Below are 144,179 nucleotides of genomic sequence, written 5' to 3'. Positions count from 1 at the left end.
TAGCTCTCCGCTAGACTCGCTGCCAAACTGGACGGGGAAAGGAGAAAGCTGTTCCCACCAGCCGAAGTCAGAACCTTGCTGTGACCAAAGTTTGGAGAAAAATGGTTTGTGTGTGTGTGTGTGTGTGTGTGTGTGTGTGTGTGTGTGTGTGTGTGTGTTTTTGATTGAGCGAGGGATCCGGTAAGGGAACTGCGCCTATTTAGAAAAGGTAAATTATTGCAAACATGATCAGTCAAAGATAAGTATGCGGACAGGTTGGGTGGTAGAGAGAATGTGATAAAAGAGTGGGAGAGAGGAAGAAAAAAGAGGGGAGAGAGACAGAAAGAGACAGAGAAGGAGAGAGAAAGTGACAGAAGAGTGGGAAAGAAGGAGAGAGAAAGAAAGAAAAAGAGAAAGAGGGTAAGAGAGAGAGAGAGAGAAAGAGACAAAGAGGAGAGAGAAGGGAAAAGGAGAGAGAAACTGACAGAAGAATGGAAAAGAAGGAGAGAGAAAGAGAAGAGAGACAAAGAGAAAGAGGATGAGAGACAGAAAGAGACAAAGAGGAGAGAGAAGGGAGAAAGAAAGAATAAGTGAAGGAAGAATGGAAAAGAAGGAGAAAGAGAAGAGAGACAAAGAGAAAGAGGATGGGAGAGACAGAGAAAGAAGAGAGGAAGAGGAAAGAGTAGGAGAGAACATCTCATTTCAACCCTGAGGTGCAAATATTCTCTTTGATTGGTAATTTTATTTGCCCATTTACTATCCAATACTTTCATTTCTCCTTAAGTTCATGAAGAATTCCCTTCTTTTTATTGAATTTATCACAATACCTTGAGAACAACTTTTTCAGCATAGCTGAATATAAATATATAGTAATTTAGGTCAGGTTTTCAGAACATTAGTCTATTTATAAGTCAATGGTTACGACCATTTTTCACACTTAGCGACCGTTGCAGCATCCTCATGGTCACGTGATCACAATTTTGTTTGGCAACAGATTCGTATTTATGCTGGTTTCAGTGTCCTGGGCTGACCTTTTGACAAAATATAAAAAATTTAATCAAGCCCCCCACCACCACCACCCCGGGCCAATGGTGTCCCTCTTTACCAATCTGAAAATCTGGTCACCTTACACTAACATTCTAAAATTGTTGGTAGTTTACTCTAAAAGAAAAATGGTAGTAACTGTCACAACCATGGCCAATAAAACCAGGGAACAAAAACTCACCACAACAAATTGGAAGCATCTTTGTTCAATGAATCAGAGCCAGTATAAATAGGTCACTCTATTTACCATGTATAATTATTTCAACATATGTATTTTAAAGCACATCCAAATTTAGCTGTGTCTCACCAAATAAATGAAGATAGATTCAGAACTCAGTGTAATCCCCCCAGGCCCAAAGGGAGTTTATCAGATATGGGAATGTATTCATACTTTAATAATAAAGAAAGCAAGATAAAGTAGAATTTCATTTATGCTATTACATTTCCTATTGTAAGGCTGATTTCCATTGGCTTTTTCCTCCATTAAGTTTGTACGCCCTCTGCTGATGTTTTTGGCAACAAAACATAGGAGAAAGCTCAGGATTTATTACATAGAGCATTGACAGCCTGTGAGCAGAACATAGCTTCAGATCAGTACTACATCCTCTCTGAAAGCAGCTTTTGCTTTATACGACTACATTGGGATTTCTTGCGCCTTTGTTTTGCTGTTAGAATATTTATTTGTTTCTTCATTCCTTTGAGTTATGACATTTATCTTAGTCCGGATGGATACAAGATAATTTGCAAATACAAAAGTGTAAGAACTTAAGCATGCCCTGCTGGATCAGAATCTGTGCTCAGAGTGGCTAACCACCTGCACTAGGAAACCCATCATGCCCCGGCAAATGGTCTCCAGAGGCAATCATACTGTCATCAAGCCATTGATCCCCATGATGTCCATGAATTGGTCCAATCTTTTTTGGGGAGCCAGCCAAGGTGGTGGTCAGCACTGCATCTCACTATAATTTCTAGTAACAACAATTAGTAATAATGGAACGAAGAGGAATCAAAGCATCCTGGTGATAATTGCTCTTCTAATCAAACCTCAAAGGCCTTCTAGAAAAGGCAAGTTTTTGCAAGATTCTAAAAGGCAGCAGAGTGGGAGTCAGATTGTTCCAGAGAAGAGCAGCTCACAGAAAAAAAAATGCTGATTGTCCCACTCCAATCTTTGGTCATGATCTACAGTGGCAAATGGGCCCAAGAAATACATGATATTTGTGAAATTCTCCACTAAGCTCCTAGATCAGGGTTGAATTTATATTTTTACTGACAAACAAATAAAAGGTGAAATATAAATCTAACACAAAAATAGCTTCTCACAAAAGCGACTGCCTGCAAAGGCTCCTGGATTGGGACTGAAAGGCAAAAGTGGAAGCAGCATGCTTCCATCCCATAGTTGGATAGACTAGGTTGTCAGTCTCACCAGAAAAAAAACTCCTAGATCAGGGGTCCCCAACCCAGGGATGGGTTCCTGCCAGTTCTAACCTCTTCTATAGAAGAGGTTCCAAAAATCTGCAGTGCCGTTTAGAACCGGTTCCAGCTCCCTCCCCCCACCCGTCCACACATCGTCAAGATGAAGAATGAGAGGAGGAATTCTGGGAGTTGAAGTCCACAAGTCTTAAAGCTGTCAAGTTTGAACACCCCTGGGGTTTTTTCCTAAAGGGTTAGGGGTGCAAGGGTCTTGTAACTTGACAGCTTTAAAACTTGCACACTTCAATGCCAGAGTTCCTGAGCCAACATGATTGGAGGAGGAATTCTGGGAGTTGAAGTCCACAAGTCTAAAAGCTGTCAAGTTTGAACAGCCCTGGGTTTTTTTTTCTAAAGGGTTAGGGGTGCAACGGTCTTGTAACTTGATGGCTTTAAGACTTGCATGCTTCAAATGCCAGAGTTTCTGAGCCAACATTTTGGTTGCTAACAAGAGCGTTGTTAAGTGAGTTTCACCACATTTTACAAGTTGGCCATGCCCACCCAGTCACATGACTGCCAAGCCACTCCCACCCAGTCACATGGCCAGCAAGCCACTCCCACAAAGCAGGCCACACCTAGAGAAGAGGTTCTAAAATTTTTTGAAACCCATCACTTCCCCAACCCCTGGTCCATGGACTGGCACCGGGCTGCAGCATGCCAGCAACCAGGCCACACAAACAAGTGAAGTCCCATTTGCAAGATAAAGGAGCACACCAAAAAACATGCCTTCTCCAGGCCATGGTAAAACCTCTCTCCATGGAACAGTTCCCTGGCATCCCAAAGATTAGGGGCTAGATCACTTTCTGAAATTGGTAGAAAGGAACTCAAACCCCAGAAGCAAAAATACATTATTTGCTTGCACATACATTTAGCAACCTGCTAGTTGAGAGGGGAGGGGAGCTTAACGGCTTAACAGCACTGCCAGAAATGGTGAATCTAAGCCACAAGCTGTCAATATTTCAAAAATATTTTTATTTCAAAGGTTAAATTGTGATTGTCATGTATCTAACTTTTTTTTAATTTAGCTCTTGAGCCAAGAGCCGTCTCATGTTGATTGACAGTCCTTTGTCACTCAGTTTTCAGGGTTGCAACCCTTGTGAAGTAAAAAGTGAACGTAGACAAACATAGATGCATTCCTTGATCAGTGAAGCAAAGCTGCAGGAGTAGAAAACCAAACAGGTCTGTCAAAAGTACCGTGCTTTGCTCAGGATGTTCTGTCAGTACTTCAAAGCTTCTGACAGGTTTAAGTATTCCATGCATATGAAAGAATTGTTGAAAAATGCTAACAAAGCTATCTGGTCATGTAGTTCCTATTAGAAAACAATTCTATGGATTAATTCTCTTAAATGTTACTTTATAGTCAGTTCCAAGATTGTGAGATTTGAAAAGAATCAATCGCTGAAATATCCATCAAACACTTCTTCCTGAGCTGCAACTTCCAAGCTGATCAGGAAATTCTTGGTCCTTCCACTAAAGTGCCACTGGCTCGGTCCTTTCTCCTTGCTGTTTAGCATCCATCTGAAGCTATTAGGTGAGATTATTTGTGAGAAGAAGAGGTATAAACACTATGCTAATGATCACTAGATCACCAAGTACCAGCTACTGAGATTTCTTGACAACATATCCCTCCCTCTGGATTAACCTCTTTGGTAATATAATTGCCCTATTTCTATTAAGTTTCTGAAGAACCTTGAACATTTGGATCTATTATAGGACCTTTTGGATGGGTTAGATGATTGGCGAGCACATCTGGATGGTATTTTCTGTGAATATTTGGGTGTTGGTGTTCCTTGATCTTTGTTTTTGTTTTTTTAAAACCATATTGTACTAGGATTCTAAACGTCTCTGTAATTGGAGCAACAATCTAAGAAATATGAGTAATACTGTAAATCAATAAATACATTTTATTTGGATGAACTGTATACCTATAGTTGTTCTGCAAAGCAGCTATAAAAAATGGTGTGCAGCATTTCAGAAACGGTGCTTTAGAGCACACAGGTGCCCAAGCTTAGCATCTATCACAAAAAGTCCTTACAATATCTACCCTACATTTTTTTTCCTGGAATGATGGGGCTTACCTCTGCAGTTGATAAATGGTCTTGGGAAAATATGTGGCTGCTTTTGTGAGGGTTGAGAGTTGTAAGGTAGGCACCAGTAGTTCCCAGTATTTATGAGCTGCCTGTCAAGATCCGCAAGAGACCAGTAAATGACCTATTAACTTGAAAAGATGGGTAGAAAGGGCTTACAATTTGAAAATAACTTCCTTGCAGAATCATGGGCAAATCAGCTGTACAAGATTTCATTCTTGTCTGAAATATTAGCTTCTAATTTAATCAAGTCATATCAGAGTACCATGTCATCTTAAGCCTAATATAAATAAGTGGTTAAGTCTCTGCTCAGCTTAGATTTATTGCTGCACCCTTGTGTGAAGTCTAACAACTTTAAAGAGTTTAAAGATGCTCTATTTCAGTGTTTTTCAACCACTGTGCCACGGCACACTAGTGTGCCGTGACATAGTGTAAGGTGTGCCGTGGGAAAATTACTTTATATATAGTCAATATAGGCACAGTTAAAATTTTTTAACATTTTCTAATGGTGGTGTGCCTCGTGATTTTTTTCATGAAAAAAGTGTGCCTTTGCACAAAAAAGGTTGAAAAACACTGCTCTATTTGCATCTTCAGGCACATATGAAACACATTTTGACCCAAACCCAAAACTTTGCATAACCCTAATAAAAACGAAGTTCATAATCAAGTGTAAATTGCTGCCAGACTGCTAGAGTATAAATTCATGGTGAGAAATGATGTAGCAAATAATAAAGTTACTAATATTGCTGCACGTTTGGCTCATTGCTGCATATTAAGTAGTGATTTGTATGTGTGAGTAAGCTGTTAAATATTTACTATTACAGACATACATTTTGAATGGATAAAATACTCTACACCTGCTTGACACCACCATTGTTGGGTTCTCCCATCAGGTTCTTCAAGTAGATATGGTACATTTATTTAGATTTTATTATGGCTGCCTATTTTAGAAACCACTCACAGTCTCCTCGTGATGAGATGGGCAGAAAATAATAATAATAAAACAAAACAAAACAATAAAGCAAAACAATAAAATAATTAATAAAATAACAATAAAACAATAAAACAATAAAACAATAAAACAATAAAACAATAAAACAATAAAACAATAAAACAATAAAACAATAAAACAATAAAACAATAAAACAATAAAACAATAAAACAATAAAACAATAAAACAATAAAACAATAAAACAATAAAACAATAAAACAATAAAACAATAAAACAATAAAACAATAAAACAATAAAACAATAAAACAATAAAACAATAAAACAATAAAACAATAAAACAATAAAACAATAAAACAATAAAACAATAAAACAATAAAACAATAAAACAATAAAACAATAAAACAATAAAACAATAAAACAATAAAACAATAAAACAATAAAACAATAAAACAATAAAACAATAAAACAATAAAACAATAAAACAATAAAACAATAAAACAATAAAACAATAAAACAATAAAACAATAAAACAATAAAACAATAAAACAATAAAACAATAAAACAATAAAACAATAAAACAATAAAACAATAAAACAATAAAACAATAAAACAATAAAACAATAAAACAATAAAACAATAAAACAATGGTTCCACCACAAAACCGCGGACGACAAAATCGCGGTTGACGAAAGCGTGTATGTGATGTCATCACAGCGCGACGAAAAAGATCGAAAAATGTAAAAATAAAGCGAAAACCTTCCCCTAACCCCCCCAAACCTAACCCTAAACCTAACCCTAAACCTAACCCTTAACCTAACCCTAAACCTAACCCTAAACCTAACCCTTAACCTAACGAAAAACCTAACGCTAACCCTTAACCTAACGCTAAACGTAACGCTAACACTCTAACCCTAACCCTAACCCTAACCCTTAACCTAACCCTAACCCTAACCCTTAACCTAATGCTTACATTTATGTGAATCGGCTTGCTGTAATTTAATTTTTATTTCAATTTTTCGATCTTTTTCGTCGCATTGTGATGACGTCACATACGCGATTTCGTCGACCGCGCTTTTGTGGAACGCGGTTTTGACGGGTCACGAAAACAATAAAACAATAAAACAATAAAACAATAAAACAATAAAACAATAAAACAATAAAACAATAAAACAATAAAACAATAAAACAATAAAACAATAAAACAATAAAACAATAAAACAATAAAACAATAAAACAATAAAACAATAAAACAATAAAACAATAAAACAATAAAACAATAAAACAATAAAACAATAAAACAATAAAACAATAATAATAATAAAATAATAAAAAACACAACACAACAATAAAATAAACATAAAAATGAAATGGAATAAATAAAATAAATAAGATAAATAAATAAAATAAAATAAACACTACTCTACACAAACTACATTACACAAACTACCCTACACTACACTACACCGCAACGCACCGCAACGCACCGCAACGCAACGCAATGCAATGCAATGCAATGCAACACAACACAAGGAAAAAAATATCCCATTCAGATATAGTTACAGAAAGCTCTTCCATGTAACTAGAATGTTAGTTACATTCTAACAAGGATAATCTCTTAGCCATACAGCTAATTCACAATAGGATGTTCTCAATAAGAGGGCAAAACTGTAGAATCCTTCCCACATTCAGTTGCTGTTGCTGCCAAACTCCACAAGCTTTTGATTAAATACTTGTAACTTCTTTAATGACCCCGCTTATATGATTGTTGAGGTTTCTGTGATGTTACTATTCCAGTTGTCCTACAATATTGCTTTAATTTCTGGTAATTAAATATGATAGGCAGTATCATTGCTGGGAGGACTAGCTCATACAGATGTTCAGATTCCTCTCTGTACTGATTCAGTACATGTCTGGGATTGTGGATTTCCAGCTAAAGCCATTTCAGGACTTGGATCAGCTAGTTATGTATTAATTTTCTGAATAATCAAGGGATGAATTTATCTGAACTAGTGTAGCATTTAACAAATTATTCCTTACTGTTCACGAGGGGGAAACATTGGTCTTTTTAAACTTCATTGTGTAAATCAACCTTATAGAGCCCTGACATTTTGTTCTGAGCTGGAATCTCGTTAATATATTTTATTACAAGATAAAGCTTTTTGGTTTATATCTTTATTACAAGATAAAGCTTTTTGGTTACTGAATACTACTACTACTACTACTACTACTACTACTACTACTACTACTACTACTACCACCAATACCAATACCAATACCAATACCAATACCAATACCAATACCAATACCAATACCAATACCAATACCAATACCAATACCAATACCAATACTAATACTACTATTTTGCTCTCTGCTTAAGTCTCTTGAAAAACACATTAATCATAATACTGGGAATGTTTCTGTGAAGCTAACATGATATTTTCAGACCAAGGACATATACAGCAGTAAACAATGGTCCGGAACACAAAGAAAACATTGCCATCAATCTTGACCCATTCAGAATAGGTTCATAGGAGATCTCTGTCACTTTCATAATGCATGCATATACATATTTACACACATCCTATCCAGTGGTGGGTTCCTACTGGTTCAGCCCAGTTCGGCCTTATTTTTTTTTTTTAATGTTTTGCGCATGCGCAGACCTCTTTATTTGCAAATGTGCACACAAGTGCACCGAACAGGGGTAGGGCAGCAACCCCTATGGAGATAAAGATAGCAAGTATGGCATTATTTTTTAATGAATTAAATATTTAAAATTGTCTATAGTCAAATCAAATCTGTATTATCATCATAGACCAGTATCTAAGCTGTACATAAAGAACTTGAAATTTTGATATATTTCTTTCCTAGATTTTAAAAAGGTTCTGTCATCTTCTGACATCGGTCCTATAATCCAGAAGGGTTTCCCCAAAACATTTATCTTTACATGTTTCAAGGAAGAAAAGCAATGAAATAAAGTCTCAGTTTAAATCTGAATTAATTTTTGGATTCTATTGCAGCGATTACTCTGTGGAGGAGAAAACCTCTGACTTTTTATATCACTTCCAAAATCTCAGAAGTTATACAACAATTGAGTAAACACTCACAATAGTGAAAGTAGTCTCAACATCATGAACCATCAGCTGCAAGAATACAGTTAGTCCTTGACTTACAAAAGTTCATTTAGTGACTGTTTGAATTTACAATGGTACTGAAAAAAATGACTTATGGCCAATTTTCACACTTATGACCATTGCAGCATCCCCATGGTCACATGATCAAAATTCAGATGCTTGGCAACTGATTTATATTTATGACGGTGTCTTGGGGTTATGTGATCAACTTTTCCGACTTTCTGACAAGCAAAATCAATGGGGAAGCCTGGTTCACTTAACAACTGTGTTACTAACTTAACAGTGCAATGATTCACTTAACAAGTGTGGCAAGACAGTTCATAAAATGAGTAAAAACTCACTTAACAAATGTGTCACTTACCAACAGAAATGTTGAGCTCAATTGTGGTCATAAGTCAAGGACTACATGTAGTCTGGCCAGAGGACTTGTTAAGGATTTGTTGAGAGTATAGAATAGGAACTGACATCTTTCTGAATTGGTATACTAGCATACAAACTTTGGCTACATTATATGTTATGATGTAGCTTTTGTCAGACAATAGGAAACATGCCTATAGATCAGAGGTGGTATTCAGCCAGTTCTGACTGGTTCTAGCAGAAATTTTGAGTAGTTCAGAGAATCAGCAAATACTACCTGGCTCTGCCCCCATCTATTTGCTGCCTCCCAAGTGCTTTTGAGTAGTTCGGAGAACTGGTAGCGGAAATTTTAAGTAGTTAGGAGAACTGGTAAATGCCACCTCTGGCTGGCCCCAGAGTGGGGTGGGAATGGAGATTTTGCAATATATCCTTCTCCTAGAGTGGGGTGGGAAGGGAATAGAGATTTTATAGTATCCTCCCCCAGGAGTGGGGAGGGAATGGGGATTTTGCAGTATCCTTCCCCTGCCACACCCACCAAACCATGCCATGCTCACAGAACCAGCAGTAAAAAAAATTTGAATGCCACCACTGCTATAGATACCTGGGACAACCTGAGAAGTCCACTTAGCAGTAGTTATCAGACTATCAGAGGCACTTTGTATACGGCTAAGATATTGACATGTAAGTAGCATAATTTCAGCTGTTTCTACTTCCCCCCACAGGGACACAATCATTGTGGATGGGTTTTTTAAAATTACTTTTTCCCTCTGGCACTGCCAGTGTAAAAGCTCTTCTTCCTCCTAAGTAAGGATTTTAAAAGAGGCAGGATTTAAAAGGTATCATATGCATTGATCTACCAGACATTTAAGAGCTCTTCCTAAATTAATCTGGCTCTCCATAATACTTGGTTTAATGATTTTAATTGCCAAAACATAGCCTCTTTTTAATATTACTTATAGGGGAAGACCATATGTCTGTAATTTGCATACAAGGGAACTCATCCAGTAAGATTTATGGTTATCATGGGGGATGGGGGGGAGGGCAGGACCCTGAGCAAGAATACAGATTCTAACCAGGTGGTGAAAAACAAACAAACAAATAAAATCACAACATTGGCTTGACATAAAGCAGAATAATAGGGCCAGGAGGCAAGGAACAAATGCTTAAACCATACATAACTGAATTTGGACTATTAATTTCAAATAAAGTTTGAATATTTACATATTTCTGATTTTCTTCAATCAGTTTTAAGATAAGTACTACGGGATGTGACAGGGAATAGCCACCCACCCACCACCCCTAAAAATATGGTACTTTTCAGTTGTATTGGATCCTATCTACAATTGTAGGAAGGACAATAGATTTGAGATGAACAAAAGAAACATTAAGATATGCTGACACTGTTGAATTTTAACTGCATGCAGCATATTAAATATTAGCCATTTATAATGTATTCTATATCTATAGGAAAATAAATGATGCATATTGATAATTCAATATCTTAATAAAATTCATGTTTAAAACTTGACATTTCATTTAAAAACTTATATTTAATAATATTTAATAAAATATGAGACATATTTTGATATGCATTAAATGTAATTTTAATGTTACTTGAATATATGCATTTAAACATTATTGCTGTTTGAAAGCAAAAAAAACCACTTGAAATATTTTATATTTTTAACATTTGCATCAAGAGACTAGGCAGCAGTCTTTCGTAAATGGCTTAGGTAATTATTTCATTTCTTTCTTCTATATACCTAAATTAATAATTAAGATAGAAAATAAATCAATCCTGACTGTTGTTTGAAAGGACAGATACTGAAGATAAAGCTCAAAAACTCTGATCACCAAATGTGAAGAGAGAACTCATTGGAATAGGTCCTGATATTGGCAAAGATTGAAGGCAAAAGGAGAAGGGTGAGATAGTTAGATGGTGTCACTGTTGAACATGAACTTGGGCAAACATCGGGAAACAGTGGAGAACCATGGAAGTCACAGAATGTCAGAGATGACTTAGCAACTATACAACAGTAACCACATATTCAAATTTTTAATAAGAACGTGGAAAAGTAAGACATGGTTCCTGTAACAGTGAAAATTAATAGCATCTATTTCCAGTTTACTACAATGCTACTACTGTAGTTTGAAAGCCCTTTGATAGGCTATTAATCACATGCTTACTTTAAGTACATTCAAAGTTTAGAGTTCAGCTTCATGATATTTGAAATAGTAAATGTGCCCAATATAGTAGAACATTTTTCCTTGACTTTCCAATCCTTTTGCTAGATAACAAGCAGTGCTTTAAAAAAAATATGTGGCATTGAAGGATTACCATTTATTATTCTGCTTAACATGCTACATTGGCACATGAAATTAACGCTGTGGCCTTTTGACCTTAGTGAAAGGATTTTCTCATGCAGTAGTTAAAAACATGCTGAGGTTGGTTGAATCCCCAAAGAGGAAGCATTGGCTGTAGGTGCTCCAAGTCCTAATGGAAGTGTTCTAGCTGGACCCTAGTAAAGTGGAAATATGGATGAAGCTGGTGATTCTACAGTAGAACTAAGCACATTTAAAGTAGATGTAATGGAACGCTAAGGGTGGTGCAGGCATAAACTCCAAGTAAAACACAAATTGCCAGGCAAAAGAAGTAACGTAACGGTTCCCCTTGCATATATGTGCTAGATGTTCCTGGCTCTAGGGGGCGGTGCTCATCTTTGTTTCAAAGCTGAAGAGCCAGCACTGTCTGAAGATGACTCCATGGTCATGTGACTAAATGCCAAAGGCACACGGAATGCTGTTACCTTCCCACCAAAGGTGGTTCCTATTTTTCTACTTGCATTTTTACATGCTTTCGAACTGCTAGGTTGGCAGAAGCTGGGACAAGCAATGGGAGCTCACTCCATTATGTGGCACTAGAGATTTGAACTGCCAAACTGCTGACCTTTCTGATCGACAAGCTCAGCGTCTTAGCCACTGAGCCACTGTGTCCTTTAAAAGAAGTATGCATCTAAAGACTTTTCTTCTTCATCACCTTTTCTCCCAAAGTAGGGTTCTACAGCATCTTGAGAGAGTCATCAGCATGCACATTGATTGGTCACACTGTAGGCATCTCTGCCAACCATTTGAACATCATACAGGGAAACCCTTTGATTTTAATGCTAGTAAAATCCATGCTATTCTCTCCATGAAAGCTAATGCAAAAGACAAAATCCACCAAATGAAGATAACAATTTGCTTATTGGGATGTCCCTCCCTAAGCCTCAACTAGCAACTAGTTTCAGCTACTCATTTCAATAGGTAACATCCTTCTTTGATGAAAAGTTCTCTTTTTTCTTCACAGCTGCCCCTACTGTAAATGGTTGTCATCTCACCCTAAGAAAAGCATCATGACTAGATGAAGGACATCTAGTGGTGTGAATGTTTATTTTAATTACCCCTTTTTAACCTTTCCTAGACTTCAAAGACCAAATCTTTTCTTACTAATGAGAAATTCTCATGCTACTTCTTCCATTTCTAGCCATTTCTATATATATTATGTATTTTACAAGAACCATCCCTGAGGTCATGGGCTGAGAGGAAAGTGAATCATTGCACAAACTGATATCTTTCAAGAAAGTGTTTTGGAAAGCTGTAGGAGCCTAATGAGATTTTATTATCTTGCTATCCTTGCTGTCTATAATATTATATCTTAATGTTGGAGTGCCTCCTGTAGCACATGAAGAGCCCGGAAAACTATTGTAATTCATTTGTCTTCCAGAGGAAATGCAGACAAAGGAACCAGAGAAGTGTAACCGCTAGCTTGTTTATCACATTTAATACCCCCTCCCATTTTTTAGCACATTGAAGGCTACATGCAAGCAACAAAGTCTTGTTTCCTGCTGAGCGAAAGAAAATGTCTCTCTCTCAACTGATGGTTGAGAGCCAAAATTTGTCTTGGCTATGAAAAAGGTGTATCCATATACTACTAAAGCTGTGATGCCTGTAACTTTTAACTGGGAAAATGGTACACTATAAGACAAACCATTTTGGCTAACATGCATAATATGTCCAAGGTCTGGGACACATGACTCCCATGGAATTAGAATTTGACAAACTTTATAAAACATTTTATGACATAAACATTATCATAAAGCAGTTAGTAACACACAAAATGTCATAAAGCATTTTCTGTTTTGATGTTTAGCTCTTTTATACAGTTCAATGTGATTTAAACAGTTTATGACATATGTTTATGGAGAGTCTCAATCATCCAGGTCATGGTTGTCCCAAAGATGCTTTTTCAAAAGGCAACTGGACTTTGTTTTTCCTGAAGACATTTCACTTCTCATTCAAGAGGCTTCTTCAGTTCTTCCGAAGAAGCATCTTGGATGAGAAGCAAAACATCTTCAAGAAAAACAAATACAGTTGCCTTTTGAAAAAGCACCTTTGGGACTGTTTATGACACAATATTAAACAGCACAAGATGTTTCCTATGCTGATGTTTGAATGTTCTATATAGTTCAACAAGGCAGATTGAATTGAATTGAATTGAAAAGTTTATTTATAGGCCGCCCTTTTCCCTGGGGGGACTCAGGGCGGCTTACAATTCATGGGGGGGGAATACAAACAGTGAGACATAAAACAATACATAATTAAAAATAGAACACAGCATTCATCATTCGGGTGAGGACGGATTACAATCTAACCCCAGGCCTGACGGGATAGCCAGATCTTAAGGGCTGTGCAGAAGGTCTGGAGGGTGGTGAGGGTACGGATCTCCACGGGGAGATCATTCCAAAGGGTCGGAGCTACTACCGAGAAGGCTCTCCTCCACGTAGTCGCCAGTCGACACTGACTGGCAAATGGGATTCGGAGGAGGCCTAATCTGTGTGATCTAATTGGTCGTGAGGAGGTGATTGGCAGGAGGCGGTCTCTCAAGTACCCAGATCCACTACCATGAAGGGCTTTATGGGTGGTAAGTAGCACCTTGAAGCGCACCCGGAGATCAACAGGTAGCCAGCGCAGCTCGCGGAGGATAGGTGTTATGTGGGTGAACCGAGGTGCACCCACAATCACTCGCGCGGCCGCATTCTGGACTAGCTGAAGTCGCCGGATGCTCTTCAAGGGCAGCCCCATGTAGAGCACGTTGCAGTATTCCAGCCTTGAGGTCACAAGGGCACGAGTGACTGTTGTGAGAGCCTCCCGGTTCAGGTAGGGTCGCAACTGGTGCACCAGGTGAACCTGGGCAAATGCCCCCCTGGTCACAGCTGACAGGTGGTGATCAAAGGTCAGCTGGGGGTCCAGGAGGACTCCCAAGTTGCGAACCCTGTCTGAGGGGTATAGTGTTTGACCCCCCAGCCTGAGTGATGGAACACTTGCCAAATTATTGGGAGGGAAACACAATAGCCACTCGGTCTTATCCAGGTTGAGTACCAGTTTGTTAGCCCTCATCCAGTCCCTAACGGCCTCAAGGCCCCGGCTCATCACGTCCACCACTTCATTGAGTTGGCACGGAGTGGACAGATACAACTGGGTATCGTCCGCGTATTGATGGTATCTTATCCCGTGCCTCCGAATGATCTCGCCCAGCGGTTTCATGTAGATGTTGAATAGTAGGGGGGATAAGACCGAACCCTGTGGCACCCCATATGTTAGGGGCCTAGGGGTCGATCTCTGCCCTCCAACTAACACCGACTGCGACCTGTCCGAGAGGTAGGAGGAGAACCACTGCAAAACAGTGCCTCCCACCCCCACCTCCCGCAGTCGTCGCAGAAGGATACCATGGTCGATGGTATCAAAAGCCGCCGAGAGGTCAAGGAGAACCAGGATGGAGGCATGGCCTCCATCCCTGGCTCTCCAGAGGTCATCGGTCAATGCGACCAAAGCGGTTTCTGTGCTGCAACCAGGCCTGAAGCCGGACTGGAATCGGTCAAGGTAACTAGTTTCCTCCAAGGTCCGCTGAAGCTGGGAGGCCACCACCTTCTCAACAACCTTCCCCACAAAGGGGAGGTTGGAGACTGGATGATAATTGTTGAGAACGGCTGGATCCAAGGATGGTTTCTTCAGGAGGGGTCTCACCACCGCCGCTTTAAGTGCAGAGGGGAAGAGTCCCTCCCGAAAAGAGGCGGTAACAACCGCCTGGATCCAGCCCCGTGTCACCTCTCTGCTGTTGGCAACCAGCCAGGAGGGGCACGGGTCCAGTACACAAGTGGAGGCACTCACAGCTCTCATGGCCTTGTCTACATCCCCAGGGGCAACATCCTGAAACTCAACCCAGCGATGGTCTGCCAGATTATCCTCCTGTGCCTCGGCTGGATCTGCAAAGTCGGAGTCCAAATTTGATCGAAACCGAGCAACTTTGTCCGCTAAGAACTGGACATAGTCCTCAGCCCTACCCTGCAAGGGGTCCCCCGTATCCCTCCTATTTAGGAGGGAGCGGGTTATCCTAAACAGGGCGGCTGGGCGCGACTCAGCGGACGCAATCAAGGTGGCGATGTACGATCTTTTTGTTGTCCGAAGTGCCCTGATATACTCCTTGGTGCAAGATGTTAAGAGTGCTCGGTTCGATTTGGATTTATCGGACCTCCATAGGTGCTCTAGGTGTCTCCTCCGGCGCTTCCTCTCCCGGAGCTCCTCGGTAAACCAAGGAGGCCTCCGGGATCCACCGCCTCGGAGCGGCCGTAGTGGCGCAATCCGGTCAAGGGACTCCGATGCTGCCGAGTTCCAGGCAGCAACCAGAGTCTCCACCGGACTGTGGGCGAGGGTATCAGGAATAACCCCAAGCTCCGTCTGGAACCTCAAGGGGTCCATAAGTCGCCTGGGGCGGAACCACCTGGTCGGTTCCTCCTCCCTACAGTGGGGGTTTGGCCTCCGAAAGTCGAGCCTCAGTAGGCAGTGGTCTGACCACGACAGGGGTATGAGAGATACTTCTCTGAATGTCTCCTAACATTTCCAGTGAAGGAAGTACATTACAAGCTCTGTCATTTTTGAAGGCATTAAAGAATATGGTAAGAAAATCTCTCTGAAATAATGACTCAATGAGGAACGGGGGGGGGGTCTAACTTAAAATCCAGATACAAAAGTTTCAAGTGTTTTTTTCTTTCACTATATGTCTTTTCTGTTTCACTCTGTAATGTTCAGTGACACTCTTTGTTCTTTTGTTTTGTTTTTTGTTTTAAACATAGATAGTAGGCTCAGCCATTTTTATTCCTATGAGAGGATACTGGATCGGGCATGGCAATTAAGCCAGTGAGCTGGCTAAAGCTGCTAGCTCAATATATTTCATGGCTAAAAATGGATTTGAACCCATGTCAGAAGAAGCTGCATCTATTACTTTTTCCACTCTAAATGGCACATTGTTGAAAAAAGACATCCAATTTTTAGCTCACCGGGTGCATGAGGCTAACACAATAAACATGATTCCATATGTGTCTTTATGGAGAAAGGATGAAAATAGACATGGTTATCACATTACATATCCATTGTCAAATTATACAATCTTGGCCATAGGAACCAAGAAGTTTGAGAATTCAACTTGTAATGTTTTAACATCCTCTGATAACCAGATAAGCCTACTACATAACTGCAATTTCTCATAATACTGACAAACCTATAGGTTAACATGTCAATAAGCCATCTTATGGCTTATTGTCTACTGCTAAGTCTACTGCTACTATCTAGCCCTTACATTATAGCAGTTGAAAATAATTATTTACAAGTAAGCATATACTTCAGTACAGCATTAGAATGTAAGCCCCACTAAATGTTATGGACTTGCATCTGGATATGTCCGTAGTTGACATATTGGATCGTAGCTTGTATTAACATAATACTTTCTGATATGAAGGGAAGAGAAGGACATTAGATTCATATTGATCTTAATACTGTATTAAAGATTCAGCTGCATTTTGGAAGTACAATTTTGCAATCTGTTTGATCATAGACACACAACTATCTCATAAATTAGAATAAAAAACAATTAACAAGCTAAACAGGGTTAGTGCTGCCTTAATAAATTTGGTGTATAAATTGTTCACTATTTACTATCTCAATATATTCTAAGTGTGGAATCATTTTTTAAAAAAGACTATAAAAAAACTTGCATGTGATTTTTATAATTTTCACTTACCAATGGGACATAGATATATATTAAAAGAAAGAAAGTAAACAAAAAAATTAGAACCAAGTAAAAAAAAAATTGGTATCTGTCTGGCATATACATCAATGGTGCCACATTTTGCATAAATCAGTTCCATATAATTCATTCAGTTGTAATATTGTACTGAAGGGAGAATATGAGAAATAAAAGTACAAACTCCTAGTTCCTTTTTTAAGATTTATATTTTTAAAGCCTCCCTAAAATATTTTAGTACAGCTAATTTAGTAAATAAATATAAAGAAGTTGGAGTTAAGGTCATATTTTCTAAATGGTTTTAAGGGAATGGAAGTCTAAATATAACATTTAGAATGAAAAAAAATGCCTGCTAATGAATTTTAATCATAGTCAATCACATTAAATACTGAAAAATCAATAGATTTAATTAAAGTAAAAGCTTTCCATGGATGAGATGAGAATTTCTTGGCAGAACAGTGCAGTCAATGGCATAATTTTTTATCAAGAAATGGAGATTTCATTACTCTTTCCTTCACCTTCTGTTTCCATTATATTTATTGCTCTTTTAGATTGTCCGTCCTCTGTTGCTTCATGTTTGCTGTTTGACAATCTTGCTAAAATCACTACTTTCTTCTTCCATAAAGGTTAATATATGCTTTAAAAAGTACAGAGAAGAATAAATCAAACCAACATTGAAGAATGCTTCAGACTGGATGGATGGATGAATTTGATCATGATGCCTTCCCACTCCAACCACTTCTGGGTGTCTCACAGAATAAAGAACAATACAAAAACTATGAACTACAATAAATCAGACCAGAAAAATTACAAAATAATTACAAGATGACAAGCTAAACAATTAAACAAAGTATAAGATATCACAGATAAGTGAGTCTCATTCACCCTAACCCAAGGCCTGTTTTCAAGGCCATCCAAAACTCCCAGGATGGGGGCGCTTCATTCAAATGAGCAGGTGCCACTGCAGAGAAATTGCACTTCCTAGATCTGTGAATATGACCCTGCTCATTCAAGGATAAGTGAGACAAATAATCCATCAAATAACTGGTTCCTATTCTGTGAAGGGGTTTATAGGTACCTTATTTTTCGGAGTATAAGATGCACCTAGATTTTCACTCTCTTTTTGGGGCAAAAAACGTGCCTCTTATACTCCGAAAATACGGTAACTACCTAGCGTTGCCCAGGTATTTATTTATAGGGGGGAAATGTCTGTATCAAATGTAATTTGTAATGTTGGATTTTCCCCCTTATCAGAGGGTGCCCTTGTGGAGTACTGTGAAGTCATTACCATGGCAACCCCACTGAGCTGTACTATAGAAGCCACTTTACAGCAGTACAGTAGAATCCATTTTAAGGTACAACTGGCTGTATCTTAACAGAACACACACCCCGAGAGGTTTTAGGGGTGCCTTACCCCCTAAAGTATTTGTTTCCAGAGAGTAAGTCATCTGTGAGCCAAGTTTGGTTGAAATTGTTCAAGGCGTTCCAGATTTATGTTGGCACCTTGAATTGTATTCAGAAGCACACTGGCAACCAAAGGCATGTAGTGGAAAGTCCACAGGTACTCACATCTCTGCATTCAGGACCAGCTGAAGCTTCCAATTGGTCTTCAAGATCATCCCAAGCTAGAGCCATTTCCAACAGGCAAACCATGAGAAATAAGGCCATGAGCGATCCTGGAAAGGACACACTAGCATATCAGATAGTGTGCTAGTGCAAAGCTGGCTAGTCTTTGAGTGGGTGCTTTGATTCTAAGAGAAATCCTCCTCTCTAAGTTGCTCTACATTCCTGATTGGGAAAGTGTAAAACTAATCCAAATCCCTCAATTCCCAATCTCTGGATCTGTCCATAAAAATATTTTGGGACAAAGGAATCCAAGGATGGAAGCACCAGCTCTATTCTGGCTCCATTTTAGGTAATCAACAAGTACAAGCAAAGCTATGTAAAATTTTGACCATGCTGTTAAAAAAAAAACAATTTTATGGTATATCAAGTGACAAAAACATTCATAAGAAATGACAATTAGTTCTTTTGTCACACAACCTCTGAGGCTCCTAGCTGACAAAAGCTAAGGCCATAAGTGACTCCCGGTTTTCACTATGAAAGTTTTGTTCAAAGAACAAACTGATGTGAGAATATAATATCCAGAAGGATAAAAATATAAATAGATTAAAACTATAAATATGGGAAGGTGGGAATGCTGAACAAATTGACCCAACAGATAAAATGAGCTTGGATGTTCCAAGGTTAGATGGAAATAGAAAGCAATATTTATATTTGCTGCAAAGACATGGGAAGGGCATAAATATCAGTGCAATTTCAATGTAGGACAACCTGTAGCAACACATTTGCAATGTACATGAGGTTTGGGAAGTTTGGTTCAGAGCTTCACAAAACAACATTAAAGAAGCTAAAGGATGTTTTTGAATAAAATGTGATTTGTTCATAGGCCTGGATAAAGCTGAAACCATGCCTTCACCAAGAAATTGAAAACACATCTTCCTGTCCAGTTGGTTCCTCCATCCTTTTGGGAGAAAAGGTGTAAATTAATAAGTTGGGGAAGAAACCAGCAGGGGACTCAGTGAATATGGTATAGTCAAGATGGTACCATAACCCCACAATCAAAGCCTCAGCCCAGGGTCTTTTCACATGCATTATGTACACAATGCTCATAAAAAGGAGCAGAGCTTCAGTTATGCCATGGCAATTGCCATCTTGACTTTTTTTTTTTGACACACATACATATCTTTTCAGGCTCTCTGGAAACACGCACCTATTTTATTTAGAGTAGATATGATACCAGACAAAACACTAGCCAGTCTACATGCCCAGACATGAGAGGTCTCTCACATTATGTTAATTGTTTTTCCATCCTTTATTGCTTGTGGAACTGAAACATAATAGGCAAGTAACTATTTTCTTGTGAGATGCTGCATTGAAAGGAACTCATCATGAAATGCATTCAGATATTCTTTCTGCATTGGTCATCTCAGTCTGTCTTATTAGTCCTCTCTTAGCTGAACACAATACAGTCATGGTAACTGAACACTAGGAGGATGTTCATACATTGATGTGCACATCTTAGAGACAAGCCCAGGAAGCAATTTGCATCAATGCACACATCAATCTCCCTTCTCATCCTCCTTGCCCTGTCCTGGTTTAAAAACTGTTTTAAAATATTATTAATGGTAACTGTTATTGTTCAACCTGCTTTTCTCAGATAGCAAAGTTAGTATAAAGCTGAAGCATTCCCATTGACTGGGCTTACTTTTAGTCATCAGAAGCTTTAATGTGTTTAAGTAAAATTGGCACAGCTGGTTGAAAGCTTGGCCACTCCTAGGAGGTATATTTCTATAATTGCTTTCAGTGTGATGCCAAATTAGTTGGAGCGCATGGGTGAGTTTTGGCTTCTTCTGAGCATATAAGCTACATCATTGGCAAGCAGCTAAAAACTTTCAATTTACTAAATTTGCATTCGTAGCTTACTAAGAAACATTCATTCCTGAGTTATTTATACAAATAATAAAAGTGCATAATAAATATTGCATCTGTTAGAAACTTGTAAGCAAGCATATGTAGGTTTGTCCCATGAGGATCTGACAATACACTATGGCAACTTCTCCCAAAGGTGCTTTTTCAAGAAGCAACTGGACTTTCTAGTTTTTCTTTGAAGATGTTTTGCTTCTTATCCAAGAAGCTTCTTCAGCTCCTTTGGGACAACCATAGCCTGGATGACTGAGAATCTCCATAGAAATGTGGCAATTTCTATTTGATTATGTTTTCTGGAACATTCGGGATCATTTGAGCATCTGGGGCCTGAAAGAAAGGAATAACATCTATACTATAATAACACCATTGCACAAATTAATGCCAGTTATATAATTTGTATCATTTGTGATATGACATTGTAATGCAGATTACATCATCAGGTCTTAAAACATCAGGTCTCAGGTGTAGACTTGAGGACTTTTGGGGGTTACAGCTTTTCCTAGCTTTTTTGTTGTTTTCAGAACCATAGACAACTTGGTCTATGCACAAGGATTTTCAAGTAAACTCACTATATCTATGTTCTGTCAAATGCTGTATATTGTCCTTACATGATTCTTGATAGGATATGTAATTATACAGTCATATGCATAGCTTAATTAATTAATTAATGTTTAATTAATAAATGTATTGATTATTGATTTATTTATTACAATCACCATCTTGGAATATCAATCCTTCATGTTATTACTGTTCCATATCTTTCAAAACTGACCTGCAATAAAAACGTTTCTTAAACTTTGGCCAGAAAAGTCTATCGCTAACTTTGAAGCATTTAAATGAAGCCTTCATATCTTTACTCATGGTGGGGTTTTTTTTTGGACTTCCATGGTTCACTTTTTTAAAATCATTCCTTTTAAAATACATCTGTCCAATATGAATGTAATCACTCCAACTTTCAGATATGAAATTGTTCAGAAAGCAGCTGTTTCTAGTATATTAATCTTCTGGTTTATATTGTTGGACTGCATAAAAAGTACCAATAAGACTTCAACATACTTTAAAAATACTTTTTATTTGTTTTACATTAGTAGCAATTCTTGTATGTAGCACTTGATAATTAGGCAATAAAAATATGTATCTCTTGTTAACTCTCTCAGGCTATATAGGTGTTTCTAGGCCACTTTTAGTGCTACCAATCAAACAGATGTTATTTTCTTTGACATATTTCATTTTTAAACAAAAAGGATGAAACGGAGCACAGAAATATGGGAGGATTACAAAACTGAAAACATTCTTGCCCTGAACCTTGTAAAATCCATGTTTACTAGAAGATAGTTGCAAATAAACCTTCATCTAAAGCACTCTATCCTTTAGCAAGGATGTTTTATGTAGGATGTAGGAGGAGACAAAATTTGGCCATATTATGACTAACCTGTGGTTACTGAAGGAAAATAAATTTTGGCATACTTTTGCAAATAAAATAATAATCATTAACGGAAAGGAACAAGTTTCCTATTTTGTATGCAATCATTATCTAAAATCAATACAAATGACTTCAGAGTAGGTTTGCTTAGAACGGGAATTTAATAGGAAATAGATTACCTCTCCTTTTCTTTTTCAAAAATCTTACAGGGGAGAAAATTAGCCCACTTGATAATTCAATTGCCTTCGCCTGACCTCAGTTATTTCCCCCATTGCATTTTAGTTTGGCAGAGCATGTGGATAAACATGTTAGCTTATATCTTTGTATAGCAACATACATTTCATTTGATTTCATTGTAGTGACAACTTGCACACTCCGCTGGGAGTATAGTATAAGATCCACAATGTTCAAGTTGGTAACTTATTTATATTCAAGTCTCAAAGGCTAAACATAAATTAAGTCTTCATGGTAACTCTGCAACCTAAAGGTTCCATCTACGCAGTATGCAATTTTCCTGATATCCTGCTTTTGTTGGCTTCCTTCCAAAATGTTTTTTTAATCTTTCCAATCTAATCAACTGCACTGGGAGCTCTGCTATTCTTCCATCCAATTATTAACTAGGGTCAAGCCTGCTTAGCTTTTCATCCTCTGTCAAAGTGGGTTAAGTGCTGCCCCCTGCTGCTTCCAAGGAAGTTATAAATTGAAGCCCAGTGCTGCAAAGTATTTAAGGGAAATATAAAAACATTTATTTTATGCAGCAGAACCATCTCTAACTATGGAGATGCCAGAGAAGGCAGTCGAAGGCAACGCCTACTGTACACACACAGAGCGAGACTAGAAACAGGTAAGGAAGTCTGTCCGTTGCCATGGCAATTCGAGGCTCGAAACTTCGAAACTTTTAAGCAAGCGCTTTAAATTAGAACAGTAGATCCGCGCGGCAAGAATCAGCCGACCGCTAGGAGGCCACAGAGCGCTCGCAGAACACTCCCTGCTACCATCTAGCGGCCGTTTGGACGTTTCCGGCCCTCGATCGAACTCCGCTTGGGTGGCGCTCGCGGCGGTTTCGCTGACGTCAGCGGAGGGCGCGCGGACGAACGGTGACGAAGGCGGAAGCGGCTCAAGGGCTGCCGTGGAGGCGACCTCCGCTTCCCCCAACTCAGCCGGAATCAGCGCTGCCATGGAGGTAACCGGCGACGGGGAGTGGGGAGAGGGCGGGAGGCGCCGCCCGAGGAGCTGAGCCTGCCCGGTTTCGCTGGCCTGCGACCCACGAGGGTTGGCTTTTCTCGGTTCGCTTTCCCTCCGGCTGTAAAAAGGTCTCCGCCCCCGCCGTTAGTGGGCCGGGGGGGGGGGGGCGTTTTCCTGGGTGGGGGACGATAAAAAAAATGCCGTTGAGTGGTGCTCGGAATGGCTGGATAGTCTATTCTGGACCGAGCCGAACCCGTGGTCTGTATCCGCTTTTCACAAGTCGTCTTGAAACACCGCCAAAGTGATTTACCGAGAGGCTAAAATTCTTTTAAGCAGCCTGAAATGGGTCCTATTCGCCACAACCCGAGATTTTGTGTGTATGTGTGCGTGTTGCGGATGGTGCCGAATCGCCTTTGGTCTTGCCTACCTATGACTTTAGCAGCAACCTGGCAGTCCCAACAAGTGAAGCTTTCCTGGTTCAGACTGAAGTCAAGGAAGGCGCGGTGCTTAAGAAGGAAGCAATAAAGGACTCTTGGCTGCAACCAAAACTTTATTTAAGTTGCTTACATGTTGGGTTTTCTCACTTCCTTCAGATTTACAGTAGAAAACAACAAGTTTTTGAAATGTGGGCACGGTCTGTTGTTCGATTTTGGCTTCATGTCTTATGAACTTGTTGTGGTTTGCTCAGTAAACTGGTTTAGTGTAATGTACTATAAGCCCTCTCTGATTTTGACAAATAATGAACTCCAGGTAGTATAATCAAACAGCAGGGTAGAACAAGAAGCAATGGATGGAAACTAATCAAGGAGAGAAGCAACTTAGAACTAAGGAGAAATTTCCTGACAAAACAATTAATCAGTGGAACAACTTGCCTCCAGAAGTTGTGAATGCCCCAACACTGGAAGTTTTTAAGAAGAGATTGGACAACAATTTGTCTGAAATGCTATAGGGTTTCCTGACTAGAAGACCTCCAAGGTCCCTTCCAACTCTATTATTCTATTTTAGCACCTTGCAATTATCTTTCACTTTTAATCTTGTGGAAAGGAAAGCCAGTAGTACAGAACATTCATTCAAGTAAATATGGTAATGTCTGGACTCTTCCTCCCATCACGCCACTAAACAAAGCAGTGTGGTGGCTTATTTAAAGGCTAATCAGGACACACACACACCCCAAAAAAGTTTGAGACGTTATAATGTGCTCTGAATGCTGAATATAATTTTCTCTGTACTTACAACAGTTTGTTAACTGTCTTTGCAATAAGTTTATGTTCTAAGCTTTTGTGTGTCAGTGTATTGCATTGAAACAAGACCAATTTTTAAAAATTGGATGTCATCAGATTTGGTCATGATAACTCCTGATTTATTTGTATTAAATGGTCTACAAAACAGTATTTCATCTTTTGACAAAAATACAGGGAAAAATAATTCTAAATGTCATAAGGGAGAAAGTTGAACTAAACTTTCCTTGCCACACCTACAAGCAATACATTCCAGAAATATGTTGGTTTATTAGTAAACATTATTGTCTTGAGCTACAGATTTTTTACCAGAAGGTGGTGCTGAGAGACTGATGTTTTTATTCTGTAGGATAATTTAAGATTTCGCTTTTATTTTTCAGTGTTGTAATGTTAATATAAGTCATTCAGAGCTTTTACAATGAGATGCTATGGTGTTCAAATATCAAATATGTGGGCACTATAGTATATCATAGCATATCATGACAGGAATTAGTTTAATGTATACCCCTTTACAATTTGTCATAGTTGAAAAAAAGTTTCACATTCCCTTGCCCAATTTTTTTTATTAACTTACCATATCATCTATGTGTGACAACTCTGGTTAACCTTAACTATGGCCTATTCAAATTGTGGGTTATGAAGCAACAGAATTTGTTGTTGGTAATTTAAAACAACAGAAGAAAAAAGCATATTTTCTCCTCATAGCTATCCCAGAGAAAGAAGAGAAGTAGATGAGGTATAATGTTCTGTATTGTAGTACACTTTTGTTTCTTACAGCATCCAAATAGTTTTCTTTTTCCCAAATCCATAGGAGATGATTGGTTTTCTAACTGAACTTTAGTATATACAGTTTGCAATTTTTTCTTCCCAGAGTAAACTATGTAGAGTAGGACTTCACAGTGCTTTTGATAAGATGTGGGAAAGGTGCTTTGCAATATGTTACAGGATAAATGCAGCACATGCTTGTGTATCATTTAAAAGTCTATCTTTTTCTGAGAGTGCAAGGCTGCTGTTGAAGCCTGCAAATAGGTCTAATGCTTTCCCACGAAAAGAAACTTGTGCCTTCAACTTAGTCTTAATTCCTGATGACCTGATGGACTCCCTACAGTTTTTTTGGTAACATTTTTAAAAGTGGTTTTGCTGAGAGAGAATGACTAGATTAAAGTAATCCAATAGCTTTTTGTATAAGGTAGAAATAGAATTCTAGCCTCCTGATATTTAGCTGATGGCCCAATCACTGTATCAGACTGGCCCACAACGCCCCTTCCCTTCTGTCATTAAAGCAGAAATCTTGCAACAGCAAGAAAAAGACACACCTAATTTAATAAATAACAAACAGATCCTGCATTCACCTCTTCCTAGTCAAATTTTTAAAAGTATTATGTAACATTTAACAAGTACCATTGAATATTTTGGGGTAAATATAATGTAGAATTGCTAAGATTCCTTTCTGTAATTTTAAAATGTTAGTTATTCTTTTAACTGGTTTAGTAATGGAATTATTTAAATGCTATTTCTTTTTGTAAACTGCTTTTTTGAAAAAAAAGTGATAGATATGATAATATAAAACTCTGATATTTCATGCTTTTTTCAATATAAAACTTTATTTCTGCTTAGCTGCAAGATAATGAACAAGAAATGGCAGCTTCTCCTCCTTCAGCCACATCAGGGAAGTCAAAGGTATATTTCTATAAACTTTTCTGACACCTTTATAATCAGAATTGGAAGTCGCTATCAGGGTCATCTGGATGAACGTTTCTCAACTTCACTAACTTTAAAATATATGGATTTCAACCTGCTGGCTGGAGAAGACTGATAGTTAAAGTCAATTCAAAGTTGCTGAAAATGAGGAACACTGATCTAGATTGCTACTACCACCCCACTCTGGATTCAGTGGGTGACTATTCAGCCTCTGCTTAAAAACCTCTAATAAAGGAGAATTTATCATTTCATATCAGAGACTATTTCACTGCCTAATAGTTTATCACAGTCTGGAAATTTGTTCTGATGTCTAATCACAACCTGCTCCCTTGTAGTTTTAACTAGTTGGTCCTGACCTCTGTGGCAATCAATAATAATTTTTCTCTCTTTTCTATATGACAAGCCTTCATAAAAACCTTCATTAAAACTGCTATCATCTATTAGTTGTTTCTTCTGTAAATTGAACATACCCAGATTCTTTGAACATTACATGGCTTTATTATATAAACAAGCCCCCACTATCTTGGTAGTAATCCCCTGAATCTCCTCTGATTTATCACTGTGATTTTTTAACAGTGGTGACCAGAATGAGATACTCCAAGTGGTTTAATAAATTGGTTCATTTTCAAATATAAATATTAACTTTGTTTTAAATATAAATACAGAACCATTGCCATTAAGTTTATTTATTTTTTATTTGGCAAGAAATAACGGATATAGTTTTTAGTGGAAACATCTTCCAATCATACCAGGAAAAGTAATTAAATTGCTATTTTTTTAATTGATCTTTCATGCAATAATCTGTTTAAAATAAAATATAGCTTTTGCAATGTTCAGATATTCTTTTTAAGCTTCATTCTATGTGTAATTGGGTTAGCAAATCAAAGAATTATAAATATCTGAGGATAGTTTAATTTACTAAGTCCTTAAATATATCTTAATCTTAACCAACATCATGGCACGACAAAACCGCGCTACACAAAATAGCGGAGATTAAATCGTGTCACTAAAGTCGCGACGTCATCACCGCTGCGACAACAGCGCGGCGACAGAAGGGCGTTCTACATGCTTCGTTCTTTGCTTCCAAAGGTAGCCCTCCTCCTCCAGCTGACAGCGGCAGCGGGCACGGGGCAAAGTAGGCAGGAAGGGTCCAGCACAGCTGTGGGGGGCAGCAGGAAGCCTGCGGGGGGGGCTGAGTGGGGACGCCGGTGGCGGAGGAGGATGCAGCAGCGGCTGAGGCTCTCCCAGGGCCGGCGAAGCGGGCTTGCCCAGCGGAGGCAGGCCGCCCTCTTCTTCCTCAACAACATCTCCTTGGACGGGCGGTGGCCGCTGCCGGGCAAGCCCACTTCGCCGGCCCCGGGAGAGCCTCAGCTGCTGCCGCGTCCTCCTCCACCGCCGGCATCGGCGGCCCCGCTCGGGCTTCCTGCTGCCCCCCGCGGCTGAGCTGGACCCTTCCCGCGGGCTGCTGCTGCTGGGCAGCCCGCTTTGCCCCGTGCCCGCTGCCGCTGTCAGCTGGAGGAGGAGGGCTACCTTTGGAGGCAAAGAACGAAGCATGTAGAACGCCCTTCTGTCGCCGCGCTGTTGTCACGGCGGTGATGACGTCGCGGCTTTAGCGACGCGATTTAATCTCCGCTATTTTGCGTAGTGCGGTAGGGTCGTTTTTTCTTAGCGCTTCAGACGCCGCGGATTTGCCTCCGCGCTTATGTCGGCACGGATAAGGGCATCACGGTTTTGTGGTGGAACCAACCAACATAATAAACTGCATAAATTTCAGTTGGAAATTAGTGTTGTCCAATTATCCAGGTACCGTGTTTCCCTGAAAATTAGACAGGGTCTTATTTTATTTTGACTCCTGAAATAAGCGCTTGGCATTATTTTCAGGGAGGTCTTATTATTTTTGAGGTGCAGGAGGCGGCGAGCGTGGTCACTTCATGGCTGCTGCTGTGTTGCAATATTTTCAGGGAGGGCTTATTTTAGCGCATGCACTAAGAAGGCTCATTGGGCTTATTATCCTCAGAGGTCTTATTTTCAGGGAAACGGTATATTATTCTTCAGTCTGTAAGATCAAAACTCTCACAGGGTTTCTTTTCTGGATCAGGAATTTTGTTATTGAAACATTTAGTACCCCTCAATATTGTCTGTTGTAGTTTAGTAATGACTTGGAAGCTGAAGGTTTTATTCTACTGGACCCATAGAACAGTATTAATGTAGCTCTTCAAAATATCTTGCTTTATTTAATTAGTCAAAGTAATATTTTGAAATATATCATGGAGGAATATGGAGGTCTATTGTAATTTTGGAAGACGTAAGGGCTTTAAGTATTATTGTTCTGAATGGTTGATCTCATTTTGTAGGTCTATTGGAACTAAATGTGTTTTACAATGATATTAAACCAAAAAGAGTACATCATACATTACAATGTTTTCTTATGAGTCCTGAAGTCAACAGCCATCTGTAGTAATATATCGGTTGAAGAGCAGAACCAAATATGTTCTGTATGATTATCTGTATGTTTAAATGAAATTTGAATATGCATCCATTTTAATTTGCGTTTATGGATTTTACAGCTGGACACATTAACAAGAGAAGATCTTATCAAATTTTCAAAGAAGCAAATGATGCTTTTACAGAAAGTGAAATCCAGATGTGCAGGTATCTTTACAGAAACATATTTAAATTTATTTAAAAGCCATATGGCAGGCTACTCTGGAGAAATTTAGCAAATCCTTTCTCTATATTCTCTCTTCCCCCCACTTCCTGCCCATAACTTGCATTAGCATCCATGATATGAAGCTTCCTGATTAGACATGTTCCTGTTAATAATGCTGAACTCTATAGGTTATATAGATTATATTTTGTTATTGTGTAAAAATAAGATATAAATATAACAAGATACTGATTCATACTCAAATAATAATTTTCTCTAGAATTAGAAAAAGAAATTGAGAAACTAAAAACAACATCTGTGGCTGGAGGAACTGATGATATTATTCAGGTATGAATCCATAATAATGCATAACATATGGTGCAATTATGTTTGAAATTCATTGTTTGGTCCAGTGGGAATGATAATGGCTTGAGTTATGTAGCTCACATTGCTCTGTATGTCTTTTGCATCATTTACCTAGAGATAAAATAAAATACAGACTGCTGGTTGATTGTGAATAACTTTTAAATTGAATTTCACTTAATATGGATTGCTTTTTAGCTTCTTCTGTGTTCTTAGAATTGAATACTGTTTATGTCTGGTATAAAAATGTCTTATTATTTTTTAAGCTAAAATTCAAATAGTGAAAGGAATTGTTAGCTTTAATTATTCAACTCACCATACAACTCATAAGAAGGTTTTACCTACTTTAAGACAATGGCAACTTTTGGATGAAATACTATATTATAATCATAGTATTATAATACTCTATGCAGAAACCTAGGCTCACTCTCCCCTCCTCATTGTAGGTACAAAGAGCTCTTTTCCATTTTCCTTTAACCTCAGTTCAGTTTTACATTCAAACTCTAAAATGAAAAAGGTTTACTAAAACATGGTTTAATTAACCATGGTTTGCTTGGCTCACACGGACTGCAATGTAAGGCTCAAGTAGGATTAAAAATTGCACTAATTGAAAAACACAAGTGAAACCTTCTAATCATAGTCTCCTAATAGGGCTAATCATAAAAATGTAAGTACTTTTATCATCACTTTCTTTTGTCACCTCTGTCCTCTAATATGATAGAGTAGGTCTGATGTTTATTGATAAACAAAGTTTACTCTATATTTTGGGATTAATGATGAATACCTTCTATAACCAAAATTGACTGTAGGATATGTATTGTGTTTTTGTTAATTTTTTTCATTTTAATGGTAATGACCGGATTATTTTCCTTCCCCTGTTAAGATGTCATTTATTTGTGAAGAATGTTTACAGGTGAATTTCACTGAAAGATCATTGATATAATTAACATGGAAACAAATATTTCTGAATAACTTTCACATAAGAGAACACATGATGAATAACTTCCTTCCCACCCCCCTCAGACTTCTGGGTGTTATGCCAAAACAAGCAATAACTCCAGGAGAGTGGTTCTAGTATAGTCTCTGGCAAAGAAAAAAGAGAACTTAAGAGAAAATGCTGTGTTTGTGTGCGTGTGTGTTTTTAATAAAGTTAATGTATCTCTGCTTTTGAAAGATAATTACAATTTTTTTCTCTCTTCTCAAAACTAGGCACTTACAGAGAAACTGAATATGGTTCTTTTGGAAAAAGCAGAAGCCCAGCAGCAGTGTGTAGCTCTGAAAAAAGACCATGTGAAAAAACAGCAAGAAGCAGAGGTATTCCATAAGAAGATTTGATAATTGTTGACATTAAAACATAGTTTATTAAATAGATTTGAGTCACAGAAAATCCTTTTATTTAAGCTTTTTGGCTTCTAATTCTGGTTAATATGAACTGCCCAATTTTCTCTTGCAAACAGGCAAGTACAAATGCTAGGAATGAACCACACAAGCGTGTAATGTTCATTGAAATCTGTGTATAGGACAGTGTTTCTCAATCTTGGCAACTTAAGATGTGTGGACCTCAACTCCCAGATTTCCCAGCCAGCCACTATCCTGATGGCCAGGAAATTCTGGGAGTCAAAGTCCACATCTTAATGTCACGATTGAGAAACTACATTATTCCAGTCCTGAAATGTGGGTCAACAGTGTGCCATTGTAAGATTTGCAAATCTTAATGTGATAAAAAATATTTTAATGACAGAGAAAAGCAAAACTAAACACTAATGCACATATATATGTTGAGTGAAAATGTTATATTCTACATATGGGGCATTTAGATACTATAAAAATATAGAAGTTCTAAATTTTTATTCTAAATTTGCATTATTCTTCTACTTTGCTAAACATTTTACTGTTCTCTGATCTCTCTGTTTTGGAAAAAGTATATGAAAGTACATTTAGGATTTAATCTGATACTCATTTCTCTGACACAAGTTTATCATCAGACATAAAGTTTATTGCTATATAAATTTCCCGTTCAGTTTTACAAATGGAATAAATTGGAAAGGAACTAAATCAATTAAGTTTATATTATTTACGGACTATATAGTATATTCTGTTGTATTTAGAAATCCTGTCTTGCTAAATGAAATGTACATTTTCCCCTTATCAGAAAAATTATTGCTCTAAGTCAGTGATGGCAAAAGCAGGGGAACGCGGGCGTGCCACACCTCCAATGCAATGAGCGAAACCCTGCAGCACGCATGGGCGCATGACAGGTGTGAACCCCCATTGTTTGCATGTTTTTTTCACTCTCCCCAGGCTCCAGAGGCTTTAGAGACCCAGAGACCATCCGGAGGTTACAGGAGCTTCCATGAAGCCTCCAGAGTGCAAAAAACCAGCCCCTATGGGCAAATCGGAAATTTGGGAACAGACTTCCGTTTGCTCGTAGGGCCAGTTTTATTCCTCCGGAGCCTTCAGGGGCCTTCCGGAGGCTTCCCTGAAGACTCCAGAGGACAAAAAAGGACCCTAGAGCAAACCGGAAGTCACTTGTAGGGCCAGTTTTAGGGAAGGCCCCTGAAGGCTCCGGAGGGCTTAAACCGGTCCTACGAGCAAACCGCAAGTCCATTCCTGAACTTCCAGTTGGCCCATAGGGCCGGGTTTTTTGCGCTCCGGAGGCTTCAGGGAAGCTCCTGAAACCTCCGGAGAGCCTCCGGGGGAGCAGGGGAGGCTGTTTGCACGCGCTGGCCAGCTGACAGGGCAACACCTCGCATGCCCTGACAAATGGCTCCGCGTGCCACCTGCGGCATGCATGCCATAGTTTTGCCATCCCAGCTCTAAGTTGAAATAAAGATATAAAACAATAATAATACCTCTGCAGATTGCACATGTATATTTCTTGTAAAATCTACTAAATGTTTGATTGTTAGTTCTATAAAATAGACCTGATGCTTCATCACATATTTGATTTATTTATTTTTTAATTAGGCTGCTCTTGCTCAGGAAGAAATATGGCAGAAGAAGTTTGCCCAATTGAATACCTCTCACCAGAAAGAAATTGAAAGCCTTAAAAATGAAGGATTAATTGCACAGTCCAAATTTAATGAAACTATAGCCACATTGCAAAAGGAGCTGCATATAGAACTGAAAAAACAAGAACAGCTCACAGAACAGCTTAACTTCCATACTAATGAGCATGATGAAATTAGAAGACTACAGGAAGAAGTCCAGCAGACAAAGATCACTTACGAAGAGCAGATCTTGAATCTAAAGAAACAGATAGAATTTTCCAATGCATCTAAAGAGGAGGAAATTACCAAACTAAAAAGTACTATTGAAAGTAATTCTAGACAGCATCAAAACAGAATTGATGAGTTAGGTGAAGAGCTAGACAAACTGAAAACCTCTCACCAAGATGAGCTATCAGAGCTACTGCAAAAACTTGAAGCCTCTGCTAAATTATGTGAGGAGGAGCAAATTAAAGTAGATAAGCTAAAGCTGGACTTGATAGAGCAATACGAGGTAAAAGAGAAAGAGATGCAGGTTGAATTGCATGCTTGTAAGGAGAAATATGAGCAGGAATTGGAATGCATAAGGCAGACCTTGACTAAGGATGATGAAAATCAAAATGAGACTAGAAATGCTGAAACAGAACCAGAAGTAATAGAAAAGACTGGGCATATGGATCAAGCTTTCAAAGAATTGGAATCTCGGCACAGTATATTAAGGGATGAATTAACTTATATGAACAATGTTAAAATGAAACTGGAATTGGAAGTCCAACATATAAAAGATGAGTATTTTCATGAAAAGGAAGATTTGGAATTCAAAATTAATGAACTGCAACTTTCTAAAGAAGATCATTGTTGTGTAATAGAAAAACTGAAATCAGAGCTCCAGTCAGCAAAAGAACTATACGAAAAACACATAAAAGAGAATAGCCTCAAAATCGAGGGTTTAGTAGAAACACACAAAAAAGAAATATGTGAACTGAATCAAGCTATAACATCAAGTGCGGAGAAAAAAACCCAGTCACTTAATATTAAAATACAGGACCTCGAAGAACAATGTCAGAGGCATATAGAGGAGAAAGAAGAAGCCATCGCTAGTTATGAGAACTTGCGGGAAACACTGGTAACTTTGCAGACTGAATTGGGGGAATCAGCTGGGAAGATAAGCCGAGAATTTGAATGTATGAAGCAACAGCAGGCTTCTGATGTTGATGAATTACAAAAAAAGCTCCGAGCTGCTTTCAATGAAAGGGATGTCCTCCGAGAAGAGGTTAGTTCTCTCCGTCAACAGATAGAACATTTCTCCTCCCAAAAAAAGGAGATAGAAGAGCTCGGGCATAAAATAGGGACACTTCAAGCAGAGAATGAGCAACTGCTTTGCTGTCTTCATCAAAAGGAGTCTAACCTAAAACAAATGGAAGAGAAAGAAAATGAACTTTCCTCACAGAATAGTAGCTTCCAGGACAAGATGCAAGATTCAGCTGAGGAAATAGAAAACCTGCAGAAAAAATGCAAAACACAACAAGAGACGGTAATGGAACTTCAGCAAGAAGTTGAAGCTCTTAGCATATGCAACCGTCAATTAAAGGAACAGGCAGAAGAGTTAGGAGAGAGACTGGAAGGCGTTTCTGGAGAAAAAGAAACAAACCAGGAGAAGCTGATTAAATTTGAACAACAAATGGAAGCTATGGAACAAAGTAGAACAGGGCTGTTATCTGAAATAGAGGCTCTTAAAAGTGAGAACAACAAATTGAAGGAAGAACAAGATCAAGCAAGGCAGGAGCTTGACCGCTTGTCATCTGAAAAAGGAGACTGGAATCTATCCAAAGATAAAGCAGAGAGCCTAGAAGTGAAACTACATATGGCCTGTGAAGAAAAAAGCCATTTGATTAAAGTACTTGAGGAAGAAAAGGCCTTTAAATCTCTTGTTGTTAGTCAACTGCAAAGTCTCCATGAAAAGATGGGCTCCAAATACCCAGATGAAAACAAAGAAGAAGATATTATTGGCACGTTGCAGGCTGCAAATGAATGTTTGGCAAAAATGAAGCAAGACGAACAAACTCTGATCTCTGAGAAAGATGAAAATGTTAATCTGCGGCAGGAATTGCAGAGAGTCCAGGAAGAAAATGAAGCTTGTTGTGCAGAATTAAGATCTCTGTTGGATGATTATGAAAAAGAAAAATGTCTCTTAAAGGAGGAATTGGAAGGAGCTTTCTCAGAAAAAGAAGTACTTCAGCTTGACATCCAAGAGTTGAAACATACCAGTGAGAAAATCAGCAAGGAGAACCAAGATCTTCTAGTTCATATAGAAAATATTTCTGAACAACATGCAAATCAAGAAAACAAAATGAAAGAGCAGGAAGAAAAATCGGAAAAAGAACAGAAAAATCTAATCTTAATTTTGGAGCAAAAGGAGACTGAACTGAAAAATGTGCAAGCTGAACTTTCTTTGCTAAAGGTTAGGCTTTTATTATTGAAATATTTAGGTTCTATTATTGACATCTTTAGACCCCAAGACTTAAGTTGGAAAGCTTTGGGGAAGTATATGCAAACAAATTTCTCTCTACTGCTCATAAGAGAATAAGTACAAAGATGTACTTTGTTTGAACTTTCAATGGTTCCTTTTCATTTTAGCAAACAAGATTGTTTTAATCCCAAAACAAGTATATTTGTAGGTATATGTGTACATTATCAAATTCAAAATGATCTTTTGATCAAAGTTGGGTAATGGGTAGCATTTAACTTAATTTTCTTTTAGGATCAGAGAAGGGTTTTTTAAAAAAAATAAAAATAATGGCATTTTGAACGATGAAAGATTAACCCTTGTCTTCCATCAATTCAAAAGATCCCTTTTTCTCCTTAGTTTTCAGAGATAGATTTCAAGTTTGAAAGTTAATAAATTTAAAGATTTCTTTGTCATTGGCTGATCCAAAATACAGTTTGTACTTGTTTGTTGACTACAAGTGAAGCTGGCAATGTGGTCATTAAGCAAAATGGCCACTAAATGAAACTGCAACCCTTCTTATGATCTTACTTCAGCTTTCTTTTGCTTTACAGACCAACAGAGTTGGTTGCAGAGTTAATTTTTTAACACTTGTACATTGTGAAATGTCACTAATCAAGGAAGTTGCTAAATTAGGATTACCTGCAAACATGTCATAATGCTTTATGTTTTTTGTAATTTAATAATGCCCAAATCGTAATGTCCACCATTTACATAGAAGACGTACATACCAAGTAAAGGTAGTCCTTGACCTATGACCATAATTAAACCAACAATTTATGTTGCTAAATGAAAAGTTTGTTAAGTGAGTTTTATCCAATGTTACGATCTTTCTTGCTACAGTTGTTAAGCAAATCACTGCAGCTGTTAAATTACTAACAGTTGTTAATAAATCTAGCTTCCCCATTGATTTTGCTTGTCAGAAGATGCAAAAAGTGATTGCATGACCCTGGGAAATTGCAACCGTCATATTTATGAGTGAGTTGCCAAGTTCTGAATTTTGATTGTGTGTCCATGGTGCAATGGTTGTAAGTGTGAAAAACGGTCATAGGTCACTTTTTTTAGTGTCTTTAAACAGTCACTAAACAACCAGCTGTAAGTTGGTACTCCGGTTCTACCTGTAAATCCTGCTGGGTTTTTTTATTGTATAAAAACAAAAAATTGACCAGTCTAATAATTTTATGTTAAGATTATGATAGGATGTTCTGTCTCTAGAACTTGTTTCCTTCACCAAGCAAAAGGAATCATCTGCTGAAATGCCCATCTTACTTATTTTTCTTTATAATGCAGGAGTCTGTAGAGAAGTCTTCTGCTGATCGCGATCAGCAATTATTAGAAACAGAGAAAATAGGTAATTTATACATTTTGTTTGCTTTCTTTTCATATCTTTGTTTTATTTTTCAAAAAAGTTTGTACAGAAATCATTACCGTATTTTTCAGAGTATAAGATGCATCTTTTTCCCTCAAAAAAGAGGCTGAAAATCTGGGTGCATCTTATACACTGAATACAGCATTTTTTTGCGTCCCGAAACCCTGCTTCCTTCACCAAAATGGACGTGTAGAGCCTCTAGGAAGCTTTTAGAGAGCTGGGGGCTGGGAAAAACCCCATGCCCCTTTTTTTTTTTTTACGAAAAACGGGTCCATTTTTGCAAGTTAAAAATGCTTGTTTTTGCCTCCCCACCCAGAAGCACTCTGCAAGCCCCTTAAAGGCTATTCATGCCTTTTTGGGGGGGAGGGAACAGGTCCATTTTCGCGAAAAACTGACTGTTCTTGGGAGGTTTGCAGAGTGAAAAAACTTTTTTTACTTACCTCTTCATAACCTTGTTGCCTCTTATACTCCGGTTCGTCTTATACTCAGAAAAATAGGGTAAATGCTTTTCTATAGTTTGTTATATGGAGTAATACCCTACCAGTCTCTGCGAAGCAAGAACCTATGCATGTGCCTTAAATTACCGATTATAGTTTTAGCATAATGCTCTTGAGAGTAAATATACTTAATAGACAAAGCTCATGCAGAGGATAATTTAAATAGCAGGCTTTGAGGCAAATATTGAACATTAATTTTTTCTTTAAAAATATATAATTTTGTGATTTGGCATTTAAGAGATTGAGGTGAAGTAGCAAGTGATCACTTAATTTATTTCAATTTGATGACTATGAACATTTTTACCACACACTTAATATATTAGATGTGCATTATTTGTTGTTGAATTGATGCTGCTAATTGTCAAATCTTAGACCATTTCAAACTGAAGTCCTTTGAAATGGTGACTAAATGCAGCATACAATTCAAGTGGCGATACAAATAATGAAATGAATACTTTTAATATAGTTATTGGCTATAGGAAGATTTTTGCTTTTACATTTTAAAATATTAATTTGATTTGCTTTAGTAAATTTGGAACAACAGCTGAAAGAGAAGGAAGAAAAAACAAATAAAATTAAAGCTGTTGCTGTGAAATTGAGGAAAGAACTGGAATCTAGCAGGAAAGAGGTAAGTTGTCAAAGGAAACCTCTACACTATCATTCAGTTGAAGTGTTGGTAATGCAATTTACATTACACTACAAATTACATTTATATTGTAAATACATTGGTAATGTAATTATAATATGTTAAAAGTAACGTTAATAATTTTAATTGTAATATATTTTCTGAATTGTATTGTCACCCAAAATCATTTGTTGAGATGGGTGGGTCTAGAAATCAATCAATCAAATAAATAAAGGTCATTCTGGCACCATATAAAGTTTCTAAGCGCTGTTTTTATCTTATTTCATTGAAGATAAATGATATGAACATCTGGTTTTAGTTACTTTGTTCACTAAAAACTATTTTGTTTCTTAATTTACATACATTTATGCTTGTGGATTTGGTGGCAAGTTTACACTTGATTTTGCAGTGAGCACATAGTAACAGTAGTCTACATATTCAGTACAATTTGTTGGAAGCATATTTTATCACTTTTTGAAGTGGCTTAGTAAATACATATTAAGGACAACTCTAAAATTGTTCTTTTTTTAACTTCTAAAATAATCAATTACTTGCTTTCTATTTATTTCAAACATTTTGATTTAATTAAAATCAAATCTTTGTTACAGTCAAAGGCCCTAATAAGGTAGGTGGCACATAAAAAGCATTCAAAATACTTTGATGCTGTTTCAAGCCCAATAGACATTCTTGAAAATATCACTGTGTTCAATCTAGGGCGGTCACTGGAACCAGCGGTTTTGTCTTTTGGATTTGTATTTGAGCCCATCTTCAGGGAACTTTTCTCTAGCACACTCTGAGTCCGAAAGCCTGGAAGACAAAACCACTGGTCCCAGTGATTGACCCAGATTGGATCCTGCAACATTCTTCTGGGACACATATATTCGCCTTCATTCATATCGCAGCATTGCCTACATAAAATAAAACAGGGCTGCGGGAAAGCTAAGAGTTGGTGGATCAGAGTGAGCAGGCAGCTACAGGAGGCTTGTCTTTGCATCTCTTGGCTTTCCTGCAGCCCACGGCATGCCCAGATCACCTGCCTCCCCATGCCTCTGTCTCTGTGTCTGATGCTTGGACAGGGAATCAGACAGGCTGATCTCCCTGAAATCATGATTATCTGAAAATAAGCCCTGGTGCTTATTTTGGAGTCCCCAAATATGTAAGATGGAGTGTTATTTTCTAGGAAACGTGTGTGTGTGTGTGTGCATACACATACATACATATACACACAAACTTTGTTAATAGATTTTCCACTTGAATATTTTCATGTTGAAAGAGCTAGATGCATTACTTTGGAGACTTGCTGGCAATTGTACAGATTATATTTGTAAAGCTTTGAGTGAGAATCAGAATTTAATGGGCTAAATATCTTCATTGAATAGAACATTCCTGTGTCTTGGGTTCTCCCTAAGCTATAAAAATGCTCCTGTAGAATTTGAGAGTCTTTGAAAGACTGCAGAAGTGCTGTGGGATATTTAAAAGAAAAATGGATCAGTGAAAAATATATCTTTCCATTCAGATCATCTTTGCCACCGTGATTAACTTTTTTTTTCTGCCTGTAGGTACAGTCACTTAGAGAAGAGCTGGAATTAATAAAATCAGAAAAAGAGCAACTCTCTTCTTCAATGGCAGACATCATTCAGGGAGCTGAGAGCTATAAGGTAAAGCATCTTCGTCTTTACCAGGTGTATTTCAGTAACAGGCAACTCTTTTGGTCCAGTATGTGGAAGTAGAATTTTGAGAACATGTTAAAAATTTTCTCGCCAAAAAGCTGTCCTGGTGTGATACAATCACATACCAAACATCCATTCATCATGTAAAAAACATAGATATTTCCCCAAATGCTATCTTTTCCCACTTTCTTCTGAACCCAGAAGTCATTGAGCAACAATTTTCCATTCTGAAGTAATGTTAAAGAGGAAGCTATACAATTGGAGGCATTTTTAGAAATACATATGATGCTGAAGCTGGTGTATAGTATAGCCTTTATTGCCATTGTACAAAATAAATACAGTGTTTTTCTATGAAGCATGCTAGTGTTCCAGCAATATAGCTTTCACACAAGATTACAGAAAATAAAATGTAGACTTATTTCCATTGGGGTAAAAAGTCAATTTGTCTAACGTAGTGATGGGGTAAAGAAAACGATGCATCTCCCTTGTACATGTGTAATGCACTATGGGCCTATATCTGTTCCAACAATGTTTCAAATTACATGTGCTTCCCAAGAATCTTTTATTAGAATATGACAAGCAAGCAGAACAACTGGATTTTCAAAAGACTCGAGCTCGTAATTTTGAACGTCAGATTGATGACCTGACCAAACAGTTGGAGAATTCAGTTCAGCAGGTATTTATTTAGTAACGTATGTAATAAATAATTTGTTACTTGTATTTGCAAAGCAGAGGATAAAACTAAGTGGAAGAAATGGAGAGAGAAATTGGGAAAACAGACTGCTGTTTAAGGCTCCATTGTAAAAGCAATGCCTTTGACAATAGACTTCTGATTTTTTAGTCCAGCTTTCTATTGTCACTAGTGAGTAGCTAAATATCTGTGGAAAGCTTACTGAGGTGCTGCTCTTGAATGTTCTGAGTTTTCTTTTTTAAAGAGAATTTTCTGTTCTGCCAACAATTTATTTAATATTTTTCATCTTTTATCATCAGGCAGGCAGTTTTTTTGACAGAACAACAGGAGGGAGGGAGCAGGGGGAGAAGCCCTTTACCCACTTTTTGCTCCGATGTACACAATGTTGGCTTTACGCTTTCTCAGCTCTTAATAGAAAATTAGTAGCAAACTTAGCTCTTGCTTCAGGCAGTGCAAATGTTTAAATGATAGCTTGTTAAAAGTTCCCATATACAGAATGGAATAATGATTTGCCATCAAAATTGTATTACCGTATTTCCACCCATATAACCCGCCCACGCAAATAACCCGCCCACGCATATAACCCGCGGGTTTTCCGGATCGTGTAAAATATCTTCCGTATACCCCGCCCACGCATATAACCCGCCCACGCATATAACCCGCCCACGCATATAACCCGCGACGAGTAAGAGAGAAGGGAAACAGCTGAGATGGGGGGGGAAGAAACGGAGAAACAAGCCTGCGCAAGCTGGGGAAGAGGAAAGGAACGGAGGAGAAGGAAACAGCTGAGATCGGGGTGGGGGAAGAAACGGAGAAACAAGCCTGCGCAAGCTGGGGAAGAGGAAAGGAACGGAGGAGAAGGAAACAGCTGAGATCGGGGTGGGGGAAGAAACGGAGAAAGAAGCCTGTGTACCGGTAAGCCTCCGATCGTGTAAAATATCTTCCGTATACCCCGCCCACGCATATAACCCGCAGGGGGGCGCTGTGCATGTAAAAACCGCATATAACCCGCGGGTTATATGGGTGAAAATACGGTACTTCTTTATTTTAGCAAGAACAGTGGCATTCTGCAAATGAAGACCTCTTGACTCGTGTTGAGACTCTTCAGACTAATGTCAAGCTGTTAGAAACCCAACTGCTAGAAATCCAGAAAGCCAAAGCGAAAGTGGATAAGGAACTTGAAGCTGAGAAGCTTCTAAAAGAACAAAAAATGAAGGTAAGCAGTACAATTATAAAAGCAGAAAATAAAACAATTACTTTGATTATTTGAATTTAGAGCACAAACTATTTTTACAGGACCATGCTAACTCTGTCAGAGAAGTGGAAGAATTTCAGACATTACTACAGAAAGAAAAGAAGCATCTTCAGAAAGCTTTGGAAGAGCTAGAATTGGCAAAGAAGGTTGATGAGTAGTTTTCTTATTTGCTTGTCATACTTTTAGTTAAATATTTATCATCTTTTGACGTTTGGTTTTGATAGTTTCAGAATCCTAACTTTTATTTGAATAATAACATTAATTTAGAATATGAGAGAAATAGCTAATGACTTACAGACAAGGAATAACATGTTTTAATTTTACATGATGCTGAATGTTTTGATATACAGGATGCTCACAAAAGTACATTGATGGATATGGAAATAGCTGATTATGAGCGTTTTGTAAAAGAACTTAATCAAAACATTGCCGACAAAAGTAGCAGAATTGAAGATCTCGAGCAAGAAATTAAAATACAAAACCAGAAGAAAGAAATTCTAGAGGAAGAAATGAGTAAGCAGCTTCTTAGAATTTAAGCTTCCCTTTCTGTCTATAAAAGGATATATATATCAGTTCAAGAAGGCTTTGAATTCTGATTCAAAGTAATGTGCTATAAAACTAGCATATTTTAATACAGTGAAACTCAGTAGCCTGTTAACAGACAGGAATATATGTTCCCAGAATTAATATTGTTGCTATGGTTAATATTGTCTAATCAGTTAAATGCTTATTAAACAAGCTTTACTCTAACAACTATGTTGTTAGAGTTAAAAACAGATCATTGAATTTTTGTGCAAACTTTTGTACAATGATGTGACTTGCTGTTATAAACTAAAAGAAGTACAAGAATTTTTTTTCAATAAAAGAGAAGCTTTATTATGCAAGTAGAATTTGCATAAACTCCTAAGTAGGAAAATCGTGTTTAATTAAATTTCAGCTGTTTTTCTAAACAAGTCAGCAACAAGGATTACTTTGTTCCTTAGAATCCTTACAGAACTCTGTACAGGAGTACGAGGAAAAGAATGACAAACTCAAGCAATTACTGGTAAAAACAAAAAAAGAGTTGGTAGACTCAAAACAAGCAGTAAGTTTATGTTTTCCACTATTAATTCAGCTTTCCTGCCTTCTGACAACAGTATACTAATGTTTTCATGGTGTTCTTATGAATATTTTTTCTATTCCAGGAAAATGAACTTTTAAGATTTCAGGCATCTCTCAAGGGAGAACTAGAAGCCAATCAGCAACAAATGGAAGATTATAAGGCAAGATCCTTCCACCACCCCCTCCACTTTCAGACTAGTAAAAAAAGAGTATTATATCCATATCGATATTGTTTACAATGTCTGCTTGGGATGTGTGTATTATAACTTCCACTCCTCTTTCAATTCATTGAATAAATTTGAACTGTGTGAATACTGTATGTTTGTTTCATCACCAGTGATGCTGTGGATATTGCAATGGCTATAAAATTTATTTTCATTCTGGGAACTGGAACTCAGGTATTCAGGGCAATTTCCCCACATTTGGCTAGAGAGGATTTTCCCCAAATATAAGGAGCAGTAGGCCTTTCACAGAGGATCCCTGAACTGGTCCTGGATGCATGAGGCAGTTCCTGAATTACACAGGAATTCCTTTTGCATTCCCGTTTTTGCACATTTTGAATCTTGGGCTGCATGTATGTAGAATACAACTGCTGCAATTTTGTACGTGCATCAATATGACAGCCTCCATTTTATGTATGTAAAAAGCAGCAGCAGCCATTTTCACATCCCTTTGTGATGTACATGTCAAGATCTACATTTGGGAATTTTTCCTGTGCTATATAGCAAAAGTGGCCTCTCGGTCATTCCTCTGTTAATTTAATTTGCTTACTTAAGCACTTCATGACTTTGCTAATCTTAAGTTTTGTTTGATTAAACTCCTTTTGCCACAGCAATATGTCATAAGAGACTTTTCCTGAAATGCACAGTATATAAATTTGATTAATTAATAAATTAGCTTACAATTGAAAACAGTAAATATAGACTCAGTTTACTATTAGCCTTAAAATCAGAGTAAAGAGAATCCTTGTACTGAAATAAATGTATCTTTGCAGATTCAGCTGTCTGAACTAACTTGCGAAAGACACAAAATTCAGGAACATCTGCAGACTTCACTAGAGCAGCATCAGCGAGTTTTGAGTACTTACCAGCAGAAAGTAGCTGCCCTCCAAGAAGAATGTAATGCAGCAAAGGTATTTCAAGCCAACTTAGTCCGGTTGCATCTTAACAATTCCTCAGCGAACAATTCAGTAGACAGCTTAGACAGTAAGGGACAGGAGAACTTAAGGGAGATGTGCTGTTATTTAGACAAACAGGGCTGAAAGCAGTAAGTTTAAGGAGGAGGCCTAATCGATGCGATCGTATCGGCCTAGTGGAGGTAATTGGCAGTAGGCAGTCTCTCAAGTACCCAGGTCCACTACCATGAAGGGCTTTGTAGGTGATAAGTAGCACCTTGAAGCGCACCCGGAGATCAACAGGCAGCCAGTGCAGCTCGCGGAGGATAGGTGTTACGTGGGTGAAGCGAGGTGCACCCAGGATCGCTCGCGCGGCCCCATTCTGGACTAACTGAAGTCGCCGAATGCTCTTCAAAGGCAGCCCCATGTAGAGCACATTGCAGTATTCCAGCCTAGAGGTCACAAGGGCACTAGTGACTGTTGTGAGGGCCTCCCGGTTCAGGTAGGGACGCAGTGAGTGGTGAGGGAGGAGGCACAGCACAGAGGTTCTGTTAATACAGGCGACCCTTGACTTAGCAACAGTTGATTTAGTGACCATTCAAAGTTAACAATGGCAGCAAAAAAAAAAAGTGACTTAGGACCATTTTTCACACTTATGACCATTGCAGCATTCCCATGGTCACATGATCAAAAATTGGCCACCTGGCCACTGACTCATTTATGACGGTTGCAATGTCCTGGGTTCACATGATCACCTTTTGCAATCTTCACATAAGCAAAGTCAATGGGAAAATCAGATTCACTTAACATGTTACTAACTTAACAATTGTGGTGAATCACTTAACCACTATTTCAGTTGCTGATAATATGGGGCAAATTCAGTTAATAAATATTTCATTTGACAACAGAAATTTGGGGCTCAATTATGGTCATAAGTCGTGGACAACTTGTATAGGCAATCTCAGTAAAAGTAGTTGTGGCCTCCTTGTAGATTTTCCAGTCTGGCCTACCAGGTGGGACTGACATTAGTTGTTCACAGTTTGCATTCTGTCATTTGGACCATTCATAGTATTTAGGCACTTGGTATTAAAGACCTCAGAAATAGATTCCCATCAGGGGTGGATTCCGGCAGCCGCTACTGCTGGTTCGCTCAGGGATGCAGCATGCTCAGGGCTGCGCCGTGCGCATGCACAGTACAACTAAAATTGCACATGCGTAGAAGCAAAAGAAAACTGGTTCAGGGGAATGGCAGGACTGGGTCACTGCCGGTTCCAGCAATCCAGGCCACCAAGCTACTACTGGTTCAGCTGAACTGGTAGTGGTAGGAACCCACCATTGATTTCCATGTAATAGATGCCACGAGGGCAGCTTTGAGATGTGTATATTAAAAGGCAGTAGAAGAGTTCAAACATGGTCAGCATGATAGATTGTTTTCTTTAAGAAATATTATTCATCATCTGAACCTGTCACAACTAGGCTGATTGATGCACTATTTATCTCTTACATCTACTGTTATAGGCATTTAGTATATTTTCCTACATATCATAACTCTTCTCCAAAGGCTGCATACGCATGAAGTGACTTTCATTTGATTGTAAGGCACTTAAACGAAGCATGATGCTATAAAAAAAACCTATGTGTGTATGTTTTTAGCAGAAATTACCAAGGTTTGATTCACAAGAGAGTATTAAAAGGTGGCTTATAAATATTCACCATAAAAATGCCTTTTAAATGGTCACCTTTTGTGGGGACTGGTTTAAAAAGAAACAATTTACATTTTCAGTACCTACTTTGTACTTGATATTAGTAGTTGGACAAGTGTAGACTCTATTTACCAAAGACTGTTTTGGAAAGCAGATGGAAAATATGCTAAAATATTTGTACTATGGGAGACCAGTTTGAATAATCTGTGGATGCACTAGGCTAAAAGATAGATATTCTGTTTATAGCATAGTGCTCTTGTGAGCAATGTGCAATTTCCAATCTTGTTTGCTTTTGCAAAATTGAATGACTCAGAATGTAATTATAGCTAGGTTTTTGATGGATGTAGCTTTAGAAAGGGACTGGTTTATGTCTTGATGTGTCATCTTAAAATCAGAACTTCTAAAATTGTTGTGCTAGCTTCCATAGTAATTGTCCTGTGAAGCATCTGGGTATACTTTGGTTACAAATAACATTGTACTTATTCTATCATTTATGGTGTAGGGGGAGGGTGTGAAATAACATTGGTATTTGTTTTGAAAGAATTTTTTTTTTTTTGCTATTCCAATAAAATTAGGAATATATTCATTACGTTCAAACAGTTTATATTATGAAGGTGGAGAAAGAAAAAATATTAACTTGTCCTTACTGAATAAGTGGTTACTTAACTATTTATATAGAAAGTATGGTAGTTATTTACTTATGGCCATTGGAACTGGAATTTCTGTTACTAAATAGTATAATCATAAAGCAGTGAGTCAAGGAGTATGGACAGAGCTCAGGATCAGGGAGGATGCAAGGGGGATGCATGAGGGGCACAGTGAAGATCAACAAGGATGTCAGCGGGTGTGTGAGAGGGGCCATTCACATCAGGCAGGGTATATGGGGAGCCAATGGGAGTCAGGTAGAGTGTGTTTGGGGGAGGGAGGAGTGCCAACTCAGAGATGCTGGCAATCTTTCCAGCTGACTTTCCCATTGACTTTCTGGTTGGTAATCAGAGTGCTGCAGCCAGTCATAAGTAGGATCCAATTGCCAAGTGGCCAGATAATGATCAGGTGATCTTGGAGTTGCTGGTATGGGCAGATCTCCATAGCCATCATTTGTTCAGCAACATCACAGCTTTGAATGGTTACTGAACAAGTGATCATAGATCAAGGACTAACCGTAGTTAGTTTCATTTTATCACGTGTCTATTGCAGGAAGAACATTCTGCTGTAACCTCTGAATTTGAAAACTACAAAGTCCGAGTTCATAATGTATTAAAACAAAAGAATAAATCTTCACAATCTGAAACTGATGTGACCAAACAAGAAAGGTAAGCTCCTGGCTCAAGAATCATCTTTGAAGATAGAAGAGTGATCATCTGGAATCCACTATTTTGTATAAAGTCTGGATAATTTCTGTTCTGATTTTTTAAACAGAATATTTAATCAGTTGGCTAATTTTACCTTTAAAATTGGCTGAATGAGCTAATATGCTAAAGAACTGGTTAGCTCTTTCTCTTGTTCTTTTTTCAAGAAAGGAATATAAAAGAAAATTTACAGTTTTTTTAAAAATCTCTTTTCCTTTCTATTCTGTGAAAATCTCACCACAACTGAAGTCACATCTAAAAAACCAACGTAAAGCAGTCCTAGTAATTGACCTAGGTTTGTATTTTATGTGAAATATGTCATTTTAGTGTGTTCAGATCCTACAGCTACAATTCAGTCTGTAGCCATAAGTTCATATAATATCCATATAACTGGATAGCAATGCATTAGGTTTCAAAGGATCCACTTGTCCAAGAAGTGGGAATCAAGAAAAATTCCCATTACCTAAATCAGTTTTCTCAACCTTAGCAACTTTATATGTGGACTTCAACTCCCAGAATTCCCCAGCCAGGATGCCATGAGAAATATTGATCTAAATGTTCTCCAGAATAATAATAGCATAACATTTCATTCCATGTACATTTCATGGAGTATACATTCTTGTGAATATATTTTAGAAAACTCAAATCCATTTATTACTTCTGTCACTATTATTTTACAATTCAATTATGCAACGATACTAACCACATTGATCTCGTAATAATATTCAACAAAATACAGAATGAGTTTTAGAGGCCTGAAAATAAATAAATAAACAAATAAATAATATTGAATGTATATGCCACCCGACTCACAGTGATCCTGGGAATAAATAAAATGTATTGAAACATTTAATGTGCAGCACTTTAAAGATCATCAAATGACCCACTTCCAACTTGAGAGACAATTTTTCATGAAGCTTCCTGTTCAAAATTGTTCAAATTGCTCATCTATATGTTAATAACTTGTAAGTTTTAAAGAAGCAAGTTATACATTTTCTATGCTTGTGAAATTTCCTTTCTTTTAGAGAACATATGGAAACAGTAATAGAACAACTGAAGATTAAATTGCAAGAGACACAACATAATTTACAAACAAACGTGGTAGAACTTCAGACTTTGCAGTCTGAACATGATGCATTGTTGGAGAGGCACAATAAGATTCTTCAAGAGACCGTAGCAAAGGAAGCAGAACTCCGAGAAAAGTAAGTTTTTTTAGTATATATTTTTTTACTGTTGGCTTATGATTAGCCATGATTTGTTTTTAATTATGTGTCCAAATATTTTCTTCATTAATAATATTTATATCTAAAAATCAATATCCCTGTAATGGATGTATCTCTTAATAAAGTAATCTGTTTATAGAAATGATCAGCAGTGGTACAATAGCTACTCCTTCCTTTTAGTACCAGGTATTTGTTACTTTTTCTAATATTGAAACTTGGGTGGGTGTGATATTTTACAGACTTTGCACAATACAATCTGAAAATGTGGTAATAAAGTCAGAACATGCACAGATTGTGAGTCAGCTGACAGCCCAGAATGAAGCTCTTCGGAATAGCTTCCGGGATCAAGTCAGACATCTGCAAGAGGAGCACAGAAAGACAGTGGAAACATTACAACAGCAGCTGTCTAAAGTTGAAGCCCAGCTTTTTCAACTCCAAAGTGAGCCAAGCACCAAAAGTAAGCAGTGATCCATTTTTCGTGGGGGTGGGGGATGAAAAATCAATCAAGGCTACCTAATCCACTATACTTATATGCCTAAATTTAAATTAAGATTCTTCTCTTGGTAAGTCACATGCATTTAAATAAATGATTTTAAGATGAAATTTAATTTAATTTTTGTCACTAAATCAAGTGACTTATTTTATTATGGTCTGGGAAGATTCAGCTGAAGACAGTTTAGTTCATGTAGCAAAGTTAAAGGCACCTGAAAGAGTAACTTACTGTGTATAATTGATAATTTAATGCAATGGCTTCATTTGCAACAAAAATGAGTAGTGATTGATTTTCTTAAAATATTTTGGAGCAGCTATGTGGAAAGCAACTTGATGTTTTTGATGCTGTTTATTATGTACTATATTTTTCAGAGTATAAGACGCACCCCCCCCCAAAAAAAAAGTTGGTGGAAATGCCTGCATCTTATACAGCTAATGTATAAGCCCTGCCCACTCTTTGGCCGTTTTCGGCCTCTGTGCATCCCATTTTTGGCCTTCGTATGCTCCATTTTAGACCTGATCCCCTGCAGGGATCACCACAGCACATCGCCACTAATCACTGCCTCCACGCGTCGTGTTTTCAGCTCTGAATGCTCCATCTTTGGCCTCCACAGTAATCAGCAGCAATGTGGTGTGCTGATCCCCGCAGACTGGAACAGGTCTGAAATGGAGTGTTCAGAAGCCAAAAACGCAATGTGCGGAAGCCAAAAACATGACACGCGGAAACTGTGATGGGCTGGGGCTGTCCAGCAAGAACTTATTGGTGGTATTCCGGGAGGCCGATCAAACCGCCAATCAGCTGCTCGTGCTGAATCAGGCTACGATAACGTGCTGAAGCTGACCAAGCTGTTTGCTGTTTGCTGCAAGCACTCTAGCTAGATGAATATTGATGGATGCTGGTAGGCAAAGGCAGATTTTTTTCCCCTCTTTTCCTCCCCCAAAATTAATGTTATTGGAGCATCTTATACTCCGAAAAATATGGTAATTTTATAATGCTCTTGTAACTCTCAAATAATAGTCTCAATTATTTTCTATTCATTTGTTTTTCAGATTCTGTTGCTTCCACTCTACCAACCAAAAGTTTGCGAGAAAGAAGGAGCACTGACCTTCCTCTTCTTGACGTGCATGCTGTAACTAGAGAAGAAGGTGAAGGAATGGAAACCACAGACACAGAGTCTGTATCGTCTGCCAGTACCCATGTACCATCCTTGGAACAGCTTCTCAATACTCCAGAAATGAAATTTGGTAAGATGGCCATACAGTGGGGCATTGCAGATTAGAGTTTGTTTCTAACATATTACCAGAATCATTCATTTGGAATATGTTATATATCTCAGCAACAAATGAAATATAATATATTATGTATTTAAAATATAACCAGTAGACAAATTATTATGAGATATGAGATAGAGTAATTGCTACTCTGCCCGTGGAATCCATATAGTTGATGTACTGAGCTAACCAGAAATTTGCTTTTGGAAACAATTTTAGAACCTCCACAATGGGAAGCAGAACTTACAAAACAAGAATTGGTCCAGAAGTTAAACACAACATCAAAGAGTGCTGATCACTTAAGTGGATTGCTTCGTGAGTCAGAAGCAACCAATGTCATCCTAATGGAACAAATTAAGGTTAGTAGACTTGCTTCAACTTAGATTTAAAGTATATGTGAATTTGATGACATTTTGCTCTTATTTACACAACAATAATTCACACACTCTACTATCATGCCGTCCTTCATTTGACTCCTATTCTTGTAGGTAGTGATTCTCTTGTTAGAAGTTTCGTTGGTTGGGCAACAGGTAATTTTGTGGATAAATAAGCAAATAAAATACAGAAGGATGGAAGAGGGAAGAGAAGTTGCCCATTACAGAGTTCTGACTCCTGAAATAATGTTTAGAATCCTTCAAGATATTTAAAAAGAGATGGACATTAAATTTCTTAGGTTGGCAACATACAAAATTTGGAAAAAAAAAAAAATAAGACACATGATTTTGTCCTGGTCTCTTATCCATTATGGTTTCAAATTAATACACATGTTAAAAATAATTAGGGTTCAGGTTTTCAATGTGTTTATAAAATGTAGAATTTGTCATCTGATAAAGAACTATGGCTGTATAGAGCCTGGGATATGCAAAGCCAAGTCACAGGCAAGAGCACTAGTCAAAGCCAGGGGAGTGTAAACCAAAACAAACAATTGTTCATGACAAAGACAAATTTCCCCCAATCACTATCGTCCTCAGCCCTGGCCTCCCCAAGCATTCCAAGGGAGATGTGCCATCTCCATCGGCCAGTCCCGGTTTCAACTCTTTCTCAGAACCAGGCCATGACAGTTATTTTGTTAAGGCCTAAAAAAGTGATTGCAATAGTACTCATATACTGCTCCATAGTGCTTTACAGCACTCTCTAAACAGTTTACAAATGTCAGCATATTTCCCTCAACAATCTGGGTCCTCATTTTATTGACCTCGGAAGGATGGAAGGCTGAGTCAACCTTGAGTTGTTCAGGATCAAACTCCTCTCCAGGCTGTGAGCAGAGTTCTAACCACTGCGTTCTAACCACTATGCCACCATAGCTCCAATAGATGTGCTATTACCCCTACAACTCAAGAGAAGCTTCTGTATTTTGCCATCAGATGGGACACTTGAAATCAGAAGGAACACAGTGCCAAGTCCCTGGCAGATTTGAAGATCATTGGTGTTCTCAGTTAATCTTTGCTTGACAGCGAAGCAGTTTATTATACGAGAAATCAGGAAATATGTGTTTTATTCCTTTTAGCCTGAGACACATAGCTAATGATTAGGAATTGTGAGAAATTTATTCAGCAATACCTGAAAGACCACAAACTGACCCTGTGTTCATGATTGCACCATATTTATCTTGGATGTTTCAACATGGAATACCTGCTTATATTGTTTTCAGGGCTATTTTTCTAGTATAAGTATGGCCTGATAAACTGTGTGCTTTCTTGTCTTCGTTCTGAGAAATATATTTCTTTGGGTTTTTGTTTTTGTTTTTCATTCTCAGCTTCTTAAAAGTGAAATAAGGCGATTAGAAAGAAACCAGGAACGAGAGAAATCTGTTGCTAATCTGGAGTATTTGAAGAATGTTCTATTGCAGTTTATATTTCTAAAATCAGGCAGTGAAAGACAGAGACTTCTTCCAGTAATAGACACCATGTTGCAACTAAGCCCAGAAGAAAAAGGAAAACTTGTAGCAATTGCTCAAGGTATGCCAGTCCGTTTTGCTACTAGCATTGTTAAAGGAAGGGACATATGGTAACTTTTGTTTGAATATATCTGCAACTAATTCCAACCATTGTTTTCCTGTATTTGACACTGTTGAAAAAAGACTATTTAACAAACACAATAGTACAATCTATACTGCTGCTCCTAAGAAACCATCTGTGACTGCTTATGTTCAAATTATTCAAAACATTCAACTATAGAGTGATTTTCTTTCTCAATATTTTTTTTTTAATTTATTCATTTAAAAAAAAATTGAGCAAAAGTGCCTTAAAATCATTATCCAATAAATCTGTATGGACCAAGCAAGTGTCTGTTTCATGGCATATTCTTGATATTTCTTGTTTAAATCTGCTGGATCTCTTCCACTCACAAAAATGATGTCCTTCAATTCAATATGTTAGTCAGTAAAGGTGCTTATCAGATGCATCCTGGTCTTTTGCTACCATAGGCTAACATAGCTCTCCTGCCATTGGTAATTTCTGTGATTCTAATCAAACTAATCATCTCAAGTATACACATTTAAGATATAGTGTAATTTATTAAAAGTTAGAATTGTAATTTATGTCTTGTCATTTAAATCTGGGGCTGGATATTTAAAACCAATATGTGTTGTGTTTTGTAAGGTGACGAAGAGACCCTGTCCCAGGCCTCTGGATGGGCATCATATTTACACAGCTGGTCCGGACTCCGATGAGTTTTCACTGTTCGGGCATGCAAAATCGGCAGCTGCACTGGGAAGAATTTCAACCACAAAAATGAAGCATATAGCCGGGTAACTCTTGTTTGGGGTTTTCCCACAACTGCCTCAGTTGTTTTTTTGTTTCTTTTTAAGAAATAACAACATTCGAAATGACACTTGTTAAAAGACTTGGAGTAATATCTTGTAGTTTCCGTTTCTGACTCCCTTTTTAGGGCAAGTATGGAGGTTTTCAGTGAACTTTCCTCCTAGCAAGAGCTATCCTTTTCATTGACTGGTGAGACAATTTTGCATAGCATACTTTGTGCGACTGTGTCATTCATGAAAATGAATATGTAAGCTTTCACAGAGCAAAATTCTGTACATTGCGCGCACGCACACACACACACACACACACTCCCGGTTGGAATTTCTGGCAGTAGCAGGCTTCCATAATCTGCTATCCTCCACAGAAGATTCAATACAACTTCTAAAACATTCAGCCTTGGAATTCTATATGTTGCAGTTCAAAACATCTAGAGGATATTAACTTTGGCTGAACTACCACTTGCATTCCTCCTTTTTATCTGTCTAGGAGAAGTATGATTCAGTTTGGTGATCTGTGGTAAGCCTATCATTGACAGAAAATGCTGACTAGAGACTCCCTATGCTGTCTGAAGCTTTATTTCTTTAGTACCTCAAACTAAAAAGAGAGAGAGAAGATTTTGCTGAGCCTTAAAATGCTTATTCTTCTGGAACTGGAAGCTGAATGCAAAAATAAAGTGAATGTCTTCTGCACATTCACTTTACTTTAACAGTAAGACATTTCCCAAGCTTATTTAATGATTCCTTAGGCTAATAATATACATTTTGTCTTGGGGCACTGCTTTGATAGATTATTCCATTTTCCATTCAATCACTACTTGAAAAAAGACTAAGAGCAAACTTTTAAAAATCAAATCAAAACAAATATGCATCATTTAAAAATCAGTTGGAAACTGCATTCTACTATCATTCAAAGGAAACATTGATACGTTGCTTATGTTAGTAGTATCTAAAGATAAAAAAATGATGTTTTGCTATGAATGATGAATCCAAAATATAATTGCTTGGGATTATCTAAGTTGATGTTAGCCAAAGAAAAAATATTGAAATGTAGTTTTTATGGGTTTGTCAAGATACCATTTTGTCACATCCAAATTTACCTTTGTGACTCTTGTTCTTTATCTGCATTCTACTTCAGAATTGGATCTCTTTGTGTAATGTGCACAAAAAAAGATGCTGACATGCATAGAAGCTTGGATTTAGAGCTCACAAAATTTAAGATCCATTAATAATTTAAAATCCATTTATTTGAATAAATGTGATTGAAGCTGTTGGGGTTGGGGCAACTTATTGTTTAAAAAATACCTCGGTATCCAGCTGTATGTGCTGTCAAATGGGTTACTGCTGGAGTCCAGCACAAGACCAAGATGGATTAAGAAACAATTATCTTGTCTATAGGGAAGAATCTGCTGGTGCTATTGTGCCCTGTGGTATCTGTGAATGAAATCTGAAGTTTTGGAAATAACTCTTCTTGAGAGAAATGATTTAGTGCCTATTCACCACCCTTCTCCAATGAATATCCTGTATCTGAAAATAGTGTAATTATTATATGGAAGAAGAAATATTTAGTTATTAAGAGATGACATTTTAATGGCAATGCCATTTCAGAAATGCCTATTCAACAAAATATGTTGGTCATCATCAATTTTCATAGATGTTCAGATATAAGAGTTAGGAGAAAACATCCCTCGTCATTGAAGTATAACATGAGAATACAGCTCTTAGCTCTTCTGTCTAGTTCAGCACATTTCTACCATATGCTGTTGTGGCTGTCCAGTTCCACCATTCTGAAAATGTTTGGAAAGTGAGCTTAGTTTAAGTATATAAACCATTTCTCTTCAATAGTAATAATTGTGTAACATTTCTTGATCATATCAGAAGTCTCTTTGCTTAGCCTTGATAGCACTAAGAGTAAGAGAGAGAAAACTAATATTGTGTCTGTTCAGATCCCAACCTTTCTTCACAGGTGAGCCACAACTTTCATTATCCGGGTCTCTGCTAAATGTGTTGGAGGTCCTTTCCCAGAATTCTTAGCCAGTGTGGTCTCAAAGAATTGAAAGAGAATGAGGAGCAATGAGTAGGGAAGGTTGCTTGAAATATTAAAAGTTTGTCACTGAATGCTCATTAACCTCCGACACATTTAGAAGAGACCAGAATAATGAAAAATGTGGCTGACTTGTAAAGAAAGGCTACTTAGCTTTTGTCTCTCCTACTGCCAGTGCTATCAAGGCTAAGCAAATAGACTTCTGATATGATCAAGAAATGTCACACAATTATTACTACTGAAAAGAAACATTTTATATGTTAATGGTGTAACTGGACAGCCACTATAACATGTTAGAATTGGTTGTGTCTTTTCCTTTTTAAAAAGTGAATTTCACAAGTCAATAATTTGACTTCTCCCCTATCATGTACATTACATGTTTAAACTGAGAAGGAAAATTTCTGCACCATCATTAATAGTTTACTAATGCCAGAATTAACATACCTGTAAACTTGCTACTGATTATTTCCTTATCTGCACACTTTTATTAATAGCTGTGACAATATGAAATTGTCTGGCCATTTCAAATCCTTTTTTTTAAATAATTTCAGACTGTGAATAAAATATATATATACCTCTGTTTATTACTTTTCACTTTCAGTTGTATGTTCGACATATTAAAATGCAAAACTTGTAAATGTAACTTATTATCTACATGCCTTAAATATATTTTACACAACGAAGAAAGATTTTGGGTAATGTGACAGGGCAGGGATTTCAATTAAAATGATAGATGCAAATTGTGGTATTTTGTAAAAGTTAAGAGAGAGAGAGAGAGAGAGAGAGATCTGTGACTACTGGATGGTGCTGGGAGGTGACAGCATGTGTCAAAACATGCAAATGACACATTGTAGATATAAGGGTCAGATATTACAGAGCTAATTACATCATGTCATTTGCATGCTGATGTAATGACAAAATACTCTACATTATTTGGACATCATCATGGCTAGCATCATGGGCAGTGGCTACAACTATAGGTGAAGGTCTACATCTATAAATCATCATCTCAATGGAGCAGATATTTCCATTGATACCCTTCTTAAAAGTTAACATTCTGACAATGATGAGAGAGAAGACGAATGTAGGGGACTTTGGAACAAAATCACCCTTGTTCCACCATAGTACAACTTGCGTGCTTATTTTTCCAAACACATATATAAACATTCTGCCATAAGCAGTGCATTCTCCTTTTACTAAAAAATAAAAGGCAATTTTTTTTAATAAAAGGAGAATTACACTACTGGATTTCCCTCCCCTAATTTTATTGTATTTCCTTTAAAATTTACATCGTAATAGATCTGAGATTTATGGCTGAGAATTGACTACATTCTTATTTCATAAATATTATGGATCATCTTTTCTAATTGAAGGGACTTGAGACTTTTCAATTTTGTTTTGAGGAATATTGCATTAGTTAAATCTCATGACCAAACTGAAATACTGATGAGGATAGCCTTGTTTTCAAATCTGAATGTATTAACAATGCTGCAAATTACAAAAGGGGTAGACATATCCAATGTAGTTTCTCAAAGCCTAGCTACATGGGTACATTCCTGTCTGTACTGTATTCTGTGGAGAAGTCTTGCTTTCTTGTCCTTTCCAGTTTGGCTGATTTGTCACTGAAGTCTCTAAAGAGTCTTTCTGAGCTCTCTATATGTGGTTTCTTTAGAAAACATTGTTGTATATATAGCCAAACTATTTGCCTATTAGCAAGATAATACCAGATGAAACATAATTTGAATGGATTTAAGCAACCAACAGAGAAAAGTGATGCCTCAGTGCTTTTTCTTAATTTAATTGTTAACTGTTTTGGATTAGCCTCCACATGTGTTTTCTATTTCCTGCTGAAGCAAAAGCATTCAAACTGGAACAGTTCTCTTAGTTTAAGAAGTGTCATCTGAATAAAATAAGTTAAACCTTCTGAGCTATTGCATAGTTTTAATGTAGTAGCTTCCTATATACATACATTCTGATTAACTCCTCCCCTATGAGTTTATGCTTTAGCTCAGAGGTCCCAAACCTGTGGGCTGTAGCCCACTAGTGGACAGTGAGTGGTTTGAAACTGGGCTGTGGGAACGGCTGGTGAGTGTGCATGTATGCAAGCTCATTCTCAAGTAAGAAATTGGAGAGTGCATGTGCACATGTTCCATTTACGTATGCAACAGGCGTGTGTGTATGCCGCTTACACAACTGGAAATGCATGTGCAAACTATCCCTCCCCCACCCCAGTCCGCAAAGCCAGAAACATTGGGGAACTCCACTTTAGCTGATGGAAGAGCGAATGAAAAAAATGTCATCTTCTCCCAGGTAATTTTAGCACAATTTACAGTAACTTCCTGTTGCATCGTAAAAAAAAGAGAGGAAGGCAATTAGACAATGCTTTATATGAACCATCAAAGCTATACATAGAGAAATATCACAGAATATTGATGAAGTTTATCTAGAATGTTTTAGCCCATTTTTAAACATTAAGAACCGCACTAATGCAAAAATATTATATGGAAATACTGCAGGAACAGAAAATGTACACTGCAGCTATAGAGGGGAAAAATTACTTGGTTAATAGACCAAAATGGAAAATAATAGAATTCTATAATTAAATATAAGATTATCACCAAGGTGATATTAACTCTCTCTGTCACCTGCATACTTTAAAGCAGGTATCAAAGTCACGTTGTGATGGCATCACATGCTGTATTGGGACTTCCCCCCCCCCCTTCACTAAACCGCATGTGACCAGTGGGTGACACATCTAGCCCATGGGCCAGGAGTTTGACAGCCCTGCTTTAAAGGTTTCCATGCATTTTGAAGTGGCAACCGAGACTATCTTGTCAAATTCCCTGTCCCAAATAAGTAGTCCTCAACTTCTGATCATTTGTTTAACAATCATTCAGAGGTACAGTAGTGCTGAAAAAAGTGACTTACAACCAGTCCTTGCACTTCTGTCTATCGCACTGCTCCCCCCCCCCCTCAAGTCATGTGATCAAAGTTCAGCCGCTTGGGGACTGGCACATTAGGATGGTTACAGAGTTCTGGATCACCATCTGCAACCTTGCTAGGGAGCTTCCCACAAGCAAAGTCAGTGGGGGAAGCTGGATTTGCTTAACAACCACGTGATTCATTTAATGACCGCAGCATAAAAGGTTGTAAAATTGGATGCAACTCACTTAACAACTGCTTCATTTTATGATCCCAATTGTCACCGTAAGTTGAGGACTACTTTTATCACTTTCAACAAGATCACTTGAAATTTCCCTCTGTTTCTCCTGAATAGTAGTGCTCGGACAACAACTTCAACACTGACTCCTCGGCAACCTTAAGCAGGAACACAAACATGGACAAACTTTTTATCTTCTGCTGGTGCAATAGGATTATGGATCGTGTTGGGGCCAATGGAAAATTATACAGTTCAGATAGGAACAATTGCTTTTGTAAAGACAGTAAAATTGCCATTTCCACACACTTGACTAGAGTAAGTAGCCTAACTTTGGACTACATCTTTTTGAATATTTTTGATTATTTGATACTTATCAATGTTAGCAGGACGATGGTCCAAAATTGTTTTCATTATGTTTCCCATCTTGGGATAGGCACCATTAAAAAAAATTGCTTTGCTCCTTGTTCAAACTGGAGGAACTAAAGAACAATAGCCCCAACTTTCCTTAGAAAACACATTCGGTCAGATTGCGTTTCTCAAGCATCAAAAAGCACCTGGGATATTTAAAGAGAAAGTGGATTTGAAGATAAAAGATTGGAGATGGAATATATTGCAATATATTTAGCTCACATGTGGCTATGATGTGTCAATTGTGAGTTACTGACTTGGGTTTGTGTGTCTTTTGGATTCTTACCAAATGCCTACTAAGAACATCAGGAGCTGCCAATACTGCACAGCTGCATAACTTTGACTTTTGTGTCAAAGTTATTGGATTACTGCCGTTAATATTCTTAAAGCTAATGTGTTACACTGAAAGAGAAAATACCCCTTAAATACTATAAAAGTTGCAGTGTTGAGCCCATCATCAGTTATATACTAATATGTATTTTAGGCTTGTGGGATGCTCATCTAATATTTTAAACAAATAGTTCTTTAATACTAATACAGGAATCAACATAGGATGCTACTTAATTTCTGGGTGAATCCTGAAGGTTTGTTTCATAGATAAACACTTTAAAAACATAGATTTGGATGGGTGGGATAATGAAGGGCAATATTCCATTTTGGCTGTTTTGTTTTGCTTATTCCCGAGGCAACTGGCTGAAATAAAACTCTTAAGGTGGATCTTTAGTAAAGTTCAGACTGAACATTGGCCATGAATCAGAAAGGAAGTCAGAGTGATCACTAACATACCTTTGTCAATATATTAAGTGTAATCATGCTCTATTTTTGTTCAGCGGGGCATAATACATCACTCAGTCATGCCTACCTTTTAAAGAGCTATTTTAGGAAACAGATGAATTTGCTTTCACTCCTTCAAATACAATGTGAAATGTCAACATGCATAGCTAATTCTTTGAAGGGCTCACTGCAGACTCTCATATGGTGGTATTTCCATTCTTTTTCAGATCCCTTCAAAAACTAAATCTGTGTACATGTGTACTCTGCACATTTTATTTCAAAGCATTCCGAATTATTTGGGTTAAGACTCAATCATTTCCAGCAAGTGGGCTTAATGAACACAGATATAATACATAGCACGATGAAATATCTAAGTATTAGCTTGCAGAGGAATTAAAAGATAAATTCTATTCATCATACCAAATACCATTAAAATTGGATAGAAACTTTTTGTGACTGTATAGCCATGCTGCGGATTTACCAGATTGTATATTGAAAAAAACTGGGATATGTCCGGCAGGAGCCAACTGGGAGTCTGAACATTTGTTGGATATCTCATTCCCTTGTTTCTTTCAGCTGTAGAATAAGATGATGAGACAATCATTGTAAATAAAATGTGTCACCAACATGCTACATGTACAATCATTTCCTAACCAGTAGCTTGATGTACTTTTAAGTGGGTTTTTCCTCCTCCAAATGCAATGAAAGCTGATGCTCAGTTCAATCTAAACAAGTCATACTGTAATGGTCTCAAGATTCTCACAGTGTAGTAGTACCTGTTGCATGAGCATAGAATGGTTTGGAATGGCTTGTGATACAAAAGAAGAGCTTTATGGATTCAGTTCTCAGATTGATTTAGAAGTGGTTGGAAACAGATCTTGAGGGAAGATTTTGGAATTATGATGCAAAGTCAGAGGAAACATTTCTGCAGATATCCATGCTACCCTGCTGATGTTCGCAAAGTCTTTAAAAACTTTTTCCAGACATTGGGGTGATCTCCTGTTGAGTGCACTTTTCATAGTGTATGGAGCAGAGGTGGGATTCACTTACCTTCCCTACCAGTTCGCAAATGTGAGCACGCTCACTTACTTTACTCACACTTGACTCATCTGGGCATGTGCAGTACTCACACATTACATCGGGGCCTCAGGCTGGAGCCTCCCACAGCCGCCGCTACCAGTTTGCCCGAACTGGAGAGAACCTCTGATATGGAGTTTGTCTCGATGTACATGCTTTCCTGTTTAATATTTTATTTTACTCTTTTAAGATCCGAGTTACCTAAAGTAATTCTAGAATCCAGAAACAGCTAAATCTAATACAGTAAAATACATCTATTAAGGCCTTGTTTTAAAATTATACAAAAAATATGTGTGATTTCTACTCAAGAGAAAATACTTAGAATCTAGTACAGGTAGTCCTCGACTTACAACACTCAATACTTAAAATATTCTATGATGTGTATAAAATCATTTAATGAATATTAAATTGCATAATTATAAATATTTGATAGTACAGTAGTTAATGAATCAGGCTAGAAACTGGAAAACTGTGAGTTCTAGTCCTGCCTTAGGTAAAAAGCCAGTTGGGTGACCCTGAGCCAGTCCCTCTGTGTCAGCCCTAGGAAGAAGGCAATGGCAAGCCACTGCAGAAAAACTTTGCCAAGAAAACTGCAGGGACTAGTTAAGACAGTCACCAGGAGTTAAATAATTTACTTGGAAGTGCACATACATGTGAATGCACACACATACATGTACTGTGCAGTAGATTCTGCATGCAGATATCTACATTGTGGCTGGGATGGAGTGAATAAGATTTTTATTCAGGACGTTGCTTCAGTTGTCGAATTTGGTTTAAGAAGGCATCAGTACCTCCAAACTAAAAATCTTAACACAGTGAATGATGACCGTCTCTATCCCCTGTATATGTTTCCAGGTGCTTTATGCGGTTTTGGATTAGATTATTTTAAGGTTACACTCCAGCTGAACTACTACTACACTCCGAGATGAAAATTAAATGGCCTTTCCAACTCCGTATACCACATGCTCAAGGGAATTCTTCAGAGCATTGAATGGCTTTGTGTTTTCAGTTTGGTTTTTAATTCATTTTAAAATATAATGGCAAGATTAAAATACCATTACCTTTCTGACTGCTGGATTGTTATGTTGATATTAATTTATTTTCATTTTGTTTTTATATTTTGTGCCCTTCTTCCTACTATCTTAAATCGTCAAAGTGCCAAGTAAATAAATGTGAATATCTGTGGCAAAGTGATGCTCACGTTAAGTGATGAGAGTTCTGATTACAGGTAATCCTTGACTTAAATCATTACAATGGCACTGAAAAAAAGTAACGCATGATTATTTTTCACACTTACAAACTTTGTAGCAGCCCCATGATCATGTGATCAAAATTCAGATGCTTAGCAACTGGTTCATACTTATGACCGTTCCTGTGTCCCAAGGTCATGTGATCACTTTTTGCAACCTTTTGACAGGAAAAAAATAAATGGGGAATCCAGATCCATTTAGCAACCAGGTTACTAACTTATCAACTGCTGTGATTCACTTAATAACTTTGTCAAGAAGGGACATAAAATGGGGCAAAACTCACTTAGCAAGTGTCTCACTTAACAACAGATTTTGCACTCAATTGTGGTCATAATGACTAACTGCAGTTTCACTGTGCAGTGAAAAGCAATTAAATCTACCTTCACTTTCCCAAATGCTTATAGAATTTTGTAGGCTGAAAATCTGGGTGCGTCTTATACATCTATCACAGTATTTTTTACCTCCCGAAACCCCGCCCCTTCACCAAAATGGCCGTGCATGGAAAGCCCTTATGGAGGCTTTCAGAGAGCTCCTGGGGGCTGGGAGGGCAGAAATGAGCAAAAAATGGGCTGTTTCTTCCCTCCCCCCAACCCCCAGCAGCACTCTATATAAGCCTTCATAAGACTATGCATGCAATTTTTTGGCAAAAAACGGGGCTGTTTTGGGGGAAAATGGGCCATTTTTTACTCATTTTTGCCCCCTACCCCCCTTCCAGATGACTCTGCAAGCCACCCACCCCACCCCCACCGCTATTCATGCCTTTTAAAAAAAAGGCCGTTTTGGGGAGGCTTGCAGAGTGCAAAAACTTTTTTTTCCTTTTTGGAAAGCTCTTTAACTGATTGATGAGAATTAGATTGATCAAGTACTATGCCAGCAGAAACAAAGTTTTAGGTGCTGCAGATTGTCAGTGATTTCCTTCTCCAGCACATGGATAAATACACCTGGAAATATCTATCTACCTACCTACTCTCTCTCTCTTCCTACCTATCTACTGTTTTCTCTCTCTCTCTCCCCCCTTCTATCTACCTATGTACCTACCTACTCTCTCCCTACCTATCTACTGTATTTCTCTCTATCCCTCTACCTACCAACCTACCTACTCTCTATTTCTCTGTACCTACCTACCAACCTACCTACCTACACACACTCTCCCCCTACCTACCTACTATATTTATCTCTCTATCCCTTTATCTACCTACCTAATTACTCTCTCCTTACCTACCTACTGTATTTCTCTTTGTTTCCCTCTCTATCCCTCTACCTACCTACCTACTTTTCTTTTAATTTGCTTCTTCAAAACCTTGGTGTGTCTTATACTCCGAAAAATACAGTATATACTAGTAGTTTGAATGATCACTTACCTGAACTTTTAAATCTTGTTTAAATGTTGTTCTATTGTTATAACATTATTCTGGAAAATCTGTTGTATGAATTAGTATGCCAATACTTTGCAACTCATTCAGTCTGGAAGCTGTGGATATTCCTTCTCTCATATTGCTAAACTCACAATTCATGTTCTATCTAATCTCTCCTCAGACTGCCATTCTAATTATTTTTCTAGTTAAATGCAATTCGGCTCAATTTAATAGCACTTTGGAGACATTTAGTTTTTTAGATGGCATTTCTGCTGTGCTAACAAGGAAGTATATAACTGTGCTTCTGGGCATGTATTTGTATTTGCAGTTGCTTCCAAATCTTTGTAACCTTGAACTATCAGTACACTATTTATCTAAATTCTTGTTAAGCTCATACTACTGCTGTCACCAGCTCTCAAAAACGTTTAGGTAATCCATATTCTTGTCCTGGTTATTGAAATCCCTGAAGGATGAAGATGCTACCGATGTAAAGATATCAAGCTGCTATTCTGAGCCTTAATGGTTTCTTTTTTAAAAGGGTGACGTAACCTAGACCACAAACAAAATAAAATTCAGTGACTTCAGTAGGCCATTTAGGTAATCAAAGTCTTTATTCAGAAATACTTACTCTTAAGTAAATGTACATCCAGAAAAACAACTACCATCTCTATTATTCAAGATTCTTCAGATGGGAACATCTGACTCCACCCATTATTGATTTTTCCGAATGACAACTCTGACATTAAGAAGAGGGGGGAGAGATTTTAAGAATAGGAAGAAATGTCTAGAAGGATTTCTAATGATGTGGACCAGGTTTCCTTCTTATAATTATTTGCCTTGAAGCCTCTTAAGACTTAAATAGGATTTAGGGAGGGAAACCTTTTCCAGGCATTGTAGAACTTCCAGTCCAGGATTTGTGAGTGAACGAGTGAGTGATTGTGTGCGTGTGTGTAAACCCCCCCCCCCTCAAAAGTGCCCGTAGAAGCACACCGATACACACACCACACACACAGGAATTCTAGTCCAGCCCTTTTTGTGGGTTGAGGCGACGTTTCAGCGGTGGGTGGTCAGTTCTCTCTCGCATGGTTAGGAAAAGAACTCATAGGCTCCCACGGTCAGAAAGTCCCAGCCGCTCATCCGAAGCTCGCTCTCTCGGGGAATGGTGGGGGGTGGATTAGTTTGCGAAGCCGTCCCGAGAACACTTCGCCGGCCTTCCTTTCTTCACGGGCGCGGGAAGAGACGCGGAGGAGGGCTGGCTTGGTGTGGGCAGTGACGCGCCACCGCTGCCTCAGCCGCCGCCTCCCGGCTCCCTCCTCCTGCTTCCTGCGTTGCCTTGCGGGGGCGGCCCCGCCTGCAGCTGCTGCGCGGAACTTGTCTGGGAAAGCCGAAGAGCGCCCGAACCAGTCAGGAAGGGAGGGAAGAAAGTTGGTTTACGCTGAGGGGGCTTCCTCTTGCTCCCTGGGTTTCGCGATGTTGGGGGTCGCGGCTGCTGGGATGACCAACAGGTAAGTCCGTTCCGTTTACCTCTGACAGCGCCCGAGCGCTTCATTCATTGCAAGCCTTCGGCTGAAAGTCACCCACCGGGCCGCCCTCCTTGCTCGGATCCCTCTGCCGCTTTTTTCCCCCGCCCCGGCTGCTTGGAGGAGAGAAAGTGTAGTTTCCTCCTCTCCGCCTGTAGTAACTTTCCCGGAGGCTGCATCCCCTTCTCTCCCTGGCGGAGAAAGGAGGGATGAGATAATCCCACCGCGCCCTCCTCCTGCACCAGCCGCAGCGCCGAGGGGAGGCGGAATCCAGGTTCTCCGGAGGGAGCGCGCCAAGGCGGCGGAGGCTCCTGAAAAGAAGGGGGCGGAGGGCTGTGCTGCCAAAGGGCTGGGAAGGGACCGAGCGGGGGGGGGGAGATGGAAAGGAAGGGCGGGCGACCGGGGAAATACGCCGCCTGGGGCTGGAGCAAATGGCAGGGAGACTCGTGCGCTTAACAAGAAATCGGCGAGCTGAGAGCGCGGCCAAAGCGGGGCCAAGAGAACCAACTTCTTTGGGGAAGTGGAGACAAGCCGGGCGAGTGCCGAGAAGGGGCCGATATTTGGCATTCGTGGCGCCAGCAGACGCCTTATGTCAGACACACGGAGGCAATTTAGAAACGGAAGAACCGTAAAGAAGAAGTTTAGAGCAGTTGCTATCCTGGGAAGGAATTTAGGGAGGCGATTCGGAAACTTTCTTTCTCCCCCTCCCCTTTTCTCTTAATTCGACGTGGTTGCAGTTTGCCAGCCACGGTGAGGAAAGCCACGTTTACCTCAAGGTGGGAATCTGTTGGAAGCCATGCGGTGGGCGGGGCAGAAGCAAGAAGTGGGCGGGGCCGAGATCAAAGACAACCCTTCTGTTCCTTTGATCCTTTCCATTCTCTATTCCTTGTGATCCAACGGAGGGTTGGAAATAAAACTATTTTTTTTTCTTTTCTGCTTGGTGTACAGGTAGTCCTTGACTGATGACCACAATTGAGCAAAACATTTCTGTTGCTAAGGGAAACATTTGTTCAGTGAGTTTTGCCCCATTCTACAACGGTTCTTGACAGTTGTTAGGTGAATCACTGCAGTGACACGGTTGTTAGGTAAATCTGGCTTCCCCGTTGACTTTGCTTGTCAGAAGGTTGCAAAGTTGCATAAACACATGACCTCAGGACACTGCATCCGTCATAAATATGAATCTGTTGCCAAGCATCTGACCGTGGAGATGCTGTGACGGTTATGAGTGTGAAAATCTGTCATAAGCCACTTTTTTCAGGATTTTCAGTCAGTAAATGAACTGTTGTAAGTCAAGGACTACCTCTAGAGCAGTGTTTCTCAACCTTGGCCACTTGAAGATGTCCGGACTTCAACTCCCAGAATTCCCCAGCCAGCATTCGCTGGCTGGGGAATTCTGGGAGTTGAAGTCCAGACATCTTCAAGTGGCCAAGGTTGAGAAACACTGCTCTAGAGGTTAAAATGCCAAACTAAAAGCCAGGAGAGTGCGAGTTCTAGGCTGCCATTAATCATGAAAGCCAACTGGGTGACTTTAGGGGTCTCTCTCAGTCCAACTTTTGTTGTTGTTGCGGGGACAGGAATGGTAGTGTTAGATATGTTCATTGCCTTAAGGCCATGATGGTGAACCAGTGCCACACGTGCCACAGGTGCCACGTGGAGCCATATTTGCTGGCATGCCAGCCGTGTGTGCTGGCCAGCTGATTTTTCAACCTTCCGGAAGGCCAGGAGAGGCCGTTTTTGCCCTCCCCAGGCTCTGGAGGCTTCCCTGAAACTTGGGGACAGTGAAAACGGCCTTCCCCCAGCTCCCTGGAGGCCCTCCGGAAGCCAGAAATGGATCATTTCTGAAGTTCTAGTTGGGCTGTTGGGGCCAGTTTTCACCCTCCCCGGCTTCCAGAGGTTTCCCTGAAAGTCCTCCCACCCCAGTGTCCCTTCCAGAAGCCGGAAATGGATTGTTTCTGAACTTCCAGTTGTGCCGTTGGGACTGTTTTTCGCCCTCCCCAGCCTCCAGAGGCTTTCCTGAAGCCTGGGGAGGGCAAAAAACTGGCCAAGCAGAAGTAATAGCAATAGTTAGGCTTATATACCGCTTCATAGGGCTTTCAGCCCTCTCTAAGCGGTTTACAGAGTCAGCATATTGCCCCCAACAACAATCTGGGTCCTCATTTTACCCACCTCGGAAGGATGGAAGGCTGAGTCAACCTTGAGCCTGGTGGGATTTGAACAGCCAAACTGCTGAACTGCAGTCAGCTGAAGTAGCCTGCAGTGCTGCATTTAACCACTGCGCCACTTCGGCTCCTTCAGTTCAGAAATGATCCGTTTCTAGCTTCTTGGGGGACAGGGGATGCTATTTTTTGCCCTCCCCAGGCTTCAGAAATGCTTCCAAGCCTGGGAGGGGGTCGCACACACATGCACAGGTGGGCGGGGAGGATTTAATTAGGGTTGGCACGCATGCAACAGTGCGCGCACACACAATTTTGGCACGCCGTAAGAAACTGCCTTAAGGTATGTATAAAAATGGTGAGATAAAAATATAAAATAGAGAAAGCCGTAGAAAATGAAGAAACTAAAATGCTCTGGGATTTTAGACTTCAGATAGATAAGCACCTGCCACATACCATGCCAGATTTAACAATTGTCAATAAGAAAGACAAGTATGGATAGTGGAAGTGGTAGCACCTTGAGACAGTTGAATAGAAGAGAAGAGGGCAAAAAAATTCAAAATCTTGCAAATGGATATAGAATGATTGTAGCAAAAGAAATCAGAGGCAGTACCAATAGATGCCTTGGTGCAATCCCAAAAGAACCGGAGCAGCACTTGAACACCATCGGCATTGACAGATTCACCATCCGTCAATTGCAAAAGGCAGCTTTACTCAGAACCGCTTACATCCTGCAATAATACCTTTAACACCATCAAACATTCACATCTGCTTATCTTCTGTCCTTGGAAAGGGCTAGACAGGTGGACAAAATTGCCAACTCCAGTCTGAACATCTGTCTGACTATGTGACAAACCATAATAATAAAAATAACAAATACTTAACAATGCAGGACTTTGGCTACAGTTCAAAAGCTGAACCAAATGGAATGAAATGTACTATGTCAGGCAGAGTTTGGGGGAAAAAAAGATCATATTGAAAATAGGGTAGATCAGCCGTGGGGCTTCAGATTTAAAAAAAAAATCCAGGAAAGAAAATCTCATCATTTGGGGGAGGCTGTGGCTCAGAAGGTTGGTGGCTGCTCCATTCTCTGCTCTCCTCCCTTCCATTCATGTGACTCTGTGAGCACCCTACACTTTCATCCTGTTCTTCCCCTAGACATACATGCATATGACTCAGGATGAGTAGAGAGCAGAAATATACAGACAAATGCAACATTATGCTTCACTACTGAGAAGAATAGGCAGATGCCTTTTATGGCCACTGTTCTGCATGCTTTCCCTGCCCTGTTTCTTTCTCAAGCCAAAGTTACAGGAAAGGGACGAATAGCTCTTCCAGGAGTCTGAACTGATTAATTGCATATGTTTTGAAGTTAGGACAAGAGCTGAAGTGAAATTAGCCCTGAGGGCTTCAGTTTGCCAGGTTTTGGAATTCAGCAATGGATGCCAATTGACACATTCCTTTGCAACACAGCAAATCATGGCTTGCAAAAAGTATACACTTAGTATACACTTTCTAAATTCATTTTCTGTGACATACATAAAGATAAAAATATTATATGAAATAATCTGTAAAATAAAATAACAATAATATGTGAAGCAGCCAAAGAGAACTGTTTCTCCACATCTTACCCATCATGATTCACTTTTGGGATATGCAAAACACACAAAAAGGTAAATTAAAATCATGCTATAAAGGAAACACAGTGAAAGTAATTTACCTCTAAACTCCATTCACATATTTTCCCCCTTGGGAACAATGATTGTTTCCGCCATGTCTCCACCAGTTCCATACATGTTTTCTTCTTTAAACTTCTCATTTTTCTCTATTAGAGGATCTCATCAGTTTCCTCAGTCATGACTCTTCCCTTTTCTTTTAGACCATTCCCTTTTTCTTAATATATTTCTTTGAGTATAATTCAATATTCAACCATTCTCTTAATACACCTCAGCATAACTTTTACATATTAGTCACTCATTTTTAAAGGGTGGCTCAGTGGCTAAGACACTGAGCTTGTCAATCAGAAAGGTCAGCAGTTCGGTGGTTCGAATTCCTAGCGTCGTGTAACGGAATGAGCTCCCATTACTTCTCCCAGCTTCTGCCAACCTATCAGTTCGAAAGCATGTAAAAATGCAAGTAGAAAAATAGGAACCACCTTTGGTGGGAAGGTAACAGTGTTCTGTGCACCTTCAGCATTTAATCATGCCGGCCACATGACCATGGAGACGTCTTCAGACAGCGCTGGCTCTTCGGCTTTGAAATGGAGCTGAGCACCACCCCCTAGGGTCGGGAACGACTAGCACATATGTGCGGGAAGAACCTTTACCTTTACACTCATTTTTATCCAATGCACATGCATACATTATGCTACAAATGCACCCTTTTGAATGAGGGAAAATTGACTTTATATTTTACTACATGCAGTTAAGTGCATCATTTTCACTTCATTCATTTTAATGGAAAAAAATGTTTTCATTTAATATATCCATATAATATACTCCATATACTCAGAAAGCATATGAAGTGATTTATAAGAGTCACTGTTTGGTGCCTCAAATTCCTACATGCTCATGTTATCCATCTCACACAGGGGTGTCAAACTCGCAGCCTGTGGGTCGGTTGGGACTTCTACCTGCCCTAAAGAAGCCGCACATAGAATTCTTTTGTCTGACTTGAAAATGAGCTAAGAAGAACTGCTCGAAAATCACTCTGGATGTCTTAGTAAAAGTTATAGTATAGCAGAATATGTTCCCAGAATCAGCACTCCCATGTTTGTTAGGGAGAAAGTGTTTCAGCATAGGAGATTTTTTAGGAACTTTCCAATATGGATGACAAGATATTAAATACCCAAAGAGAAAATGCCAAAGACTGTACGTTTAGCCATATATAATGTAAGTTTAAAATGAAATTACTTCCTTCCTTCTCTACTTCCTTCCTTCCACCTCTCCTTCCCCTTCTTCCTTCCGTTACTTCTACCATACTTCTACCCTGGTGAGATGTGGAGGAGAGGTAGGGGAAGAAGAAAGAGGTAAGGAGAGGTGGGTGGGAGGGAGAGGAAGAGAAGGAGGGGAGGGAGGAAGAGAAAAAAAGAGAAGGAGAGAGGGTAGGAAGGAGAAGAAAGAGGGTAGGAGTAGGGGAGAAGTAAGGGAAGGAAGAAGGGAAAGCAGAGGAGGAAGGAAGGAAGAAAAGAAAAGAAAGAGAAAATAAGGTGGTGTCATAGCAGGTGTGAAGGATGGTGAACAATACATTCCAAATTATACCTTATATCCTTTTAAATGGAATAATAATAATAATATAAGAATGGCAAAGAAAAAGAATAACTGTGAATGTATACCTATAACTGTATGTAAGAGAATAAATGACAGTAAAAATATAAAGCACAATATAGGTAAATAATACTTGATCATAAGTAGCTACGTATAAATAAATTAAGAAATGGATATAAAAATGGATAATGAATAACGAGATTATGAACGCAAGATAGAAATGTATAGAAGGGAAAACACTAACTGCAAAGAAACCGATTCGGAACTGCTGTATGATATACGATGGAACTTATTGTTCCTTTGCTGTTTTTAAGTTATGTGGTTATTTTTGTTAATGTGTTTATGTGTTCTGTTAACGTTTTTATGTGTACAAAATAAAATTAAAATAAATAATAATAAATAATAAATAATAAAATGAAATTACTGTGTCTCAGTTGAGTTCTAAATAGTCTCACTGGGCAGTTGTTGGCCTTTGCTAGGTTTTAATTGCCTAAATAGCTTATATATTCACATTGCGAAGATCTAAATAGCAAATCATCATTGGCAAATGTATGGTTAGAATATAATATATATATATATATATATATATATATATATATATATATATATATATATATATATATATATATATATATATATATATATATATATATATATATATATATATATATATATATATATCTCAAAACTAAATACAGCTTCTTAGACACGTTCAAAAGGTAACAAAGTTACATGAAATGATCAGTCTGTCCTAATCAGTCCTAATAGCCTAGTATCCTAATTCTTGCTCTGGAATTAAACATTGTATCTCAGTTCAACTGTGATGTAGATTGTTTCTTTTCCCTTTGTATTGTTGTCATTGTTCTTGCAAAAGTCTTAGTTATGGACTCTTAACAATTAAGAGTTCTAATTTTGAACTTATTAGCCTTAAATAGTTTGGACTTCTTTTGTGAATCATTATGAGCCATGGTGGTTAATGATTAGAATGCAGTACTGCAAGCTAAGTCACTGCTCACTGCCAGGAGATCCATCCTGACTGCTTCAAGGTTGACTCACCTTTCCATCTTTCCGAAGTCAGTAAAATGAGGAGCCAGACTGTTGGAGGGCAATGTGCTGACTGTAAACCTCTTAGAGAGGGCTGTAAAGCACTATAAAATGATATATAAGTCTAAGTCAGTGGTTCCCAACATGGGGCCCACGCCCCAGGGAGGGGCAATTTGATTTTTAATGGGGGAAATTTGAACCTTGTTTAAACCAAGTTAATGGCTTCATCCACGTGAGTAAAGTTCACTTTTTGAGTAAAGTAAGAATTATATGTCACAGGAGTGGGGGGCGGGAATCAGGATTTTAGAGATGCTTAGGTGGGGCATGGCCAAAGAAAGGTCGAATACCACTGGTCTAAGTGCTATTGCTATTGCTATTATGACCTGTAAGTGTCAACAGGATTTGTTTCTTTATGCCATCAGTTTGTCAAATATGAAAAAGTAAACAATGGAAGGATGTTCCATTTCCCATTTTGTTTTACATTTAGTCCCACCTTTGTGGTTTTTTTTCACAAACAGATAACTGATATAAAATGTAATGTATAATATAACTAATACAACTGATTCACAAACAGGCTGACTGATATAAATGAGGCATTAAATCAAATCTAGCCCTTATTTACTTTGCATTAGCAATTTTGCCTCCTGCTCTTTTATTCATTTTTGGCTGCTGCATCATAGTAAATTTAAAGCTATGGAATCGGCTAAGCTGAAGCTGATTTTCAAAAATTTGCTAAAAGTTGTGCAGGAAAAAGTGACCAGATTAAAAGAAAGGAGCACAAAAGCCTGGATGAATGGGAGTTCTTACAGTGTGAGTACAATGGCTGTTTCCTGGTGCAATAGAATTCCGGCAGTCCTACAAAGCAATAGCAAAAGGTTAATGAGCCAGAGCATGGGATTTGGGAGTTCACTGTAGCAGCCTAGTCCAGCCTTCTGAAAGGCACGTTCCTCTTTTAACTGAAGTTGCAGGACTGTGAAAGCCTCCACTAACATAGTTGGACTATAGATGAGTTTGGAAATTGTTCCTGCCTTATTCTTATTTCTTTCCTTTCGGACTGAAGGAACCTAGGGCTCTCAACTAGCTTTGTGCAGCCCTTGGCCTCTTTTCCAAAACTGAACGTTAGCAATTATCTTGGATCTCTTAAGTGAGACTCTTTCTCCCAGTAGTCTTCTAGGCATAGGAGAGGAGCTAAAGGAATAAGGGTGGAGCAAATTGTTTTGTGGAATGAGGGAGATTTGGCGGTCAGATCCAGGAAAAAAAAAATTATTTCTATAAAGCAAGGGAAATGCAATTTTGAAATTATCTGCAGTGCGAGCCCTTCCTTTTTCAACAACACCTTTGGAATTACGATATTATGATGGATGAACATTAGAAAATTGATTGAAAAGAAAAACAATTCAGTGACATAAATGGTGTGCATGTAGAACGTTAGGAAATATGTATGTGCGGACTTTGATTATGTGCTCAGAATAATCTCTCACTAAAGTTTCAGAACAGACTAATAAGGAAAATTTTAACAAAAGAAGTTAGAAAGATATTTGTAAATTGCTAGTACACATGTTTGTCAGTAAGCAAATACTTTCTATATTCAGTTATTTATTTTACTCAAACTGAATGGTGAGGATAATGACATTTTGCTGCTTGTATAACCAATTTGAGCCCAGAGGGCTCATGCAGGGATCATGAGACCTTCCGTGATAGAAGGAAAATTTTTCTTGTCAATGATTTATGAGTGAGCCATTTTTCTGTACAATAAGCAGCCTATAGAATGTGAACTCAGGGACAGAAAGAATGGTAAATAAATAAAACTTTGAATGTATCTCCGCAGAGAATGAATTTCACGGCTTTGGAGCTGTGCCAGTTAAAGTCCTTCTACTAAAAAGTCAATTCCATAACAATTGAGGGATCTCCAAAGGTTCCTTTTCTGCTGATCTAAGTAGTGAGGCAGGTTCAAAGCAGGAGAGGTGATTCTGCAGATGGGTTTTAAACATCACTATCAATGCTTTGAATTGGGCCAGGGAAGCAATTGATACAAGCAGCATATTTTGCAGTGGTGAGAAGCATTTTATATCAACTGCAATTTCTGGGTAGCCCCAAATAGAACTAATTGCAATAGTTGAACTGGATTCCAGTCAAGATGTGAATAACTGTTGGCGTGCCTGGCTCTCTCAACAAAGGTTGCATTTGGCACATTTGCTGTAACTGTACAAATGCAGATGCAAATTACTTTGGAAAGGGGATGTTGAATCCCCTGAAGATTCAACATCCTCTTTCCCAGATTATCCTCTGAAGATAAGGCATCAAATCCTCTGTGTGGAACAGAGTGGGTATCTTAGAGGTATTTAAGATAATAGGAGGAGTGTTGGAAGGCAATTGAGCAATGATGTGGAAGCTTTGGATGTATAATTTTATTGGTTTAAATTAAGTACTCTGTACTTTGCTTCAGCCATGGCTTTTTCTAACCCTTACATATGTATACATATCATTGAGAGTCCTAAGGAAGCCTAATCAAGATCTATTGATTTCTTCCAAGAAGATAATATTTATCAGCCATGAAAAACTGGGCTAAGGATCATTCATTTAAGGTAGTCCAGACAAGAAGCATAAACCATAAACACTACTGTAAACAAAACAATAACAATACTGCAGTAACAAAATCTTGCAGATACTGAAAGTATTTCTCCCCCACTATAACTTTTACTTTCCAGAAATTAGGGAGAAGTTCAGAAAACCTTCTTAGACCCTTTCCACCCCTCTTCCTTCTGTGGGCTGAGATGTCTTTTGCTTGAGGAATAAATTAAATAAGCTCTTCCTCCTGTCTTCCAAGGTCATTCCCACATACCATTACAACTGATGAAATGGCACTGAAAGAATACAACCATGTTCATTTAGGGATAGCTGATTGTTGACTTTTTGTTACAATAATATACTAGCATCAACCTAAACACAGTGAGGACATCAGTAGGATAGCAATAGCAATGCCTTATAATAGGGGCCCCCAACCCCCGAGTTGGTCAGCAGTCCACTGTGAAATGTGCTGCACAAGTGGTGGGTAATTGTGCAAGGCATCATTAGGTTGCATGCACGAAACCATCCCTTCCCCATCTACTCACCCTCACCGCCACTGTTGGTTTGTGGAGCCAGAAAGGTTGGGCAGCCTTATAAAAAAGAATTGGTTTGTGGGCTAAGGTCATGTATGTATAATTCCCATTTGGTAAAAATTTGCTTAAATTTAAATAAGCTTATTTAAAACTTAAATAAGTGGGCCAAAATATATCCCTGCTTAACTCCCTAAAGTATGGAGATAGGAATCAACATGTTGCCATTATGAGAGTTTTTCTTGGTGCATCTGATGAATAAGTTTAAGATATTTGTTTGTTTATTTGTTCATTCAATTTCTATAGCTGCCAACTCAATCAAGAGACTTAATACTCACCCTTTTTTGAGATAGTTATTTTGGTGGAGTGGCTCTATTGTTTGACTATCAATAAGGACTTGTTTCCAGATAATGTATAACATACAACTTTACTATTAAAAAAGATGTGTCAAGATGCCGTTTCAATACTATGAAAAATCCTTAAAAACATTTTGATATTAATATACATATAAATAATTAATGTGCTATAAATGTGCAGTCATTTTTCTGGCTGATTAATCCCAGAGAAATGGTGAAATATTCTGTTAATACTACATAGTAAAAGTGCAGAAGCCATGTTTTGCTGATAATTAACTTCAGCTACCATTGATACAAAGCCTGGAATGGAATTTTAGTACTTTCATTTACATAATAGCTTGTTTGTTTGGGAACTGAAAAAGCATACTGTTAAAAGTGAAGGGCTATCTACAGCTAGATAGATATCTAAGGGAATTTATTTTAAATGGGATTTTCAGCATTTATGAGAATATATTTAATTTTAATTATGGCATTTTTAATACCAATGACTTTATAAATACTTCAAACAGCTAAATATAAAATCTGTAATACTATAAAATAACCTCAACTCCAAAGCAACTCAACATCCAATAAGAACGGTCTTAACTGCCTTCCAAAAACTTTAAAGGCAGGTACCAGTCAGATCTCTAGAGGTGAGGTATTCCACAATATAGGAGCACAACCAAAATAATTAATACACTGGTCCCTCCTCTGATCGCATAGGTGTCTCTCAATATCACCATAACAAGAATACCTGTAAATACCAAGTACCAAAGCATAAATGACTTTACGGGTTGAAATCAGCTCTTTGAATTGTAGTCAAAAACCTATGGGAGCTGGATGCAACATCTGCAAAATAGAGTTGTGTGACACTGGTGTCTCTCGATTGCCAATGATGAACTGCTACCATGTTTCCCCAAAAATATGACATGTCCTGAAAATAAGGCCATGCCAGATTTTTGGGGTGGGCAAAAGCCCTCCCTGAAAATAAGCCCAGTGGACAATACGCCCCAGCCTCTGGCCAAGCCATGTGCCAAGCCATGTGAATGGGGGGAGGGTGGACCAGTACTCATATGGCTTGGTGCCTTCAGGATACCGCTGGCTCGGTGAGTGGGGCTCTGCCCAGCCAGAGGGGTTGCGCAGGTGCTTGTCCCCTCCCGCTTGCGCACCTCCCAGTCCTCACCACAACCTGGGCCAGCTCTCCCTGCAGGATCAGGGTTGCTGTTGCCACCATCCCAGCACTGAGGTTGGCTTCTTCTGAGAGGCCAGTCGGACCAGCCTGCCAAATCTTCCAGGACCTGGGGCAGAAACTCTTCCGGCAGCCAGGCCATAACCATAGAACTTGAAGTGCACTCCCAGAGCGGCCACTGCTGGGAGACTCTTCCCTGGCTCCCAGAAGACTCAGCTGGGCCAACTGGCCTCTCAGAAGAAGCCATCCTTAGTCCTTGGGTGGCAGCAGCCCTGGCCCTGCAGGGATAGCTGGTCATGGTGGCACACGAGTGGGGGGCGGGAACAGGAACTTGTGCACTCCCCCTCTGGCTGGGCAGAGTGCCACTCACCAACCCAGTGGTATTCCGAAGGCACCAAACCACAGAGTGCAGATCTCCCCTCCCCCCACTTGTGCGGCTTGGCACCTTCGGGATACCACTGGGTCGGTGAGTGGCACTCTGCCTAGCTGGAGAGGGGGGTTGCCAGGTTGCTGGTCTCTTGTGAGCGGGCTCCCAAAGAGCCTGGCTACAAAATAATAAGCCCCCTCCCCCAATAATAAGGCCAATGCCATATTTCGGGGGTCAAATGAAAATGAGAACCTGTCTTAGTTTCAGGGAAACATGGTACTTTCAGTACTAACTGCAGTTTCCAAGTGGTGGTCTTGAAAGGACACTCTATAAAATACAATCAGGTGGTTGTAGTTAACAATTAAAAATGGTTAATTTTGTTCTGAAGTGTTAACAACATTTTGACTGCAACTTATGAAATCACTTGAAGTTAGGCTTTTTGACATCTACATATTTGAATAGCATTGTTTTCACCAAGCTAAGAACTTGGTAAATTCTGATTACCAAGATCAGTTATAGCTACCCAGCCCACCAAAGCAGGGGGGCGGGGTATGTTACAGGTTCCCCCCTCTTTAAGGAGATCCATCTATTGCAGGGGTGTCAAAGTCATGGTGGCATCACATGACATATTGGAACTTTTCCCTCTTCATGAAACTAGGCGTGGCCATGGCCACGGCCAGTACATGATGCAACCAGCCCACGGGCCACCCAATTTGACATCCCTGATCTAATGGGATTAAGAAGGGCCTTCTCCATAGTAGCTCTCACCATGGAGATAAGATAGACCCCCACTTTAATACTCTTTTGAAAGGCCCTGAAGACATGATTTTGCCAGTGGACTTGGGGATGCCATGGTGTTAGGGAGCACATCAAGTTAGGTTTGTTTGCTTCTTGTTGCCAGGGGGATGAGGGTTTATTGGGTTTTGTGTTTAGGATTTTATTTTTGTAAGTTGCCTGTGTTTGGTAGTTATATAAATTTTCTTAATAAATAAAATATATGTTGCCTATATTTGTCTTTCAAATGGGTATGGAGTAATAGTAAGCTGGCTTGGGAAAGGCAAGTAAATTCAGCTTTAATTGTGTATCATCAAGCCAAAATACTTGTGGGTTATCTAACAAAACAGAGATTTAAATCTTCAACTGTGCGTAAGAAAGAATTTCACTCTCATTTCAATGTCATTGTGCTCCCGCCACTGTTTGGTGCGAACAATGTTGTTGTTATTGCTCAGAAGATAGATCAATATTGTGCTTGAGAGCTCAGATTTTGTGATGCCCATGGGAACATTTTTGTAGCATTGAAGCACATTAGAATAACATTACAGGAAAGGAATATAAAAGAATTAAGGGCAAAGCAAAAATTAACAAAAGTGCAAAAATATTCAAACTGGATGACAATTTTACCCCAGGTTGTAACACTGAAGTATTTTCCATGCTGTGCTTTCAACTCATTTTCAGAACCACATTGTTCTGCTGCTGGTACTAATGTTTGGAGATCTGATCTTCTTGGCATGTTTCTATTCAGTCATGTCATCTTTATATATTGTATTTAGAAATTATGATTAGATGTTTTTTCTGCCCCAGTCCATGCATATATGAACGAGATGAAGCTGCTTTCCCTTTCAGTAAAACAGAGAGAAAATATTCTTTTATTTCATTTGCAAAATATTTGTGCAAGCATAGCAGAACCAATAATGTGCTTATCTGCCTCTGTACAAGGTCATGGGTTCATTGATTGCAAACTCTATCAGCCAAGTAAGGCAGTCTACAAAATTTTCATCTTCATATCTGTTGCCTACCTGGAGTTGCAAAAAAGCAATTGATTGAGTAGAATTCTTCATCCAATGTTTACAGGTTCTGCAATGCCTTGTTTATATACACAGCATTTTTATGATTATTCTTTCTGAATGTGTCATTTTCTTTAACCTTTTCAATTTTCCTGATCACCTGAAGTTATTGTTGTTAGTTGCAAAGTCATGTCCGACGCATCGCGACCCCATGGACAACGTTCCTGCAGGCCTTCCTGTCCTCTACCATCCTTTGGAATCCATTTAAGCTCATTCCTACTGCTTCAGTGACTCATTCTGAAGTCACTTCAGCCACCTCATTCAGGTGTCCCCTTCTTCTTTTGGCCTCAATAGTTCCCAGCATTAGGCTCTTCTCCAGTGAGTCCTTCCTTCTCATTAGGTGGCCAAAGTATTTAAGTTTCATCTTCAGGATCTGGCCTTCTAAAGAGCAGTCAGTGTTGATCTCCTCTAGGTCCTCCTTTCCTTCCAATTGATAGAATGATGTAACCAATAAAGGAGAATATTTGTAGCTCAGGGTTGAAAGGAAGGGTCTTTGGTGCTCACTGAGCTTTCTTGTTTTCTGCAGACGTCATGCCATTGTTGAATGGTCATACTTCAAGGAACTCCCTCTAGTTCGTCACATCATTCTGAGGGGTCCTTGGTACTCTCTGAGCTTATTGTTTTCTTGCAGTTTCATTACCCAAACTTGGTAACATCATCAGTGCTAGTGCAATGGGTAGTGAAACATCTGCAAGAAAACAACAAGCTCAGAAAGCACCAAGGAGCCATCAAAATGATGTCATGAACTACATGTAGTCCTCAAGGTATGAACTTCCAACAATGGCAAGGCATTATGACTGCTTTGAAAAAGTGGCTTACAACCTATCTTCAAAGCTACAACCATCACATCATGTCATGTGATCACAATTTGGATGCTTGGCAACATTCATATTTATAAGGACTGCAGTGTCTTGTGGTCCTGTGATTGCAATTTCTAGCCTTCCCAGCCAGCTTCTAAACAAGCAAAGTCAATTGGGGATGCTGGATTTGCTTAACAACCTTGTGATTCACTTAACTGTGGTAAAAATACTTGTAAAATTGGATCCAATCATGTGATGATTCACTTAATGCTAAGCAATGTGGGTTGCAAGTACCCACACTTTTTTTTTCTGATGATCAAGCAACTCTTGTGATTTAAGTAGATGTGTATAAGTAGTTGGACTAAATTTGTCAGAAATCCAAGCAGTAAATGGCTGTTTGGGTTAATGCCATATTGTAAAATCTCTCCATGCATATCTTAAAAAACAAAGGCACTACACAAGACATTGTCTATTTAAGAAATGGTTATTTTCCTCCTTTGCCCTTCTTTTGAGCAGGTGTTGTAGACCTGTATTTGTGCCTACTAAGGTGTATTTTTTAGGCAATTCTCTTTTTTCCGCCAAGTGTCTTTGTGCCTGCTATTGATACGTTTACTTTGTCATACTGTGTTTTCCCGAAAATAAGACAGGGTCTTATTTTCTCCGCCCCCCCAATAAGCACTTGGTCTTATTTTCGGGGAGGTGTTATTATTTGTGAGGTGCAGGAGACGGCGAGCATGGTCACCTCATGGCTGCTGCTGTGTTGCAATATTTTTGGGGGAGGGCTTATTTTTAGTGCATGCGCTCAAAAACCCAATTGGGCTTATTATCCAGGAAGGTCTTATTTTCAGGGAAACAGGGTATTTCTGTTTCTTAATAGTACTGCATACCAGAAGAAAGCATGACAAAACATTTTCTTTCTGTTCCTAAAAATAATATATAGCAGGGCACATAAAATCACTAGAAGTTGTTTGATTTAATAGCATCAGTGGTGGGTTCCGAATCCCATTCCAAACGGTATGGTTGGAACGTGTCCAGTGGCATCCACATGGATGCGCACAGATTGCGCATGTGTCTTAGTGCCTCCGCGAGCCTCCGCGACACTCCAGTTGCTCAGCAGAACGTTGTGCAGGCGTTGTATGTGCAGTGCACATGTGCAGAAGTGCCAAAGACTTAAAAGACTAGTAAGGAGCTTAGTTGGGTGGGTGGGCCCTCCAGAGCATTGTACCAGAACGGTAGCCGGTGCTCCGGGCAGGCTCTGATACCCCCGTACTGGAGCGTACCACCTGCAACCCACCACTGAATAGCATCATGTGATCTTGGAGTATTACAATAGCACAGAAGCTTAGAAAAATACTTCAAGTTAAGATGCAATTTCCCCCGGGATATACCAAAAGACTTGTACTGTTTGAGAATTTTAGGAGTTGATATCCAACACATTTAGAAGATTCCAGCTGGAATACTAATACTACAGTGTAAAAGTGAAGCTATCTAAACTCTGCAGTTTGCAAATGTCTTAGAAGAGTGCCTTCTTAGAATGTTTTTCTGTCCCATTGGCATTTTTGCTGCCTGGCCCATAAATAGTTTTCTCATGCCCTTAGCTTCTAGCCACAGCTTGGGTGGGGCTTTCAGCATAAAGCAACCACTACTATTCTGATTGACAATATTTTTTTAAAAAGATTTGTTTTTTTGAAAGAGAACAAATGTGGTAGTATTTTTTGATTGCTGAAGAAAATTAGCAAATATTTTCTCCTTTGCTTTTTCTCCTGGTCCTTATCTGTGTGGCTCCTTATTATAATTTTCCTTCAAGATAGTTATAATTAAATAAGATACATTTGGAAAAATAAATGATTTTGTCTTCTTTAAAAAAGTAAACTTCAAATGACTAATACTGTATGCTTCCTTTACAGTGAAGGAAGCAACATTTTATAAAAGAACAGGAAAATGAGATGATGAAAGAGTTATTAAAATAAATGAGTTTGTTTCACTTATTTTTGGAAATGCAAATGAAGCCACTGATTTGATTAAGAATACTCATATTCTTAGTAATGAAATCTACTTTGTTTTGACATTATAAAATAAGATGTATGGTACAAACATAACAAATGCAAGTTCCCAAGAATAATTAAATCATATTGTAAATTAGGTTAATACAATCCAAATTACACATTTTATTTGGACTGATATTCTCAAATATATCAATGTCCTCCTTGTTTTCTATAAAAAAATAACCCCATTTAATAATTTTAATTGGTTTGTTGTATAATTTATCTGTTTCTCTGTCAGTAAGCATCTTTTTATGAACTATTCTAAATCCCAGTTTTTGTTTTTATAAAGGAACAAGGTGTATTTCTTATCTTTTTATGCTTTGGACCAACTTTCATGTCCTGTGGTAGAGATGTCTTGAAAATTAACTTGAATACTTTAAAATGCCATCATAGCTTGATACAACCATAGATGAACCAGTACATGGAGACAGGATCTGGTACTCAGCAGAGGGAGATCTCAGAAAGGGATCTCCCTCTCAATGGTGAAAAGAGTAAGGTTCTACATTTAGGCAACAAAAACAAAACGCACAGGTACAGTATAGGTGGTACCTTGCTCAACAGTAGTAACTGTGAAAGGGATCTTGGAGTCTAGTGGACAACCATTTAAATATGAGCCAGCAGTGTGCAGCAGCTGCCAAAAAAGCCAACACAATTCTAGGCTGCATAAACAGAGGGATAGAATCAAGATCACGTGAAGTGTTAATACCACTTTATAATGCCTTAGTAAGGTCACACTTGGAATATTGTATTCAGTTTTGGTCACCACGATGTAGAAAAGATGTGGAGACTCTAGAAAGAGTGCAGAGAAGAGCAACAACGATAATTAGGAGACTGGAGGCTAAAACATATGAAGAACGGTTGCAGGAACTGGGTATGTCTAGTTTAATAGAAAGAAGGACTAGGGGAGACATGATAGCAGTCTTCCAATATCTCAGGGGTTGCCACAAAGAAGAGGGAGTCAAACTATTCTCCAAGGCACCTAAAGGTAGGACAAGAAGAAATGGGTGGAAATTAATCAAGGAGAGAAGCAACTTAGAATTAAGGAGAAATTTCCTGACAGTTAGAACAATTAATCAGTGGAACTGCTTGCCTCCAGAAGTTATGAATGCCCCAACACTGGAAGTCTTTAAGAAGATGTTGGATAGCCATTTGTCTGAAACGGTATAGGGTTTCCTGCCTAGGCAGGGGGTTGGACTAGAAGACCTCCAAGATCCCTTCCAACTCTGCTATTGTATTGTATCAAGTCATCCCTCAGCAACCCTTTTCTTGTGCAATAGGGCACAGATGTACAATAGGGCACAGATTTATAAGCATGGCATAGAATGCCAAATACTATTGTCTGTATGGTACACACAGCAGGCTTTACTGGATGCAGAATACAAAAGACTCCCATCTGCTGAAGGATATTAAGTCCTCATGTTAAGACTGCAAGGATAAAATTCTGTATTCTTATACACTCTTTTTGTATTATAGTGAGTTGTGTTTCTCAACCTTGGCAACTTTAAGATGTGTGAACATCAACTCCCAGAATTCCTCAGCCAGCATGACTTCTGGAAGTTGAAGTTCGCACATCTTAAAATTGCCAAAATTGAGAGACACTGCCCTTATGTACTGAGATGTGGCTAGATTAGTCCTGGTGCTTTGCGAGCTGTAACCATCTCATGTTTTTTCCCAAATGAACGCTCTTCTTCCTTTCTACTCATGCTTATTCTGGAGAGGCTTTATATTGCCAATTGTGTTTTAGGGAACACAACAGTCTCCACCTTTAAAGGAGTACAGGTAGTCCTTGACTTATGACGACAACTGATCCCAACATTTCTGTTGTTAAGAGAGACATTTGTTGTGAATTTGCCCCATTTTATGACCTTTCTTGTCTCAGTTGTTAAGTAAATCACTGCAGTTGATAAGTTAGTAACACCTTTGAGACCAAAAGGTTAAGTGAATTTAACTTCCCCACTGATTTTGCTTGTTAAAAGGTCTCAAAAGGCGATCACATGACCTTGGGACACAGCAACGGTCATAAGGATGAGTCAGTTGCCAAGCGTATGAATTTTGATCACATGATGATGGGGATGCTGCAAAGGTCATAAGTGTGAAAAATGGTCATGTCACTTTTTTCAGTCACTAAATGAACTGTAGTTAGTCGAGGACTACCCGCAAAGCATTACTTTCTTTTAATGTGACTCATAAAGACTTTTTAGATTTGTCCTTCCAGCAAAGTTGAGGATGCTTCATGGCTTTGAGTAATACATTTCAGCTTGTAGGGAAGGGATTTTTGACAAGCAAAAGGAAGACTTTCAGTTCAACAGTACGGGATACAAGCAGAAATGCTGCACTGTAGGGGGCTTTGAAGGAAACTCAGCTAAAATTGTGTGAGAGAAACTTTCCAGTAGACTCAGACTAGGAGAGGACTATGCATTAGGAAGAGGAAAATGAAACTCAGAGTTTAAGCCTACAGTAGCCGAGAGATAGATTTTGATGAAAAATTCTGGGAATCCAATCTGTTAATTACAAGATCACCTGTTTGAATCCCATTGTTTAATATGATGAAGAATGCAGGCTCCTGATGTCCTCACAAGAGAAATTATGAGGGGGAGAGGGAAGTGCCAACTGCGACACTTAACATGCTGTCACACATCCAACAAATGAAGCTGGCTATAAAGATGATGTTAGGATAAGCCCAGTCATGGCTGCATTTCATCTGGATTGTGGAGTCATTGTTAACCTTGTTTTTGCAGTACAGATGTTACTTAAGGACAGTTCTAGCATCCCTTGCTATTGGCTGTCTTGACTAAGGCTGCTGCAAAGGTGGGTTGAAAATCCTGGCGCTATTGGTTCGCTCGTGCTCGCACATGCGCAGAAACGTCCGGGTAGGTAGGCAGAGCCTCCCGCTACTGCTACTACCGGTTCACCCAATCCAGCCGAACCGGGAGCAACCCACCTCTGGGCTGCTGGGAGTTGTCATTAGCCAATAGGAAGGCTGTAGATTCTGTACCCTTTTAAGTAAAAATCCAGGGAGAAAGGAGAACATTCCCTATAATAGAATAGAATTATTTATTGGCCGTGTGATTGGACACACAAGGAATTTGTCTTCGGTGCATAAGCTCTCAGTCTACATACAACAATATAAATGATAAATCATAATAATAAACATATAATCATAATAATAAGTAGTAGCTGTGCATGAGTAGAAGGGGATTTTTTTTCCTTGGGTTTTTGATGAGAAAACGAGGCAACTCTATTGTCTAATACAAGTTGCTCATTTTTAAATTATAGGTAGCAATAAATGAGATTTCTATTAATGTATCTGCTTTGGCTCTTAACCCACAGCTGCCTCAAGCTTCAATAAGCATCAGATGCTAAAAACAACCCTTTCAAAAAAAGACCTTTGTTTTTTATTCTACTTTTCACTGCATTTTACATGCATTTCTTCCCTGTCCTTATGCTGATGTCTGCACTGTCATCCTTCAGGGAGACTACAGTCATTTGCTGATCTAGGCAAAGGCCATCTCTGCTGAGATTAGTGGCAGATCTTGGCATTCTCCCAGCTTCTGCAGATGTGCTCCTTTTCAAACAAGATAAATAAACAGACTCATTACTGCTTCACAATTATGGGAATATGTTGATCTGGTTATTTTGTTTAAAAAATAGCAGAGAATCAAAAGACAAAAGTACATCTCTTGTTTCATAGGCTCTATTCTTAATCCACGAAGCAAACACTATTCCAGGGATTTTTTTTTAAAAGATCCATTGATTTTGGATTTCAGAAAGAAAACTGTACCTCTACACCTTGTCTGGGAGTAAAACCCATCAAGTACAATGTGCATTTTTTAAAAAGAGTTCATAGCATTAAATTCTGAAGGGGTTAAAAAAGTTTCATAAGCTTCCCAGTTAAGTGGCTAGAAAATAAAATCCAGTGCATTTTCCTTGGCTTAGTTCTTGAATTATTGAAAGAATGGATGCTATTTTTGTGGTAGAGTATAATACCTGTAGATTAATATTGCATTCTCCTGCACAGTATGCTATGTTTTGCTTTCTCTTTGAAAGGCAACAATGAATTAATTTTATTCAACTACAAGATCACTTGTAGAGTTGTTTAGACTTGCAGTTGCTGGTTTCTTAAATGTGTTTAAGCTTTAAAATATGCTTAAATTACATAGTTAAGGATAAGGCTGAACAACAAGATGAAAACAAGGAGAAACCTTAAAGGAAATTAGAATGTATTTGTGATTTCAACATGATGCTAAGCATCTCTGTCACATTTTTTTATCTTTGCTATTAGGTAGCATAAAGGTAATAAACACAATAGAACTCTAGTTCCATCTGGTGGCTGAAAAGCTGCTAGCAACATTTTATTTTTCATTAATCTTTTTCATTAATCTAATTCATTTAGATCTCTTCAGCTGCAAAGCAATGGTGTTGGCAAGACCAGACTTTAGAACAAATGTTCAGGCCATCACTTATGAGAACAATCATTTTTGGAAGTAAATGAAGCACCACAAATAATTAATTTTAGACATTACTATATCATTAATGCCATTATTTTCATTTTACACACGGTATTTTCTGATATAGCTACTATAAGCCATCTTTATCCTGGTGCATATTTCCATTTCCATCTAGGTTTATTTAACTTTCTGTTGCTTTAAGAATTTGACAACTGCATTCCTCCCCACCTCTCTCTGTGTGTATCAAAACAAATACATGATTTTTTATTTCATTTCATTGTTGTTGTTTCTAAGGGGAAAAAAATCAGATTGTTTTTCCTTTTCCTCAACTCTCCCCCAGAAGAAAAGAATTTTCCACAATATTTTCCAAATATCCTTCAGATTTGAAAATGAGAACCTTCTTCCTTATTTCCCCATATAAGGCTAGATTGTATTACAGACCTTTTTCCTTCCATCATTGCCAGTGCCTCATTTTTCTTTGAGTATTACCGTAGGAATGTATTGAAATAAATAATATTTCTATCAAGATTCAATATTTATCTTTATTGGAGTTAAGCTTCTTGAGGGGAAATGGTTTTAAATCAATCCAAAAGCTTGCCTGGTCGGGAATTTTGGCCCCACTATAGCCAAATATGAAGTGAAAAATTAGATATGTGGACAATTCTATCCATTTAATACTTCCAAAAGATTAATCACCTGAGAAAATATGATCTATAGCAGTGATGGCTAAGCTTTTTTGGATCGCGTGCCAAAAGCGGGGGGAGAGGGGGGGTCGTGCGCGGGTGTGCCACACCCATAATGCTATGTGTGTGACCCCCGTGCGGCCAGCATGACCCCCCCCACACTTTTGGCACACTCTTTTCACCCTCCCCAGTCTCCAGAGGCTTTCTAGGCACCTGGGTAGGGTGAAACAGCCACTTCTGGAAGCTTCTCTGAAGGCTCCGGAGGGCAAAAAACCACCCTACGAGCAAACCGGAAGTAACTTTGCCATCACAGATCTACAGACTTACAAGATTCTGTTTAATGTAGCCTTATAATAAAGCAGAATTAGTTTAACTAGTCTTGTTTCTTGTCTGCTTTACCTTAGAGGGCTCACATTGTAGGATCCACTAAGCAGTTTTTTGAGGTTCTCCACCATCTTTTGAAACCGAACAACCCCAAACATAGTCACTATGGTCAGGAAAGAACTGCTGCCACACCTGGTGTTTTCACAGCGACTTTTCCTCTGAAAGACATACTTATCTCAATGCCTCCAGGCCTTTTTGATTCTACTAGCCACCAAATGGCTGATCAGTGTGCCAACCGCTCCTTTGTGGCCCATGATTAATTTTAAATGTAGCAATGTCATCTTTTTCCCTCTATGAAATGTGCTGCCTTCTTTAGTGATTGTTCAACATTATCCTGAGTGCAACAGGGCACTCAAGAATGGCTGCTATGTGCTTCTTTTTCAAAAAGGTTTGGCTTTTGCATCTATTTTTACAAAAATTAATGTGTTTATCTTGGCACTTGGCATGATTTATTCAGGTTTACGCTCAAATTTCCACCCCTTGGAGATATTTTTAAACTCGTAGACATAACACATATCAATTTCTTGCCTTTTAATAATCTTTGAACGCTATCTCTTTATACTTTTTAATTTTTGTATTTACAAAGCTGATAAAATCAGCACCTATAACTGATGACCTTTTTTTCCACCTACACAAACATACACACAAAGAATATTTTTGTATTAGAATTTATATTCTAAAATAGGAAAATCTTCAACAAATGTGCAGAAGAAACCAACATTTGTGTTAGCTCAGAGCACAACGATAAGATTAGCCTATGCAAGTCTTGATAAATCCTGTGGGTAATAAAAAGTATGGTGTATAGAAGTAAGATGCCTCATGTAAGAAACACAGGAGACAGTAATGCTGGAGGACAAGAGTTACACTAATATCAAAGAAATAATGGAATAGAATAATTAAAGGAAGGATGCCAAAGGGGGAACAAAATGAAATGTGAATATCAAAATTTAAAATATTTTTTAACTAATTAAATTGAATTGTTGAATTGTCCTGCAGTGAGTTGCCCTGCTGTGAGTTGGCCATAGTGAGTTGACTGGCAAGTTGGCTGCGGCGAGTTGTCCCATTCAGTTTCCTAGAATTTCCTATTCCAATTATAAAAATCCTACCTCCATAGAGGTTGTTTTTTTTACATTACAGTTCTTGCAAATGCTTTTGTGAAAATGTTAGAAGAACATCCGCAGTTCTCTGAATCAAATCAAATCTGATTCAAACAGCAGCTGACCATGTCACACCTCTTTCTTGGGGGCGGTGTGGGGGGGGATCAGGATAGGATTTCTCTGAGAGGGAGCAAACTGAGTCAACTCTGTTTGTTAAATGAATTGTGCGTGCATTAAACTTAAAGAGTTTTTGTTGATAGAATCAGGCAATTGACTTCGTGAATGGGGTTGCAATAGTAAAGAATTCCTACCTTAGCCCAGAGCTTTGTCTATAATACAAATTCAAACTCGCTTCTAGACCAGGGGTGGGTTGCTGCAGGCATTACTGCTGGCTCCGCACGTGTGCGCATTTGCACCTAAAAAGGTCTGTGCATACGCACAACGTTTGAAAAGGGGGGGGGAATATATTTTTGAAATGAAGATTGTTCTGTGCATGCACAGAGTCAAAAAACAAGATGGCAGCACCGACGATAGAACCGCTTTGGGGGCCTTGCAAGTACTACCTACTTGGCCAAACCGGTCTGAACCGATAGGAACCTACCTCTGTTCTAGACCCAAAGAAGGAATCTGTATAGGACTTCTGCATACTGATTTTACTACTGAAAGTCCCAATGCAAAAGAAACGGGCTAGATATTTTTACCCCAGTGGATCATAGCTTATTTCTTCCATCATTCATTTTTTGTGACCTTCTCTTGAAGGTGGGTTTTATTGTATTATAGGATTTGCATTTTGGAAAATGTCTATTTTTGTCAGAAGCCTGTTTTCTGAAGTTTGTTATTATAGTCTTTTAATTTTACTGAGTGTATTGTTGTTTGAATATGTATATAATAATAGTGCTTCACCTTTCAAGCCAGGATGGCAAATCCAGAATGCATTGCATTATATTTTTGTTTGTTTTGCCAGGAAAGCACAATTTAGTCAACTGGACTTTGCACTGACTTTTGTACTGCTTAAATATTTTCTACCTCCGGCTGCTAAACTCATTTTGAGACACTAATTTCTTATTGTGTAATCAGCATTATAATTATACACACACAGTCACACACTGGTCCATTGATTTCAGACATAGTGTTTTGAAAAAGCAACAACAAATGGCTTGAAGATTGGAGTGTATTACTTTTTGAAAAACAGATGAGGAAAATTTCACAGTTGCCCCCGAGTCTTGCAGTTAAATCTTATCAAAGTTTTCCTTTTAAGACACAGAAAATGTTAATGTCATCATGAATCAACATTCCATATTTCCTGTCTTCTACTGTGGTTGGCTCTGAAGCCTTACACAATATTCTTGAGAAATACACTTTTCATCTATAATGAGCTGCTGGTTTATAGCCAAAGCATGCAGAATATAAATAAGACTATCAAACATGTTTGTTGAAATGGCACCCAAGAAATATGACTTTTAAGGTCTTTTAAGTTCTATCCTTTTTTATATACTTAACACATGTTTAAGCATGTAGTTAAATCCAGGAGTAAAATGCTACCAGTTCACCTGAACCGATAGTAAAGAAAGCTACCGGTTTGCCCAAACTGGTAGTAGAAAAAATGCTAACGGTTTGTGCGAATCGGTATTTCTGATGATCAGCTGTGTTGCATGATATATATTAGCTAGAAAGTAGGATTGCAAGGCACAGCAGATTCCCCCCCCTCTCGCTGTTCTACTTACCTTTGCAAGCATGTTTGGTAGCAGGCTCCACCCACCCACCTGGATGTCCTCACATCCGTTTTTTTATGCTCTGCACATGCATGAAAGGTCCTGCACATGTGAGGAGGTGGCGCATGCACTCACATTTGCAAACTGTTAGCGAACCTGTTTAAATCTTCCCATGAATTGAGTTGCATTTTTAGCTTGAGATATTTCAAATTTTAAACCCTGGATTTTTTTACAATTCCAGTCCTTGCCTTCAGACAAAAGAACTTAAGACGCATGTCTTTCACCTACACAATTCCATGTATGCTTATGTTCCCTGAACAACATTGACAGCAGGTTATACAAAGTTTATATGAAAGCCTTTTTTTTAAAAGTTCCATATTTCTATGTTCCTGAAAAATAATCTTGAAAACATTTTAAAATCATAATATATAATAATTACAAAGAAGTCCAATTTGATTTAGGTAAATATAACAGCAACGTAATCTGTAGGGAGTTCAAAGTGAGCGCTGCAGTCATTTTGTTCTGTAGAATCTGTAGCAGCAAAGCCTGAATTATGAGACACAACATTTGAGGAAGGCTATTGGTTCTCATTGCTCTAGACAGTTTAATGAACCTTTGGTTTATGTTGTTGCAGATAATCTGCAGGTGCCATGGGAAACAGTTTTGTGGACTTTATACAGTAATGACATAACCATATGTCAGGAGTCTGGAACCTTTCTTATGGCAGTTTATTTTATTAAGCCATTTCATTCCATCATGATTTCCACTGCTTTTCTGAAACAGTTCATCTGTTTATTCAACAAATTTTCAGAAAGAAATAATATCGTTTTTGAAGTCCCCAATTTAAGGTGTCTAACCTTGGCCCCTTTAAGACCTGTGAATTTTCAACTCCTGGCATGGCTGACTGGGGAATTCTGAGAGTTGAAATCCACATGTCTTAAAGTCACCAAGGTTGGAACGCCTGATTTAAGGCATGTTTCTGAAGGGGATATTTCAGCTTTAGATGCAAAGGTCCACCTGTGCTTGGTCTACCATCCACAGGTCTAGGTGGAAATGGGGAGGTTAATTATCTCCTTAGAACACTACTTTAATTGTTATATAAATCATAACCAAGACAATTGACCTGGCTTTTAGCCCAAGGCCAAGTTTCCTTATAATAAACTCAATTGCTGCTCCCACTTAGTAATTATTTCAAGCCACCAAGCAAACAGCCTTGCTGCTGAATGTTTCCCAATGTCCCCCATAGACACATCCCCTCTTAATTCCAGAATGCTCCTATTTTCCCCAGGAACTTTTAAATTTCTTAAGTCCTCCTCCAGGAGTACTTGAATCAAGCCAAGTTACAGCCACATTGAAATTTCATCCAATTCTTCTCCATTCCTTCCTGATCCTGGAACATGTCCCATATGTTTTGTGCCCCTTTGTCCCACCCCTATTAATGGCAGCAAATTAAGGAAGTGATAATGCTATGAGAAAAAAAATAAAGTTCATTTGTAAAGTAGTAGATGGTAGAATTGCAGGACTTTTTCTGTCCTTTTGTTATACTGTTGGCTTTAAGAACTTTTCTCACCTCCATCTAAATAGAAAATGCTTTTCTTCCAAAGTCAGACCTTGATTTACATATCCTATCCATCACCTTCATGGAACTCAAATGGTTGAAGGACATGACGCTCTTATTATGTCTGAGATTATGTTATGTTGTGAGATATATTTCTGGAATAGAGGGGAGAGGGAGGATAAATTTTTGAGCAAGAAAGTAGAACCTCCCTGTGCCAACAATTTCTAAAATTGAAAATGATGTTGATGCAATCGGAGAGTTGGAGCCTTTGTTTATTTCCTTTTAAGTTAAGTTCAGTATGAAAAATAATGGGAAGTGGTTTGCATAGTCACATTGGCTTTTATCACCTCCCAGCAGTGACCAAGAGGAAGTCTGGTCAATGCTAAATGCTCAGCCTAACTAAAGCAATGTACGGATCGCATTTATTCATTAGATCTTTTGTAAACCAGTAATACTATGTGAGTATTGGTACTTTCCTGTGTTTTTTTTTTAAAAGAAGACAAATTCGTCTGCTTTGAATTACTGTTTAAAGCTTTCTCTTCTTGTTTCAAAATATATATATCTTAGCCTTATATGAAAATCTAGACATTTCTAGAGAAGTGAGAAGCAGATTATCTGATGGGTGAGTTATTGCAGTTAATCTCTTTACATCTGGTAGTACTGCCTTCAGTTGTGCTTTTGATCCTATGTTCTTAATTATGCCTCTTTGAATGTTACTTAACATCTGTAGAATGTGTGTGCATGCATGCGTGTGTGTGTGTGTGTGTATGTGTGTGTGTAGATAGATATAAATGGATAGACAGACAATGTACACCTTCTCCTGAAGATCTGTAACAGGGTATTCTTTGTATGATGTGCTCAACTGGAAGCTAGATAATCTGTTACGATGGTTTTAACTTGGATTACTGAACTAAGAAATGGATTGTACTCAATGGTCCCCTGTCTTCCAACTCAGGGATTCTCTGACAAGCAGGAAATAGTATTATGGACCGGATTCCTTATTGCACCTACTCTACAGTACTTCTGATTCCCACAGGAAGAGTGAAGTTAGTCTAAAGTAGTTCTGGGCTAGCCACGTTTACTCTTATGGGAAAGCAGAGCTGTCTGGTTATCTGGCTAGTTTTAGAATGGAAGCTCATTTCAAAGCTATTCCAAGCACAGGAAAAGTTTAATATCTTGTTACTTGGCAGAGTCACATTACATTACAGATAGTCCTCAACCTGGAACTTCTGTCGCTATGGATGTGGTTGTTAAGTGAGTTGTGCCCAATTTTATGAACTTTTATTGTGGTCGTTAAGTGAGTCACCATGCTTGTTCCCAGTTGACTTTGCCTGCCCCCTGGGAAGATTGCAAATGATGATCATGTTAACCCAGGACTGCCAGAAATACCTATTGGTTGCCAAGTGCCTAATTTTTTTATCTTGTCACTGCAGGGATGCTGTGATGGTTCTAATTTTGAGGACTGGTCACTTTTTTCAGCATTGTTGTAACTTTCAGTGGTCATAAATCAAGGATTATGTGTAATTTCATTTTAGCTTTTCTGTGATATCTGAAGCAACCTTGTAGATAGATCATTATGGTTACATTTGCATGTAATATTTTAAAAGAAGTATCTTGATAATCATGTGTAGCCTGAAGTAGTCTATAATTTCCTCCTAGTTTTAAGGCAATAGCAATTCAAGAAAAGTGAATAAATTTTAAGAGGAGCACGATCATAGTTTTTAATTATTTATGTCTTTCCTTCTGGCGATTACAGGGATAAATATTCTGTTCTTTACTCATTGTAAAGAAAAAAATTCAACTGATAGAATAACAGATTTGGAAGGGACCTTGGAGGTCTTCTAATCCAACCTCCTGCTTAGGCAGGACACACTATGCCACTTCAGACAAATGGCTATCCAACATCTTCTTAAAAACTTCCAGTATTGGAGCATTCACAACTTCTGGAGGCAAGCTGTTCCACTGATTAATTGTTCTAACTGTCAGGAAAATTCTATTTATTTTTACCTTGGTTCTCTCCTTGATTAGTTTTCATCCATTGCTTCTTGTCCTCCTTTCAGCCTGCCTTTGGAATTGGAACTTTGTGGCTGCCTCTTAGGAATTGGAACACTGCTATCAGGTCTAGTCCTTCTTGGTCACGTAAACCAACTGACCCATTATTTCTATGTTGCTGAAAATATTTTTTTCTCTGCTTTTTGTTTTAATATATTTTTACAGATGGCCACATGAATCCTTTTTTTCCACAAGAAAGGCTTCTAATTCTGACAGTTTTTATAGCTTTCTCTGACTAGTGCCTTCCAGAAAGATACTAAGTCCCCAAACTTACTTATTTATTCAATAATGTTTGCAAGTTGATCAATGCTGCAAACTTTTATAAATGTAAATTTTCCAATTTCATTGTGTTTGAGGTTTGGTGACTTTAATGAAGTTAAATGCTTGGAATTTAATAAGTGGTTGCTAAGAGTTGACACTGACTTGACAACACATCAATCAATCAATCAATCAATCAATCAATCAATCCTCTGTATAAAGTAGATTGTAGAACTACAAGAAAGCTTTAGGGTTAGAGTTAAAACTAACTTGATACATATGAAATGAACATTAATTGAGAATCATAGGAAATCAAATGTTATAGACCAGTGAAAATAAAAAGGAACCTAAAGAGAGTGTGGGTTGAAGCATTAAACTGTGTAATATGTATACAGTTTTGTATGGCTCATGTTGCCATAAAACATAATAACCAGGGACATGCAGTCACTAGATGCAGGGGAGGCGTAGCCTCACCAGTCATGAGGAAAAGGAAAGAATTTTAAAGAATTTTTTAAAAAATAATTAAAGCCAAGGTAGTTGCTGCCAGATTCCAAGTCACAGTGGCTTGGAGTCTGCTTAGTGTTAACTATAGGAGGAGGCGAGAGAACTATGGGCCTCCTGTGCATAAGCAATTTTTCGCCTTTTAAGAGTTAAGCAAGGGTTAAAAAGCGAAAAATTTTGTATGCAAAGGAGGCACATGTTCTCTCGCCTCATGTAGAGGGCATTTTTAGAGGCTTTTTAGAGTTCTCTGGGAGCAACTAGCTCAGTCTGACTCAGAGCTCTGGCCTTTCATGAGGGCAGGCAAAGCAGAGTTGAAATCCTCTCTGAAACAGCTGGAAAAGGTGCGTGTGTGGGGAGGGGGGAGGAATTCAAAAAGTTTGATTGCATGCAGAACCACGTTGCCTTTTCAAAAACACACACACACACACACACACACACACACACACACACAGCTGGATAAAAGTATATAAGCCCAGCTTCACTGAAAAGGCAACATGATTCACCTGCAATCAAAGGCTCCGATCGGAAGGCAGCAGGGGAATGGTGGGGGGCGTGATAAGGCAGAGGAGCTGCTTTCAAGCCTTTGGAAAATATATCCAATCCAACTTCTGTGTTTGTGTTTGTTTGAGAGTGAGTGAGTGAGAGAGGGATCCAACCTCTCTGTGTGCATGTGTCTGTTTGAGAGAGGGGGGAGGGAGGGAGAGAGGGATGAAGGAGGGGGAGGGAGAAGAAAAAGAATGATGGAAAACTTATTTTGCAAGGGGGGAAAATGCTGCCACTTTAAATTGGAACTGAGCATGCCTGGCTGTGGAATTCTGGGAGTTGAAGTCCACAAGTCTAAAAAAATGGCTGCCTCACCAGCCATAAAGCTCACCGCACGTCACTGGTAATAACTGTTCTATCAGCAGAGGGAGATGTTGCAAAACTTACCATAGCAATAGCACTTAGATTTATATACCACTTCATAGTGCTTTACAGCCTACTCTGAGCAGTTTACAGAGTCAGCGTATTGCCCCCAACAACTTGGGTCCTCATTTTACCCACCTCAGAAGGATGGAAGGCTGAGTCAACCTTGAACCTGGTGAGATTAGATCTGCCAAACTGCTGACAGCTGGTGAGCAGCAGAAGTAGCCTGCAGTATTGCACTCTAGCCACAGTGGCACTGCGGCTCTAGGAAGTGTTATCACAAGCAAAGACAGAAAACCTCAGGATGGAAGCAGAGAGGATTGTTGCTCACTGCTTACCCACAATGCATATATTTTTTTTGGTTATATCTCCAATATTTAGACTCATCTAGGATATCAAGAATTGTGGACCTTTTCTGCATAAGGAAGCTCAAAAGAATTTTCGTATAGACCTGAAAAGACAATGCTTTCCTTTTTTTCTTATGTTAGTAGTATGGCTACACTGTCACCACTAATACACATACATACATACATACATACATACATACATACATACATACATACATACATTGATTGTTCTTGTTAAAATTAACATTTTAAAAATAAGCAAATAATTCATTTTGTATTATTTTATAACATGTCATTACTTCATTCACTTTTAATTTTAGCTGTTTTATATTGATAAATATCTCTGTTCCTGTCTGCAAAACATATTGTCTTAGTGTAAACTTTCAGTCTAAACCATGCATGGGGAGGACACTTGAAAATATGATCTAGTGTGGGGAAAACATTGGCTTTCATTACACCTTGCTGACACTGTTGTGCTCTGAATATGCCTCGCTTGAAAAGGCGTTGTTGTTCTCATTATTCTTTAAAAAAACAGAATGTGGTTTCACATCTCATACCACCATACAATCTCTAATGCAGGGTAAAACACTTGTAATTAAATTAAGGCGCTTGTAGGAAAAACTACTACTGTCGATCAGAAATGCCTGCAGTTTGGTGGTTCGAATCCCAGCACTGCGTAATGGAGTGAGCGCCCATTAATTGTCCCAGCTTCTGCCAACCTAGCAGTTTGAAAGCATGTAAAAATACCAATAGAAAAATAGGAGCCACATTTGGTGGGAAGGTAACAGCATTCCATGCACCCTCAGCATTTAGTCATGCAGGCCACATCTTTGGGCTTTGAAACAAAGATGAGCACTGCCCCCTAGAGTCGGGAATGACTAGCACAGAGGTAGGTTGCTCCTGGTATGGCCTGGATCGGGCAAACTGGTAGCAACGGCAGAGGGAGGCTTCACCAACCTATCCAGACGCTTCTGCGCACAAGCGCACAAGAACGAACTAGTATTTTAAAGTAGTAGTTAATGGAAACTCATCACTGGACTACCACCTATATGCGATGGGAATTTTTAGTTTTAGGACAAGCTAATAAGGTTCCATCTTACTTTTATTAATACCTAAGTGCCTTGAATAATTACCAAGCAAATGTTTCTTCCTATTGAAATCTTTAGTAAAATGTGATTACACAGTCCGAAGAGAAATGAGCTGGAGTCACTGAATTTCAGGAGATTGTGATTTCTGTAGGAGACTTTCTAGTCGAGAATTGGTTAATCTTAAATTGTTTTGTACCTTGGCTGGTTTCAAAGTTACAGGGCTGGTTCTCTGTTTATTCTTGCCTGTTGTACCAGGAACCACAGAATTGTGGATTTGTCTGATAAGTAAAATATGGGACTAAAAGAAGATAAATCAAGGATATTATGAAAGAGACTAGGAAAAAAAATTGTTTCAAGCCAAATAAAACAAGCACTGAGCTGAGCTTGCCAGTTGGGCTGCTCCACCCCTACCATCTTGGGGCAACAAAATAGAAACATATTTTATAACAGAAACTGTAGCAACGTGACCAGTTTTCTCTCTTCTTCCAGCATATCTCCTTCCTTGAGCTTCTTTCCTTTTTTTTCCCCATGAATTGCCATTGTCTAGGCCAGAGGCCTTCAAACTCAACAACTTTAAGATGTGTGGACTTCAACTCCCATAATATGCAGGTAATCATATTACCTGCATATTCATCTAAGCCAGTGTTTCTCAACCTTGGTAACTTGAAGATGTCCGGACTTCAACTCCCAGAATTCCCCAGCCAGCGAATGCTGGCTGGGGAAATCTGGGAGTTGAAGTCCGGACATCTTCAAGTTGCCAAGGTTGAGAAACACTGATCTAAGTGTTTTACTTCAGCTAAAACAGACACCCAGGGCTGCTTATTTAAAATCACTAAAACAAGACAGTCCTTGCCTTTCGGCACAATCTAAGTGGGAGGACAGGAAAAAGGAGCGAGGGAGGAAAGAGGCAAAATGCCAGTTCTGGAATATTATACAGTAATGCTTGATAACCTGAATAGAAATAGCTCGGAGGTAATGTTTCAGCGGAAATGAAATGATCTTATTTTTCCCATTTCCTCTGGTTGGTTGCATAAAAATTCAAAAAATTATTAAAGAATGTGGTGTTGAAGGTAACAAAGAGAAACTTCCATGTAAGAAGTCCAGGAAGAGAACCAAAACTGCCTATGATAAGGGAAGAAGGAGTCATGGATTTGTGTCAATATGGAATATTTATCCTGAAAATTAAAATTTCTTACAGAGGCACTTTTGGATCAGTTGGACCTTTTTTTTAAATTAGTTTAAATAATATTTTGAAAACACTGATAATGTACTTGATCATCTTTTTAGCATTTCTTGACGAAGATCTATGTTGTTATTTTGAAAAATTAAATTTCCTTTAAATTACTGCAATGGAATTCTTGTCTTCTTTGCTGCCATTAAATTGCAAGAGTTAATTAGCAACTTCCTAAAAGGGAAATAACTACAAAGCAAGAGAATTTGGGAAGAGAAGCTATTGAAGGAGAGGGAAAGACTATTTACACTAGACAGTAAAAAAGGAGGAAAACAAAAATCAGTGAAATTTAAAATGCACTTTAAAAGTCATTCTATAATTATGCACATAAGAGTAGTTCTGTTGATATGCTTATTGAAAGTGAAACAATTTCTTACAGTACACCATGTATGTTCTGTTGACATAACTATACTGTTAAATAAAGTTTTAATTATTTACTGGATCAGTGGTGGGTTGCAGGTGGTATGCCCCGGTATGCGTGTACCTGCCGAGGTACTGAGAGCACCAGGTATCGTTCTGGTATGGTGCTCCGGAGGACCCACCCACCCGCCCATCCTCCTTACCTGTATTTGAGCTCTTTGGTGCTTCCGCACATGCACACGGAGCATATAGTGCCTGCGCAACACTCCGCCAAGCAGCTGGAGCATCACAGAGGTGTCGCAGGAGGTAAGGACGCATGTATGCACTGCGCATGTGCTGCACACATTCATGTGATGGACGCCAGGCTCCATTGCACTGTACCGGTTGCAACGGGATCCAGAACCCACCACTGTACTGGATTCACATATTGTACTAAGTGACAATGTGATTGGTACAATTTCAATTTACCTAATATTGTCTGAATCAGCCAATTGTGATTTATTCTTTAAATCACAGTAAAGCCAGCTTATTTATTTATTCTTTGTACATGGTTTGTACTGGTTACATGCATATTCTGCCTTGTCTTATACATAGAAGTGCATCCATAGAAGTGTGAATATTTGTTGGAAACCAATAAGCTGTTTAACGTTCCAGAAGAAAGATTTGAGTTGCCTCACAATCAAAAACAACTTTATTTTCCATAAGCCATTTAGGGATTGTCGTTTCCAACCTAACCCGTTCTTAAAGAAGCGCTCTGATGAAAATATTTGCAGACTTTGCATAAATTGCTAAGACTTTCCTTAAAATGAATAGTTAACTGTTCTGTCCCAAGCCTCTAATATATACTGACGCAGACTTGGCTGTCTGCCACAACTAAGGAGGGAGATAAGCAACCCCTTGGCTAGGACCCCCCCAAAATATCTCCCAATCTTTCTCTACGCCTGGATTATTAAACTGTTGTTTCCTGCAAAATTACCCTCCCGTCGCCCCACCTATAAGCTCTCCGGGAGGGGCCAATCAGTAGCCACCTGTTCCTATTTCCTTCTGTGAACCTTTTTCCAAAGCTGCTCCCTCCTCCTCTCAGCCCTATGCATACGTACGTCAGGGACAGCCTCTCTCTGTTCTTCCTCACTGCTCCCTGACTCAGACGCCATCTGGTGGCCAAAAGGCCTCTTTATTCCCTACTTTGGCTCCGAACACCCCCCAGAGTCTTCCTCAGCCTCCAGGGCAGTCCCATAGTGTTCATCGCTGTCAGATTCCACCAACAGCTCAGCCGGCCACTGTTGGGCCACAACAGTTAACTGTATCAGATTATACATTTTCTAAATGAGGAACTGTCATAAATTGCTTGGTGTACACTCAGCCCATAGATTTGCTAATCATTGTTTTCTTAGGCACAGGGAGAACGGTACTAGGCAGAGACTTTTTTTATTGCCATGTGTCTAAATTAGGGGGGGTAAAACTCATGGTCTGCGGGGTGGATGCATCACATGCTGGCTCCACCCCGCCCAGTTTAACAAAGGAGAAAAAAAATCCACGATACGTCATCTGACAATGCAAGTTTGCCACCTCTGGTCTAAATCTAAACATCACTTCTCTCTATGAACAGTGTTTGCAGTCTGCTCAAAAAAAATAAATCCTGCCAGCTTGTTTTCCCTGAATATAACAAGTGTGGTTTTGTTTAATAAGTCTTTCCCAGCATATTAGGAGTGTCCATGAGAAATGGGAGCAAAAAAGGGACAAAAATTTCAGTTGCACATTTGCAGCTGTGATCTTAACTTTCCCCCCACTGTTGTCACATTTCAGACCTAAGACTAAGGAAGGGGAGTTTTCCATACCTAAATCCTTGAGATGAAGAGCATGTAGGTAATATAGAGTCAATCATAGTTTTAGATACATAGTCACATTTTGTACCCCGTTTCCCCAAACATAAGACCTCCCCAGATAAGCCCAATTGGGCTTTTGAATGCATGCGCTAAAATAAGCCCTTCCCCGAAAATATTGCAACACAGTAGCAGCCATGAGGTGACCACACTCGCTGCCTCCTGCACCTCAAAAATAATAAGACGTTCCTGAAAATAAGGCCAAGTGCTTATTTCAAGGGTCAAAAGAAAATAAGACCCTGATTTATTTTGGGGGGGGGGACACGGTAATTTGAGCTTTTAAAATTATAACATCATAAAGAGTATGGGCTAAGTATTCTCTGTTTCTGAAGTAAAGGTGCTATATGACATTTCTCTTGAGTTCTGTACATAGTAACTCATGAGTTACCAGTTTCAAAAATGAATTTGAAATAAAAAGATGTAACTGTTCTGATACAAGAAAAGCAAAGTATCTTTTATGGTGGTATCATTATAGAATTTAACCACTAGATGTCACTGGACTTATTCATATGTGGGTAAATTCAATGTTTAGTGTTTAAGTAAGGTTTTTTTCATCCAGGGAACAGAAAAATGATAAAATCTAACCTTTGTGATTTCAGAGCCGTTCATGTTTAGGCAACATGTGGATTTTTTTTGCTATAAAATATATTAATGGATTTTCTCATGGCGTTTTCTTTTTTTAATGATTTTTTTTAAAGAATAAGGTACTTTTATTTAGGATACATCTGTTCATGGCCATTAAAATCTGGATAGAAGTTAGATGTTCATCAGGAGTTTACTTGGGAAATATCCATTGTGCAAAAAAGGGGGTGGAGGTGGGAGACTCAAAGCCTTCATGTTGTTTTTGAGGCCTCCTAAAGACAACTGGGCACTTAATGAAACTAGATACAGGATTAAACGGGTCTTTGATTTGTCCCACCAGAGCTGCTCATATGCTCTTATGTCACTGAATAGTTCCCCAAAATCTCTTGATTGATTTTGAGCAAAAACCTAAGTTGTATAAATTGTTTTTTAAAAAAATAACAACATTCCATCCTGTGGCACCTTAAGGACAATCCATTATCTTATAATATGGGTGTTGGAAATAATTTTGCTTCTGCATTTTGATAGTCGTGCACTGCTGCTTTTAAATTTTGGACTCAGTTTTAGTCAATTTGTATCTTATTGAAAATTAGAAGAGCTGGTTCTTTCTTTCAGTGTTAAATGACTTGGAAATCTCTATCAATTTCTTTAGCAGGAAATCCTTTTATTTCTTTCTAGTTTTTATAGTCTCTTGTGGTTAGCTTTTGATGCTGCTACGCAGAACCAGAATACTGACAAAGTTGTCCTCTATCCACCTCTCAATTTGGCTTCATTTTTTGTTGTTATTTTGCATTTTGAAGGAATGTTGAAGAAAAAAGTAAAGAACATTTTCATCCATTCATTCCCTTTCATTACCCTTTGCTTCTGTTTTAGCTGATCAGATTAATTCATTCTAGACTTAATTACACTAGGGTTCCATTTTGATGGATCAGATAAATACATACTAAAACTTCCCTAGATTAATAAAGTACTCCCATGTTTCTTTTTCTACCAATTCAAGGTAGGGGGACAGTTTAGTTGGCTGAAACTTTTGTCTGATTGTGAGAGGCAGAAATAGAATTTAAGAGGTTTTGCTGCTGCTAGCTTCGCTGGTTTCAGCAGCCTTTTAACACAGTTAAATGGCCTGATTTGCATTTGTTCTAGGTTCAAATCAGTTGCCCTCCGCTTACCCCTACGAGCATCCCTTAGATATGAGGCTTGCTGTTAAAAGGAAACGCAGTGTTCTTCTAGAGGGTGTGTACTTATGAGAAACAGGAAGCAGCTCAGCAACTGCCTGTGTAGAGTGAATTCTAGTGCAGGTGTGTAGACGCACTGCTTCACGTACTTTTTCCAAGCATCTTGGCAGCTGGGCTGCCATTCAGCAGGAACTCTTCTGGGGGGAGAAGAGGGTAGAGCAGAATGACTACGTTGCAGCTGAAAGAATTATCTCATTCAGGTCTATACAGGAGAAGACGGGATCGCCCAGATAGTCTGGGTCTTCAGGAGTTACCTGAGCAGAAGCTAAGGTGAGTGGTAAAACGTATTAATGGTTAACAAGAGCTCAGCACATGGTTTATTTCTGCAATTGTTTTAGCAAAAATAATCACTTACACGTTGGTGGATTGTGAGAACATTACTTGCAAGACATGCATGATCGGAAATAGTCACGAAGCAGATAATTTTGGGTGGAGTTAAGAGAAAAGGGCTTTTGGAAAGCAGCTTATTAGTTTGTTCATTAACCTAAATGCTACACAAGTATTAGCAAGTGACAGTACAAAGTGGCCACAGACCTTGGATTAGTTTACTTTTTTTCACAATGTTTGAGTGTTGGACAATATTTGAAAAATAATACTTAGTCAGCAAAACACGGTTGCAAAGAAAGAATGACTTCCTTTAGGGAGCTGAATGGGTTTCATCTATTATTCAAGAGGGGATTTCGTTTTTTAAAAAGATGCGTTACTTGTTAGTTCATGCTCTTCTTTTTTCCTTTTTGGACTGGATATTTTTTATTGAAATGCTTCTGACAAAAGAATGCAGTAAAACCACTTACAGCGGAAAGATAACAAAAAAAAAAGAGTAATATTTGTGATACGGGCTGGAGTCCAAAAATTGAATACCTTTTTAAACTCAACATGACTTTTTTTCCTTCCACCAATAAATATTCTTTTAAAAATACTGACTTTTAAAATATAGGTCAGTGAAAAATCCTGTCTCTTTTTAAAATGAACTCAATGTTTTGGATCATAACTAGTGCCCTTTTATCCTACAATTCAAAAAAAAGAGGGGAGAGAACACTATGGGTAAATGTTATCACAGGCATGAATTGAAAGGAAAGGATGTCTATAGAAATATAGTTTGCTCAATTCTTTAATGTCAATAATAAAATTGCAAAACTGTTAGTGGTGCTTAATAAAACAAAACAGCGTGTAAAAATAAAAGATACTTATTAAAAAAACCTGCCCAGTTCAGAAAGAGGTTTAGAGGATAGCTGATTTACTGGTAACCACAACCACTATGTGCCCCCCCCCCCACAAGCCCTAGAAGTGAGGAGGTTTTTTTTAGCCAAACACCATCTATTACTTGTGAGAAATGTCACAAGGTTTGGGAGAATCCCAATGCAGCTTGATATAAGTATAAGTATAATCTTTATTGTCACTGTACTTAAATACAATGAAATTGGTTGATATACAAATTGTCCTCATTAGTAATCATTCGTTCAGCAACCAGAGTTATGACATTGCCATAAAAGGAGATTTATGGGGGTCCTTGAAGTTGTGGCCTTCATACCATCCCTCCAGTTCGATCACGATTTAGTTGCTTGGCAGCCAACATGTATTGACAGCTCATTGACTTCACTGTCTCTCAGCTTACTCGCCTTCACTCTTGTATGTATAAAATGAAGAGAGGACTCCCAGAGAAAAAAAGGCAGGATTTAATTCTAATAAATGAATAAATAATATGTAGACTAATGACAGGCAACCCGTGAGCCTTGAAACATTATAGATTCTGTTCTTCTTCAGACTCAGCCAGATTGGTCAGTTGCAAAGAATTGTGGAAAGTGGCATTGCTGGTTTAGTGTCTTGTATTAGACATATAAGAAAGACCCAGATTCAAATTGTCACTCAGCATAATATAAGTTTTGCTATATCTCAGTTTTGTCTTTATTTTGTAGAGGAGAATAATAACGATCATTTGCCAACCCAATTGCTTTAAAGAAAGGGTAGGAGATACATAGCTTACACGTATGGGAATTTGGATTGCTTCATTTAATTTAAATATTATTTATTTAAAAATAATTTTTTAAAGTTGTTTTTCATTGCAAATTGGTTTTTATCTTCTTTGGGTTTGCTTTTAAAAATGAATGACTGTAGAAACTGAATATATTACAAAGTTGTGAGCATTTCAAAAATTAGAATAAGAATGATGTTTGGGGGGGAGACATTGATGTAACTCTCAGAATTAATCTTCAGGCCAACATTTAAGTATTAAATAAAATACTTGTGGTGCATCTTGGAAGTATTCTGCAGTTTCATTGGTCATCTTTTCCTTTCAATAAGCTTTTCAGGGAAAACATTAAATTTATTCACAAAACTTGTGATTCCTTTTAGCCATGATTAAACCCAGCTGTCTACCTTCTTTGAGATATATTGCATCTTAATTACAAAGTGATCCATTTACAAATAAACATGTGCAATTAACTACGTGCAGCTCAGGAAACATCCGTTATAACTACATTTACAAGAGGTTCGTGCAAATTGGCATGCTAACGGAGTTGGTGCAAAAGTGCATTATCTTGGACTTTATGGCTGCACATTGAGAAATTACTCTATGCTGAATTTAGGTCAGAATAGTGTTCCTGTGGGTGTATATAGTAAATTCACAGTTTTGGGTCATTCTTCAGGAAAACCACAGTTTGGGTGAGGCTGTTTCTTAAAAAAAAAACTTTGATAAAGGCCTAACTATGATGTTGTGTTTACCTCTTAAAAAGAATGGGTGGACGGAGAGACAGACAACAGATGACAGACAGACAGATATATTTCACTCTATTTCTCTTGTCCCCCCACTTTAAAAATGCCTTTCTGATGCAAATTGAATGATTGTATTTGAAGTTCAGTACAAGTTGCCACTAGCTTTGGAGTTAAAAGTTAAGACAATTTCAATGTAACCTGTTATTAGGATATGAATTACAGTTGTGCCTTTAGGCCTTATCTGAGAGCAGGAAACCACTATTTTGGAAGGGGTGTGTATGTGTGTTTATATATGTGTATATATGATAATCTGAGAAAGAGAGAGTCTTACAAAAATACACGTTTCTTCTGTGGCCTTTTCCATTTCTCTTTCAAAAACACTGCCTGCTGTTTTCCTTCTATTACTGACATTCACTTTGGTTTTATGTGGTTGCAAAGCCTGATTGTATCTATTGTATTTTCATTGCTCAGAGGCTTGACTAAGTGTGGAGCATTGCCAGGGGTGAGGTCCTGCCAGTTCTAACCTCTTCTATAGTAGAGGTTCCACAAATCTTCAGTGCCGTTTAGAACTAGTTCCAGCTCCCTCCCCCCGCCCATCATCAAGATGAAGAGCGAGAGAAGGAATTCTGGGAGTTGAAGTCTACAAGTCTTAAAGCTATCAAGTTTGAACACCCCTGGGTTTTATTTTTTCTAAAGGGTTAGGGGTGCAAGGGTCTTGTAACTTGACAGCTTTAAGACTTGCGTGCTTCAAATGCCAGAATTTCTGAGCCAACATTTTGGTTGCTAAGCAAGAGCGTTGTTAAGTGAGTTTCACCACATTTTACAAGTTGGCCATGCCCACCCAGTCACATGGCCAGCAAGCCACTCCCACAAAGCAGCCACACCTACAGAAGAGGTTCTAAAAATTTTGAAACCCACCACTGAGCATCACAGCCCTTCCTCCCATCCTCCCCTTACTTGTCCTTGTCTTTACCCGTAGCATGTTGCTTAATCATTCTTTTAAAATGCCTTCAGAGTTACTCACTAGTCCCAGAGTACAAGATGACAGCAACAAGGAGTTATGTTATGCTGTGTTTGGTCACTCATGGTGAGAAAAGTATGCTGGAGGTAAGTCAGCCTCCTTTCAGATGGAAGAACAAGTATGTGGCAACAATACCTTGAGTGAAACTGGCTTATCTGTCCTGTGCAGCACATTTTATGGCCTTTTAAGAAAAAGCCAAGGGTGATTGATAGGTTGACCCAAAGAAGTTTTTGAATATGAAGTTAGAAAAAAAGTGCACATAGAGACACCTGAGAGACTACAGATATTATAATTCTGGAATGCTGTTCCTAGAAGCAACTGCATTTTAGATTCAGACTTTAAATTTTAAAGTCAATTTCATGCAGTAGTTAAGAAAAAAGAATAATCAAACCCTATTATTCCCAACTTGCTGTTCTCTTCCTAGAAAATGAATGTAAACTAAGCAAAAGGAGTTTGTCCTTTTTTTTAGTTTGTGGCCAGGAAATTTGATTTCATTTTCAGATAAATGGGCATCTTTCTTTTGCGATCAACTGATAGGTATAATGTAGCTTAGGGGAGGAAGTGGCATAAGGGAGGAATCACAGCTCAAAGGAATATTGTTTGTATCTTTTTTATATGTAGTAGTTCTCTTGATTTACCGTAATTCCTAGCATCTCTAGTTGTGGAGATCAGATGGCTGTTGATTTGAAGTCTTCTTGAAAGTTTAGAGTTGTGACCACAGCTACATAAACAAATGAAAATCTAATCTGGTAGAAAGCTAATGTACATATTAGCATTTCTCTGACAAATATGGCAATTCACAAACAAACTAGGACATTCTGTGTGGAAGTTGATGTAGAAACCTAGTTTAGGCTAGTTTTAGCTGGTTCAGGTTAACATTTGTTCTTCCACAATATTAAGAAATTCTAAGGTTCCCCCTTTGCTTTGCTTTGCTTTGCTTTGCTTTGCTTTGCTTTGCTTTGCTTTGCTTTGCTTTGCTTTGCTTTGCTTTGCTTTGCTTTGCTTTGCTTTGCTTTGCTTTGCTTTGCTTTTATTTTATTTTATTTTATTTTATTTTATTTTATTGATCATTCCTTTTCAAGAAAGACTCATTTTAGGCAAGCCTGGTCTTTTCCTGATGCTCACAATTCCATTGACCATATTTGCTTGGGTTAATGTGAAAACCAGCAATTTATTTCCTTAGTAAGGGAAAAGGTTTTCCAATAGATTCTTGCAAAACTTACTATATAGCCATACTATGTCTCATTAAATTAATGATGAAATAAGTTTTTATGCATTCTGTCAAATGAGAACTTAAACTAAGCTGTTTGTGCTTGGCTTATTAGATATTCATATAAGACTATTTATATTGACTTCTATATTGACATTTTTAAAAATGTCAATATTTTCTCGTATATTGTTTGGGAGAGATTCTGCCTACTAGAAACTAAGCATTTCATTTCTAATCAAATCTCCCTTCATTTTATGCTGCCACAGAATTGGCTTTGTCCTACATTTCCATATTAATCAAAAACCTTAGATGAAAATTTCTGAACAGGTTCATGTTGAAAAGGCAGTCTACTGCGAACTCAACGTGCTGGGATTTTACCAGTAAGAGCATGCATTTTGAATTTATGACCCCAAACAAATTAGAAGCTAGTATAATGAATGACTCACTGGAGAAGAGTCTAATGCTGGGAAAGATTGAGGGCAAAAGAAGAAGGGGATTGACAGAAAATGAGTTGGCTGGATGGAGTCACTGAAGCAGTAGGTGTGAGCTTAAATGGACTCCAGAGGATGGTAGAGGACAGGAAGGCCTGGATAAACATTATCCATGGGGTTGCAATGGGTCAGACACAACTTCACAACTAACAACAATATCATAATTAATATAAGAGCAGTGCAAAGTCCATATTTTATGTGAAGCTTTTAGTGTCACACAGGAGCACAATATTTTGAAAATGTTACAATTAGCCTAGATCTAATTCCTAACTATTGTTGTTTTAAGTTTTATATATATTGCTATGCTGGTGTGTGTAGAGATAGACACACTACAGAGAGAGAGAGGGAGAGGGGGCGGGGAGAGAGAGAGATCCTATATACGTCAATGTTTTGTACACATCCCCAGTGTCCTTGAAAAAAGTTTGTTTAATAAATCCACTCTCTCAACATTCCTTAAACAACTACTGAAACTTCTTATGGGTTATCTGCTGAATATGAATTAGCCTTGGCTAGCCTGTTTACATTCTGATCTAGTAAACAGTGAGTTTTCCCAGCATTCTGAAATGGAAGACTTGTCCTTTCAAAAATTTTAAAATGGAGCAAATTATTGCTTTTACAACATGGCATATTATTCAGTGGTGGGTTTCAAAAAAATTTACCTGGTTTTGTGGGCATGCTTGGTGGGCGTGGCTTGGTGGGTGTTATAAGGGAAGGATACTGTACAATCTCCATTCCCTCCCCACTCCAGGGGAAGGTTACTGCAAAATCCCCATTCCCTCCCAATCAGTTGGGTCTTGGGAGGCAGAGAATAGAGAATAGATGGGGGCGGGGCCAGTCAGAGGTGGTATTTACCCGTTCTCCAAACTGCTAAAAATTTCTGCTACTGGTTCTCCAGAACTGGCCAGAACCTGCTGAATCCCACCTCTGATATTGCTATAAGCAACATATTACAGCAAAAACCTGGTAGCTGTTCTCAGCATTGTTATTTTGAGCATTATTTGCAGCAAAGTAGAATCAGTTTGGCCTAGTGGCTAAGGCAAAGATGGGCTACAAAGCAGGAGACCATGAGTTCCCACTCTAGACGTTAAAGTCAGCTGAGCTGGGTGACTTTGGGCCAGTGGCTCTCAGCCTAATCTGCCTCACAAGGTTGTTGTTGCAGGCAACATAGGAGGAAGAAGCTGTGTTAGATATGTTCAGTGCCTTGAGGTAGCTATAAAAATAATAAAAGCAGGATACAAATAAATACATAAAATGTAATGGTTTGACTTTAAGCTTATGATCATGTGACTTAGAGTAAAGTTCCATTTAAAGCCTTCCATGAATAACAAGATATTAATGATACATTTCCAAGAGTTCATCTCTTACACTGTTTATGAGGATACCGTTTACATTTATTTTAAACTAGCCGATAACCTGGCGTTGCCTGGGTATTTATAAGGGGAAAATGTCCGGACCAAATGTAATTTCTAATGTTGGATTTTTTTTCCCCTTACCAGAGGGAGCACCCTTGTGGAGTACTGTGAAGCTGTTACCATGTCAACTCCACTGTGCTGTGCAGTAGAAGTCATTTTACAGCAGTACAGTAGAAGCAGTGGTCAAATTCAATATTTTTTCCTAGTGGGTTTTCCAGAGGAAGGGAGGAAGTGGTCACGTGTGGGTATTCTCAAAGCCTGATTGAGAGCAAACTCTTAAATACTGGTGCCTTCCAATCCTGGCCCAGTTTCCTCTCAGTCTTTCTTGGTCCAAGTACTGTTGAGAATATTCCATAGGTAGGCTTTGTTTTATTGCGATCTGTCTTTCTATTTGGCTTAATTGGGCACTTTTAAATTCTACAAATTCTAAATCCTCATTGCCCCAAGTGACAGTTCTCTGCCTTGGGCGGTTGGGGAGGGCCCTGTGGGGCATCTAGCCTCCCCCCGCGGGCCCGGAGCTTCAGCCCTATCCCTGGGATTGCAGGGGTGCCAGCTCCAGGTGCAGCTTCAGAGAGGGCAGATCCATTCATGAAATAAGCCTCTCCTTCCATGGTTAGTGAAGGTTCTCCTCACTTCACTAACCATGGAAGGAGAGGAAGCACAAAGCTTTGTCCACGGTCAAGTTTGCGTCCAGTGCCTTGACCACTTCGCTCACGTCTCGCAGGCTCTTATGGCTGCGCCACTGGCAGATAGATAACAAGGCCAAGTGGAATTTGGCGGCCGCTCCGTTCAAGGGGTCTAATCTTTTTGGGGAGGCCTCGACCCCATTCTGGTCGGGAATAAAGACAAAAAGAAGATTCTGCCATCTAACGCTAAGAAGCCCGAGACTAGGTCTCATCCTTACCATAGGCAGCATTATTAGATTACGACTATAACCAGCGTTTTTCTTCTTTCTGCTCTGACGGGCAGTTTCCCAGTTCGTCCTTTCAGGACAGAAACAGTTTCCAGCACCAGTCCAGATGGCCCTTTCGTGGAGGAGGAGGCCGTCCCTAGCGCAGGGGAAGTGACTTGAACCCGAGTCGTCCCATCAGTGGCCACCTTTCCCTCTATGCGGATCGGTGGGATGAGATCACGTTGGATGCTTGGGTCCGAGCCACAGTTTGTCACAGTCTCAGGTTAGAATTTCTCTCCACCCCCCCACCCCATCCCCGAATCTCTTCATGTTGTTCCCTCTGTCCCAGAACCTGGAGCGCCGCTGCCTGATGGATCAGGCTATCGCCCATCTTCTCGACATTCAGGCAATGGAGGCGGTTCCTCTAGAGGAACGGGGCCTGGGCCACTACTCCAACCTATTTGTGGTTCCGAAGGGCTCGGGAGGCTGGAGGGCAATTCTGGACCTCAAACATCTGAACCGTTTTCTAGTGTACAGGCGATTCAAAATGTTCTCCCTCAAGTCTATCCTTCAGGGAGTCAGGAAAGTGGACTTCTTGGCTTCAGTAGACCTCACAGAGGCCTGTCTTCACATCCCAATTCTGGTTGGTCATCGCAGGTTTCTGAGGTTCTCTCATGGGACCTGCCACTACCAGTACAGGACTCTTCCTTTCGGGCTGGCCTCGGCTCCCCGGGCTTTCATGAAGGTTCTGGCAGCTCATCTGTGTTCCATCCCAGTAAGACTCCAATGTTATTTAGACAATGTCTTGGTTCAAGCGGGGTCTCTTCCTCAGGCCATCTCGGACCTTCGGCTCACCATTCAGAGCCTTCAGAGCCTGGGTTTTTGGTGAACTTCCCCAAGAGCCACCTTTCCCCCTCCACACGCATCCTCCACCTGGGAATGGTCATAGACTCCCTGAGTCTACCTTAAAGGGACAGGCTGCAGCAGCTCTGCTGTGAATGGAGGGGGAAAGGTTCAGATTGGGTGGGCAGATTGAATAGACAGAAGGGCCAAGCAAGTGGCCAGAAAAGATGAGCGGCAACAGGATGACTAGGCGGGCATGGGCAGGGCCACCAGAGATTTTTGCCACCGGTTCAGAGAACTGAATGCTAATTATCCCTGTCAGTTCGGCTGAACCGGGCCGAACCGGAAGGATTTCACCACTGAGTAGAAGCCATAAAAAGACACACACCCTGAGAGGTGTTAGGGGTATCTTACCCCACAGTATTTTTCTCCAGAGAGTAAGTCATGTGTGTACCAAGTTTGGTTGAAATTGCTTGAGGCGTTCCAGAGTTATGCTGGTTATATATACACACACACAAATATATATATATTTGTGTGTGTGTGTGTATGTATGTCGCCCCTGGCAGGCCTGGGGCTGCTGACCTCACTGTTGAGGTCCAGCCCCAATTAGGATGAATGTATGAGGTGTTGCTATTTTAAACCGTTTTCTTTCGTTATGTGTCCGTTATGTGTCTTTTTTTCTCTTTTTTGTAAGCCGCCCGGAGTCCTTCGGGATTGGGCAGCATATAAATTTTATAAATAAATAAATAAATGTATATGTATATATAGGGAGGGAGGAAGAGAGAGAGAGATTGATTACATTCATTTAAAAATCCCCTGCATGTCATAGAATAAACTAAGTTGGAATCTTTCTCTCTGCTTAATTGGAAGACGAGGAGATTCTCTAGAGAAAATCGCAGAGCTTTATTTAATTGTGTTCTATTTACAAAATCATAATTGGCTAATATAATTGCATAAATGACATAGATTATGTAGCATGCATCAGTTGTGTTGTGACAGGCCTGACACAAATTACAGTATGTAGTTTGCCTGGTGACATAGTATCTGTGACCTAATAATTTGAATACCTTTGCATGATATATAAGAGTTTTCTCAAATATTACTCATAATATGATTGATGGAGGCAAATACAATGAACTTGCAGATTTCTTTGTGGTCATGATTATGTGGAATGTTTTCCCTTTTAGCTCACTTTTAGATGCATAGAAAAAAAAAGTATGTTTTAAGCCAAGTCCTAAACATTGCACTCATAATCATGGATTGATTTTCCTGATAAGCAGATGTAGAAAGAAGATGTACAATATGATTTTATCCATGTCCATTCAGATATAAATATGCTATACACAGTGGGACTTACTTTTTAGTAAGTATATTGTTATTAATGGAACTTCTTTTCCATTAAGTGGATATATAGTTGCATTCTCAACGGACTGGATCAAATGTGGCCATAAGTGGAAGCGTATTTAAACTGTGGAATTAATAACTTACTGAATTTAATACAACTGGTCCTAATTATTTGCAGCTTATGTACTTGTAAATTCAAATACTCACTAATATTTATTTGTACGAAAAAATCCATACTTGCAGTTTTTTTGCAGTCATTCATGGACACGCAGAATGATAAAAAGTTTGAATTCCCAGCTGATATGTTAGTATTCACTAATTCAGTGTTCACCACAACTTTATTGCACATAACTAAAGCAAATAATGGAGTTGACTGTACACCTAAGCTAGATATCATTAATTGGAACCAGACTGAGATACAATCAAACAGTTTTACAGGGAGTCATTGACTTATGACCAGAATTTCCATTGGCAAACAGTGCAGTTCTTAAGTGAGTTGTATCCAATTATATTCTTTTTTTTGTCCTGGTTGTTAAGCAAATCACTACAGTTGTTAAGTGAATTATGTCATTGAGCAAATCGAGCTTCCCCCATTGATTTGCTTGTTGGAAGCCAGATGGGAAGATTGCAAATAGTGATCACATTGATCTGAGGGTGAAACAATTCTAAATACATGCCGGTTGCCAAACGCCCAAATTTTGATCACATGACCATGAGAATGCTGTGGTGGTCATAAGTACGAGGACCAATTGTAAGTCCTTTTTTTCAGTGCCGTTGTAACTTAAAAAAACATTGGTTTTTCAAATGCTTGTAAATTGAGGACTACCTGTATATTCTCCATCTCTCTATAAGTAAATGTTACAAGTTTTGTAGCATATTAAAGTTGGGCCCATTTTGATGGCACATTCTACATGTAGATTTAGATTTGGCCATCTTTAATATGCTACAAGTTTATTTGGCAACACTCTTCCTCTGTTGGGAAAAAATAGCTGTCATACAATCTGTGATGTTGTAATTACATTTCAAATCCATGATTGTCACATGCCTTGTTGAAGTATTGTTTTACATTGAATTAATTAATTATTCAGACAGTAATGATTTTACAAATATTTTGATAGGCTAGAAGTAGATTAAAGTGGAAATAGCTCCTCTGTTATTATCTTCATATATCACACATCTGCTACTTGCTACTTAAAGTATTATTTAATTTACAATATAAAATATATTGTAACTTGTTTACAACTTGTTCACAAAGAGAACTCTAGAGTTCTTGCATTCTGTTTAGCAAAACAATCAAATCAATAATGTCCTTTCCATTTTTGATGAAGGTCAGTCTTCAGTGTGGTATCTCCAATGGAGTCGTTACTATAATAAGAATGTAATATCGAGCCAGAAAGTCTGGTGTTGACATTTACTCCAACCTTATAAGGAATATGGCAGACATATGAGAAGTATTTCATGGCAAGCTTCACCTAGATTAATCAAGGTTTTAATTATAGCACTAAATGAAATGTTCAGTTCATTCATTGTCTCAATATTGTCTCAAATGCAGCTTAATACTCTAAAAGCTTCTGATTAAAAGAAGTATTTTTGTGTATCCAACTTTCACTGTAGCATGAAAGTTTAAATTGCAGCTCAGTGAACTGAGTGAATTAAATCAATGAACTGAAATGAGTTCTGTCAAATTCCTTGTATCATGTGCTTCGTCTTGTGCATTGATTCCTAAGCAAAATTGTAATAGAATGATGTGAAATGTTAAATATACACAAGAACTGAAACAGAAAAAACTATTATTCATTATACAGTACTTCTCATTTTTTCCTGTAGTATTTAAAGGGATTTTGATATTGTTTTGATTTATTATTGAAATAATTCTATGGCTGAGTTCACCTATAGTATTAAATCTGGATTATATGATCAGATTCACACAGAATGTTACACTATAATTTCAAGGATCACAAGCTGAAAACAAGCAACCCATCTTATAATTAAATGTCCTATAAGCTGAAAATAAATACATAACATTATAGCCTATAGTAGAGTATTTGGTATAAATCAGCCCAATATGAAGTTTAAGCTGATTTTGTGTCAAGTTCAGGAATTTGAAGTACAGTCCATGATTACTACAACATACAGTTCCCAAACGTATCTATTTAATAGAAAATCTCCCTGAATTACATTCTAAGAAACATTCACAACATGAATTTCAGAAACTGTCCAATGCTAGTTACAAGTTTTTTAAATGTGGGCCATGTAGTATAAATCATTTCCCTATTTGCTTGTGGAAAATATTGACAATGATGAACATTTTTCATTTTGTAAACCAAAGGAAGTTTTCTTCTTTTGTTATTTGTTCTACTCTGTCTGCCTGAAGTGCTGAAGAGACAGGCATGAGTAGGTGACTAACAACGTCTGAGGCTTTAGTTGCATGATTGCCATATTCTTAAATATTTTATCCTTTAATGGTAAAGGATGTGTGTACTACTATACAGCTCTGTAAAAAAATGCATACGTAAGCCATAGTTTTAAAAAGATTTGCTGTTAAGAAATAAGAGCGAAATCTCTAAATTTCACTGCTCCCACAAACTCTTCCAACTGTTTTCATGCTGCCTTCAGTTTAAAAAACGTTAAGATGCATTGTTGGATAATTGCAATGTTGAAAGGGCACAATGCTTATTCCACATATTTTCCATACCAGTGTATCCAAATGTCACACCCATTAAATCAGTCCTTGCTAAGCTTTCTTTCATGATCCAAAACTGCTTTGACAGAAAATCCTTTTTACTGTTTAATGTAGGTTAAACAATATAAATTAATTTAAATGTCCTGCTGTGGTTGGTTAATGGATTCATGTGTCAATACCCAAAGAAAAACCATTGTTACCCAATTTGAAGTAATTATCCAGGTTTGGGAAACACTGCATTAAGTGATAGAAAATATTACTCAAATTCAAGAAGAAAAGCCAATTTATGGATAAACCATACATAATGAGAATGATGCTACTTAAAATCTACCTAGAGCCGTGATGGTGGGCATGCGTGCCATTGTCAGCTGCCCTTCTGGTTTCCTACATGCATGCTGGTCTTTCCAGGCACTGGAGCCCCAGAAAATGGCCCCAAAAACGGCCTGAAAATGGCTAAAAAAACCAGGCCATTTTTGGTCCATTTCTTGGGCTGAAAAAGGCCCCAAAACAGCCCCAAAAAACAGGCATGCACGCACATTCCAGTTTAGGCACTTGGTGCTGAAAAGGTTCACCATCAGTGACCTAAAGGCTGCAAGTTCTCTTTCTTAAGGAAGAGATGTTTATTCAAGAAACAAAAATGGGAGTTTTTAAAGCAAATTGCTTTTCGAGGGAATTCAGAATATGGGATGTAGTGGACTAAAAATATTAGGCCCTATTAAAACTATCTTGATTGTTTGTAACCTTCAGTTGGCCAAAAAGTGCATTATAGGACAACAGTTTTTGAATCAAGGCGAATGCACACAAATTCTGGGTCTTATTATTCCCATGAAATTTAAACGCGGCAAGGTTGTGGCTGCTTCCGCATCATTATGCTGCCATGTTGCCATGATTTGCTGATTATGCACACCCCTCAGATAAATTTCCCCCACCTAAGCACTCTCCTTGAGCCTTGTGCATCTTCCTCACACCTTTGACCAGCGCCCACACATTCACTGCATGCCCCTTGCAGCCCCTCCTAGTGTTTCCCTTATGCCCCCACCTCCACCTGGCAGCAGCCACTTACCTGCCTGCCAACTTGCTTGCAAGTTGCCTAGGACTTGTCAACTTCCTGTTTGCTTCTCCAATGACTTGGTTGTGAGAAGCTGGCAAAAAGTTGTGTCACCTAACAACCATGGGATTCGGTTAACAATAGCAACCAGGACTGTAGTTGCACTTTATGACTGCATTGCTTTGCAAAAGGAAATTCTGGTCCCAACTGCCATCGTAACTCGAGGACTACCTATATTCATGAAATTTCAAGTCCTACAGTAATTGGTGTATAAACAATCAAGCAGATTTTTTTGGTGTGTAAGATGTACCATTCCCCCTCCCCCCCAAAAAGAGGCCAAAAATGCAATGCATGGAGGCAGCGATGATCTGTAGCAATCCCTGCAGCCTGGAATAGCTGATTGGGTGTATTCCTAAGGTGACCAGACGTCCCGCTTTTGGCGGGACACACCCGCCTTCCAATGCATTTTCCCGCGTCCCGCCCGCCTTTTTAAAAGGCACGCTTTTTTTGGCGCTCGCAGCTCCCGCCCATCAGCTGCTAGCTTGCTGGGCTGGCTCATCGTTCTGTTCTCTATCCTACCAGATGAGCCAGCCCAGCAAGCTAGCAGCTGATGGGCGGGAGCTGCGAGCGCCAAAAAAAGCGTGCTTTTAGCCTTTTACCTACTACCTACAAATTTAAGCCAGCCCAGCCTCCCGCTCACTGATTGGATTGGCCTGGACTCCAGCCAATCAGTGAGCTGGCTGGGATGGGAAATTTTCAGCACGCTTGCGCGAGTTTCCATTTCCTTTCTACAAAAGACGAAAGAGGTTGCAGCTGCGCTGACTGGTGAGTAATCTAATTCTAATCGAATTTTCCGCTCGCCGCGGCAGGAGGAGAGGGTGGGGGCAGCTGCAGCCGCCCGCGGCAGAGAAGTTCCATGCGGTGCAGGGGCTCCCGCCGCCCGGCAGAAGCCCCTGAACCGCGTGCGGGTGGCTGCCCCCTCCTCCTCCCTGTCCTCCTGCGGCCGCGAGGAGTAGTCCGTTCGTGCAGAAATTGCCCGCCCTGGCTGAGTGAATTGGGATCGCCTGCGGCCGCGAGGAATACTCCATTTGTGTAGGAGTCCTCGCGGCCGCAGGCGATCCCAATTGAATTCACTCTGTGCGGGCGGCTCGGCTGCCCCCCCTCCTCCCTCTCCTGCGGCCGCGAGGAGTAGTCCGTTCGTGCAGAAATTGCCCGCCCCGGCTGAGTGAATTGGGATCGCCTGCGGCCGCGAGGAATACTCCATTCGTGCAGGAGTCGGGCGGCTCGGCTGCCCCCTCCTCCTCCCTCTCCTGCGGCCGCGAGGAGTAGTCCGTTCGTGCAGAAATTGCCCGCCCTGGCTGAGTGAATTGGGATCGCCTGCGGCCACGAGGAATACTCCGTTCGTGCAGGAGTCGGGCGGCTCGGCTGCCCCCTCCTCCTCCCTCTCCTGCGGCCGCGAGGAGTAGTCCATTCGTGCAGAAATTGCCCGCCCTGGCTGAGTGAATTGGGATCGCCTGCGGCCGTGAGGAATCCATTTGTGCAGGGATCCTCGCGGCCGCAGGCGATCCCAATTAAATTCACTCTGTGCGGGCGGCAGGCGCTGCGCCCACGAGGAGCTGCCTCTTCGTGAATGGGATCGCCGCCTCCGAGAGCATGGGCGCAGCGGCTGCCGCCCACACAGAACGTCATGCGGGGGTCCCGCCGCCCGGCAGAAGCCCCGGGACCCAGTGCAAATTCGCTGCGCAAGGTGAAACGGCCGGCAGCAGCCTCGCTCTCCTGCTGCGGCTTCTGTTTCAGTAGGGAAGAAAACTTCCTTTCGCTTCCCGGGCTTCTGCCGCCCGGCAGAAGCCCCGGGACCCAGTCAAATTCGGGAAGCGAAAAGAAGTTTTCTTCCCTACTGAAACAGAAGCCGCAGCAGGAGAGCGAGGCTGCTGCCGGCCGTTTCACCTTGCGCAGCGAATTTGACTGGGTCCCGGGCTTCTGCCACCCGGCAGAAGCCCCGGGACCCAGTCAAATTCGCTGCGCAAGGTGAAACGGCTGGCAGCAGCCTCGCTCTCCTGTGGCCAGCGTCCGTTTCAGTCGCTTCCCTTGTCCGTCTTGATTGCTGGAAGCAGTAACAAACGGCGCGTCCGCTCCGCATCGCCCTGACAACCACCCCAGCCGGCGGCTACCGGGCCTCGCTGGAGTCAATTGCAAAACTGCGTTCAGCGCTTTGAAGACCTGAGGCATCTTGGGAAATATAGTTCCCTATCAGAAAGAATGGAGTAGCTGCGAATTTGTAACAACATAATATAACTTGGTGCTTCGCAGGTTACGAAAATCTCGTTTGATTTGCACACTGTTTTTTAAAAGGTAGATAAAGAAATTATGCTGTGAAAGCGACTAGATAGCCCCCCTCCCCTTCCTGTGTGTGAGAAAGGGAAGGAGAGGAAGGAAGGAGGGAGGGGGGAGGAAAAGAAGAAGGGAGGGGGGGAGAAGATGGAAGGAGAAAAGATGGATGGAAGGAGAAAGAATGGAAGGAGAAGGAGGAAGATGGAAGAAGAAAGGAAGAAAAAGAAGAAGGGAGGGAGAAGGAAGGAGGTAGGAAGAAAAGGGGAAGAGAGGGAAAGAGCAGAAAGACAAAGAGGATGAAGTTGATAGGCAAGAGGAAGGGGGAAGGAAGGGAAAAAAGAGGGAGAGAGGAAAGAAGAAAGGATGGAACTAGAAAGGAAAGAAGGGAAGGAGGGAGGAAAGGGGAAGACAGGGAAAGAGCAGAAAGACAGAGAAGGTGAAGGTAGATAGGCAGAAGGAAGGAAGAAGCAAGAAATAGGAAAGGAGGGAAGGAGAAAGGAACAAAAGCAAAGAGGAAGGGAGAAATGGAAAGAGCAGAAAGACAGAGAAGGTAGATGGGCAAAAGAAATGAAGCTGAAAGAATGGAAGGAGGAAGGAAGAGAAAAAAGGAAGAAGGGAGTGAGTGAGGAAAGGAGATGATGGAAGGAGAAAGGAAGGAAGAGAGGGAAAGAGCAGAAGATGGATATGTTGGCATGAAAGGGATCCGGGCACAATCTCACCTGTTCCAAGTAAAGTTGCCTTTTGCAATTGGCTACCGGTAATCCTCGACTTACGACCAGGATTGATCCCCCAATTTCTGTTGCTAAGGGAGACGTTTGTTAAATGATTTTTGCCTCATTTTGCGACCTTTTATTGCCACGCTAAGTGAATCATGGTGGTTGTTAAGTCAGGAACATGGCTGCTTAGTGACCAAAATTACAATGGCATTGAAAAAAGTGACTGATGACCATTTTTCACACTTAGCGACCATTTTCACACTTAGCGACCGTTGTGGCATCCTCATGGTTACGCGATCAAAATGTTGATGTTTGGCAACAGATTCGTATTTCTGATGATAGTTTGAAATGGTGACAGTATAAATTATTGCTGGTGTAATACTTAACAATGGTTTTTAAGGATTTCTTTTATTTATAGAATACCTTTTTTATTATTTTGGGGGGATTTTTACTTTTAAATTGTTTATAAAATGTATTTACTACAAGAAATGTTCCTTTTTGCAAATGTGATCTTTGCAAATCTTTGTGATGCAATATGTTCAGACCAGGTTTATGTGTCTCAAAGTGGCTGCTATTCTATGGGCAGGCCAGGTTGGTGCAAGGCAGCTTTGCCAGATTTTGTGTGTTTCACCCTCATTGAATTTTATATCGTATAAAGAATGGAAGGAGGAAGGAAGAGAAAAAAGGAGGAAGGGAGTGAGTGAGGAAAGAAGAGGATGGAAGGAGGGAGGAAGGAAGGAAGAGAGGGAAAGAGCAGAAGACAGATAAGGTGAAGGTAGATAAGCAAGAGGAATGAAGGAAGAAGTGAGGAGTCTCGAGGAGGGGGAAAACATTTAGTGACCAAAGTTACAATGGCATTGAAAAAAGTGACTGATGACCATTTTTCACACTTAGCGACCGTTGCGACCATTTTTCACACTTAGCGACCGTTGCAGCATCCTCATGGTCACGTGATCAAAATTTTGTTTGGCAACAGATTCGTATTTATTCTGGTTTCAGTGTCCTGGGGTGACCTTTTGACAAAAAAAGTTTTTTTAATCAAGCCCCCCCCGTTCCCCCCCCCCCGGTCAAGGGTGTCCCTCTTTTCCAATCTGAAAATCTGGTCACCTTATGTATTCCCCACCAATCAGCTGTGTTGAATCAGGCTGAAATAAGTACTGAAGCTAACCTGGCTGGTCAGAGTTTGCAACAGCAATCACATTCAGAAAGCACAGTAGCTGGTTCAGCGGGATTCAAAATAATAATAATATACAATACAATACCAAAAGCAGGTTTTCCAAGGTGGCAGTAAACACAAGCAAATCACAAGCAGTTTCACTTTCAGTTCTCGGCTAAGCCAGGCTCCTTTCTATCTCCTTGTTGCTCACATGGCAAATTTCAGAGTCCAAATAGCCCTCATTGGCTGACTTAGTTGCTATGCCTATTCAATGACCTTGTTACCACGTGTCAGCTGAATACCATGGATGCTGATAGGCAGATGCTGATAGGCAGAATTTTTTTCTTCTTATTTTCCTTCCCAAAAACTATGGTGCGTCTTATACTCCAAAAAATATGGTAATATTCAGGTTTTATGGGCCTGTAGAGACTTCTGTGATAATAAAAAAAATGAGGTAATATTTGGATATTCTTTTTTCACACACACTCATAATTGTACTCCTTAAATTATTTTTCACATCCCTGTATTCCATTTTACTCAATTCTTCTATCTGTACCTCCTTTGTACTTTATGCTACCATCTGTATCTTTTTATGAGTTTCCATATAATCTGAGTTATTCATGCCTAGAGTTAGGTCTGTTAGGTAAGCTCCCCGTTGGGAGAGCGAGTACGTTCAACGAAGTGTTGTGAGAATTGTGTTGGTGAACACACAAACCAGCATACAGAGACACTGCAGTTTAAATAGGCATTTTACTTTTGTGGAAATAGAGGTATCAGAGTCCATCAAACAGTCCAAGTCATACATGGATAAGACAGTCAGTCATCAACGTCTTTCAGTTAAGGGATAATCCAAATAACATAGTCCAGTAACATATAATCAGTCCAGTAATCAAGGTTTGCTAACAGTTGCAAAACTTACAATAGCTCACGGCACTCAAATCAGATCAGCCCAGCATCTAACGAACAGAGAGAGAGCTAACAGTCATTCTGGCTCCCTCTTATGGCCGATTGAGGAAAACAGCAACCAATCACATTTTACAGTATGATTTAAAGCAACAGGTACAACATTGTTACATGATTTATATATTGCCAACCCAACCGTTAGAATCATATTCCTAACAAGGTCTGCTATAAAAATTTCCTTCCAACAACATGCTGTTCCTTCTGAAACATTCCCAACACAAGTATCTTCCCACAAATACATTACAGTAAACAAAACTATTTCTATAGAAACTTAGCACAACCCAGTGACCCTTGTTAAAAGATACCATCAATAAGAAATGTCTGCTTCAAACCTCATCTAAAAGTTTATTAAAACAGAAATTCATTGGATAATCTTAGGAGGATTATATGATGCTGGTAATGGTATTGCTGGTGGTGGGTTTTTAAAATCTTCTGACTTGCAAAAGAGTTTTTTAGGAAAAGTGCCATAGTATTATTCTTATTGTTATTGTCATGAAAATGCTTCTTTCATATAAAAAGGCATCCTATGGAGACAATGTGGTCATGCATCTTACCATATTTTTCAGAATATAAAATGCACTGGAATATAAGACATACCAAGATTTTGAAGTGGCAAATTTTAAAAAAAGGTTTTGCACTCTGCAGACCTCCCAAAAATGGTCCATTTTTTTGTCAAAAAAGGCCATGCACATCCTTTAGGAGGCTTGTAGAGTGCTTGGGGGGGGGAATGAGCAAAAAATGACCTATTTTTCACTCATTTTTGCCCTTCCTAGCCCCCAGGAGCACTCTGGAAGCCTCCTAAAGACTGTGCACGGCTTCTTTTTGCAAAGGGGGAGAGGGTCAGGAGGCAAAAAATGCTATATTCAGTGTATAAGACGCACCCAGATTTTCACCCTCTTTTTGAGGGAAAAAGGTGCATTTTATACTCTGAAAACTACAGTAATTGCCCAATGTTGCTAAGGTGTTAAAGCAGAAAAGATGTAAACTCTTCAACCTTAGATACAATGTGTTCTCTAGTCAATAGAAGATGGAGTATTTGCAAAGAGTAAAGCCAATTTTCCTAGATGTGGTTTTCCTAACACAGTATTTCCTTCTAATCTTTGCAAAGGCGTTAGCAGTCCTGATATAAATATAAAGGCATGCCAGAATACTGGAGTAAGTTTTTCCACATTAAACAGTCAGTGACAACTAGCATGCCCAGGCTTACATTTTTTCTAATAGTATTGCCTTAGTCAAACTCTTGCTAATAACAGTAAGTAGAAAAGATCATCTGTGATCTTTTCTGGTCTGTGTAAGTTGCTCTTACTACCTTCCAATGGAATTTGCTGCTTGGTTCCTGTGACATCTCTAACCTCCCAGTGACATTCAAACTGTTCTGTAGCTGAACTTTTAACTTGAAGCTCTTCAAACTGCACATAGCTTGATCCAGTTCTTGGGAATTGTTCCTCTCCTTATTCCTACCTTCAGTGGTTTCTTCAGAGCTCTCTGCTCCAGTTCTTTTTCAAACAGTTGCAAATTAAGAATGGAGTTCCGAAACAGAGGAGATTCCTGTGCAATCCCAGAGAATGAAGAAATATCTGACATTCCTCAAACTGCCCATGATAACTATGCAAACGAGAGCGAAAGAGCCGTGTCAAAGTTGCAGCGCAGGCATAGTGACGTAAAAGTATACAAAGAAATATGTGACTTCTATGCAAAATTGTGAGTTTACCTTCTCAATTGATCTGGGACCTGGGCTACTAGTGTTTCTTCAAGCATAGTCTTGATTGATATTCATGTGACTGAGTGATATAGCATGACTCGATAACAAGATGTTGTGGAGGTTTTGTAAATTAATCTGGGTATTGTGTGTACTGTATTATGTAATGTTTATTTGTTTCTGGTTCCAGAACTAACATCCTTATCGGACTCCTGATGTGCTCTTCGGGTGTATTACAAATATGAAATGGCAATAGTCTGTAATTTCATATGTAGCCTGAAATGCAACGAAAATAAAATTTTCTAAATTCAATTGAAAATACCTTCATTGGATTGACTAGTGTACAAATAGCTGTGAATCCTAATCCTGTACACAAAGAGAAACTATAGCTTATTTCATGTAGCTCATTTCCTAGTAAATATGTACCACGTTGATTCCTGGCAGAAAAATCCTATATATAACTACTTTGAAATGTTGGACTGTTTCTAGGGAAGTATATATATAGGATTGTTGTTTTAAATTGCAATCCAGGCTACTTTTAGCAGAATATAAATTCCATTTATCATAGTGAATGTTATCTTGGGGCGGAGGGGGGGAGGGAGATGGACCCTGTCATATTCTAACAGCACAAGCTACATATTTCAGACTTTCACACCAGTATTGCAGTCAAAGTTTAATTTGAAGGAATGCAAAAATCAGAGGAAGCTATCGATGTGCATTCCACTTTATGAGTATTATAGAGAGACTGTTTTGGAAATGCTGGCAAAATAAACTATTCTGCAGCTGTCTCAATCCTGTATGGTAATACTGCAGTGTACTTCACTTAATACCAAATGTGAGACAGTTCCTTAGATTACAAACTGTTTTAAGCATAGATCTCCATTGCAAGCATGCCGTGTTGTTCTGTAGCTAGAAGCAAAGTGTTTTATTATGGATTCTAATCTATGTTAAGATAACATTAGAATGCTTGGCACTTCCGAAATTATTTATTAGTGTTTTCAGTAAGTGGAAAGTGACTTGAGTGTTCTTCTAAAATGTTAAGAATAGCTTGTATAGTCATCACACAGGGATGTGGAAAAATTCAGATAGCTGTTTTGCCACAATCAAAATCTACTTAAATATTTTTAATGTATTAGATCAGATAGTTACATTGCATAGAATCAAGTGGATTTCAGATTATTTCATGTGTAACAATTTTCTATAATTTGATCAATTAACCAAGCTTATGATGTGTGCTACATACACTGAGATGTGAGAATTTGAATCTCTTTATGTAATTCATAAAAAATATGCTGGAGAAAGCTACAAAATATGGACAAAGGATAAACATCAGTTGGATATGCTGACAAAATACCTGTGGATATGATTTTCCAATTTGTTCCTGCATCTTATACACTGATGAAAAGTGTGATCTATATATGTGTTACACAGCAAAACAACTCAAACACTGATGCATCATTGGGGCAGGGTCTTATCTCAATACTGTTTAATTATATATAGCATATTTAAATCAAATTTACCATAATCAGTGGGTATCCTTATGTGATTACCCCATGCCACTGAGGAAAAACAAAGGGAAAGAAATATGAGATCTCTAGGCCATACACATCTTTTGGTATGATTACTGGTTCATAAAATGAGGACTCAGATCATTGGGGGCAATATACTGACTCTAAACTTCTTCGAGAGGGCTGTAAAACACTGAAGGATTTCTGTGAGAATGAGCTTCCCTTTGACTACTAGTCTCCTTTAGTTGCTTAATCTGCCTTTGCTACCAACGTCTGATTTCTCAAAGAGGAACCAATGCTAACTGAAAAGGGGACGTCCCCACTGGCTTTCCCCACTGGCTTTTGGGGTAGGGCCAGCATACTACAAATGATTACCTTTTTAAAATAAAATCCATAGAAAAGACTTGTCTTTTTTTATTGCCAAGCTGAATAAGCTGCCTCTTGTCGTAAACACATGATCATCCAGTTACGTTCTCATGCAGTTCTCTTTTGTTACAGCAACATGGCCAATGCTCTTGCCAATGCCATGTGTGAACGCTGCCGAGGAGGCTTTGCACCTGCAGAAAAGATTGTGAACAGCAATGGGGAGCTGTACCACGAGCAGTGCTTTGTGTGTGCCCAGTGCTTCCAACAATTCCCCGAGGGACTTTTTTATGAGGTCAGTTCCTTTGACTTGTTGCTTCTGCCTTTAGAAATTAATCTTTGTTCCAATATTTTGTTTTAAATAGCGAAGATGACATTTTTAAAATCAGGTAAAGTTCTGTGATGTATCTTGCCTTGCGACCCCAGTTATATTAGAAACCCCAAATGTATCCTTTGATAATGCCTTCTGGAAACCAGTTGCCTCACGTTAGATCAGCCTTCACCATCTTGCTTCTCTTTTGGAGTGCTGGGCTCATTATTGCTAGAATTCCAAGATAATATAAATTTACTCATTCATATTGCTATTGACTCTGATAACTGTGATTTTAGAATTTGCCAGACTTAATACCTCTAGCAACTGGTGTTAAGAAAGACTGCAGGTAAATACACGTATCCATTTATGATGTGTTAAATTATCGTGCTTATAATACTTAGTTTTGGTCAGGGTGAAATTTACTTACCTTTTCTACTGGTTTGCAAATGTGAGCATGCTGCACATACAGTGCAGCAATGCACGAATGAGTAACTAATAGCAGTTTTCTCTTAGCTTGTATCTTGGTGTCAAAAAATCCAGAGTGACAAAGGGAATCTAAGTTAGTAACATACAAGCAAGGAAGTTCAAGTAACTAGGCCAGTGAGAAAAAAGTTGCCTCTCACATTAATCATTATCATGAGATTTAATGAATGGTAGGTCAGCTATACTGGCTAGGGATATTTATAATAGCCCTGCTACATAAGAAAATCACAATCTAGAATAGAGGATTAAAGTAAAACAACTATTAGCTATCTACAAATGCTAACCATGCAATATTTTTAATATGGGATATTCAGTTTTCAAAAGGGGATTGTATTTCTTGTTTTTCACCTTGTCTGTAACTCATCTTCAATTAATTTTTAAACAGTCATTTGGGGTACTGTGCCATAACCTGAAAACATATTCAGATGCTTCCTATGAGCTAGTGATTGTTATAAGACACTTGCAGTGAATCATAGAGATGACAGGAATTAAAATCTAACCCTCATGGAAACTTTTGCAACAGTCAAAATATTTCTGCTTACTTTGGTCAGGATAGCTTCCTAAAGAAAAAATATTGTTTCCTGAACTAGTACAAAATGATCGTACCCAACCGAGACAGATAAAAGCCAGTTTTATCTTTACATACATAACCAGTATAATATCTCTGCCATGACAATGGAGCAGCACTGTACTTCATAATGTAAAATTTTAAACAGGCTATGAAAAAAGGAGGGGTTTGTTTTGGTTTAACCAATGAACTCCCTAAACCCTTGCTTTAATCCATAGTTTGCAATCTCTTCGAAAGTTGGATAGTTTTCTCTGACATTTCCCCAGAGGAAGTAGGAGCCAAGGTGGCGCAGTGGTTAAATGCAGCACTGCAGGCTACTGCTAGATCAGCAGGTCAGCGGTTCAAATCTCACCGGCTCAGGGTTGACTCAGCCTTCCATCCTTCCGAGGTGGGTAAAATGAGGACCCAGATTGTTGGGGGCAATATGCTGACTCTCTGTAAACCGCTTAGAGAGGCCTGAAAGGCCTATGAAGCGGTATATAAGTCCACTGCTATTGCTATAAGTATCCACAGTATGTACAAGAATCTCACCCTTACTATTTTTATAAATAATTCAAGACAGTAAACATATCTGATACTCTTGTCCTATTTTACCCACAAAAACAATTCAGGTGAGGTTAATTGGGCTGAGTGAGAGCAATTGGCCCAAAATCACCCAAATGACTTTGATGCTTAAAGCAGGATTAGATTTATTATTCCTTGAACATATGCCCTCTTAAAGTACTGTAACTAAGAGCACTCATAGGCCATTTGGATTAAATATTACATCTGAATATGTTATAGTTACTCATTTAAAAATCATAAACTATTAAGATAACCAAACTTCAGATAAACTTTTGTTAGGAAGAAAATCTCAGAATCAAATTCAATTATACGCACTCACCAATTTAACTGTGATTTTTTTTGTGTGACAGTTTTTTAGTGTGGTGGTTAAGGTGATGGCCTAGAAACCAGGAGATTGAGTTCTGCCACTAAATTTATCCTACATTTAAGATATTTAGTTTGCTGAAATGTCCTCTCAGGCTTCAAACTGCTGCTCTATGTCTATCAGATTTACTGTACACTTTATGTTTATTAGTAAACAGGCACTAAATTGTTCAGGTTTGTGGTGCTAAATATTTACTTTAGCAGAATTATTAATTAATTAATTTGGAAATATTATCTGCAATTATCAAATTAATGTTTCTCTATAGAGTTACCTAGGAGCAACCTCCATTGAACAAATGTAAGTCCAGAAAAGTAGACCTCCTAGAGTAATAACGGGATAGAACTCAATTAAACAAACATATCTGTTCTGGCCCCCCTCCATCCGGTAATGAATGCAGACACAGGCTTAGCTGTTTGCCACTCTTTATTCACAGCAATTATAATCCTGTTGGCTGAAAGCCCAGATACGACTCACTGGCAAGAAGTTGGCAGCAACTCAGAAGCCAACAGACATGGGAACACAAGGCAGACCAGACAAGGACTTCTCCAGATTACTACGAACAGTTGTGTCCTGCAAAAGGACTCCTCCCAAAGTCTCTTCTTATATACTCTCTTGGGAGGGGCCAAGTCACAACCACGTGGGCTTGATTATCTCGTATGAGTCTGTCTTCGTAACTGCTGCCTCCGTTTCTCTGCCCTACGTTGCCTTGCGTCAGGAACAAACTCCCTTTGATCTTCCCCACTGCTCCATGCCTCAGGCGCCTCCTGGTGGTCAACTAGCCTCTCCGGTCCCTGCTCTGAGTCTTAACCCTGCCCAGGAGCCTTCACATCTTCCATAGCAGACTTATAGGGTTCCTCGCTATGGGAATCCATAGGCAGCTCCAACGGCTCCTGCTGGGCCACAACACATATCTATACATACTAGGACTGTCCAAAATATCAGACTGTTTGATATCATGATGATGCCAAAGGAATGTCTTATTCATTTCACATCTGCTTGAATATAACTCTGTTTATTCTAGTAAGTTATCACATGATTTGGAAATAAGGTGATGTTCTCTTGGGCAAAAAAAGATATGACACAAACATTTCCATCTTTCCAAAACTATTTGCCTGGTGCTGCCCTTCAGGAAATGTAAAGAATGGAAGAAACATATGGCTAACAAAACATGTTTCCTGCATTGGATGCTAAAACAGATGTTCATGATGAGAACATCTCTTGATTTTGTGCCCAGATGTAGATCATTTCATCAGAAGCATCATTCATTCATTCATTCATTCTTTACTTACATTATAACCCATATTATGTAAGTGTAGCTTGGTCAAATATGCAATCGTGTTGGAATTTCTCTTATTAGAAACCTTAGCAGTTAAAGCTATAGCCATAGTATATGTGGAAACATACTTACCTCTTCTAATAGGCTGGCCTATTTGTCTTTTTTCAGTTTGAAGGAAGGAAGTACTGTGAACATGACTTTCAGATGCTTTTTGCTCCTTGTTGCCATCAATGTGGTGAGTTTCAGAAAAATATATTTTATAAAGGTCTGATAGCCTTTTACAAGAAGAGAGAGATAAAGTATACATTGTTGTAAAAAGAAAGCTGAATGGTTATTAAAAAAAACAAGGCATATGTCTATTAAAAATGTTTCCTGTTGTCTTTAAGGATTACCCTGAAAATTGCAACCTCTGTAATTCTACCCTGGATTTGAAAACAGAATAAAATCTAAAATATATTAAAATCTTGGCTGGGAAGGGCTTTTCTCAGAGTATGGCCACCATATGCCACATCATATTCATCCAAGAAGAGTTGTATTAAACACTTTTCCAAACTCACAATCAGTTGACACAAAAAACATTCATTCTGTAATAAAATACAGAACATCTTGCCTGAAAGTCTTCTGTGGGTATATTTTTATGCCATGAAATTAAGCTGGAGATTTTGTTAGGACACAATAATGTTTAAACCCAAGCTTGTACTATTTTGATGTAAAGTGGATGTTGCTAAGGAAAAAAACAGACTTGAATGTCTATTTTCCCTTGGCCTGCCCTTAAACAAGAGCATCGAGGCACATAATTTAATTAGAGCGAGATTATAGTTTGTTTATCAAGTGCAAACATGTTGCTTCCAGGAGAATGGAAATTCCTACTGTAATATATAAAATAAAAGAGGAAAAAAATCAGAATTGTTTTCAGTAATATTATGAGAAAAACAAATTAGGAATTATTCGAGTGCACCAATATGCTTGCAGGTATCTGTGTTTTGCACCTGCATATATATATATAAGCTGCTTGATAAAGTCGCTCAAGTTGTGAAAAAAGATCAGTAGCACACATTTTGATTCTGTTTGTTGGGATTCATTGAAAGAGCATTCATGCCCAAGTCAATCCCTTCTGTCAGCTTTGAAAAGAGAGTAATTTGTTGTACATAATGTGCTTGTTCTACAATTATTAGATCTTTTTTCACAGTTAACTCAGGGGTGGGCTGCTAAGGGTTCGCCCAGATTCGGGATTACCTGTAGATAACGTTATGGCCGGTTCGAGAACCTCCAAATCCCACCCCTGGCTGGTCTCTCCCCTCCCAGGAGTCTCCATGTGGCCTGTTTTGGATGTGGGGTAAGTGTAGGGTTCGTGGGGAGGCTCAGGGAGGGGGAAAACAGGCCTCCTGGAAGTTCCGGGCGGCCAGAAACAAGTTCCTGGAGCCCAGGGGAAGAAGTTTTCACCCTCCCAGAGGCTCAAGGAAAGCCTCCACAGCCTGGGGAAGGTGAAAACGCCCTCCCCCCAAACATGGTGCCAGAGATCGAGCAGGCCATGCACACCCAGCAACTGGACAAAGAACCTGTTGTAACATTTTTGAAGCCCACCCCTGAGTTAACTGAATCATATATAAAATACTCTCTGTATCTGTTAGATTCTTACCTACAAGTTACGCCACAAAAATAGGCTAGTCTTTAAGGAGCCCTAAGATTCTTGTTGTTTTACTCATTCATGAGAGACCCAAGATAATGTTAGATTCAGTGGCCTGGAAAAGGAGACATGAAACTGTTTATTTCTATTAAGGCTTGCCTTTCCCCAGCCAAAATGAATAAAGGATATTATATATCAAAGCTCCATAATGGGAAATAGCTTCCTAATAGAAGGAACATGTAGTTAATGAGACATCTGAGAATCATAGCTCTGAACCTGTATTGATTTTTATGTTAAGCTCAGTTATTTTTAATATTCCATCCATCTTGCTGCCAGTCTTTTTATCTTTTTGGCATCTTCCCATTAGATAAAAGTTGGATTTTAATATGCATTAATATGAACAATTGAAACAAAATGATATACCTTGACATGCCAATTACTTTTCTAAATCTACCTAAATATATCAAATTATATTGATAGATTAAATCCAAAGTGCCAAATTTACTATCTAAATATGATGTAATTCCCAGAATTTCCAGCAATCTGTAATGCAACAGTTATATTTTGTTTTGCTTTATATCTGATATTGATAAGATATAAATAGGATTAAAATTAAATATCAGTTTATATTTTGGCAAGAAGAGATTGGACAGCCATTTGTCTGAAATGTTGTAGGGTCTCCTGCTTGAGGAGGGGGGTGGACTAGAAGACCTCCAGTCCCTTCCAACTCTTTTAGTCTGTTATTCTGTTAAACATCATTTATCTAAATATAGTTATAAGCTATGAAAGTGGACAGTGACAGTAAGAGGGCAGTAATGTTTTATTTCTTTCTTAAACTATCATAATCTCCCAGTTTTTAATAAATTAATAAACTTATTTTAATATCTCCTGTTGAATTTTAGGGGAGTTCATTATTGGTCGGGTTATTAAAGCTATGAACAATAGCTGGCACCCAGAATGCTTCTGTTGTGATATCTGCCAACAGGTACTGGCTGACATTGGATTTGTGAAGAATGCTGGCAGGTCAGTGTTACTTCTCTCCTTTCATTATAAATGTGTGCATAGTGAATTTTTATAACTTTTGAAATATTTGGAAGCTTCAATTGGTTCAAAATCTGGTGGGCCACATGGTTTTGTGCAAGCCTAGATTTGCACATGTGTCACCTCTACTGTTGGACCTGCATTGGCCACCAATTTCCTTCCAGTCCAATTCAAGGTGTTACTTGTCATCTTCAAAACCTTAGATGGTTTGGAATCAGGTTATTTGGAGGGCGGTCTCTTCCCAATCAGATCTACCTGAGCCACCAGAGCAGGGAGACAAGGAATGCTTGAGGTTCCCTCTCCTAAGGAGGTCATCTAATGGGACCAAGAACAAAGGGCCTTCTCCAAGGCAGCTCCATCTCTATGGAACATAATCCTTGCAAAGATAAGATTGGCTCCCACTTTGACACTATTTTGCAAAGCTCTGAAAACAAAGTTCTGCCAAAGACCTGGTACAAAGCCCATCAAGTCAGCTGTTGGGTTATTGCTGCCAGTGAGGTGGGGAATTATTGCTTTTTGTATTGTTTTTATATTGGGATTTTATCCTTGTAAGCCACTCAGAGTCACCGAGAACAAGTTGGGCAGCCATATAAATTTTCTTAAATAGATAAATCACTTTTACATAATTACGTAAAAATCAAGGCAATATAGTCTTTGACATTGCTTATTCAAAAAAAAAAAGATATCTTAATGCGAGCAGCTTGCCTTATCTTTTCTTATAAGGAAAGGATATCATTTTTCCTTACAGAAATTGTAGTTAATTTTCTGATTACAAGACAGAAATAAAAATTCAAGTTGAACTTCTTTTCCAATATTCTGATATTTCTTACATTTGTTCCTTGATTTCTCTTAGACATCTTTGTCGTCCTTGCCATAATCGGGAGAAAGCCAGAGGTCTTGGCAAATATATTTGCCAAAAGTGCCATGCCATAATTGAGGAACACCCGCTTATCTTCAAGAATGACCCTTACCATCCTGATCACTTCAACTGTGCCAACTGCGGGTAATGGAAACCTATTATGAAAGAAAGTTTAACATTTAAGTGTTGGTATCACAATGCTTGATAGTCAAATTTGAAACCAAAATATCCACTCTTATCAAAGACAAAACAATAAACAAGATATTCCATAAATGATACACATTCCAATCTTGTATAAATCCCATTGTATTCAATAATTAAATCATCAGTTATTTGTGCATAGCACTGACACCATATAGCTATATTAGGATCAAACAACATATAACTGTAATTATATTTCTTTTTTTTTGATGATGATGATGAGGATGATGATGATGATGATGAGGATGATGTTATCCATTCAGTCCCACTCTTGGCAATTCTTTGAGTCAAGTCTCTCCACATCTTCCAATCTTGTACTATTTCTTAGAGGTTTTTCTATGCTCTGGTTAGTGTCAGCTTTGATGGTGTCTAGCCACCATGTTCTTTGACAGCCTAGTTTCCTTTTACCACTAACTCTTACAACATAGAGCCACGGTGGCACAGTGGTTAAAGTGCAGTACTGCAGTTTACTTCTGCTGATCGCCAGCTGTCAGCAGTTTGGCAGATTGAATATCACCAGGCTCAAGGTTGACTCAACCTTACATCCTTCCGAGGTGGGTAAAATGAGAACCCAGATTGTTGGGGGCCATAGCTGACTCTGTAAACCGCTTAGAGAGGGCTGTAAAGCACTGTGAAGTGGTAAGTACGATTGCTATAATTGCATTCTCTAGTGAATTATTTTTAATTAACAATAAATCTAACGGTTTTTTCTGAATTCATTTCCTACACAATTCCAGTCTGGATTACAAAAGCTCACATCTGGATTTCACATTAGCAAAAAATTACTCACATAGAAAGTTCAAGTGTGGGTTCCCCAATTAGTTACAAAGAAATAAATGCTATTTTTCTAAAGTTATATCCACGTTAATTCCAGGGGTGAAATTCAGCAGGTTCTGGAGAACCGGTAGTGGAAATTTTGAGTAGTTTGGAGAACTGGCAAATACCAACTCTGGCTGGCCCCACAGTGTGGTGGGAATGGGGATTTTGCAATATCCTTCCCCTACCATACCCACCAAGCCATGCCCACAGAACCGGTAGTAAAAACAAAATTGAATTTCACCACTGGTTAATTCCTTGATCCCAAGCCAATTTCCTGGTCAGGTATTGTAGCCTTAATCACTGTACATTCCTCTGTAACACCATTTTATGTAAAAAGTAGTTGGTCTTGTTTAGGTGCAGGCCTGTTCTTCATCTTTGGCTCTTCTCAAAATGTCTCATTTTCTCAGGATAAGGGATTCTAGTATATGTGAACAGCTCAGTATTGCTTATGCAATCACTCAACTGCACTCTACTTTTTCTATTTCATGGCAAGATTAAAATTTCACTTTGAAGGTCATGCGCTCCCAAATTCTGTATCTAAATCAGGATGAGGAACTTTGGCTTTCTTGATTTTCCTGAATTTCCAACAACTCTATGTCCAGTAATGAGCAGTAGTGGTTCTTCAATAGGATGATTAAAATTGTCCAAGCCTGATGTAAACAGTCTGACCAACACTTATCATTCTAGACCAATACCTAGATTAAAAGCCTGTCCCATGCCTAATAAAGTGTGTTCAGTGATCTATACACACGCCAATTGCTATAACTTTTGGCGAGAAAAATGACTTTTTCAGAGAACGTCCAGCCACATTTGAAGTGACTATATTTCAATAGCTTTATATTCTTTCTTTGATTTGTGAACAGAAAGGAACTGACTGCAGAAGCTCGAGAACTGAAAGGGGAGCTGTATTGCTTGCCTTGCCATGATAAAATGGGGGTACCCATCTGTGGAGCATGCAGGAGGCCAATCGAGGGCCGAGTGGTAAATGCTATGGGCAAGCAGTGGCATGTTGAAGTAAGCTTTTTGTTTCTCTATTAGTGTATTTATGAGTATATTCAACCTGGAAGATTCAAGAAGAGTCTTCAAAACATTTAATAAACCCTATGTCATTTTATGAGACATGGTGGCTCAGTGGCTAAAATGCTGAGCTTGTCGATCAGAAAGATTGGCAGTTCTGCAGTTCGAATCCACTTCGCGCAACGAAGTGAGCTCCTGTTACTTGTCCCAGCTTCTGCCAACCTATCAGTTCAAAAGTACGTAAAAAATGCAAGTAGAAAAATAGTGACCACCTTTGGTGAGAAGGTAACAGCACTCCGTGCGCCTTCAGCATTTAGTCATGTTGGCCACATGACCACGGAGACGTCTTCGGATAGTGCTGTTTCTTTCGTTTTGAAATGAAGATGAGCACTGCCCCCTAGAGTTGGGAACAACTAGCACATATGTGCGAGGGGAACCTTTACCTTTATGTCATTTTATAGTGAGGAGCCTTTGTAATGATCTAATCCATAAGGTTTTCCATGAATGGAAATTCCTGAACTGATAGAAAAAAGAAAGAATATTCTGATAGCAAACAATTAGTGCTAGTGCTATCGGAAATTTTTTCGTGTGCATTTTAGTGGAATTCATGCTAGCCAGAGAAAATGCTATTGGTATGGCCCAATACTAAGTGAATTTAATTTAGTTTTGATCCTACTTATTTTACATATTTTTACATGTGCTCTATTTTTATGATCTATTTTATACCCATCTGATTTGCCCAGTTTTGGATATTATATGTTTATAATTTGAAGGTGCTTCTGACAAAAAATAAAGAAAGAAGTAGAACTAATTTGCATGTACTTGAAATCTGAGTGGCTGGTTTCAAGTACATATGCTTTTATCACCTGTTGGTATTTTAAAAATAACTAGTATTATAGAATTATTATTTAATGGGAACTTTGCACACAGTTGTGGTATTAAGCTAAGAGAAAGTGCAAGTCCCCTAGAACATTATATATCCATAGACAGAGTTTTTTACAGGGGTGAAATTCAGCAGGTTCTGACAGGTTCTGGAGAACCGGTAGCGGAAATTCTGAGTAGTTTGGAGAACCGGCAAATACCACCTCTGGCTGGCCCCAGAGTGGGATGGGAATGGAGATTTTGCAGTATCCTTCCCCTGTCACGCCCACCAAGCCACATCCACAGAACCAGTAGTAAAAAAAAAATTGAATTTTACACATGGTTTTATACAAAGGATTGCAGATAGCAGGTTCTGTTTTGATATATCAGATCGATCTGAATTTTTGGATCACATTATTGTTTATAACAATGTGAATTCAGGAAAGAGTAAAAAGAGAAAGAGGGTGATTTATTTCCAGATTGTAGATATAAGGTGCATTTTACTTCTTTACTCACATAACTATTGGAAAGTTTCCTTTAGAAATCTTGATTAAGTCAGTGTTAGTTGGATAGAGGAACACTTTTTAAACTATTAATTAGAATTTTGGAATTTACTCTGGAAATCTTAGAAAGTAGCCTTTCAAAACTGAGGTGTAAGGAAATAGAGGTTAAGCTAGTGGGATTTTTGGTTTTTACATGAGCAAGAGGAAGGCCAGCCTTCCTATAGTTTGTTCCTGTATATTTGTTAAAAAGGTGAACTTTAATTTGATACCTTAATAATTATATAGAGTAAAGGACACACCTTTTTACCCCACAGCATTTTGTTTGTGCCAAGTGTGAGAAACCATTCCTGGGCCATCGTCACTATGAAAGGAAGGGGCTGGCGTATTGTGAAACCCATTATAATCAGGTATGGTTGCTTCTTGCCTTTTATGTTTTAAATCTCATCCAGGGACACTTAATACCTTAAATCTAAAACTGCAGGAGCACCAGGATAAATGCACCACCCCTGTTGCAGCTCCACCAAAGATCCTTGATAGCAACCATTGTTATCTCCCTACTATGCTGCAGCCTGAAATTCAATGGATACAGCTCTAGATAATCCATTTCCTTTAAGACTGTCTAGCTGCCATCCAACAGCTTTCTCTACAGCTTTATCTACAAGATTTTTTAAAAATATCTTTCATTACTAATTTTACTTCTGATTCAAATTCTGACTCGGACTTATATTTTCCATTTCCACAGCTCTTTGGTGATGTATGTTTCCACTGTAACCGGGTGATTGAAGGAGATGGTGAGTTTCTATGAATATGTACAGGTAGTCCTTGACTTACGACCACAAATGAACCCAAAATTCCTGTTGCTAAGTGAATTTTTCCTATTTTATAACAGTTGTTAAGTGAATCACTGCAGTTATTAAATTAGTGACATGATTCTTAAATTAATATGGCTTCCCTATTGACTTTGCTTGTCGCAAAAGGGGATCACATGACTCCAGGACACTGCAATAGTCATAAAAATGAATCAGTTGCCAAGTGTCTGAATTTTGATCATGTGAGCACCGGGATGGTACAACAGTCATAAATGTGAAAAAATGGCCGTAAGTCCCCTTTTTTCTGCTGTTGTAACTTCGAATGGTCACTAAACAAACTGTTGTAAGTCGAGGGCTACCTGTACTTTCATCATTAAAACATTCATTTCAAAGTAAAATACCCCAAATACCATTGTCATTTTGTACCCAAGATGCTGAACATGGGTCCAAAAGCATTTAATATATTTTATTTATATATTTTAAAAAATGAAATACCGCCCATTCCCTCAGTGGATGCACAATGCCTGATGGGTTCAAAAGTTTTGAGCCTATGAAAATATATGATTCTGATATGAAACATACGGAAGTAACAATAAAATCAAAATGTGTGCACTTTAAAATTAAATCAATCTAATTCTATTACTTTTTATGCATATTCTTGCTGAGCCTTATTCCATGTGTCTTATTAATGAATGTAAGTCCAGGGAACATCTTTGTAACCTAAGCATATAGATTATTACTGTAATGAAGATAATAAGTATACCAACAACAGTATAAATGTGGCTACAGCCTATAAAACTTAATCCCTAATGCAGCTCTGAATGGATCTTTCAGACATTGCTTCGCCCCCACCCACCCATCCTTTCAATCAAACATGTCCATAAGTTGTCTTTTAATCAGAATAGTGGTAGCACAATGGTTAGGGTTAGACTTAAGAGAGCCAGACTGATTTGGGGAGACTATGTTCTAATCTGTTTTAGACAGTGAAAGCCGGTTGAATGACTTGGGCCAGCTAATCTCTCTCAGCCATAATGTCAGCCATTTGGCAGCCAGCCAGCCAATCAATTCTTGGTGCAAGGAAAAAGATAACAGTAGTGATACAAATGTAAAATAAATGTAAATGGACTTGCTTATCTTCAGCAAGGCTTTTAAAACTAGGGAAACGATGGAGGTTTCATAATCTTGGAGTTGTACCTTTAAACCATTTTTCTATTGATTGATAGTAAGTAATGATTTTTTAGTAAATGAATTAGAATATTTTGCTTATCTAATATCGTACTTCATCTTGAATGCCTTCCAAACATAGGCTAGCTCTAGTAGGTCTACCATATTTGTGCTGAAAAATTTAGGACACCTACTACCGTATTTTTCTGAGTATAAGATGCACCAAAATTTTAAAGAGGCAAATTAAAAAAAAAGGTTTTGCACTCTGCAGACCTCCCCAAAACGGCCAGTTTTTCGCAGAAACAGGCCCATTTTTTCTCAAAAAAAGGTATGCATAGCCTTTAGGAGGCTTGTGGAATGCTCCGGGGAGGGGGGGCAAAATTGGCCAAAAAACGGCCTGTTTTTCGCTCATTTCTGCCCCCAGAGGCACTCTGAAAGCTTCCTAAAAGCTATGCATGGCCATTTTGGTGAAGGGGGTGGGGTTTCCGGTGGCAAAAATGCTGTATTCAGTGTATAAGATTCCCCTCAGATTTTCAGCCTCTTTTTTGAGAGAAAAAGGTTTGTCTTATATTCCAAAAAATATGGGTAGGTGCCAACAGAGTTAGAGTTTGTTATGTCTTCAGTCTGGTCATCTAACTTTGGGGGAATACAGATATCAAGAGTAAGGCCTGGCAATTACCCTTACTGAATTATTTTGTGGGGTGTTGTAAACTTTTCTACTACAGAACATAGGGCAGACTGGTGAAGAAAGATTTTCCTGAAATTGAACTTTTAAAAACTGTAGGCTTAGGCAAATGCAGTGAAGAAAACACTTGGAAAAAATTATGTGCGCTTGTTTTTGGCTGATAACAAATGTAGAATATAAAGGCAAGTTTTCAGTTTCCAGATTTTTTTTGGGGGGGGGGGGGGAAGTTGCGTCTTATACTCTGAAAAATACGGTACTTACCACGTCTGGGCTCCAGGCAATACTGCCTGCAACAGACATCTGTTTCAGCTCTGTCAGCTGTCCTGTGATACCAGTTCCTGAATTTAGCCTAGAATCAGAACATTTGGGAGAGGAATAGAAAGGCTAGTGCTGTCCAGAATTTTGAACCGCTAGCCCTGTAATCCCTTTCTCCTGGCCATTCAAGGTGATGCTTACAGCTATTGATTCACCATATCAATATGTAATGTGTCCTGATTTAAGGGCTAAGTATGATTGTCTTGGTGCTGACATGTTGTACAAATGTCCATCATCACAGGATCAATACTAAATTTTGCCTATGCAAATATGTAGAGTTAGACCACATCTGATGATTTGGACAACCTTGTATTTGTCAATATTAGTTCCATGACGTAGGCTATGAATGTATGATAATACATGCAGTCAGTTTTGTTTTGATTCATCTTGTCTTTTCTTTGTTCTTTTGTAGTTGTCTCTGCCTTGAATAAAGCATGGTGTGTAAATTGCTTTGCATGTTCTACTTGTAACACCAAGTTAACACTGAAGTAAGTATACGCGTTTGGGGAAATAATCACAGAGTTGATGATGTCACTTGTAAATTGAGGCCTCCCTTGGAAAATATTTATGATTGTTGCAGAAAGTCTGGAGGAAGAGATGAGGCACACCAAAGCCGTGTCCAAACAAGACAGAAGCTAGGTTATGTTCTTTAATGCTTCTATCTTTCATCGGTGCTTATAATGTTTGCTTTACATTTTTGTGAAATAGAACAAGTAGAAAGGTGTTGTGGAGAACAGATGACTATAAATTTCTATTGACTACAGCTGGATGAAAGTCAAAGAAGTTCAACAGCACAGAGCACTTCGGGACACAGCAACTGTAAATTTAATGAGTTGCTCAAGTTGCTCTTTTAGCACAAGAGATGTGCTAAATATCTGGAATATCTGCAGTGCATTTGGGGTATGTCTCCTGTCTTTAGAAACACATGTGGTCCTTGATATAAGACCGCAGTTGGGTCTGGACCTTCCATTGCTAAGTAATGCAGTTGTCAATTGACTTGTGCCTGATTTTACGATCATGGTCATCACATGGACCATACAATTGTTAAGCAAATCTAGCATCTATTTGGTTGGGAGAAAAAAGATCAATATAGCTCCTCTCTAGAAGGTCTCAGAATATATCTTTAATGGTGTGTTTAGTTTGGCAAGGTTTTATGGATGAGGAACAACAAAGGAAGCTGCTTAGAAGTAACTCTTATGTGTCTTTCTTGGTTTTTGGAGCCTGATGTAACTACATAACCAGTGTTTGAACTGTGATCATGTGATTGTGATTGGGGATGAACAGTCTTATGTGCAAGGACTGGTCATAAGTCACTTTTTTAGTTCTGCCATAGCTTTGATCTGCCACTAAATAAATGGTCATGAGTTGAGAACTATCTCTAGAAGAGCTTTCATTAAAATCTTAGTACATGGAAGAATGCACTTTTTTTTTTAAAGCTTGCTGTGATAGAAGTATTTTGCAATACTGCAGTCCATGGAAAATAAATAAGGATATCTTTTCCTATTAGTATATTCACTACTTTCCTTTTATTTCTATTTTTCTGAAGAATTCTTTCTCCTTTACTTGTATCTTGATTCTTTCTTCTTCTCTCCTCCATTCCTTCTTTGCTCAACCTGAAAGGGACAAATTTGTTGAAATCGATCTCAAACCTGTCTGCAGACACTGTTATGAAAAAATGCCAGAAGAATTTAAACGGAGGCTTGCTAAGCGAGAGCGTGAAGCCAAGGACAAGGATAAACATAAAAAGAAAAAGCCTGTCTGTCTGTAAAGCTCTCCTTTCTACCTTTCACCAACTGTGCTCCTCCCTTTCTTTGGTTAGTTTGTGAAAATGTTTTCTTTATGCTTCTTTTGTTCTGGTGCGTAAAACGGTGTTTTTAAAATATATAAATGTTGGATTTCAACACATTCAGCCCCCTGTCTAGACCAATAGGTCCTGTTCCCTGTGATCAGACTTGCTTTTTCCTCCCCCACCCAGGATGAAATCAACTTACCTTTGCTACCAGTTTGCAAATGTAAACGTCTCTGTGCATGCGCAGGGCCTTCGGCTTATGCGCAGAGCGTCAAAAACAGGACGTGATGACGTCCTGGTGGGTGGGCAGAGCCTCCCACCGCTAGCACTTCCGGTTCACCTGAACCGGATAAAACCAGCTGAATTTCACCACTGCCCCCACCTCAACAATTTGGCCCAAGAAAAGTCTTGTGTGTGTGTGAAACTTTGTAATTTCATTTGTGATAGTCTCCTCCTATCCAACCTATCCTATCCAACCTATTTCTGCTCCTATCCAACCTATTTGTTCCACATCAGTTAAAGAGGAAAAGATAAAATGTCTACATGAAATATTTTGATGGATCCCTAAAGCATTATTTATCTTGCAGTTTATGAAACTATTGGTTGAAATTCATCAATTACAAACATTCATTCAGAACAAATCTATTGAGAAAACGTGTAGCATATTAACTGAACATATGCCTTTTTAAAGGTAATCAATTCACTCTTCTAACGTGAGAGATATTTGGCAAAAAAGTTATTTGGAAAAGCATTTTTATCATCTGCTTTATGTGTGAAAATTAGGCTTTTACCCTGGAAATCAACTCCTAGTTTATATAGTCGCAGGACGTGTAAAGTCACTGTATATGACTTCTTCCATTAACACTATCCATATAATTCTACATGCAGATGTTAAGAGAGGAAAAAAGAATTTCCTCTTAAAGAGAAATGTTTCGTTAGATATTATCTGAAGCTTGTAGCTCTCTATTTCACACATGGCTGCACAGTACGGTGGTTTTAAAATCATTTTTAAAAAAACACTTTCAAATACTATACATAGCTGCACGTATAATCAAGATTATATGGAGAAGCCCCCACTCAAAAGTTAAGCATGAAAGCACCCAAAGGAAAAATAGAAATAGATTAGATTTGTTTATTTATAGGCCGCCCTTTTCCCTGAGGGGACTCAGGGCGGCTTACAATCAAAAAAGGAAGGGGAGTGTGGGACAATACGAAAAAAGAAATGTGCACAAAGTAAATTAGACAATAAAACTCAACATTCACTCAGCATTCGGGAGGGGCGAAATAAGATTATCCCCAGGCCTGACGGGTTAGCCAGTTCTTGAGGGCTGTGCGGAAGGCCTGGACGGTGGTGAGGGTACGAATCTCCACGGGGAGATTGTTCCATAGTGTCGGAGCCGCAACAGAGAAGGCTCTCCTCCGAGTAGTCGCCAGTCGGCACTGACTGGCGGATGGAATACGGAGGAGGCCAACTCTATGCGATCTGATGGGACGCAGGGAGGTAATTGGCAGAAGGCGGTCTCTCAAATAGCCAGATCCACTACCATGGAGCGCTTTATAGGTGGTGAGTAGAAATGAATAGAGATGGGGAACTATTAGCCTTCTAAATACCAATCTTTTCTCAAAGTTGCAGTTGTATCTCCAAGATCCAATTCGTTCATCAAAATCAGGGATGTCAAACCCGCGTGCCCAATGCTTAATGCACTGGCCATTCCCACTCCCACTTTAGCGAAAGGAGGGAGGGAAGTCAGGATGCATCACGTGATGACGTGACGTGTTTGACACCCCTGATCAAAATAATATAAGTCTCAATGAAAGCCCCCCCCCTTTCCTGTTGCCATGTGCGCACAACATGATAAGTGTGATTATAAAATGGATAGAGGTGGTGAGCAATGCTGCTTTCATTCGTGGCACAGATGTCTCTGCAAAACTTTTCAATGCATTGGTCATACTTTTCCTATCAACAGACATTTGCCGCACTTTGAGAATTTTCAACAACTTTGGGAAGCAGGGTACCATTGCATAAATTAACTGAACAGGTTAATTCTCCCAGTTCTTTTTATCAGCTGTCAAGGATGACCAAGCATTACAGTTTGTTTTTGGCAGCTGATTTCATTGTTAAGTATCTGAAATGCTCATCTTCCACCTTTAGCAGTTGGCCGAAGCAGTCACTGTTTTTTCAGGATTTTTCATGGTTCCTAAACATCAAGATGGCAAAAGTTATGAAACTGAGGACAAGTCATAGAAAAGTTTATTTTTCTATATATGTTGGAAGACATGGTGGTGAAGAGAATCATGCCAGAAATGAAATATGGTATTTATGCTGAGGTAGGGTGGTTTTCTGAAAAAATAATAAGAATATTCTTGAATTTTAATAGGATGGACAGATTTATTGGAAAGTGTTTTCTGACAGATGTTAACCAAGTCTCAGATTGTATAATGTTCTGCTTCTCCTGATTTAAACTGAAATTTTATATATATAAAGAGAAATAAGTTTACTTATGGTGAATTGTGAATATTAATTTGTATTGTGAAGGTTAATTTTCAACAATGTATTTTTTTTCCAGAAATAAATTTGTGGAATTTGATATGAAGCCTGTCTGTAAGAAGTGCTATGAGAAGTTCCCACTGGAGCTCAAGAAGAGACTGAAAAAATTGGCTGAAACTCTAGGAAGGAAATGAGATATTTCATCTTGCTATGCAAAATTAAGGAAACAAGATTCATATCCCCATTTACTTTCATCGTGTCTATGAAATCTATGCTCTTAAAAAATCCTCCTGCATGACTAGCTTAATTCAAAAATATATACCTTGCCATAAAATCTTTAATGTCTTATGTAATGCTATATGTACCTTTTAAATTATGTATTCTGTGTTTATATAGATTTTTAGAGAACTCAGTCTTAAGTGGAAGATTAAAACATAGCCTTTAAATTGCAATAGAAATCACTCTCTTGGACTACTGATGCTGATCTCAAATGAACATCATCTAGCACAGTCTCTCTTACCTAGAATTTTCCAAATGTGCTGATCTTTTAATTTCCAAAATTCTCAACCAGCCCAGCAGATTAGGAAAGCAAATTCTCTTGGCAAATAATCTAGACCTTAAGATCATGTGCCTGCCAGGGAGTGACTCCTGGAGCAAAACAAAGTAAAACTGTTAAAGCTGGCAATTTATAAACACTAAAATCCCATTGAATTTAATGGCTTTCAGCTCTGTAGACAGATATCGGATTACATGGTTAAGTATATAGAAAAATATTAGAAAAATTCATGGGCTGGTGGCCATAGTATTTACCAATACGAGTCAGAATAATCCCCTCCACCCCAAAATTAGACTTGTGATGTGAGGGCTTTAAAGTATATTTTAACTAATAAATTTTATACTTCATATTATTTAGAATCAGGAAAGGAGATGCATTTCCTTTGATTCTAAACTGTCACCTCTGGTGTTAAAAATTATGAGACAAAAGACTACAGATTTTTTTGTAAGCAATGAGTTCTTGTTTAATATTAGCTTATGAACTGATAAGACATTAGTTTTCCAATATTATGTTGCTATCGTAGGAAAATGGCAATTGCAAACATTCTTAAGATTTAGGAAGTTTATATTCTTATCAGGACATCTTGTTGATTCTGTCTTCAGCTCAACAGAAATAACTTAAGTTATTGAGATTCTTTTTTTAAAAAAAGTAGTCAAATTGGGGATGAATTGTAAGCAAACCATAACCCAAGCTATCACAAGTGCAGAAATGATTTGTTCAGAAAGTTTCTGATAATGGTAACTGTTTGAGAACTGCAGTGAATACTTTCACATTCTGGTAAGTCTGAAGCCCAAAGTGTGAGATGCCAATATATTTCTGTGTCAACAGAGTTCAACTACTTGAATTTTATAAGGATTTTTTTCTTGGAACCTTTGGTATTTTATTTCCCTGTGCCTTAATTATGCTGTATATTTACAAATTATTCAAAATATTTACTCATATTATTTTATTAGGAAATATACATCTTATACTCTAGGAAGTGGCATATACCAAACATTTTGAACTTTGTTTAAAATAATGGAACGTATTAAGGATGCAAAGCACACTTCCTTTCCCTCTTCAGCTCACTTTTTTTTAAATTTTACATGAAATAAAAACTGAACGTATTTCAATTATGGACATGTACTGTGTTAATGAATCAACAATATAGTGACAATCATTTGTTATTTATACTTGGACAGGACCTAAATGAATATTGCAAACTTCAGTACTCGGAAATAAAATTATTTGAGTTCAATGGTACCTAGGTTATTTAATAATACTCTTATCTAAAATAAGCATTTTGAACTCAAAGAGATTTACCTATAAGTAAAAATGTTGATTGCAGTTTTTGTTTAAAAAATTCTGAATTCCGAAGTACAATATATATTTTCACTAATAAACTATTTTGAATTTTACAACTCTGAAGTTTAAAAATCTTATGGTATATTTTTTAATGTTTAATAATAACTTATTCAATATCAAATATTTAAAGAGATTAAAGCATAAACCTCAATCCTATTTTAATTTCTATAGTGTGAACAATAATTAAAGCATCCTGCTGTAGAGAATTGTAACATCCAGAACATCCTATAGCAGGGGTGGACAAACCCAAGGGCAGGTACTGCCCCAGCACACCTAAGCTGTATCATCAAAGTTCAACAACAACTAACCCACTTTAATAGTGGCCAATTGCCTTATTCATTTATATCCATCCCATGGAGATAGATATCTTAAAGATAATTGATATGGAGATACTTCTATAGAAAAAAGAGGAAAAAAGGAATTTTGCAAATCTCTCTATTGAAGATATCTTCAGGGAAAGAATTCTAGCTTGGGAATAGTCAGGTTTTCCATCCTACAGAAAGGATTATTTTGTGGCAGAGGGAATAAATACTTACGGTGACTTTGCAGTATCTGGTTTAGAAATTATTTAACAACCATCCAGGTACCTTTATGTGGCACGTGTTCATCTATCCTTAGGTTTTAAATTGGTAGACGAAATTAATTAGGTCGATGACCTCAAACATGAGAAAACTGATGTGTCTGATCCAGGGGTGGGTTCCGGCCAGCACTACTATCAGTTCACTTGTGTGCGTGCCTTGCGCGTGTGCTTAATGCATGCTGTGCATGCATGTGCAATTAAAATTGTTCTGTGCATGCACAGAACTGAAAAACGATAGCGGTGCCAATGGCGCCGATCAGGGAACCAGTTCAAGGGCGTGGCAGGCCTGGGTCGCTGCCTGTTCCAGAGACCCAGGCAGCCAAACCACTACCGGTTTGGCCGAACCGGTCTAAACTGGTAGGAACCTCCCACCGGTCTGATCTATATAAAATGGTATTTCTATGCAACTGCCTATAGATGAAATATGGCTATTTATTGGAAAAAAATAAGTGAAATGCAGTAGTTGTATCCTAGTGCCATTTCTCCCCCATCCGTTTTTCTCTTATCATCAGTGGCTAAAGGGCTGTTATATTCTGTTATATGCAGATAAGATGGCTTTCAAGGACACAATTTGGTTTATGCAGACTTTGAAAAACTTGAGCAAATTGCAGGTTGCAGTCACTCATAATTAAATGTCAGTGGGTGGGAAAAGAGAACAGGAGCTCTCCTAATTACTATAGTGTTTTTGATTACAGTGCTCTCCAGCAAATATTTTAAATTTCTAGTTACTAATATATCCAGTGGCCTTAACATATTACTTCTTTATACATATTAATTTCCAAAGAGAGCTTTAACGATTTCCCTCATTCAAACTGGAGTTCCCTATCACTACTTTGGTGTGCTCACTCAGACAGCTTAATGGGGCTTTCACTTTTAGACCTGCTTTTAACTCAGAGAAAGTGGATAAAAATAAATTCTTCCTTGAACTTCTTGGAATTCCAATCCCTTGGTAAAGCTTTCCTCATGGACTCCCAAACTGTCCTCTTCAAATGCTTCACTCATTTTCCACTAGCCAGTCCACTCTGCACATTTTTTTTCTGATTCAGCTTATTCCTTAGTTGCATCCTTCCTGCAGAGATCCTTTCTCCAATTGTTCCTTGATTCGCACATTATCAACCTACTGCATTTGCCCTTATCTATTTCCACTAAAACCTAAATATACCTGCTCTTAGATGCCTTTAATTAGGCAAAAAGTATAGCATTGGGAAAAACAAAAAAAAACAGAACCTCAATATTTATAATGTCCTAATCAGGCATCTCACCTGCCCATTTACCCGAAAACCAAGATAATGGGGTTTTTTTTGCCAAAAGAAAAACCTAAATGGTTTCTTGATGACAATACACCGAACAAGTACATTATTCTAAATATCTTGGTATTTACTTTTTCCAAAACCAAACTTTTACTTTTGCCATGATCTCCACACATAACTGATGCTAAAATGAGGCCCATGTCCTAAGGCTTAGGAGGGAAACTATTACTGAAGACAATCTGAAGTATATCACTGCAATTATATGAACTGTGGTACATGTCAGAAACAATAGCAATATGTTTTGTGATCATAGAGCCACAGTTTAGCAAGCCTGTGCCCTCCACCCAATGAGCTCAGTAGATGCATGCCTGACAAAACAGCTAAAAAAATGACAAAGACTTCCAGTTTACTGGTGACCATTGATATCAGTCAATTCTCAGCCATCTCCATGGCATTCTTGCTATTT

General features: G+C 38.8%; 2 protein-coding genes across 7 annotated transcripts; both read left to right on the top strand.

Annotated features, from left to right (window-relative positions):
• The first annotated feature begins 23,092 nt into the window (after nt 1-23,092).
• Nucleotides 23,093-58,807, top strand: GCC2 (GRIP and coiled-coil domain containing 2). 2 transcript variants are annotated; one of them, XR_015698204.1, is made up of 24 exons: nt 23,093-23,228; nt 26,086-26,148; nt 28,737-28,821; nt 29,097-29,164; nt 30,389-30,493; nt 32,147-34,627; nt 35,963-36,023; nt 37,066-37,166; nt 38,723-38,821; nt 39,390-39,509; nt 40,576-40,740; nt 40,821-40,925; nt 41,130-41,292; nt 41,763-41,863; nt 41,964-42,041; nt 42,875-43,012; nt 45,895-46,010; nt 47,072-47,248; nt 47,509-47,726; nt 48,812-49,006; nt 49,253-49,392; nt 50,790-50,991; nt 51,634-57,310; nt 58,405-58,807. XR_015698204.1 is itself a non-coding variant. In XM_087726425.1 (23 exons), the coding sequence occupies exons 1-23, from the start codon at nt 23,223-23,225 to the stop codon at nt 51,702-51,704; spliced, it is 5,058 nt and encodes a 1,685-aa protein (XP_087582551.1). In that variant the 5' UTR covers nt 23,093-23,222; the 3' UTR covers nt 51,705-58,807. The 2 variants fall into 2 exon arrangements, 1 of the variants encoding a protein (XP_087582551.1); XM_087726425.1 differs by having other exon boundaries at nt 51,634-58,807.
• Nucleotides 58,808-63,238: 4,431 nt separating this feature from the next.
• On the top strand, nt 63,239-141,941 carry LIMS1 (LIM zinc finger domain containing 1). 5 transcript variants are annotated; one of them, XM_087726739.1, is made up of 10 exons: nt 63,239-63,364; nt 122,373-122,532; nt 125,974-126,040; nt 128,335-128,455; nt 129,327-129,476; nt 131,216-131,366; nt 133,048-133,140; nt 133,476-133,524; nt 136,119-136,194; nt 137,327-137,520. In XM_087726739.1, the coding sequence occupies exons 1-10, from the start codon at nt 63,330-63,332 to the stop codon at nt 137,472-137,474; spliced, it is 1,050 nt and encodes a 349-aa protein (XP_087582865.1). In that variant the 5' UTR covers nt 63,239-63,329; the 3' UTR covers nt 137,475-137,520. The 5 variants fall into 5 exon arrangements, with proteins under 5 accessions (XP_087582865.1, XP_087582863.1, XP_013913329.1 ...); XM_087726737.1 differs by lacking the exon at nt 63,239-63,364 and adding an exon at nt 99,904-100,115; XM_014057854.2 differs by lacking the exons at nt 63,239-63,364; nt 137,327-137,520 and adding exons at nt 99,908-100,115; nt 140,063-141,941.
• The last annotated feature ends 2,238 nt before the right edge of the window (nt 141,942-144,179 follow it).

The sequence above is a fragment of the Thamnophis sirtalis genome, unplaced genomic scaffold (genome assembly GCF_051295495.1).
Source record: "Thamnophis sirtalis isolate CommonGarterSnake01/CBP01778 unplaced genomic scaffold, rThaSir2_p1.2 scaffold_12, whole genome shotgun sequence".
NCBI classification, from domain to species: Eukaryota; Metazoa; Chordata; class Lepidosauria; order Squamata; family Natricidae; genus Thamnophis; species Thamnophis sirtalis.
This window is presented reverse-complemented; position numbering and strand designations above follow the sequence as displayed.

Excerpts from the sequence above, each read along its gene's own strand:
- LIMS1 (XM_087726735.1), top strand. The coding sequence starts at position 120,190 with ATGGAGTTCCGAAACAGAGGAGATTCCTGTGCAATCCCAGAGAATGAA. Across the intron at positions 122,533-125,973 it reads CCGAGGGACTTTTTTATGAG|TTTGAAGGAAGGAAGTACTG; the intron begins GTCAGTTCCTTT and ends GTCTTTTTTCAG. Across the intron at positions 136,195-137,326 it reads AACACCAAGTTAACACTGAA|GGACAAATTTGTTGAAATCG; the intron begins GTAAGTATACGC and ends TCAACCTGAAAG.
- GCC2 (XM_087726425.1), top strand. Across the intron at positions 40,926-41,129 it reads AGCTAGAATTGGCAAAGAAG|GATGCTCACAAAAGTACATT; the intron begins GTTGATGAGTAG and ends TTTGATATACAG. Across the intron at positions 50,992-51,633 it reads ACTTGTAGCAATTGCTCAAG|GTGACGAAGAGACCCTGTCC; the intron begins GTATGCCAGTCC and ends GTGTTTTGTAAG.